The sequence below is a fragment of the Lacerta agilis genome, chromosome 8, assembly GCF_009819535.1.
Source record: "Lacerta agilis isolate rLacAgi1 chromosome 8, rLacAgi1.pri, whole genome shotgun sequence".
Classification (NCBI taxonomy): Eukaryota; Metazoa; Chordata; class Lepidosauria; order Squamata; family Lacertidae; genus Lacerta; species Lacerta agilis.
Window position 1 is genome coordinate 62357397 of NC_046319.1, and position 116591 is coordinate 62473987.

General features: G+C 47.5%; 2 protein-coding genes across 4 annotated transcripts; one reads left to right on the forward strand and one right to left on the reverse strand.

Moving 5' to 3' along the window:
* Positions 1 to 6362: 6362 nt before the first annotated feature.
* On the reverse strand, positions 6363 to 36626 carry LOC117051479 (digestive cysteine proteinase 1-like). Its single transcript, XM_033157886.1, has 11 exons — positions 36531 to 36626; positions 28442 to 28501; positions 23117 to 23209; positions 20052 to 20224; positions 17205 to 17448; positions 13586 to 13781; positions 11732 to 11925; positions 10720 to 10811; positions 9183 to 9344; positions 8282 to 8471; positions 6363 to 6724 (listed from the first exon to the last, which is right to left on the reverse strand). The coding sequence occupies exons 1-11, from the start codon at positions 36580 to 36582 to the stop codon at positions 6537 to 6539; spliced, it is 1644 nt and encodes a 547-aa protein (XP_033013777.1). The 5' UTR covers positions 36583 to 36626; the 3' UTR covers positions 6363 to 6536.
* A 12886-nt stretch (positions 36627 to 49512) lies between these two features.
* On the forward strand, positions 49513 to 102494 carry FGR (FGR proto-oncogene, Src family tyrosine kinase). 3 transcript variants are annotated; one of them, XM_033157888.1, is made up of 13 exons: positions 49513 to 49837; positions 85617 to 85677; positions 91480 to 91744; positions 92906 to 93008; positions 93974 to 94072; positions 94387 to 94490; positions 95104 to 95253; positions 97533 to 97688; positions 99004 to 99183; positions 100484 to 100560; positions 100943 to 101096; positions 101475 to 101606; positions 101821 to 102494. In XM_033157888.1, exons 3-13 carry the CDS (start codon positions 91492 to 91494, stop codon positions 102027 to 102029), a joined length of 1617 nt encoding a protein of 538 aa, XP_033013779.1. In that variant the 5' UTR covers positions 49513 to 49837; positions 85617 to 85677; positions 91480 to 91491; the 3' UTR covers positions 102030 to 102494. The 3 variants fall into 3 exon arrangements, with proteins under 3 accessions (XP_033013779.1, XP_033013778.1, XP_033013780.1); XM_033157887.1 differs by lacking the exon at positions 97533 to 97688 and adding an exon at positions 96194 to 96358 and having other exon boundaries at positions 49515 to 49837; XM_033157889.1 differs by lacking the exon at positions 97533 to 97688 and having other exon boundaries at positions 49515 to 49837.
* Positions 102495 to 116591: the final 14097 nt, after the last annotated feature.

Genomic DNA, 116591 nt, shown 5'->3' on the forward strand with positions numbered 1-116591 from the left:
GTGTGTTCCATTTGTAAATTGAGTCCCCCGCTGCAATGGGAAAGCACATCTTGGTTTAAGAATGCTTTGGTTTGAGAATGGACTTCCAGAATGGATTAAGTTTGCAAACCAAGGTACCACTGTACCTAATTATATTCAATGTCCAACCCTCTCCCCTACAGAATTCCACAGGTTTCAATCTTGTCTCTCATGCTTTTAAACTTTTATCCGAAACTGCAGGAAGAGGTCATTCAGGGACCTGAAGTGAGCTTGAAATCAGCATTACAGAGGAGAGGACTATCAGAGGCTACCAGTCATGATGGCTATTCCAGTTCTAGTTCCTGGGAACCACAGCAGGGAAGAATGTTCTTGTGCCCCACAGACACCTGGTTGGCCACTGTGAGAACAAGATGCTGGTGATTGGTCAGTTAGTTACCAGTAAGTATTTCTATTGTTTTACTTGATGGGGGGTGGGAGAAGCTGCCCCCCAGCTCCCCCTTGGCTATGCCCATGGTTCTTATGTATGTGTTTGTAGAAGTGTGTGAGTGGAAGTGTGTGGGGTGGCACATGCAAGGGAGTGTGGCCCTCTGGCTGGAAAATGTTGCCTCCTCCTGTTCTGCTGCTACCCAGAAGCAGGAAAGCCTGGTTATGCTTCCTCTGTATTAGAACCACAGCTGGTGAGGGAACAGAGCTATGCAATGACCCCGGCTGACACCAAGGAGATGGAGACTCAGGTCATCCTTCATTCTATCAAGCCACTTGCTCTGCTGTACTCCGCTTTGGGCCTTTTTCTGAGAGTAGGTTTTCGACAGCCTTTCAAGGGAAGGGGAGCTATTATGAACATTGCTCTCGAGGGACAGTGCACTGAAACTGGGCTGCCCTTGTTTTGCGGCTGAAGGACTAACAAACACCACAGACCTTAAAGGAGCAGCGATAGGGGGACCGTTCTGTAGTGTAGGGGTGGGGGAACTCATAGCGCCAGTGGACAGATCTTTGTCTTCCCTACACCTTGCAGGCCAAATTTGACAGGTGGGCTGTCCACTCGGTATTTGGAGTTCCGTCACAGAAGGGAGACAAATTCAATTCAGTTTGCATTTCAAGCCACACATAGTGAATTGTAGTCTTTTTTTTTGAAAGACTGCAAGAGCCAAAACCCACCCGCCCCTTTGGAATTCACACTGCTCTAAAGTATGCAGTGCAGTTTTCAGCCAAATGCATAGGCTAGGGGTAAAGGGTACATAAAAACGCACGTAAGAGTGAAAAATGACATACAAATATGCTTTGCAGAAACTTAGGGCTTATCCATGCCTCTGTTTTCCCCTCCACTTCTTCCCACTCTTTAGCACTGAATTAGAACAAACAGCAATCGGGTTTTCCGTGGATTGCCATTTGCTCTGATTTAGCTCTAAAGAGCAGGTTTTCCTGGGGAAAGCAGTGGGGCAAAGGCAAAATTGCTTGGACCCATGCTTTCAAGGCACAGGACAAGCGGAAGTGTAGACGAGCCCTTCCTTTGAAAACAAAACAGTACGGACCTAGTCACCAGATGCTTTTCTCACTTTGTGCTGTACATTCCAGCTTTCTACTCTGGAGCTAGTATAGTTCTCGTTCAGATCCCATGCACAGCAAATGCATCTGGCAATACTGATTCCCCCACTGTCCTACATGTCTTTTGTTAGTGGAGAAGTTCAATGCGACAAACTACACACACATTCCATTCCTTCTGCTGGGCTGCAGAGGTGCTATACACAGATTTGATCACTAGGTGGCAACAGCATACCATTCTAGTCTTCAAAATAATTGTTTTTCCCACGGAGAGTGTGCAGTTTGCCTCTGAATTTCAGTGAAATCCAGTGCTCCTTGACCCTTCCTGACAAATGTAGACTGTTTAATATATGCACCTCTGAAGCCTGTCTGAAGGCTGTTCTGATGTCCAAAAAGTTGTTTTCTAAGCTTTTGTGAATAACCATTCCCTTGGCTGCTATTTCTTCAGCTACACAACTGAACAGCTTCAAGAGCTCTTGGTCAGGGATCTACCCAATGTGGCCAATGGGAAGGCATGTTGCCAGGGATTCATTCTGCAAGGCAGACCATATGCTTTTAGGAATGCTGCAATGATTTTTTAAAATTATAATTGAGTCGTGCGACCCAAAAATTTTAAACAATGTGGACTAAAGTCAACTTCTGAGGCCCCTCCAGGATTAGGGGCCCTGAAGCTTAAGCTTCATTAGTTTCATAGCAGACCCACCCCTGCCCTGATCCTCTGGGATGAGGAAAGGCTGTAATCTTGCGCATAGGGAGTCTCCCATGTTGGGGAGCCTTGCCATTGTCTGCTGTGTGCCAGGAGCCCCAATCCACCCCTTGCTATGTGTCCCTAGGTTCCTGCCTGCTTGGCAACATTGAAAAGGGCTGAGTGCAGAAGTGATGTCATGGCCAGCTTTTGCCAAGGCTTTAGGCAATCTCCTCCTCCTCCCTTGTCTCAGGTGCAAGTTCCCATGAAGACTCGGAAGGACAAACTTGTTCCTTCCATGCAGGCACAGCTGGAATACTGTATTTCAAAGTGCCTGGCCTTGGATTAGGTAGCTAAAGGATGACATGAGGCCTGTACTGGCTGGTGGAGATGCCCCATGGAATTTCTGTTGCTTACATAACACGCAAGGGGGCAAAATGAGGAATCGATTCTGGCTGAGCTCTCTCTCTTTTGGCCCCACCGTGGCATAGAACCAGGTGGGCAATCTGTGCTCCAGGATTCCGAGGAGCCCTAGATCTAATTTCATGCGGGTGGCAGGGAGAGGGGGAAAAGGTTAAGGTCACTCATCACCATAACACGCCCCCTCCCCCTCTCTTCAAAGAGACATAAATGGGCAATAGGGGTGTGTGGAGTGGCATGTGCAAGATGGAATGCAACCCTTCCAGGCGTGGGGAGGAGGAAGGTTGCCTACCCCTGCCATGGAGCATTGCCAGGTCCCAGGAATGCCAGGGAATGCATCAACCAGCCCATGTGAAGTAATAACGATAGTGCCTCTGAACATGTCCAGAGAGCATCAGCGATTATCCATAGCCTATTCCTCTCTCCATGCAAATGGGTAGAGGGGTTGGGGCTTTCAAGGAGCACTTTAAAATGCAGCTAATCCATTTTTTTGTTGTTCTGGAGTAAGGCTGAATCAGAGCAGATGTCAGTCTGTGGAAAACCCCTCCGATTCAGCAGTAAAGATCTGGGGTTCAGCTACACTTACCTTTCCTCCATGCCTTCCAGGCATACCCCACACTTTAAAGCTGTGTGCTTGAGCACTCTTTTCATTTTTGCCCAGAGCTTTCCCACTGAATCAGAGCAAACGGCAAATGTGCAGGAAACTCGAATTGGGTTTTTGCAGAGAAAGCTTCAGAGCAATTATAATATATACAGTATATTGCAATGGTCTTCATGGCTCCCCTGAGGTGGAATGGCTTTACAAGATGCCATACAGCCAAGTGTTGGGTGTTTCAGATGCTTTCCTTATACTGTAGTTGCTTAGCAACTACTGGCTGTGTTCCCACAACCACCACACTAGGTGAGCCCAGAATTCACCAGTTCGCCTGGTTAGGGTGAAAAGAGCAGTGCATCACCAAAAAGATGACAAAAAGGGGGGCACAGACTTACATAATTTTTTCATATGCTGGTTTATATGAAATTTAAATGAAACCTTAGTAAATTTGTAATAGAAATAACATTTTATCACAGTAACGCAGTGACCAGGTGCCCTGTGTGCCTCCTGTTTCAGGAACCAAGAAGTTGTATTGAAAAATACGACTTTTGAGCCGTTTGGCCCCAAAATGGCAACTAGCCATTCCGCTTTGGCGGCTGTAACCCTGGTTTAAGGAGCCATTTGGCACCTAGCTTATATATTTGAGTTTCTAACAAATATATAATAACAAACATATATTGGCTGTTAGCCGATATCTACACTGTATTTGAAGTTGTTTTTATATATGGGATTGGTTTTAATTGTTGATGTTTGATCTGTGAAATCGCTTTGAGGTATTTTGTGGAAAGTGCAACCAACCAAATAAATAAATAAATAAATAAATAAATAAAAACAGTTGGTGGGAAACTTCCAAAAAATGCTCTTGTTCTCCCTTCTTAATGGTCCTTTATCTTTAAAACGGTGTTGAATACAGGACCTTTCCTTTACAATGTGTTTGTGGTTGGGGGGGAAAGGGTTGGAATACTGCCATAAAGGGGTTCAAATCCCCACTCAGTCACAAAGCTCTCTGTATGGCCTTGGGCCAGTCACTGCCACTCAACCTAACCTACCTCACAGGGCTGTTGTGAGGATCAAAATGGAGAGCGGGGAAGAACCACGCATGCCACCTTGACCTCCTTTGAGGAAAAGTGGTCTATGAAGGTAACAAGAAGTTACATAGGATTTCATGGTCCCCACCTCATGAATTACAGTCCTCTGAGGGTGTTAAGAGATCCCTAAAACCCGACACCCTCACAGAACTAATCTTTCTCAGGGCTAGCTATAGGGTGAGAGTAGCTCTTAAAGCCAGACTAGGCCTTTGCTGCCATGCCGAAACCACCCAAATGGCTCCAGGCAGGGACAGCTAATGAAAGCTTGCGGCTGGAGCAAGCATTTGCCACCAAAATTATGCGCGCCTTTGATCATGGCAACACTTTCCACGCAGTTATTCCCAGCGCTAATAACTGGTGTGTCGAGTGGCCAGCTTAATGCTTAATAAACTCCACCAGCACAGAATCCCTTTTAACAACCATGCTCTATGATGTAATTGTGTGTATGAGGCCTAGGGGCAATATGCCATCATGGCATTTTTTTTTTGTCTGAGCAGGCAAGTATATGAACCTGAGTTCCCTTTTCCTCATGTTTAAAGCACTATCCGTCATAACTTTTCCCCAAAGCATCCTGGGAACTGTAGCTTGTTAAGGGTGCTATTAGGAGGCCCCTATTCCCCTCACAGAGCTACAATTCCCAGAATTCCCTAGGAGGAGGAACTGTTAAACCACTGTTTAAATTGGTATGAAACTGCTTTGATTGTACAGTGCAGACAGGGCCTTTTGTGTTTTGGTCCCTGGCTTTTCATGCTGTCAGGCTGCAGAGCAGAGCAGGAGTTTTTCCATTGCTTCTCCTGAGAGATCAACTGCCATTAGAAGAACTGTAAACTTAAGAGCTGGCCCCTGCACTTGCTGTTTTTCTCGCTCCCTCCCTATCCATTTTTCTTGGGGGTGTCACGTATTTCAGACTATAAACCTAAGGGAATAGTAAGCTCCGATTTCAGAAAGCGAAACTCTAACCTCCCCCATTATTCACTGGCTTGGCACAGGGTTGAAGCAACATCAGGAAGACCAACTTGCATTGTGAGAAGTAATAAGACAGACAAGGACACATGGTATGTACATATTTTTAATTGGCTCACTTGGGAAGAGCCATAGTTGACCACCCATCCTTCTACAACTGCTGTACGTCACCTTTTGGGCACAGTGGTTAGTTTTAAACCCACCCTCCAGTTACTTCATGTAAAAAGAATCCTGCACTCAAGGATGTGGAGCTGCTGGGCTCCAGGTGTTGTTGGGACTACAATCCCCATCAGCTCCATCAAGCATGGTGGCTGCTCAGGGATGATGGGAGTTGTAATCTAGCAACATCTGGAGGAGCACAGGTTCCACCTCCCTGACCTAAGGCCCACGAGGACATAGCTCCTTGGCTTGTGCATGGCCTTAAGGAATTCCCCACCCACTTGCAATTTCCAGGCCTGGCACCATAATACATTGTGCTATACTGTACAGCGGTTTTTGTAAAAGCTTTGGAAACAGGGATTCATGGTGAGGAGACAGCGAACACACAAGAAAACAGCTTCTATAATTCTTATTAGTAGTACCTTGGATCTCAAACGCCTTGCAAGTTGAATGTTTTGGCTCCCAAACGCTGCAAACCCAGAAGTGACTATTTTTGGAACCCGAATGTCCGATGGGACTTCTGCGGCTTCCAATTGACTGCAGGAGCTTCTGCAGGCAATAAGAAGCTGCGCTTTGGTTTCCGAACGTTTTGGAAGTCAAACGAACCTCCAGAATGGATTCCGTTCGACTTCCAAGGTACGACTGTAGTACTAGGTTTAAGGAATTGGAGGGATGAAGGATAAGAAGAGACTCGGTGATGAAGGACCTGTTCAAGAAGCAAGCACAAGGAGGATTAGGACTCTCAAAAATATTGGAAGAAGGTGCAGAAGTTATTTTTGTTCCAACAGGGTGATCCCTATAAGACGACTGGACTTTGCGGTTTTATTTATCCAGAGTAGTATTTAGATCCTGCTTCTTAGGGTGGGGGAAAGCCTTCATGAAACAGCTTCCAATATAGTTGAGATTATGCTTTTTTAAAAAAACAAAAAACCCCAAACTCTTCCAGGCCCGTGGCTAAAGATTTCAGCACATGAAAACAAATATGTTAGGGATGTTTAGGAGTTTGGGGCATATTGGGGGGCGGGTCCTGATTGAGAGCAAAATATATATTTGGACTGTATCATCTCTGAGATTCCCTGAAGGAGCTTCCCAAGACAAGGTTGGGTTATGCCATGATTGGGAACGTGGCATCAGTGGCAACTCCACAGTTGTTGTCTTTCATGGACATGAGGATGTAGCCGTCATTTCCCCAGTAGGTGGACCAGGAGTTCTTCACAAGCCAGTAGAGTTCGCCTTGGAGGACACCGTAACCTACAGCTAGGACCGCATGATCCAGCTGGCCTCGTTTGTTTGCTAAAAATGGATTAAAAAAAAAACAAATAAAAGAGTCAAGCTTTGTAACAAGTGGGATAATGGAAAAGAGCACAGGAGCATGGCTGCCACCCAAATGTACTGCTGCAAGATTGAGAGTTCAATTCCTCATGTGCAATGGCCTCCTGCAGAAGAGGGAGATCATTTTCCTCTCCCGCCATATTAGAACTCAGGATTATCTGCAAGGATCCAGACCCTAAGAGTGGGACCAGGAAGAGAGAAAGGTACTTACCGGGTTACCTTGAGTGACCCATTTGCATTCTTCCTCTCTCCCTGTCTCTCAATCCATCCCAAATACCATATGCAAAATGGGGTTGTAATAATGACCTGCCTCCTAGGTTGGGTCGGGATGATGAATGAGATATGCAAAGGTCTTGGCAGTGCTTGCCAAAAGGCGTAATTATAATCAGCTGATGATTTGCAGTAACAACCATTGCACACACTTTCTTGTAAGCGATGATTATCATCATCCAAGCTGCAATGTGACACCATCCTTTACCTCAGAGGTAAAGAGGCTATTGACTTTCCAGCACTGCTAGACTACAACGTCAGTCACCCTTGACCACTGGCCCTATTGGCTGCACCAGCATGCGCATTGCTGGACCTCAACTCCCCTTTGAAAGCAGCAGGGTGCAGAACTTTCCCACAAGTAGATCTCTTAGTGAGTAGGTAGGCACCTGAAACTCTTAGATCTATGTGGGTGGTGCTCCAGCTTGCCACAGCAATCAAGAGGACAGGAGATCCCTGCCAAGGCCTATCTAGTCTAGCATCCTGTTCTCAAAGTGGCCATCCAGATACCCATGACCTTGCTCTAATCTGCACAGGGCTGGTGTCTGTGCAGATAGCACAGAGGACGTTGCAGTGGAAATCAGCATCTATGTATTACTGCCTTGCATTTCCTCCATTATAGAACCCAAGATGTCTTATGTGTGGTACCCAGGTGGTCACCCATATCCAATACTGACCAGACCTAGACCTGGGACGTTTGTTTCAGTAGCCTCACATACCTTCAGACCATAACCTGGGGAGGTATTAGCTTCCAATTTCACCACAACAAAGCCTGGAGGAGTAGCCACATGGGATGATGTGTAGGTTATACCAAGTGCTCTTGAGATGCATCGCAGGAAGTGCAACTTTATTTACAGCAGGTGGTGGGGATCCTTGAGCCCAGGGGGCAAATACAGCCCTCTGGGCCTCTCTATTTGGCTCGGGGGGGGCCTCTCCCTAGGCCACAGCCTACCCCACACCAAGCCACACTCATTACCAGCTCTGCTCCACTTCCTCCTTGAGGGTGTAACATTGACAAGGACTCATTTGCCAGGATGGAGAGGTGTAGTTCAGGTGGGAATATAGCCTATTGCATAAAGGTAGGATTCACATCCACTGGTCTACCCCGTTTTGCCTCTGGCTTTGTTCACCCCTAGCCTACGGCTCCTGGAAGATTGCCCACAAGTAAGAGAAAACATGGCACGCAGGCTAGAAGAGATTCCCCACCCTAATTTACAGTTTCCTGCCACAATCTCATAGGCTGGGACTCACCGCACTTGGGCTCGTAGTAGACACCGCTGGAATAGAAGGAAAAGCTTCGGTGGGAGGCGTCGATGCTGACAGACACAGGGCCATGCTTGTAGATGGCAGCTTTCAGAGCAGTACGGTTCCCGGAGGTGACATTGACGTAGCCTTTGAGTTTGCCCACAAGCTGAGTCTCATTGCTATGGCAGTAGCCATTCTAAAAGAGAGAAGAACCACCCAGGTGGGGATGAAACCCAAAAAGAAAACCCCAAGATTTCATTCATCATTTCATTAACCACCATTGTTGTCCAGGAGTTCCTAAAAGCTCTCCAAAGACATTTCTTCCTCCATGTGCAGTCTGGAGTCTTCAATGATCTGCCCTTCTAGTCTGGGCTAGATCAGTTTAGCTGGAGGGCTGGGGACAGGGTCATCCGGCCTTGTCCGCACTGCTACTGGGCAACCAGTTCACAGCACACTGTGCAAACCACAACCTTCTATGCTCATGCCTTACCTCAATGCCTGCCACCCTATGCAGTCAAGACTGGCATACATATGATGTTCATAGTGATGCTGCACATAGAAATGCTATCACACTCAAGAAACACAGTTGTGTGGAGTGCTGGAGTTTGAACCTCCTGGTGAAGTCTTCAGACGCCAATGTGCCTGCCAGACACATGCTCTCCAATGCACAGCATCAGTATAGATGCCCACCCCTCTTTCGTATGAACGTGCAGCCAAGGATGGGGTCAGTGGGCATAATCTCACCCTGTGAGATTGGACAGACCTTCCTTCTCAAGATTCTTGGATAGTTACATTCAAAGCACTATGACGCCACTTGAAACAGTCACAGCTTCCACCAAAGAATCCTGGGAGCTGTTGTGTAATAAATGGCTTATTAGTAAACTGATTGTGGTTTGACTTCTCTCACCTGGCCTTTGTATGGGCCGTAGGACTCTGTGCTGGCAATGCCGCCGTGCTTCATGACCCACTCGAATGCCTGAAACTCCTCACCACCGTCACAGGCATAGTTCCCAAAGCCCCAAGAGCAGTCAATGAGGATTTGCTGAGACAGGGGGATGAGCTGCCCAGTCTGGGGAAACAGGAGAGAAGCAAAACGTCAGTCTTGGCTGAGAGGAAACTGTTACAGTGGCACCTTGGGTTTTCGAACATAATCTATTCTGGAAGACCTTTCAAGTTCTGAAACGTTCAAAAACTGAGGTGCAAAGGGCAGTCTGCAAATTTAATAGAGAAAATTGAGAATACAGTGGAAGCCGTGCGACTTCCGAGGCACGTTCAAAAACGGAAGAGTTTACTTCCGGGTTTATGGCATTCGAGTTCTGAAATGTCTGTCAATGGAGCCGTTCAAAAACTGAGGTACCACTGTACCTGCTTAGCTATGCAGTGCTAAACCGTAAATGTCAGGATAGCACACATGGAACATTCCTTTTAGAAAAGAAGCATTAATAGCATATTTTACTGCTGAAGCAAAGTTACATTCATAATGTGGAAAATAGGGACATTTCTTTGCTGAAGCTGAGCAGCTCCATCACTGGCCTGTATCTGGATTGGAGACCACTAACCTGGGGTGTCTGAAAATTCCAAAGGAATTTGACCCATGTTAAGAATGAAAGTCAATCCAGCAAAAATGATTGGCATTCACTGTTGGTGCTTTCAGTCCACAAATGATTATGCATCAATTAAGCTTCCCACCCCCACCATAAAAACAAAAAACAAAACCTTGCATTGTGTTTCCTTTGCATTGAAATAAACAGAGTGGAAGAATGAAATGACAGTGTAATTTATATAGCCAACCTTGCAATTTTGCCACAGTGGACAGTGAGGTGAATTTGTGGTGAAAGATGAACTGCGGCGGAATAGAAGCAGAGCTGCATGCAATAACTACAATGTGGAAAGGAAAATGATGCCTTTTTGTAACCCTGCTCTGTGCTCCCCCTACTGAATAGAAGTGGGAAATTAAATGTACTAAATGAAATATTAAAATAGACTGCTTACCAAGAGCGAGAACAGAGACATGGTGGGGAGCTCAACACAGTGAAAGTGCACCAGCAGAATCACAGCATTATTTCCATCAGCATCACACCAACCTCCCCATCATGTCTCCCTGTAAGCAGAAATGACACACCTGCTGGGTAGCTCTGCCTGTGGAACCCCCTCCCTTCAGATGTCAAGGAGATGAAGAACTACACAACTTTTAGGAGACATCTGAAGGCAGCCCTATATTGGGAAGTTTTTAGCCACCCAAAATGGCTGGGGAAACATAGCCACATGGACAGTGTGTGTGTGTGTGTGTGTGTGTGTGTGTGTGTGTGTGTATTAATAGAATAAATACTTTTCCCAGGAATGTGAACAGCTTGGAACTGTGTAGCATCTATCCGCCGAGTTCTCCAACACCTTCCAAATTAGTTGAAAGGAACTTCCCTGGTAAGAGTTAGGCGAGCTCTTACCTTGAGGAAGAGCGCCCCTTCGAGGGCTCCAGTGCTGGAGAAACTCCAGCAGGAGCCACACACAGCCTGGTCCTTAACTGGAGTCACTGCACCTGGAAGGGACAAGCAGAAAAGAGTTGAGACCCACCTGCACAACCATTTCCATCACCATCAAGCTACTGCAACATCACTCCTTTTGGATGTGCAGCAGCAGAGGTGTGTAACTTCAAGGACGCGCCATTTGAAAGTTAATTCTGTTTTCATTTTTAATTAAAACCAACTGGAGGACAGGGAGGGGCCACATTTAACTGGAGCAGCAGTGCTGGGGAAACGTCTGCTTGCCCCATGCCTAGAAAGTACAGATCAAAGAGGTTTCCCATTTGTCCATGCTTTCTAGGCATGAGTTTGAGTAGTTCTGCCTTTGCCCCGCCGCTGTCTCCCAGGAAAACCCACTCTTTAATGCTAAATCAGAGCAAACATCAATCCAAAGAAAACCCTATTGAGGTTTGCTCCAATTCAGCAATACAGAACAGGTTTAACTGGGAGATAGCAAAAAGTGTGGATAAGCCATTAGGGAAAACAGAGGAATAGTTGTATGTATATTGGAATATCTGCATTTGGCTGGGAGGGGACTAATGCCCTCTTCTCCAAGTACCACTGCTCCAGTCAAGTTGCAGAGTCTCCACAGCCACTTTTCAGGCAAAAAATAAATAAAATAAAAAATAAAAATAAATAAATCAGAAGATCCTATTGCTCTCCTCTGCATTTCCCAAGGCTTAGGACCACAATTGCTTATAACAATTGATGCCTATAGCTCAGAGATATAGCATCCGCCTTGCATGCAGACGGTCCCCGGTTCAATCCCCAGCATCTCCAGGTAGGGCTAGGAGAGAGGGCAGCCTGAAACCCTAAAAAGCTGCTGCCAGTCAGTGTAGACAGTATATTGTACTTGATGGACCAATGGCACAACTCAGTATAATCCCCTTATTATTTGTTCCTTGCCTACACAAGATTGCCTTCCGACACCACTCACCATAAAGCCGCCAGTCCAAGCTCTCTGGCAGGATTAGGCCCACGTACATCTCCTCAGGGAAAGGCAGCCCGTTGTTTGGCGCTGTGGTCTTGAGCTTGCCTCTCATCACAGCTATCTCGTCCTCGGTGAGGTCCGCCAAGTGGTTCAGCGCCAGCTTGTAAGAGAGGTTGGCCCGGTTCTTAGAATGGACAAACCTGGGGGGGGGGGGCAGAAACAATGGGAAAGCTGGAGGAGAAAGGGCTGGGGTAGGGCTGGGCAGGGGGCGCCTCAGGCTGGTGGTCGTCCTCTCCTAGCCCTCTTGGGGTTAAAGGTTCCTTGAACACTAACACATGGTTCTTGGAAGTACAGGGATAAAGCCACAGTAAAAATTTGGTATGGCCAAATTCCCCTCACAGAGCTACAGTTCTCAGAGTGGTTTAACTGTCAGTACCTCTTCCCAGAGAATTCTGGGAATTGCAGCCCCACGAGGGCAACAGGGGTCTCCTAACATCTCTCAGCAACAAATTACACTTCCGAGGATTCTTTGCGGGAAGCCCATGACTGTTTAAAGTGGCATGGCACTGTTTTCAACATCCAGGGCACATATCAAGTCTTTTACAATTTTCCAGGCTTTCGACAGCGGATGAGATTTTTTAAAGTGTGGTGTTTGATACTTGGTTTATGCTGCTTTTTATTCTGCTATTTTCATCAACACAGTTTCAGTACGTTTCTGTTACAATGATGTGCTTTATCCCTGGCTGTAAATCGTCCTGATAAACTGGCACCGAAGGGAAGCACATAAATGTATTAAACAAAAGTTGCTTCAGAGCACAGTGCCAAAGCCTAGGTCAAAATGCAGGGAAGCAACTCAGCAGAGAGGCTCCAGCTTCGAGGAAGGGCCCCAAAAATCTGGGTCCTGATTTCAGCAAAGCTTAAGCCCCAAAACCTGTGTTAAATGGCAGGGCTCAGCACAGGCTGGGATATTGGGTTTTAAAATGAATTTTATTATATTGAACAGATATAAAAACAACAAGGTAGCACCAGACAAGCGTAGCTAGTCACCTCATTATTATCATAAAAAAGCCAAGTGTGCCTCCATGCATGTGCAAGAGTACACACTTCCTTTGAGGAACGGCTGTCGCTCATTGGTGGAAAATCTGCTTTGTGTGCAGAAGGTCCCAGGTTCAACTGCTGGTGTCTTCAGGTAAGGGTGAAAATGTCCTCTGCCTGAAACCCCAGAGAGCTACTGCCAGTCAGTGCTGACAATACTCAGCTAGATGGACCAGTGGTCTGACTCAGCTCAAGGGAGTTTCCTGTGTTCCTATTGGCTCTCTACCCCACTGGTCTTCAACTGGCAAGTCAGCAACCACTGCTGCCAGTCAGTGTTGACAGCAAATGAGCTAGATGGAGCACTGGGGTGACTCGGTACAGAGCATCTCCATGTGTTCTTTCCCCCTCACCTCCAGGAAGCAGAGCCAGATCTAAATATATTGGCACAAGATTTCAGATCCCATGTTTTGACTTTGACAGCACAGCCACCGCCTATCTCATAATTACAACTTTTTTAATAATATACTCCATCGGTAAAGGTGAGATGGGACAACAGCGCCTCTCCATTGGCTCTGCTCAAAAAGCCAGCACTTTCTAGCTCCTCCTCTTCAAATCTTTCAATTCTAGGTGGTTGTTATCAAAATAATGCAACTACCTCCTAAGGTTGCTTTTTTCCTCTCCCCTCCCAGCCCCTTTCCCTTTTTATGCCATGCCTTTTAGATTGTAAACCTGAGGTCAGGGACTATCTTATCGTGGCTCCCAGAGCCCTTTTTTAGGGCTGAAGGACAGGATGGGGGGGAAAAAGATTCAAATACAACCAATGACCTCATGTTGTGCGTGAAGGTGTGCTTCCTGTGTTCCATCTCCCGTTCATCGTCGTAGGTCTTTCCAAATCGTTTTCTGTATTGGTGGAACACTTGGTGGGCTCGGTCCTCCTCTCCTCCCACAAAATCTGCCATAGGGTTTGCCATGATGTGGTGCTCTGAGGAGTCGCCGGGCAGTTCATCGCATAGTTTTGTTTCTAGGGAGAAAAAACACCCGGCAGATTTATTTACTTATTTCCTAATAAGTATACACTGCTTGATTGTAAATAAATAAATAAATAAATAAAATCCTCAAAGCAGAATACACAAAGAATACAATTATAAAATTATAAAGAGTTAAAAACAACTATTTAGAACATTCAAAAACTAAAATAAGCAATAAACTAAAAACATACCATCATTCTGCAAGTTTGGGTAAGCTTGCCCAAACAAAAATGTTTTTTAAGCTGGTGCCGAAAAGAGCACAGTGAAGACGCCTGCCTGATGTCAATAGGCAGGGAGTTCCAAAGTGCAGGTGATTGCCAGGCTGAAAGATTTTCTTATAAATGGGGAACAGGTATTATGTGGCACCTGTAAAACTGCGCATTCCCTAGATCAAAGTGCAGCACTGTACAACAGGAATAGTAAGAGTATTACTATGCATGTAATATCTGAAACACTGTCTCCTTCCATACAGACCCTCCTGGTTGTTAAGACCAGCAGAGGATGCTCTGGTAGTTCCACCTCTCTCAAAAATTCAGTGTGTATGGCCCAGAAGAGGGTATTCTCTGTGGTGGCCCCTAAATTGTGGAATTCTCTCCCCACAGAGCTGTGTCTGGCTTCTTCACTATACAGTTGCCTCTGCCTGCCATCGGCTATGGCGCCACCTACTGTTGGGCTCCCTGCCTTCTGCCCTACCAGTCTCCAATGGGCTCCGGCCACAACTAGGTATGATATCCTCTCAAAGTGCAGCAAATGAAGATGAAGAGAGAAACCTTAGGGAAGGGGCAGGGCTCAGTGGTACAGCATCTGCTTTGCACGCAGAAGGATCCAGGTTCAACCCCCAACACCTGCAGGTAGGACTGGGAAAGAATGAAATCCTAGAAAGCTGCTGCCAGTCAGTGTAGACAGTGCTGAGCTAGATAGACCCAATGGTCTGACTCATAGAATCATAGAACTGGAGAGCTGGAAGGGATCCTGAGGCTTATCTAGTCCAACCCCCTGCAATGCAGGGATTTCAACTAAAGCATCCATGACAGGTGGCCATCCAGCCTCTGCTGAAAAACCCCCATTGAAGGGGAGTCCACAACCTCACAAGGGAGACTGTTCCACTGCTGAACAGCTCTTACTGCCAGAAAGATGTTCCTGGTGTTTAGTCAGAACCTCCCTTCTTGTAACTTGAAGCCACTGGCTTCCTACCCTCCAGATCAGGAGAAAACAAGCTTGCTCCATCTTCCATGTGATAGCCATTGAGATATTTGAAGATGGCCATTGTTATCTCCCCTCAATCTCATATTTTCCAGGCTAAACATACCCAACTCCCTCAGCCATTCCTCATAAGGCTTGGTTTCCAGACCCTTGGTCATCTTGGTCGCCCTCCTTTGCACACATTCCAGCTTGTCAATATCCTTCTTAAATTGTGGTGCCCGAATAGATCAATCAGTTATTGTCCCATGTATTCTCACAACAGACAAGCAGCTAGAAGGTCTGACTATGGGGAGGCTGATTTCCCTGACACATGGAGACAGAGGTCCAGTTGAGGAACTTCAAGCCTAGGGACTGATTGCAGCTCCCTGGGCCTTTCTGATTGTTCCTTGGGAACTCTACCCAGGTCATGCCCCCAGGCCAAACCCTTCACTGGTCCTGCTCTGCACATTCCTGGCTGCAACACAGCCTTGAATTGTTATACCTCTTGCCTGCCTGGATTGGGAGTGGTGAGTGTCTGGCCACACCTACCACTTGTTATGCAGCCCCAAGAAGGCAGCCCACATGGGAAAGGGGTCCTGAGGTTGACAAAGGTATCCCACTCTTGCATTAAAACCAAGGGTAGCCAATGTGGTGACCTCTAATTCTTGCTGGACTCCCAGTCCCATCAGCCCCCCCCCAAGTATGGCCAGTGGTCAGTGTAAGTTGTAGTCCAGCAGCATCTAGAACACACTACATTGGCTCCCACTGCACCAACCATAGTTTAAGATGAACTATGAGGTCGGCGGTTCGAATCCCCGTGATGGGGTGAGCTCCTGTTGTTCGGTCCCAGCTCCTGCCAACCTAGCAGTTCCAAAGCATGTCAAAGTGCAAGTAGATAAGTAGGTACCGCTCTGGCGGGAAGGTAAACGGTGTTTCCGTGCGCTGCTCTGGTTTTGCCAGAAGCGTCTTAGTCATGCTGGCCACATGACCCGGAAAAACTGTCTGCGGACAAACACCGGCTCCCTCAGCCAGTAAAGAGATGAGCGCTGCAACCCCAGAGTTGTTCACGACCAGACTTAACTGTCAGGGGTCCTTTACCTTTACCCTTTTTATGGTTTCCTGTGAACTAGCAGTGAGCTGTTGTACAGTAAAAGTTCCCACGAGGCTCCTCCCGCACAACAAACCGATTGAGCCAGAATCTGGCTTGTTGCGTTATACAAACCCAGGTGCATGGTTTGTTTCCCCCCCCCCCCAAAGAAACCACATGTGGTAAGCCATGAACACACCTTGGCTCCCACTCGTGGTTTGGAGACAAGCAAACCAGCCCAAATTCAAATGATGCAATGGGCCAGATTCTGGCTTGTCTCATCAGCAGGAGCAGTGGCAGGATGGGGGTTTAAAACTATGCTTTTAATGTGTTCTGCAAAACCAGCTCAGAATATTCCAACTGAACCAAGAAGGTTCAGCAAAGAAATAAGCTCAACACGAAGGTGAAGAAATCACAATAGTTTACGCTTTTCAGGAAAGGGTAGGGTGGGTGCCTGCTAGGGAGGATTTGGGACAGAAAATCTTGTCTTAAGGACTAGACAAACACACACACACACATACACACACACCACAACTTTCTGCCAGATCTTGTGCTACAGAGCTATTTCATACTTTGTTGCCCTTGTGTTTATTGTGGCTTGGTTGGCATTCCACAAAGTGCTCCAACCAGTTAGGTCACATCCGCACCGTACAATTAAAGAACACATTTAGAACATGTTTAAAGCACATGGCTTTAATCCCGGGAGTGATAGTTTGCTAAGAGTGCTTGGAACAGCAGTTCTGTGAGAGGTGCACCTTGTGGAATGCCAACCAAGTCACAGAAAACGTAACAGAGAAGCTGCAAAGCAGAAATGAACAGGGAACCTGCAGCCCTCCACGTGCCATTTGACTACAACTCCCATCATCCCTGACAATTGGGCCATGCTGGCTGGGGCTGATGGGAGATGGAGTCCAACAACAGGCAAACAGCCCTGGGATTCCTCACCCCTGCAGTGCAGAGGCTAACATGTCAATCTCAGGCAGAAGATCCATTGCAAAGATGCGGACCTGCTGAAGGCCACACGTGGACCAGCCCACCTTACAAAGTTGTTGAGCGAGATCAACCCAGATAAGTTGTTTTGCGGCTGCGAGCGAGATCACCCTGAGCTACTTGGAGGAAGGGTGCGGAAGGCAAATCTCGTACTCACCGTTCGGCTTCAGGTCGAAGACGGAAGCTGGGAAGCTGTTGGAGAAGTCGGTGTAATCTATTTCATACTTGTCGTAGTGGGACCCCAGTAAAGTGTTGAAGCCCTTCATCTCGTAGTGCACAGGCGACACACCACAGCTGCTGTTGGTGACCCACATGGTGTAGATATTCTTCTTCTTGCCCCAGTAGGAGATGTTCTGCCACACGGTGCAGTATTTGCCTTTGTAGTATTCTTCCCTTAAGGGCTGGGGGGAGGGGGAGCAATGGAAAGGGCAGGCATGAAAAGGGCTGTAATCCAATGGGAGTCCTACCAATTCATAAACTTAAGTTAGCCCTACCCATCAATTCCAATGGGTCTACTCTGATTGGGACACGCACGGCAAACAACCCATTGACTTTAATGAGGATTATTCTTTTCAGTACGTCTACTCGGAGCGGAACATAGCTGGATGCAATGTGAGGTCATCGTTCTGGTCTATCTAGCTCTCTTATGTCTCCTCCAAAGGTGGCCTATATGGTGCCCTCCATATATTGTTGGACTACAGTTCTCATCGGGCCCACCAGCTCTGGTCTGGGATGATGAGAGTTATAGTCCCAAACACTAGTTTGGTTCCCCCTGCTCTAGTCTCCCGTAGCCTCCAAATAAATAGCCTACCAATTAAGCTGGACAGGTTGCCAGTGTCCACTGTGTAATATTGGAGTTCACTTGCAAGCTGCATCTATTGGATGATGCTTGCTTGCTTGCAGCATTTTTACCCCACTTTTCAGCCAAAAAAGGCTCCCAGAGTGGCTTGGGGCCAGATGGGAGCAGTAGCCAGGCAACAGCAGGAGAGCATCACATGGACTCCTCTTGGTCTAGAGCAGGCATAGGCAAACCCGGCCCTCCAAATGTTTTGGGACTACAACTCCCATCATCCCTGACCACTGGTCCTGTTAGCTTGGGATGATGGCAGTTGTAGTCCCAAAACATCTGGAGGGCCAAGTTTGCCTATGCCTGGTCTAGAGCTCCCAATCTCCCTCCCTGTTTGTTAAGTCTTCCAACTAAAGCAAAGTCACACACACACATGGACGGACGGATGCATGGACACACACACACTGCACAATTCAGGGCAGCAGCTTGGCAAAAGTCAAGTTACAGCTTGTCATTAAACACATCTTCCCTGCAACAAGTGCCACTTTTAACAGCCACTGTGGAACGACTTTTCACGATTATCAAGGAACGGCATCTGGGCGAAGCCTTTTTTGCATTCGTCCTGGAAGCTTGGCACATGCCAGAGCAGCTTATGGCAAGCGGTTGAATCACTGAGCCAAGCTGGCTGAGGACCTGCCACCCTCTTTGGACAGGAGCAGCTCTCTTGAGCCTTCAAAAAGGGAAGGGGCTGAAATGTCAAGTGATTTCTGCAGCTGGCGGGTCTCCCTGCAAGCACAGCAGCCTCTGGAGCAGCTGAAGACAGGTGGGCTACAATAGGCTGATGAACTGGGGAGGAGCTATAGCTCAATGGCAGAGCACCTGCCTTGCATGCAGAAGGTCCCAGATTCAATCCCTGGCATCCCCACTTAAAAAGGAATCGGGTGCAAATTTTTGCATGGGCCAAAGGACGAGGAGTCCGTTACTGATATAAGATTCTTTCCTGTGTACATCGGGGAAGTTCCATAGTTCAGAGGCAGAGTACATAGCAGAAACTAGGTTTGAATCCCAGGCAGGCTTGGTAAGGTCCCCTTCCTAGAACCCTGTAGAGCCGTGGCAAGTTGGTGGTGTAGGCAATACTGATCCGGATTAACCTTGGGTCTAAAAAGGCTCCCTGCTGCAAGGCCCATGTCCACCTGGCCTAAGGGGTGGGGCTCACACTCACCCTGAAAACAGCTAAAAGGCTCCTAAAAATCTCAACAACTTTCACCAAAAAGAATGTGGCAACTCTAGTTTTACAATGTTTTAAACGGTTCTAATTTTGGTTCCTCTGTTTTGTTTTTGTCAGGTAGGGGTTGGGGTTGGCGGTTATTTTAATTTGGGTGTAACTGTAAACTGTTATTATTGGTTTCTATTGATTTATTGGTTGGTTGGTTTGTTGCCTGTATAGGATATTCTGTTTTTAATGTTTGATGTCTTGTTGTGATGGGTGGGATATAAATAAAATTATTATTATTAATGTTATTACCAATGAGCACCCTGAAAGGTATGTCATGTTTATTGATGGGCAACTAAGGCTAAGCGCCCAGCAGGCCAAAGGTGACAGAATGAGTCCATAGCAGGTGTCCCAGGTCCAAGCGGGGAAGGGACTTAGCTCAGACTGCTTTGCCTGCCAAAGGAACCAGGTTCAATCCTCAGCATCTCTGACGTCGAAATCCTGGAGACCCACTGCCAATCAGTGCAGACAAAGGTAAAGATGAAAGGTAAAGGACCCCTGGACGGTTGGGTCCAGTCAAAGACGACTATGGGGTGTGGCGCTCATCTCATTTCAGGCCAAGGGAGCCGGCGTTTGTCCACAGACAGCTCTCCAGGTCACGTGGCCAGCATAACAAAACCGCTTCTGGTGCAATGGGACACCGTGACGAGTGCCAGAGCGCACAGAAATGCTGTTTACCTTCCTGCCACAGCGGTACCTATTTATCTACTTGCACTGGTGTACTTTCAAACTGCTAGGTTGGCAGGAGCTGGGACTGAGCAACGGGAGCTCATACCATTGCACGGATTCGAACCGCCGACCTTCCGATCGGCAAGCCCAAGAGGCTCAGTGCTTTAGTGCAGACAATACCAAGCAGGGTAGACCAAAAGGGGAGGATATATTATAAGGCTGCCCGCTCTTCAGTTCTACCCCAAACATTTGACTGCTGAGTTCCGCTTGCTCACCTTGAAGCCTTTAAAGCTGGGAAAGACGCCTTGCGGTTTCACGGGCCCATCTTTGGTGCCATTCAGCTGGAAGCACTTCTCGGCATTCACGATGTCCTCCGTGGTTTGCGGGGTGAGCTTAAACATGGTGCCATAGGGCTTTGTGCTCCCAAGTTGCAAGGTCACCACTTGGCCTGCAGCAGAAGCAAGGGGAGAAACCGGTGCTTTAAATGTATGGTTTATGCACAGCCTGCATTGCTTTTTTATCGCTGCAAATCTCCTTGAAGGTTCTTGAAAGAGCCAATAAGGAGATCAGGAATGTTTTAGGAATGAGTCAAAATATTTGGAAGAGCAGGCATGTGACGTGGGCCAATCTGAATGAGGAAGATCCATGGGAATATCCTGTGCTCACAATTCAGTACGAGTTGTACAGGCTACAGCTGCCTACTGACGGCATGCTAATTTTTTAAGCTTAGCTTTCCATCAAATCAAATGTAAATAAATTCAAAAATGTAAATTAAAGCAAACGTGAATGCATTTGCAGAATGCCAAGAAGCAAATAAGAGGTCTGAGGTCCTGAAGGAAGCAGGAGAGCTTACACTTTAAATAAACATGACCAACTCACTCAAATGAACGACTCTCTTTAATAATAGTAAGTAAATTTAATTCAACAGCAAGCAAGCAAAGACTGTTCTTTGGCTGCAGCCACACCTTTTAAATCTGCCCCCCACCTATTAACAACTAAAGGTTGAGGTGAGCATTCCAACTATTTAATTAATTTAAGGCTTGCAGCCTCAGCATAATCAAAGGCCACTAGGGGAGTTTAGGAAGATCGTTTCCAGTTTAACAACACTGGAGGCCGCTGCTTTAATTCAAAAGGTATCCCTTAAAACAGGGATTGAGACTTTGTGAGCCTCTCCACCTTGCTGTAAGATCGGGGACTTAGAAGGGAAGTGGGGAGGGACTTCAAAAGGAACAGGGAGGAGACTTGCAAAAGCCCTTTTGAGAATCTCCCCCCTCCACTATAAATCCTGGATCTCATGCAGATCTTGCTCCGATCTTTAATCTCTGCGCATTAGCTGCCAGCGATTCTTCAGCCGTGATTCCTGCATTGCGGGGGGCTGGGCTAGGTGGCCTTTGGTATCACTTCCGACGCTAAAATCCTGTGATCAAATCCTGCTGCCTACTCTGTGTGGCCCTGTTTGTTGTTGGGAGCAGGACCATGCAGCCAGTGCAGGATTGTACCCTGTTCTCTCACTCATCAGCATACAACACCAGTGACAATGGTGAAGGGCAGGTGGGATGTGGTTTGGGGAAAATGTCTTTGGGGAAAACGTCTTGCGAGGCAGCCCCACAGACTTTTTTGTCTTGCGGGGCTGCCTTCCGCTAGACGAATGCCTTCGTCTAGCAAGTTTTTCGTCTAGCGAGGCATTCGTCTAGCGGGGCACCACTGTAGTTGTAGTTTCTGGGTCACCTTCAAAGGTAGCCCCACGTAGAGTGTATTGCAGTAGTCCAAGCGGGAGATAACCAGAGCATGCACCACTCTGGCGAGACAGTCCACAGGCAGGTAGGGTCTCAGCCTGCGTATCAGATGGAGATGGTAGACAGCTGCCCTGGACACAGAATTAACCTGCACCTCCATGGACAGCTGTGAGTCCAAAATGACTCCCAGGCTGCGCACCTGGTCCTTCAGGGGCACATTTATCCCATTCAGGACCAGGGAGTCCTCCACACCTGCCTGCCTCCTGTCCCCCAAAAACAGTACTTCTGTCTTGTCAGGATTCAACCTTAATCTGTTATCCGCCATCCATCCTCCAACCGCCTCCAGACACTCACACAGGACCTTCACCGCTTTCACTGGTTCTGTTTTGAAAGAGAGGTAGAGCTGGGTATCATCCGCATACTGATGAACACCCAGCCCAAACCCTCTGATGATCTCTCCCAGCAGCTGCATGTAGATGTTGAACAGCATGGGAGAGAGGACAGAACCCTGAGTCACCCCACAAGTGAGAGCCCAGGGGTCTGAACACTCATCCCACACCACCACTTTCTGAACACGGCCCAGGAGGAAGGAGCGGAACCACTGTATAACAGTGCCCCCAGCTCCCAACCCCTCTAGATGGTCCAAAAGGATGTTATAGTCAATAGTGTCAAAAGATCCAGCAGAACTAGGAAACAGCTCTCACCTTTGTTCCTAGCCCACCGGAGATCATCGACCACTGCAACCAAGGCAGTTTCAGTCCCATGATGAGCTCTGAATCCCGACTGGAAGGGATCCAAATGGTCCACTTCTTGAGCGAGCTGTTCAGCAACCACTCGCTCAATCACCTTGCCCAAGAATGGAAGATTAGAGACTGGGTGATAGTTGGCCATATTGGCCACATCTAAAGATGGTTTTTTAAAGAAGTGGTTTAATAACCGCCTCTTTCAGCGGGTCTGGGAAGACTCCCTCACAGAGAGAAGCATTCACCACCCCACGGAGCCCATCACCCAGCCCTTCCTGGCTAGCTTTTATAAGCCAGGATGGGTAAGGATCAAGGAGACAGGTGGTTGGTTTCACTCATTCAAGCAGCCTGTCCACATCCTCGGAGGTAACAGATTGGAATTGATCCCACACAACTTGACTAGACAGGACTCTAGCACTCTCCCGTCCTGGCCCTGCTCCCACAGTGGAGTATGCCTCTTCCCGAATCTGATCGACTTTATCTGCAAAAAACTTTGCAAAATCATTGCAGGAGACCATGCAGCCCATACTGGGCTCCGGTGACAAAGGTGGTTCTGATAGATTGCGAACCACCTGAAATAGTCTCCTGCTGCTGTTTTCCGCAGATGCAATAGAGGCGGTGAAGAAGGTCTTCTTCGCCGTCGCTATCGCCACCTGGTAGGCTCGACATTGAGCTCTAACCCGTGTCCACTTCTGCCTTGTATTATGATTGCATTTACATCCTACTTTCCTGCAATGTGCTCAAGGTGACACCTGCATCTCCTCCTCTTCTCCATTTCCATCATATTATTTGGGAGCATGAGGACTCCCATACCAGCCCCAAGAGCATTTGGCTCCCCCTTCCTTCTCTATGGCTTCTTACCGTTGTAGTACTCAATGCGACTCTTGTTCCCAGTAAGGTTGTACCAGGCTTCGAAGGGCTCTTCAATTTCGGCATAAGGGAGGTTGATGACTCCTACAGGACACAATGAGAGTTTGTAGGTGAGGGACTCAGAGAAAGGACTTTTGGGCTGCCTGCATATTAAGTAACTTCAAAAGATTACGCTCACATCCACAGGGTATGCTTCAGTGTCTCCGTAGTTGTTGCTGTGACAGAGATGGATTTTTAGTGGAGAACCAAATTGGTGTTCTGTGTAGCTTGGGATTTCCTCCCTGTATTTGTGGAAGCTCCCCTGATTTTCAAGGGCTCTAAAACACACAGGGAACCTTTGAAAACTTCCTAGTTTGCCTCATAATATTGTATTTGCAACTGTTATTCGTTCATTGGGTTGTACGCAATGCTAAAGCTATACAAAGTAGACCCACTGAAATTAATGAACATGAATAAGTTAGGCCTGTTGACTACGTTAGGTCTCCTTCAGGGAACTGCTCAGAGTGAAACTTAAAGTTGGATACAACCAGTAATGTATGTGTGTGAAGTGTCTAATTCCCCATAGGAAAATGAGGCACTGGGGATAAATTCCACTGTGGAAAATTGTCCGACTCTTATCTAGTTTTGCCCATAAGTGGAGGACACACCTGAGTGGAAGACTGAAGTTGTTAAGGGGGGGGGGGAATTACTGTAAATTGCCAAACTTCACCATGAATGCACTGATTCTAATTCTCTCTCATTGTGAAACAAGTGTGACTCTCATTTCATTGGAAAGATTGCTCTGAGTGCCTGAAATCTTAATGTTTGTGGAATGCATTTAACTTGTCATTCTCGTGGGCTGGAATAGACAAGGTGTGCTCTTGAGCTGAATCACTCTGACAACCTTAGGGATGGCAAAAATCCTTAATGTGGCCTGCAGCCCTCTCCATGTGGCCCTCAGAACTCTTCCCAGGCCTAACCTCTCACTGTCCCCCACTTTACACTCTTACGTGCTTTTTCCTTGCTGGCTGCAATGATCATGGCACTGACACAGTGGGGAATGCTGCCTCCCCACCACCACCAAGCAAAAATCCTGGCTACACCCCTACTCAGAGGCTGCTGATTTGTTACCAGGTCAAATGCAAGGAGTTGTGCTATTAGTATAGAAAGCCCTCAAGAACTTAGGACCATTTTACTTGGCTGCCTTAACCTACCTAAATGATTCAGTCTGCAGAACTGGAACTTTTACAAGTGCAATATACAGTAATGTTTATGTCACACTTGAAAGGAAGCAATCATTCAGTGTGGCAGCACCTATAGTTTAGAACCCCCTGCCTATTTATTTTAGCCAGGAGTCTTTGATTTTCTGTTTTCAGCCCCTGCAAAAAAACTTTGTTGGGCAAGCTAACCCAGACATGAATTTTTCATGTGTAGTTTTATTATGTGTATTTGTTTCAGCACTGCTTATTTTATTTATATTTTAACTGCATGTTGATTTTTTAAATGTCTGGTATTTTTCAATAAATAATTTACAGATAATATTTTATATTATTGTTTTATATTAGAGGCTTTTTGTCAACTCAGCACTACATAAATCTTGCTAAATTAAATATGGAAATAAAACAAACAGGTGAAGAAGGAATTATGCTCTTGAAAGGAGCAGACGATGGCTGTGTGTGTGTGTGTGTGTGTCACCCAGCAGTGCTCACTGGGGCTGATGGGAACTGTAGTCCAAAACACCAGGTTGAGCAAACATTTGCCCAAGGGCTTTGTCAGGGAGAAGATTTCAAAAGGCATTTCGAAAGATTTAAACTCTATTGTTCTTCCTAGCTGCGGAGAAAAAATTCAAATGGAAGTTGAGAAATCAATGCAAAGTTTTGCTTAACGCAGTTTCTGCAAGTCACGACAACAAACAACTTGTTTGCCAAATTGAAATTCATAAGAAGGTAAAGATTTTTCTTGCTGGGTTCAAGCCAGACTGTGCATAGCTTTGAATCACACCTGCCAACTCACAGCATCTCTTCCCCATGTTTCCCAGTGACCTTTTATTCAAGCAGACAGGTGAGATGCCAGTTTCGTTGGGCTCAGTATTTCCTTGCACTCGGTCACCTACAACGTGGAGCCAAGGTGGGGAGGCCCCAAGTGCATGCCAGCTTTAACTACGGTAGAAGTTGATAGGAGACATTTCAGGGACACAGCTGCATATAAAAGGCAATGAATATTTTGGGCCCAGACTAAGGTCCAGTATTCTGTTTCCAGCAGCAGAAAATCAAATAGATGCTGCCAAACTCACAAGTGGGGCATGAAGACAACAACCTTCCACACCTTTGTGTCCAGCATCTGGCATGCAGGAAACGTTGCTGAGATATACAAAAACTTTTTTTAATGGTGTGATGATGTTCTTGGGAAATATTATTTTGCAGTTCCTCTTTTTGCACAGCATAACATTTGTTATGATGAAAAAAGCTCCTTCTCCGGCAACCTGGGTGGGATTGATCTGCCTGGAGACAGGCTTAAGAAAGGACACAGTGAGAAGCTTGTGGTTCTCCTGTTGGTTGACTACAATTCCCATGATCGCTGGACCACTGTCTGTGCTGGCTGGGGCTGATGGGGGTCAGAGTCCAACAACATCTGGAAGGCCACAGGTTTCCCATCCCTCCATCATACTCAAACCCTGGATAAATTAATCTTGACTTTCCACAACCCCAGATGCTGAGGCTGATGGGAGATGGAGTCCCAAACAACTGGAGGGCATCAGGTTGGGAAAGTCTGGATTAATCTGATGCAGGTGCCACATTTTACTTCAGTTCCCCTATTACTAGAACCAGGTTAAAATATCCACTTAACCCACTGAAAAACTTTATACTATCATCATTCTTTGGCTAGCACAGGGTTTCCCAAACTTGGGTCTCCAGCTGTTTTTGGACTACAGTTCCCATCATCCCTGACCACTGGTCCTGCTAGCTGGAGTTTGGGAAACCCTGGGCTAGCATGAACAAGACCAAATGGCATTAGATCTGTGTTATTCGACCTTGGGTCCCCTGATGTGGTTTGACTACAACTCCCTTCATCCAGCTTAGCCAATGGTCAAGGATGATGGGAATCGTAGTCCAACCACACCTGGGTAGGGACCCAAAACTGAAGAACACAACATTAGATATTTCCAAAAGGACTGCAGGAGGGGGTGGGAATGGCAGCTTGCCTACTGTTCCTATCTAAAGAATCATATTGGGCAAAATATGGACACACCTTGGCGAAACCCAATTATTGCACTTCTGCCTGAAGCTGCCAAGAAGAATTGTAGCCGAGTTTCCACACTTCCACGGGAGGGGTCATAGAGTTGTTTTTTGTGTGTGTGTGCATCCTGCTATGCCCCATCTATGCCAGCTTTTGCCAACCTGGTGCCCTCCAGGTGTTTCGGACTACAATTTCCATCATGTATTTGGTTTCCACTTTCTGGCAGCAGTTCTCCAGGATTGCAGAGAGGGGGCATTCCTAGCCCTTCCTGGAAATGTTGTGGACCTTCTTCATGCAAAGCAGATGCTCAACCACTGAGCTACCTTAAGCAAAAATCGGCTACGTAGTGCCCAACTAATATGTGAAAAATGTTGCGTCTAGCATGGCTGTCAGCTACAAGCATAAGCATTCTCATGTGTGTCCCTGGAACAGTTAGGAAGAGCTATTTCACCAGATTCCCAAGAGAAGTGACTAACACATTCAAGCACAATCCTTTTAATTTTGCTGAATCTAATCACAGTTTTGCATTAGAGCTGCCCGTCAGGTTTCATCATCAGCTAAATTATATTCCTGGAAGGAGAGCTTAATAATGGGAGATCTACTTGCCTCACAAGTCTCTCAGAAAGCTTTGCACATACTTGTTCAGGTTATACAGGAAGGGGCTAAATTGAGGCAGGAGGAAAGAGGAAAGATTGGATTCCACAGAAATCCCCACCCTTATCATTTGGCTAAGGAGAAGATGCAGATTACCCTCTAGGTTTAGCTTCCCACCGAGTCAGCAATGGTGCAAACATGCATTTCCGGGACACTCACTGGGATATACAGGGGCACTAACTAGAAGCTCTTAATGCAAGTAGATTACAGTGTGTAGCAATATGAAACAAAGATTAATGAGATGGCAGCATTGGGCATAAGGTATTCCAAAAAACCTGGAGCATCATGGATTACCTGGTAGCAGTGACCCCTCTGCTAATAAAAGTAAAGGGACCCCTGACCATTAGGTCCAGTCGTGTCCGACTCTGGGGTTGCGGCGCTCATCTCGCATTACTGGCTGAGGGAGCTGGTGTACAGCTTCCGGGTCATGTGGCCAGCATGACAAAGCCGCTTCTGGCAAACCAGAGCAGCGCACGGAAATGCCGTTTACCTTCCCGCCGGAGCAGTACCTATTTATCTACTTGCACTTTGACATGCTTTCGAACTGCTAGGTGGGCAGGAGCAGGGACCGAGCAACAGGAGCTCACCCCGTCGCGGGGATTCGAACCGCCGACCTTCTGATCAGCAAGCCCTAGGCTCTGTGGTTTAACCCACAGCGCCACCCGCGCCCACAGAAACATGTCCAAAACTAGGGTGTCTATGATTCTTCCAGACTTTCCAAAACTAGGGTGTCTATGATTCTTCCAGACTGGGACTTTCTTCCAGATTAAGCATGTGTATATAGGCTTACAGTCACAGAAAAGAGAAATACATTTGGGAATTAACATGCTGCAGCCAACCAAAAGATTTCCCATAGCTTGGAACTCTTAGGAAGCCCCACATATTATTTTCCAGTGTGGTCTCTATATCCCCAAATGGAGGCTGGCAATGATAAAGGATCCGCTAATTCTCAGCTAAACTGAGGATACTTTGCACAATTCCAGATGCAACTCATACTGCTTGTGAAGGGACACTTGCACCCGCTACACAATCACAGCCATAAGAGACGCAAGTGTGTTTCAAGATGGATTAAGTGTCTCTACCTGCACATTTTTGGGGAAAGGTCATAGCTCGTGCAGGTGGTCCTGGGTTCAATCCCCGACAACTCCAGGTAGGGCTTGGGGAGGCCCCTCTCTGAAGCTCTGGAGAGCTGCTGCCAGCCAGTGCAGTCATTGGTCTGACTTGGTTTCCTAGGTTCCTACATAAACTAGTTTTCTGCACAGGAACAACGGCCATCCACTGAAGGGGAAAATGATATCAGAAAGCAGCTTAGGAGCTTGGCTAGACATATAGCAAAGTTGCCCACACCAGGCATTTTGGTCAAAAGCAGGAAGAACCTGTCCACTGTGTGCGCGCGCATGTGTTTGTGCCACCTGCCTCTGAAAAGCCATACCAAGTGACGCTTACCTTTGACGTGGTACAGGACTCCAAAATCAGGGGTTGTCCTTGAATGACTGCACCCATTTCCTGAAATAGGGGAAAAAATGGTAGCATTGAATGCATCGCAGTGGTGGGGTAGAAGCGATTGAACAAATTATGCCCATTGTAGAGAAAACGTCCTTGAATGGAGCTACAAAAACCAGAAGGCCCTTGTTTGAATCTTGTCTCTGTCAAGAACTTACCAAGTGGTTTTTACCCTTTCACTTATCCTCACTTCCCACATCTGCGATATGGGGATAATGTCAATTTACTGTTCGGGGCTTTTGTGAGGATTACAACCAGAGAGTGCATGTGAAACACACTGAACATTTGAACATGCTATACAAATGTTAAGTCTTAATATTTTTAGTTGGCACTGGACATTTCATGAACAGCTTTACAGCATGAATTGCTGGGAGAGTTCTCCGAAGGGTAATTTGGCTGCTCTTAATTCTTTTTAGGACACACACCTCTTCATTCTGCCCATACTTAGAAGACTCTGTGTTTCTGCTCTCCAGCCCTAGACACTGTCGCCAGCTCTGCTCCTGCAACTGCTTCAGAGGAGGGACTGTTCTTTATCAAGGGCAAAGCAGTCAGCCCCACTACTGACATTTTGTCAGTTTATCACTTGTAACTTTTGGAGCTAGAGCTTTCTTTCTCCTCCTCCCTCCTCCTCCTTTTTCCTTGTGTGCCACTTAGTTTTAGATTATGAACTGGAGGCCAGAGACCATCTTAGAGTTGATCTTTGTAAGCCTCTCCAAGATAATTTTTGACTAAAGAGTGATGTATAAATGCTGTAGAATCAATCAATTCACCAACGTCAACTTTTGGATGAAAGGATTTGCAAGAATACAATATTTTAGATTGTGATTTTATTAAAATGCAGCAAATGGAAATGGTTGTTCTGATGACAGAAGAGGAAAGTGGGTGCTGCATTGGAAAGCACCACAGAAGCAGGATTAAAAATTGCACAAGGGCAAAAAAGGGGACCAAACCCAAAATATATATCTGATAAGCTTGTCTTAAAGAGACACAGTGCCAAGGAACACCTGTGACTCCTAACCTTATAACGCTTGTCCCTGTCATTAAGCAACTTTCAGTTTGGAATGACTATTAAACAACACGCAAACCAAAGCCGACACACCCTGAGAATGTGGCCTGCCTCTTCCTTGATGCCAACATTTCCCGCAATGGGGATAAGCCCCTAATTTGCCGGTGCAAGAAAGGCTGTCTGGCATGGCAGCAGATGAACCTCCCGCTGTAAAGGACAGCAAGCCTCGCTACATTCTATTCCCCTTGTATTTTACTATGTAATTCTTACTATTATACTTGAATTTAATAAATAAATCAGTTTTGTCACATCTGTGCAAAGCTGACATGCAACAAGCAGCCCCAGTTGCTCCCGGCTAGGGTTGGAGCATTTGGGCGAGCAGCTTGGATGAAGCAGCCTCTAATTTGGAAGCAGGAAAGCTTCAGGAGGAGACATGCCTTGCCACTCTCCAAGTTCATCCATGTCAGCATTTTCCCTGAAGATGCCAGAATCCAACTGCCTTCCACAGTGTGGAAGGGATATAGTTCATTGGTAGGGCCTCTGCCTTGCATGCAAAAGGTCCCAGGTTCAATCCTGGGCATCTCCAAGTAGGACTGGGAGGGGCTCCTGTCTGAAACCTTGGAGAGCGACTGTAGGACAATGCTGAGTCAGATGGACTAATGGCCTTGTAAGAATTTTAAGGTATTTTATTTATATATAATAATTGTTATTAATGTACCAAAACAAATAAGGCCACATGTCTGAAAAACAGCACAGACAGGCCTCACTCCATTTTGACTCCCAACTGACCAAGTATTTCTTTGTCTCAGGAACAAAGGGGGGGGGGTTGCCCCTCCAGCTACTCAGCAGCCCTCTGCCTGAGTGATAATCTCTGGCATCCTGATATCTGAGTGTCAGACAAAAAGGTGTGATTAACTTGGCTGGGATATAGGGAAATGTAAATATCTTTTGTTTCACTTGATGGGTTTTTGGTGGAGGGGACATGGGGGGGCAGGGTCCAAGATGCTCAGATCACTGCTACCAGACCCTCCCAATTTGTGATGTAATTCTGATGTATGGAGGGGTGGTCTTGAGATGGAGGGGGGCAATTTCAAAAGTCTATATAGGAGCTTGTGCGCCTTTGTTCGTGGTCTTTTGCTTGCAAGACACCCTGCTGCAGCAGTTTTTCAAATAAAGGGCTATCGCCTTGCCTTGGGAGATTCTGTATCGTCTCTATTTATTCATAAGTGCTCTTGAGAGGAGGGGAGCCCTACTAAGGCTCTCCCCCGGGTTCATGGACTCCTTTCTGGGGTTGAACCTAATTTTTATATCAGTCTGACTTGGAATAAGGCAGCTTCCTAAGTATTAGGAAAGGAGGTTAATGAACCACCAGAACTGTGTGTGGGGGAGGAGAGGCCAGATCATTCCACCTGGCAAACCAAAATGCTTGCACTTAAGGGAACGATCAGAAGAGCACCATGCTGAATTCCTCCCTGGACAGCACTGTAGTGGCAAATTCAGACAGCCAGAGCAACACACCCTTCTAAGATTATGTAATAATTTTAGAAGGCTGTATCACCCCATAATTGTACAACAATAATAATTAGGGACACATTGGAACAATCACTGCAGCTCTCCATGTGTTGCCTTTCAGCTAGATCTACTATTACATACATGCAAATGATACGGAGTAGCTTCTTTCTAAGTGACTTAAGTTGCGCTTCCCTTGAAGTTCCTTTGTACGTAACAGAATTTGCACACTGTTTTCTTGAAATGGAAGTGCCTTGTGTTTTCAGTGTTGCCAAATGCTTAGCTTTGGAGCATACAGAACCACCCCGACTCCTCCGGGTTGTTCCCACGTTCCTTCTGCAGAGTGACCCTAGGAACCCATCCTCAGGAGCTGTCTCACCTCCTTTCATTCTGCTTGACCCCCAACTAGCACAAACAGTGAGAAGACTTCTTCTCAGTGGCTAAAAAGCTTTCACTTCATGCTGTTTCACTTCTAGGACGATGCTGCAGAAATAGTGACAGGACTTTGACACACACACACCCCAAACCTGGGCCACTGCACCTGTGTCCCTGGGGCACCCAATGAACTTGAATAGTGGGAGATTCGGGACTTTTTCACACAGATCATTCAGGGTACAGCCATCCTAGGCCTCCAGCATGAGCCACTGAAAATCAACAATTCAAAAACACTCAATGCCAGTACATCCCTGGATAGCTCAATTGGTTAGAGCATGGTGCTAATAATCCCAAGGTTGCAAGTTCAATCCTCGCATGGGACAGCTGCATATTCCTGCATTGCAGGGGGTGGACTAAGTGATTCTCAGGGTCCCTTCCAACTCTACAGTTCTATGAGTCCTATAAAAGTGGAATGAGCAGGGATGGGGGAACCTTGTACCCGAGGGGCAAAGGCCCTCTATCTGGATCTCTATCTGGATCTCTTGGCCACACCTCTCACAAGCCTCACTTCCCTCCCAAAAGGTTTTTACCTGGCTCATAATGCTTCCTGCTTGCCTGGATGGAGGACAGAAAGGGGTGGGGGGGTTTCTGCAGAAACTAGCCTACTGCAGGAAGGATAAAATTTGCATTAATTGCTCCACCCACTTTTGCCTCTGCCCCACCCACCGCTTGCATACGACCCTCAGAAGGCTTCTCAGAAAGGAATGCGATCCTCACACTGAATTTTTTTTTTGTGCCCTTATGGTAGGGGGATCATCTGTTCTATATGTGGCTGAATCTTGAGACCAGAGAGCAAGACTGTGGAATGATGCTCTTAACCAATTCATTGTTTATGTCATTTGGTGTGGGTGTCTGTACAGGGAGTGGTCATTTATAATTTCCAGTGCTCAAGTTGAGGCCCACCCAGAATTTAAAAGTTCCGAAGGTCAGAGTTTCACCACCTGATCTCTTTTGCTACCTGATTTTAGCAAAGGAATTCCCCAGAATCGTAGTTTTGCAAGAGGGCAGGGTTAGGGTTAGAAGACAGGAAGAGCTGGGAAGTCCTGCCAGTCTCAAAACTACAGTTCCCAGGAAGCCCCAGGGAAACGCCATTCTCCAGGTTTACTTGAAAGCAGGTTTCAGCCTTTTGATACATCTGCCCAGAGCATCTGGGTGGCAAAATTAACACTCTTATTTGTGACTCTGACCACTGAAGTACAATTGACTCATGTTTTTGCCCTCCCACATACTCTCATGTGGTTCTGAGTGAAACTGCAGCTGCTGTTTGAGCTGTGGTTTTCTATACAGGACACACATGGAAAGTCACTCTGGCTCTGCCAGTTTGTCAAGCTCAAAAGGGAATGAGAAGTCCTTCTACTAGAAAGGCTGCTACACCTGTTATCAAAAGAGCGCGCACAATTTTATGTACTCAAAAAATTCACAAAATAAGCCAGCCATGCATTTTTTTTAATTGATTGGGAAATGTAGCAGGAATTTTCACAGTACAGAGTCTCTCTTCCAACCACTCTGTGAAATTACTTAAGAGGCAGAGCATCTGCCTTGCAAGTAGAAGGTCCCAGGTTCTATCTTCAGGTGGGGCTGAGAGAGAACCTTGCCTGAAATCATGGAGAGCTGTTGCTATTTAGTGTAGACTAGGGTTTCCCAAAGATGCGTCTCCGGCTCTTGTTGGACTACAACTCCCATCATCCCTGACCACTGGTCCTGCTAGCTAGGGATGATGGGAGTTGTAGTCCAACAACCGCTGGAGACACAAGTTTGGGAACCCTGGTGTAGACAACACAGAGCTAGATGGACCGGTGCCTTGACTCCAAGCAGCAAGTATCTGTGACAAGTCAAAACACTGTGCATTTCCCAAACTATTTCAATTGCTAAAGCTCCATTGTGTGCTCACTATGACAGGTAACAGTGATGCAATATGCCCAGTGAGGAAAAAACACACTAATCATATTCATGTGTGATGTTACTTGGTGTCATTGTTCTTCAGTGGGTGCGCACTTCCTTCTTGCAGCACAATTAGGCAAATCTCACCGAGAGGAGAGCAATGCAAATCCCAGCAAGTGTTCCAATCATTGAATGATGCTATCTCTGGAGAAATCAGAGTATTTGCTTTATGTAACTGTTAATACACATTCACAAAGGATTTTGTCACCTGTGGCATGTGGGGAAATGCTTCACAATCTCTGTATCATCTCTGACTTCTGCTATTTGCAGCCAGCCAATACATTGGGTCAACTTTATTTAGGCCAACCAGCTGAGACCTCCATCTTAGGGCATCGTACTGGTTTGCACACTGTAAGCACAAACTTCCTGGGTCAAGCTATCTCCACATCCTTTAAGTGTTTTGAACATGAGATACCGTAGATGAGAACCTACTGTACATCTGCAATACCTCAGCACTGGTTTCTGACTCCCAGCAGCAACCAAAAATTCTCTCTCTTCTAAACTGAGGTGCAGAAGCGAATGAAACTGAGGGTCCTGGGGTGGAACATAGTTCTGATACCAAAGAGAAATTCCTCAGCTGAGCACACAATACAGAGTAGGGCTGAGCCAATATACCCTTCCCAATTCATGGGGTGAAAGAATCTGGAATGTTGCTGGTGACATTGGAAGTTATCTAATCAAGAGGTCACCAGGGTGTGGATAACTGTGACAAGGCTGTCTCCACTGAAGTTATGCAGACCTGGGGTTACAACATAGCCCAGGATTTCCCAACCTGGTACTTTCTCCAGATATTCCGGCCTACAACCACCACCAGTCTCAGCAAGCATGGCCAATGGTCTGGAATGACGAGAGTCTTGGCCAAAAAACAACTGGAGGGCACCAAGTTGGGGAAAGTTGGCATAGTGCATTGGCCCTCTTGGCCTGGCATATCAGAAACTGCCCGAGTCAGCATTAAAGTTGGGGTTGTTGCTTTTTGCTTATACATCCTCCTTGGCTTCCTCTTCATAACACTTTTTTCCAGCTGCCATAACCCTTTATGCAGTGTAGGATACACAAGGGCAACTTTTGCCAACCTCGAGCCCTCCAGATGTTTTGGATTCCAGTTTCCATATGCTGGCAGGGGCTGATGGAAGCTGGAGTTCAAAAGATCCAGAGGCTCCAGGTCGGCAGAAGCTGCACCAGGGTGTGGCCAGAAGTACACCTAATAGCTGCAGCTAGCCCAAGCCCACTTGCCTCCAGATGCAGATGAAACAGAGATTGGCATTACAAGCAAGGGAGGTTGGAACCCGTGGCCTTTGGGGAATGCTGCCCTGGCAGTTTCTATGCATCCTAACTCAAAGATGCCTCTGGATCCACCTGTATGTGTGGGAGTTAAAACTAAAGGCAGCAGCTCAAAATGCCTGCATTCCAAATTACTTAGAGAGTGAAAAGGATCATAGCTCAGTGGTAGAGTATCTGTCTTGCATGCAGAAGATCCTCGGTTCAAACTCTGCCATATCCAGAGTTAGAGAGGGGCTGGGAATGTCCCCCATCTAAAACCCAGTCAGGGTAGACAATACTCAGCTGGAGGGACCTGTTGTGCATTCCTATGTTGCAAAAGGTGGCGATACAAAGCAAATCCTATGAATAAAGTAAATTAAGCAACCCAACAGATGGCCTCATGTTTCTTTCTCTCACTCACTTCATTCCCTGATTCTTTTTTCTAGTCTCCTCTAGAAGAAGACACTGAAGAGCTTCACACCTGTATTGGTCACAGGCTGTGTGCCTAGAAAAGAAGTGCAACAGGCAGATACTCAGCCAGGCACAGCTACACCTTCCACTGCTACATCTGTTGGATTCCTGCCTGTTTCACAGCAGCTCAAGGCACTGATCCTGTTAGGGAGAAAAAAGACTGGCACCCCTACAACATGCCAAAAGCAACATTGCCTTACATCACCTCCAAACACCCTCTCATAGTATCAAGGAGATCTTGGCTTTGTACACTCCATACATTTAAAACACATGGTTTTTCCTCCAAAGAATCCTGGGAACTGTAGTTCTTCCCCTCCCAGAGTTACAACCCGCTTTAAATGTATGGTGTGTATGGAGCCTCAGTTGCTATGATGTAAAGCAGCATATAAATGTCTGGAATGAACATACATTCATACATACAACATTGCTGCATGTGTGCAAATTGTGAATAGCCACTTGCACATATGGAGGGTAATATAACACGTAGAACTGGCATATACCATGAACTCCACACAAAGACAGAGGAGAACATCCAGTCCTAAACACCACCCCACTGACACAAGAGTTTCACAGCTGAAAATGTCTTGTAGATAACAGTGGATCAGTAGATACCAGAAGGTGAGAGGAAAATAGGATTAAATGATGGCATGTCAACATTTCACCAGCCCCATAATCCCATGCTTTTAACAGCATCTTGATCTACCTACACAGGGCCCCACTTTCCTCCATGCAGAAGATAGCACCTCCTTACCCATTTTTACAAACCAAGGGTGACATTCAAGGTTAGCCGTACTCAAAGCAGGCCCACTGATACTAATGGCCACAACCTATCCATTCTCAAAGAAATCAGCCCTGAGTGCTCACTAGAAGGACAGGTCCTGAAGTTGAGGCTCCAGTACTTTGGCCACCTCATGAGAAGAGAAGACTCCCTAGAAAAGACCCTGATGTTGGGAAAGATGGAGGGCACAAGGAGAAGGGGACGACAGAGGATGAGATGGTTGGACAGTGTTCTCGAAGCTACTAACATGAGTTTGGCCAAACCGCGAGAGGCAGTGAAGGATAGGCGTGCCTGGCGTGCTCTGGTCCATGGGGTCACGAAGAGTCGGACACGACTGAACGACTGAACAACAACAAAATTTAGTTGCATCCATTTCAACGGGTCTACTCCCAAGTAGAACTTAGCTGCACACAGCCAAAGGAACAGCTGAAAAAGCACAAGAGCAGGCCAGATCATGCTGCCCAGCTCGGTCATCTGGCAGTTCTTCCTCATCTATTGTAATGATTAGATGGGGCATTAAGGAAGAGCACACAGCAGCTGCAAATCCAATCTCTTGGGCTTACTTGTCAGATTGCAGTCTGCAGCGCCCAGAAATGCAAACGCCACAGCTGCTTTAGCCGGAACCTACTCACCAAAAGCAAAGCTCCACGAGCAGAGAATCAGGACCAAGGCAAGCTTCCTCATGTTTGAGGCTCTTCCTTTTCCTAGCCGGCACAAGACAGCAGAACTTCACATTCTGCTTTTAAGAGGAGCGCGGCCAGCCAATGAGAGAGGCCAAGCGCCTCCCCCCCCCGGGGGTTGGGCCTCGCCTTTCAGAACAGCTGATTACCATATTTCGCAGCGGAGAGGCGGACTTGGCTTGACACCAGCCGGCTTCTGGCACTAAAGGACGCCGACGGTGCGCTCCTAAAGACGCGTCTACTCAAAACTAAACCACATTGCACTCAATGGAGTTTAGATGCAGGTAAGTGGGTGTAGGGCTGCAAGCGCTTTTCTTCATTGAGCGCTTTAGTGCATTCGTACCCCTTCTCCAAGCAGCTCAAGATGGCATGCGTGGTTCTCTCCTCCTCCCCATTTGATCTCAACAACAGCCCTGTGAGGTAGGCTAGGCTGCTGCGACCTGGTCTCCCAAGTCCTAATCTCTAACTTGTACACCACGCTGGCTCTAACCACTACACTCTCCTTTCCTACTGCAACGTCCGTGATGCGGAGAGGGTTTTTAATTTTACTCTTAGCTTCATGGCATGCATCTCCCCACCGCTAATCTGTTCCCTCTGAGGATACTGAAAATACTGTAAATATTTGGGGTTTTGAGAAGACTAGATTCCTCCCCCCATATCACCCTTATTATAATCCCTCTTCCTCAGTTGCTGATAGCCCAACATTCTCTCCACCCTGGACGTCTGCAGGTCTTTGTCAGCCCCCAAAATATTCATTTAAAATATTTATTGGTTGCCCTCCTCATTGAGATCCCAGGGCGGCATATAAAAGCATGAATAAAATAAATCCACACCTACATATAAGAATTAAAAATGCAACAAAAAAGCGTGACAAAATACAACAAAAATGCAAAAACCAAAACCAGATTGGAAACACAAATCTTTATAAATGGAATTTATAAACATACTGTACATGATTATGGGGGAGCATTCTAAAGAGCCTTATTAATACTGATACCAATCAATAGCATCAGTTATTAGATTTAATTACTATTAATTAAAAGTAATATCTTAATAGTAATAATACCTGAATAATACGAATACAAGGAGGGCCTTATTAATAAGTGAATGGTCAGTGTGGCGTAATTAGAGTGCTGGCTAGACTGGGACCTGGGAGACCAGGGTTCAAATTGAAGCACACTGGGTGGCCTTGACCTCACAGGGTTGTTGTGAGGAAAAAAATGGGGAGGGGAAGAACCATGTATACCACCTCAAGCTCCCTGAAGGAAAAGGTTGTTTATTCATGTAATAGATAAATAAATACTGCCCTTTTAGGCAAGACCAAAGATCCACCTGAATCCAGCCTCCCGCCAATAGGAGTTATTCAATGATTTCCACTGATGAATCACTTCCCTTAAAATATGTTGAAAACAATTTCACAGAAAAATCACTGGCAATTAAAAGCAGTTTAAAAAGGACACCATGCAGTAAAAAAAAACAATTGCATAAACGAGAACAATTTCCTATGTAAAAACAGTTTCACTTCTAGTACAGATACAGGGAGGGATAAGTATCCCCACACTTCAAAGGCTTGTTGGAGAAGGAATGTATTCAATGGAGGCACTGGATAAGACAATAGGGAGGTTCCTGTTTGCTGATATGTAAATTGTGTCCATCCTCTTTCCTTCTCCCCTTGCCAAATTGTTATCATTAACCCTCCCCCCTCCCTCTTGGCATACTTGAAATGCATGCAGGAGTCCCTCATAGTTTTAACTCCTACACTTACAGGTGTATCCAGATCATGACTGAGTGAGGATGCATGGAAATTGCTAGGTGGGTTGAACTGCATTCCCCAGAGGCAGATGGTTCAAACCTTGCTTGAGGGATGGGGAGCCTTTTTTTTTTAAGCCAGAGGGCCACATTCCCTTGCAAACAACCTTCTGGGGGCCATATGCCGGTGCGTGGGGCCAGATGCAAACCTTTGTCCAATAGTAGAGCTTCCAGACTGTTGCTATTTTCAGTCACAAACCGGTAAATTCCGGTTGCATAGTTAAAGCCATTTTTTGGAGCTCTGGCGCCACAAACATGCTTCACCCAAAAATATTTGGCTCCCCCCCCCACCCAATGTGATGGGAAAATGCACAGGAAAATGTGAGGTGCCGTTTGCTTTTGTACAATGCAATGGTCATCTTGCAAACGGGACATCTTGCAAACAAAACAGGTTGCCTGGAAATGCTCAGGGTTACACTCCAGCCTTGTAGAAGCCAGAGGTTTTTAAACACATCTCTCTTCATCGCCCTTCCAGGCAAACAGGAGAGATTAGCGCAGTTCAAAGATACATTACAACAGCCAGGCAAAAAAAGCACTCAAGGAGGGCGTGGCTGAATGGCTTATTATGTTAACAAACTGGTAGATCAGGGACAGGGGACTGTGGCCATCCAGATGTTGCTGACTCCGCCCCCACATCCTCATTGGCCATGCTGTGTGGCCGTTCAAGCAAGACTTTAGCCACATATAGATTAGGATCAGCGTGGGAATCCAGCTAAACAAAACATGGTATGTGAATCTGGCAAAGGCTGCTAGATATATTGCTAGCCCCACCCTTGTGCATTCTGTGCTGGGCCATCAAAAAGGGTATGCTGTATCCCAGGTCTTTATATACTGGACAGAGACAGCCTGGGTGCTGCCCTCCCCGCACTCTCATCACCTCCAGTTTAGATTACAGCAGTTCGTTACACATAGGATTTGTGTGTGTATATTCTGCAGCATGTGATTGATGCAATAATACTGCATTAGTGGTGGCTTCAACTGTCCACACATCCTTCCACTTTCTGCCGTGCTTCCCCAATGCTACTGCGCTATTGCCATCTGGAGGGGTACTCTTGCACCACAGCACAACAAAAGCAGTGATTGTGCAAGGAAAAATAATTATATATGAAAAGAGAATTCCTGGGTGCCAATACCCAGGGACGGAGCAAGTACTCTTTGGTGAGTGAACCCCTGCAGATTCAAAGTCACAAAATATGCAGCAAAATAAAGTGTGGAAATATAGGCTGTTAGACCTTTAAAACCGAGAGTTCCAAAACTTCCCTGTTCCCCAACATCTGGTAAGTTAAAAATGGTTTACTTACAAACTCTCCAAAGGTCAGGTCCATGTGATTTTCCATACAGCATTGAGAAAAAGTGTTACAGGCAGTAAAATTTGGCTTAGTTACAGTGGTAAAGTTCCTAAATTGTTGCTATAGAACTCAAGAATGGCTTGTGAGAGCCATGCGGTTTGAGCTGCCACAACCAGCAAAGACTTCCTCGCATGCTGAGCTTCTCAGGTAGACTGGGGGAACAGAGGCTTAATTAACTAGTCCCTCCCAAGGTGAGCTAAGCCTGATGGGACAGCTTACTCTTTGAACTTAACCCCTTCATGCATTAGTTAGACCATAGGTAGGCAAACTAAGGCCCGGGGGCCGGATCCGGCCCAATCGCCTTCTAAATCCGGCCCGCGGACGATCCAGCAATCAGCGTGTTTTTACATGAGTAGAATGTGTGCTTTTGTTTAAAATGCATCTCTGGGTTATTTGTGGGGCATGGGAATTCATTCATTATTTTTTCCCCAAAATATAGTCCGGCCCCCCACAAGGTCTGAGGGACAGTGGACCGGCCCCCTGCTGAAAAAGTTTGCTGACCCCTGAGTTAGACTTAAGGATGTTGGTTATTATGAGGCTAGTTATCTCACAAGCAACACAGAAGGAACCAGTGGCAATTGGTCTATTAGGCCAAATGGGGTACTGCTCCACCAACATCAGGCTCCCCTCAGCCAATCCCTCCGACCTGCGTGCCTTCCTGTATACAGCAACTCTGGAGGGGTAGCACAGCATGTCAGCTTCCTCCCCATGTCCTAGTGTTGCTCTTGTACGACTCAGCAAGGAGGAGAATGGGTACAAAACCAGAGGTAGTTGGCTCTACCTGTCATTGGCTCTGGCTCCACCTGCTGTTGGTCTCCCTGCTTTCTGCCCTACCTGTCCCAAATGCCACCAGCTATCACTGAAAGAAACCCCGGAACGCTAGTGGTATAAAAGGTTGCTGAATTCAGTAGGAAGTTATGGGACAGGCACTGATTGGAAACAAATCTGTATGTCCCCCCTGAAACTTTTGTGGGTGCAAACAGTTGGACGGCATGTAACTGCCCCCAAACCATCATGAGCACAAACCATCATGAATGTACAATGAAAATGATGTTTGCAAGGTGTTGGGGTATTATAGATTGTATAACGAAACAGGGGTGTGTTGAACTATTCTACAATGAGCAGCAGAGGGTGCTACAGACCAAGTTTGTGGTACGGACAGGGATGGGCAAATCCATCACTTTCAGTTTCTCATTTTCCCATTTTTAACTTCAGTTGTCCACATTTCCACTTTAACATGTGATTATTATTTTCACCAGCATTTTTATACTCAGGTTTGTATGCATTGCTGCTTGATATATACAGTCTTGCCAGCAGGTGGGAGACATGTTAAATATTACCTGTGACATTTGCACTAGGAATCCTGTTCCACCTATGAAAAAGCTCACATGTGGTTTCCCTGACATGGGCAAAGATCAAGCAAACAGACTATATTACATTCCAGACACAATCACCCATATGACCGCCTACATTTCCCTCCCAAATGAGTTTTAAGTCCAACATAAATAGAGCCTCTGGTGTAGATTCAAAGTTCCTTATATAAAACTGCAACTGAACATATACCATATCTCATATTAAAGCACCAGATCACAGTTTTTGTAAGAGGTGTAGTGGCTTGGGCACAGATCTGTGGATGCAACAAAAGTTGGGTTACGAGATGAAAACCAAACCCGAGATGAAACCCCAGAGAGCCACTGCCAGTCAGAGTAGACAAGACTGAGCCAGATGGACCAGTGTCCTGACAGAATATAAGGCAGCTTAGTGTCCTCTTTTTGTTGGTGATGCAAATCCTCTTTTCCTGCAATGTCTATCCTACTCCCTGGGCAGAAGCGGCAGCAGATGAAAAGGCCATTCCGCTGACATTGCAGGAGCGCATCTCCAAGCATAATTTGAGCATGCATGCGCTGCCTGGCTCCTTTTATAGTTTGGGAAACAGTTTTGATCCCTTTGATTCCCCCCCAGGGATTTTGCAATGGTTTCTTTAAGCTGTTTAGTGCCATTTGCAGCCTGTACCAACAGCTAATCATGCTTGTTACAGAATAATCTGTGGCTCTTTTCTAATTGGAAGGTGCCCATTCCTGTTGGGGGAAGGGCAGCAGTTCAGCAGTAGAGCATTTGCCATGCATGAAGATGTTCCCAGATTCTGGGGAGGCCAGCCCATTTGGACAAGTGGGGCACTGCCCCACCAAGATCAGCCTGCCCCCCCCCACCTGCCTACCTCCTTACTTACTTACAGCCTGTCTAGGGGGCAGCCCTGACTGTCAGCCGCCTCCTCATTTTTAGCATTGCCTTTGCAGATCTCAACAAGGAGGAAGTCAATGATGGAGAGCAGAGCCAGGAAGTCCATTGTTGCCCAGACCACGTCCTGTTCTAAACAGGAAGTCTTTTATAGCTCTTCCTGCCTCAGAGGAGCCAGTAGCTAACCTGGGGAGCAGTCCAGAAACCAGGAACACTACCAAGAGGAAAATTCTGTATTCTTGGTGGTGACTCACCACCCAAGGCACTTATATGCAGAGCTAAGAGTATATGCAGAGCATTGCAGCCCCAGTGGCTCTCAATTCAAGAGCAAGCTTTTAGTTCATTCTCCCATTCCCACTTGTCAGTTTCTCCATTCATGTTGCTTCCGGATGACCTGTTTATCGAGTATCCGCCATGGTTTCTTTGCATGAAGTTAGATGATGTCAGCAGATAGGGCATTCATTCCAAATTTTTTGTGGGGAGACTAATATTCCTTATCACAAAAAGTGCAGTTTTGGGAGGACATGGGTTTGTAGTGCAAAAGCGCCAGATCAACTTTAATTCCACAACCTGATTGGCTGGTGTCCCATGCCAGTGGCAGTGGTGGGTACCTTCAGGAGCTACAGTTGCAGGAGGTCTAAACCACTCACAAAAATACTCACCAATGCAGGCAGGGTTGCTGGTGCAGCAGCATTCAAGCCATCCAAAGTCAAGGACAGGAAATAAGTCTAGGTCCAAACCTAATCCAAAAGCAACATCAGGAAACAGTTCATGCTCAGTATCACAAAGAGTTCAGCAAGAGATAGGAGCAAAGAGTCAGAGACCTGTGCTGTTTCCAGTGAGTAGAAGACTCAAGAGGAATATCTACTCTGGCCTCTGTAGGAGACTAGCAACCAAACTTAACAAATGCATTTTTCTTGCTAATTGGTATGAAAAGAGGCTAATACCATAGAGCAGTATTGCTGATAGGCAGATACTCAGACCATAGAAATACAATTGGTAGAGAGGGCTCAATGTGATGTCACTTCCCCTCCTCTCCAGGAGAGGAAGCAACTTATAGCATTTCCTGTTCCTCTCTCTCTCTCTCTTAAACTTACTTGACAAGTTGTTGCTTGATTTTCTATTAAGTAGCGTAAGAAAGGGGAGCCAGCTTACTTCATATCTGGACTTGCTCAAAACAGCTTTTAATTTTACTGCCAAGGATGGGAGTTTCAAACTCTATTTAATCCATACACGTGGATGCCTGGAAAGATAAATTGCAATTAATATATCCTCTCCTACTCATGTAGACCCATCCCACAGCCTCCTGGACCACACCCTGACCACAGCTGTTCATAAAAAAACAACGAGTTTCAGGGATTGTTTACTCCCCGGCGAACACATGTCGACCATTAGTTCCAGCTTTTCAGATGCATACTATGACATCACCCTTCAGCTTGAACCCAAATCTTTTGCCACTCCTGTTCTTCAGGACTGCAGTGGTGGTGATTCCATCTCCTTCTCTGACAACTCCAGGGACTCCTCCAGCAGGTTCTCCCAACCTGGAAGGCCCCTATAGAGTTTGATCCCTATTTGGGACAGCTGCATGTTCCTGCATTGCAAGGGCTTCGACTAGAAGAACCTTCTAACTCTAGAATTCTATGATTCTGTGTCACATGCTAATACTGAACTCAGTTCTCCAAGAACTGCTCCTTATGTAGCTCCACTCATGTGCCAGAGGGAGGTATTTGTAGGCTTGGGAAAGGACCCTGGCTCACTTTCAACCCCCAACATCCCCAGGTAGCAGCCCCTGCCTGGAAACCTGGAGAACTGCTGCCATGCAGTGAGGACCATCATGAGATTGATGGACCATTGATTTGACTCCGCATAAGACACCTTCTTTATGCACCCATGTGTAGGTGAAAGGCTTCAGGAAGTCCCAGGTTCAATCCTCCAGCATCCTCACGTAGGACTGGGATTGTCTGAAAACCTGCAGAGCTGTTGTCCGTCAGAGTAGACAACACTCCCCTAGATAGGCTAATGAACTGACTCAGTACAAGGAAGCCTCCTTTGTTCCTATAGCTTCTTTTATTGTGGGGGTGGGGGGCATGGCAGTGACAGGGTCCTTGAAACAGTCCAATGAGGAGTGAGCATGTCGTGGAATGCTAGCTGACTGTTGGAGAGGAAATGGGAAAGTGGGGAGGTGTTGGGGAGTAGGGATGGGGTAGAATGGAATGTCCCTGGAGAGGGCACAGTTGGCTTGCTACACTGCAACATTTTGTTGCAGGTCCCATTTGTATTCTTCTCTTACCTTTGTGGCAGTTCTCCATTTAAAAAACAACTGCATAGGATTATAGTCATGCTACCTATTGGGTTCGTTGTTGTTTTAAATAATGTGGGGGGGCACCTTTCCTTACCTCTCACACTGACAGATGACATGGGGAGCATTGGCATTTCAGCTTCTCACCTCCACCTCTCCAATCCTCTCTTCCAACTAATTTCCCTTTGCAAAGCTGCTCTGCTCTGCTTTGCCTGCCTAAATAAGTAACGGTTTATCTGAAGAAGTGTGCTTGCACACGAAAGCTCATACCAAGAACAAACTTACAGTAGTTGGTCTCTAAGGTGCTATTGGAAGGAAATTTTTTATTAGGTTTATTTCTCTGTTCGCAGCCAGTCTTGAGGGAGGGAGGTGGGCAACCACAGGACTGTGATCACCATTTAGGATTAAATTGGGGCTGTGCCCCAGCTCAGAGCATGGGCATAGCTGGGGGGGGGCAGGGATGGGCAGCTGCTCCCCTAAATAAATAAAAATAAAAAATACATAATTAACTGAGGTTCTGTCCCCCCCAACAAAAATCCTGTCTATGCCCATGGCTCAGAGTTCTCCTCCATTTGGCATCTTTCCCCAGGGATGAGAATCCCTCTACATGTCCCACATTCTGTGTGGGTTGAAATGAACAAACTCCCAGCTGTTAAGAGCCTCTCATATAGGAACAGAGGAAGCCTGCCTTACACTGAGTCAGAGCACTGGGCAATCTAGCTCAGTTATTGCCTACCCTGACTGGCAGCAGCTCTCTGTGGTTTCAGACGGGGGACATTCTCAGCCGTACCTGGAGATGCTGGGGATTGAACCTGGGACCTTTGGTGGACAAGGCAGATGCTCTACCCCACTGCCCTTCACATGGCAGCAGGCGGCGCCAACTCGGGGGGGGGGAGTTGTCGTCAGTCCCCATAGTATCTCTTAGCAGGGGGCTCAGCCTCTCCCCAAATATTGAGGGGAGGGGGAGGAAGCTGAACTGCCAAGCACAGCACAGTGCAGCATCAAAGGCAAGCTCCTCCTGAATGCAAGAGGGGAGGAGCCGCGGCCATTGAAGCTGCAGGGTGCTGGGCAAGGCCTCCTCCTGACAATGTACCTCCTCCCAGTGTTGCACATGCATCACGCACCACACACATGACATCACAGGCACACACATCAGTCCTTCACCTTCCTTTCCTCCCCTCATTTTGTTATTTAACTTCCAGTCAGCATTTGGATTGTAAATGCCTTGGGCCAAGGACCACTCTCTTTAGCTGGGACCTTTCCTCTTGAGCAAATGTCTGTGCTTTAAAGCACTGTATCTGAGCACTTTTTTTCTTTTTTGCCTCAGCGCTTTTCCAGGGAAAACCTGCTCTTTACCACCGAATCAGAGCAAATGGCAATGCACAAAAAACCCAAATTCCATTGGTTCCAATTCAGCACTAGAGAGTAGGTTTTTGCAGGGAAAGTGCTCTGACATGGCACTTTAAAGCATGGGCCTGTGCATGGAAAGTGTGGGGCAAAAGGTAAGTGTGAATGAGCCCAATACTGAGTGCGATGGAGCAATGGTCTGATCTGGTACATGGCTGTTTCCTCTGTTCCTTTACATAGTGCAATGATAAACCATGGCATTTGCTCCCATAAGAGGCCGTGAAGGCAACCAACTTGGACCTCATTTGCACTCTACTTTTAAAGCAGTATCATACCACTTTAAACACTCACTGGAGCTGGTGTATCTGAAGAAGTGTGCTTGCACACAAAAGCTCATACCAAGAACAAACTTAGTTGGTCTCTAAGGTGCTACTGGAAAGAATTTTTTATTTTATTTTGTTTTGACAATGGCACACCAACACGGCTACCCACCTGTAACTGGAGCTGCAGTTTGTTAAGGGTGCTGAGAGTTGTTAAAGGTAAAGGGACCCTTGACCATCAGGTCCAGTCGTGTCCGACTCTGGGGTTGCGACACTCATCTCGCTCTATAGGCCGAGGGAGCCAGTGTTTGTCTGCAGACAGCTTCCGGGTCATGTGGCCAGCATGACAAAGCCGCTTCTGGCGAACCAGAGCAGCGCATGGAAACGCTGTTTACCTTCCCGCTGGAGCGGTCCCTATTTATCTACTTGCACTTTGACGTGCTTTCAAACTGCAAGGTGGGCAGGAGCTGGGACCAAGCAATGGGAGCTCACCCTGTGGCAGGGATTTGAACCACCGACCTTCTGATCAGCAAGCCCTAAACTCCGTGGTTTAACCCACAGTGCCACCTGAGAGTTGTTAGGAGACCCCTATCCCCCTCACAGAGCTACCAATCCCAGAAGAGGGATGGATTGTTAAACCACTCTGATTGTCTTCTTGCTTACAATTGGTCAGGGGGTGGTTCTGCCTGCTATTGGCCCTGGCTCCACCTCCTGTTGGTCTCCCAGGCTTGCCTTAGCAAGTCCCAATGGGCACCCAGCCCCACTATATGACTACCCAAGGTCCCTTCCCATTCTCCAGTTCTATGAATTCTGCATAAGAATAACTTATGGAAAACGTGTCAATTTACACATATTTGGCATGTTTTGACAAGGCATTGTGCTTCTAAAATGCACACTTTTCAAGAGTTTGGATTTGTAAAGCCAACAAGGAAGGTGTAGAATTTATAAAGGAAGTAGTAAAGGGAAGTAATGATGAAGAACCTTGCATTTGTAAGCTAGGCAGGGCATTTAAGCTCCACCCAAGTCCACTGGAAGTCTGCTCACTGTCATCCGCTCTCCTGGCAGCTAAGCTTTCACCAGACATTTTGCACACAGTTGCAAACTTTTCTCCTAGACTACTTGCAATATCATTTAACTTGAAGTTGTCTATGCACTCCATGACTTACAAATCTTATGTCACCCAGGCTCACTCTGTATTGATTCCTTGCACAATTACTCTGGAGGAATTGTGATGTTGTGGAGTGGGTACAGAGTTCTTTGCGCTCTCTCTCTCTCTGATTTCTTAGTTTACAAAAATAAATGCATTGTCTCTTTTTTCAGTTGTATTTTCTAGAGGTCAGTTTCATTTGTTGTGAGACATTAGTGTTACATACAGTGTTGGGTTAGGAAGGAAAGAGGGGGAGGGAGGAATGGTGAGTGGGGTCGGGTCAGGTGGCAATGCTTCTATTCTTCTACTTAGTGTATGTGTGGGGTTTTGTGTCAGCGTCCCTTGTGTGGGTTCTTTGCACTTTTGATGGTGGTCGAATGCACTGAACTGAAAATATGGGAAGCTGCCATGAGCATGCCCTAAGAGGACTAGAAATTTCCTATTTTAAAGGGGGGAGGTCTGGACATAGAGAATTTAAGAATGGTACACTTCTTATTCAATACTAGATTTTGTACTTGAATGGATGTGCAGAATGAACACGTGCGCACACCCACCCACCCGGAATTGCTTGCTCTGAGTATTACTGAGTATAAATCACAGGTCAAGGAAATAAACAACTACCTGACATTCAGAAAAAACCTGAAGGCAGCCCTTTTTAGGGAAGTTTTTAATGTGTGATATTTTTGTATTTGATTTCTGTTGGAAGCCGCCCAGAGTGGCTGGGGAAATCCAGCCAGATGGGCGGGGTACAAATAATAAATATTATTATTATTAAATTCAGTGGACTCATCGGACAGAGTTATTAATTTAGCTGCTAGGCAGACTGAGAGAAGTTACTATGCACCATAGGCAGTGCTCCCCCCCCAAAAAAAATGTTTAGGGGTATGCATACCCCTGCATACCTCCAGAAAAAAAGCACTGACCAAAGGTGAGGTTTGGAACTATATACTAATACCATGAAAGAACAGCTCTGCAAGTCTTTGGTCAATACTGCCACTGTGGGGATGGAGAACCTGCAGCCCTGCAGATGTTGCTGGACTATAGCTCCCATCATGCCCGACCATTGGCCATGCTGGGTGGGCTGATGGGAGTTGAAGTCCAGCAGCATCTGGTGAGCCACAGGTTCATAGAATCATAGAATTGTAGTGGGAAGGGACCATGAGGGTCACCTAGTCCAATCTCTTGCAATGCAGGAATCTTTTGCCCAGCGTGGGGTTTGAACCCACAACCCTGAGATTAAGAGTCTCGGGCTCTACCAACTACCCTATCGCTACTTCAGGTTTTTTGTTCTCACCTTAAAACACATTTGGCATACATTCTTTCCATCCAATAATTCTGGGCGCTTTAATTTACCCCTCAGAGTTAAAAATTGCTGGCAACCCTTAACAAACTACAGTGCCCAGAGTTCATGGAGGGAGAGAATGTGTTTCAAATGTGCTTTAAATGTATGATTTATACCAGGGTTTCCTGAATTTGGGTCTCCAGCTGTTTTTGGACTACAACTCCCATCATCCCTAAGAACTCTGGGAGTTGTCATTTGTTAAGGGTGCTGAGAGCTGTTAGGAGACTTTTATTCCTCTCACAGAGCTCCAGTTGCCAGAATTCCCTGTGAGGAGGGATTGTTTAAACCACTTTGGGAACTGGAACTCCATGTGTGGAAACAGAACTCCTAAACGACTCTCAGCACCTTCAACAAACTACAGCTCCCAGCATTCTTTGGGGGGGAAGCTGGGGCTGTTTAATGTGGTGTCATAGCTCTTTAAAGGTATGGTGTGAATGTGCCCTAATGCAGCAAAAGAAAAATACATGTATAATAGAGTTCTGTGCTGAGGGCCTATGCGAAGCAGAGGACTTAAACCACATCTCCAACATACATTTAAAGCACATGGGTTCCCCGCCATCCTGGGAACCATAGTTTGTTCAGGGTGCTGGGAATTGCAGCTCTGTTGAGGGTGAACTACGGTTCCCATGATTCTTTAGGGCAAATCATGTGCATCAAATGCAGGGTGTCAGTGTGCCTTAGTTATTGCCTAACTCACATTGATCAGGCCTCACCAGGAAAAGAAAATGTTCTAGGGCCTCTCCAGAGTAGGAACACAAGTAGTTATTGTGGAAGTGATCTTCTAAGGATGGGGATCTGCACTCGCCCACCGTTAGGCAGTGAATAAGACTAAGAATAGTTTTAAAGGAGGAACGTTTCCTCTTCTGAACCAACATGAGATTCCTTTAAAAAAAACAACCCACCCATGAGAGAAGCCCTTGATTGGCCGTTCCTTCCCTCCTCCAGAAAGCAGCAAGCCGGCAATCAATGAATGGGTGGGACCCGGCGAGTCGGGGGTCCCGCCCTGACAGCTGATTGGGGGCGGTGGCGCTAGAGCAAAGGCGCTCGAGCTAGAGAACTGCCCCCCCCCCCCATTTCCTACAATGAGCTTCTGCTCGGCGAGAAAGGGGAGGGCAGAGACAAGGAAGGTGGGGAAACAGAGGAGGTGCTTTTCTGTTCGCGGCATTACACCAGCTGAAGGGTCAGTCCGGGGAATATACAGATACACACACACGCACACACATGCCTGCGCGCTCAGGAAGTACTCTGGCTGGTCCAAGCCCACTTTCCCTGCGTTTTTAGGGAAGGGAAGGAGCAATCCCAACAGAGGGAGGAAAAGCGAAGCGACCCCAGCGCTGGTCCTGCCAGTGGGGCAAAGAGGGACCCGTAGCGGGCGAGCAAGCTGGACGAGGGGGCGAAACAGTTCCAGGTAAGGCGAGCCCTCGATCTCCGGTGCTGTTCGAAGCTGAGTGGCGCGGCGGGTGCGCGGCTTTGTGGATGGGCGCTCGGAGTTGGGGGTCAGGGGCTTAGGATCCTTGCGCCGAGAAAGGATCCCCCTCACTCCTATATATACGTGTACATATGAAAGACAGAGAGAAGAGGGGGTCAGGTCGCCTTCCTGTAGTAGCTTCGCCATCTCTGTGTCTTGTTGCTGCATCGGGGGAAGGAGGAGGAGGAAGAGAAGAAGAGCAGCCCAGGCCGCGAAGGCTGGAGACTGGGGGGCGAGGAAACGCGTCCCTAAATAAATGATCGGGGGATGAACAGTGGCTAGTGGGGGCGGCAAATGTACAAAAGCGTTTGGGGAGGAGGGTGGAATGTGTGGGTGCTCAGGGGAGTGACTTCCCTCAGAGTATTGGGCGGGGAGGAAGGGGGTGTTCTCGGGGTCCAGCACCGTTCCCGGAATTGCAGTGTGGTGGTGTCAGTGGGAGGAGGAGGAGGAGAAGATGGATGGGGAGCTGTAACGCTCTCCGGAGCCCTCGCAGCCTCCCTGGTAAACCACACTGCGCAAGCCGAAGGTGGGGAGGAGAAGGAAGAGAGAGGGCCAGAGAGAGAGAGAGAGAGAGAGAGAGAGAGAGAGAGGAGGTGTGTGTGATGGGCACAGGTTGATGTACCTTTGTCTCTCCCCCCCCCCCGGCTGTGTTTCCTCCTCCCACCCACCCCGTTTTATGCAAGGATGTGCAGGCAAAAAGAAGCAACCACTGTCCTCTCCTCTCTCTCCCCCGCCTCCAATTTCAGCAGCTGGAGTGAGGCATCACTAAGCTCCTTTTGTGATACCCGCCCCAAGATCGGGGCCAGAATCGGCTGCTTATACACTGGGAACTGGGGAGAGAAGTGGGGGGGGCACGTTTCCTCTTTCTACTGACGCCCTTTCGCCCCCGGCCGCCTTCTCTTCCCTGGGGACGTCTGGCCTGGGCCATAAATCCTTCCCTTGCTAGCCGCTCCACATAGCAAGCAACAAAAGGCTCGGCAGCAAACAGCCAAGGGGGTGAGTTGCCGGCTGCTCCAGCCCTACAGGAGGAGAAGCGGTTTGTGTATATGTGCGTGCGTAGCGTGGGAGTGTCCTCCTCCCCCGCCTCCCCCGCCGCCGCCTACCTACGAGGATCCCTTCTGACGCTGGACCAGACACCTGTGGACCACCTGCCTGCCTGCCTTTCTCCTTGCCCGCTCCAGTCTCGCAATTCTTACCCCGGCCGTTTAAATCATGCTTTCTTAATTCCCTTTCCTCTCCGGCTCTTCCCTCCCCCGTGTCCGCTTATCTGCCAGATCGGATGTTGAGAGAGGTGTAAAATTAAACCATCTTTTCTCCCCCCACCCCCCCCTCCAGCTCTCTGGCCATTGATAAGATTCTTCCCAAGCCCCGCCCCCTCTTCGCTCATGTTGTGAGGAGAGCGTGGGCAACGTCGCCTTAAGAGAAGTTGTGCCACGCAGGAGTCGCAGTCACCACATCCTCGCAGGAGCCCCGATTCCCCACCAGTGAACTTAGGTCCTCCTGGGTTCCAGACTGGGTGGTCTTTTTTTTTTTTTAAATGCAAAGCATGCCTCCCTCTTAAGCTGGAAGCCTGTATTGCTACAAAATGTAGCAAGCCAGCTATCTTTCCGGGTGCCCTCCTGCCGAGTGGGGCTCTGCACTTATGCCCTAAAGCAGAGCTGTAGGTACGGGGTGGGGTGGGCTAGCCAGGTTTTTTGCCCTGCGTGAAACCTTCAGAGGGGCACTATGGAGGCTCCCAGCCAGCCTCTGTGTGTGTTGGTGTGTGTACGCAAATGCACATGGGTCTTTGACTCAGGTTAAATAAAGCCTAGTTTCACCCCTGCCTAAAGTCCTCCAGACTCAGGGACAGGAGAACCACTTTTTCATTCTGAGGGCCGCATTTCGCGATAGGCAACCTCCTGGAGGCCGCAAAATGTCAGCAGCGGTGGACAGGGCCAGAGGCAGACGTGGGCGGAAGATCGAATGTGTTTGTTAGCTATGTACCATACAGGGCTGTCTTACCCATAGGTGCTAGGGGTGCGGGGCACCTGGGCACCAGGCTCTCAGGGGTGCTAGGCCGAGTGTCTGGGGCCCAAGAGTTGAGTCCGGGGAAGAGCCCGCCCGTCGGTTGGAGCGCTGTGGTGGGCTCTTCTGCTGCAGGTGGTTCTGTGCCGCGAGTTTGGGGGCGACTGAGCCAGCAAGATGCTGAGGCGGCTGGCCGGCTCCACCCCCCTGGACGCCTGGGACTAAGCAACCTGGGGGAGGGGCACCGGGCAGATCTTTGCAACCCGGCACCGCATATGCTTAAGACAGCCCTGGTACCATAGGCTGACTTTTTACACACATTCATGCACCCCTCTCTGTTGCCTATCTGGGCAAGCAAGAGGTATTATATAGGCAGGTAAAAGCACTCAAGGAAGGTGTGGAGCAGGATCAGTGAGGGATGAGGCAGAGCAGGTGGGTGGGTGAAGTGGCCTGGGCAGAGTCCTGAGGGTTAGATAGACCTGGAAGGTGCATTTGACCTACAGGCCCAGGGTTCCCCAGCACTGCCCTACTGCCAGGCGCATGGCGACCTCAGCACACATTCAAGAGGCTCAGTTATGCTGAGAGAGCCTCTGAGGGAAACAGCTTGTTTCCTTCTCTTTTGGAACGACCCACCCCACTTGTGTCCTTGGTTTCTCTCCTGCATTGTTCTTCTTCTTTTAAAAGAAAAAAATGAGGGGGAAAATGCCTGTCTGCTTCCCAAAACTGGGGGTTTCTCCCAGAATGTGACCAACAGTTTCCGCCTCTCCTCCAGCACTCACGGATCCGGGAATTGGCACCTCCTTCCGGCGGAAGTCCTGCTTTTTTCAGCCAGAGGTTGAGCTGGGGGGAGGTGATAGGGTTTATGGGGAAAGGGTTACTATGGCTACTCCTGCACAGAAATGAACATTTCTCTTTGTGTGTGTGTGTGTGCACGCTTGCATGTGTGCCTTCCTCTGGGTCACTTTGCGGAGAGTACATTTTTATCAGGTTTCAGGAGGACAGCCCTTGCAAGGGAGGGGCTGCAGCTGAGTGGGAGAGCACATGCTTTGCCTGCAGAAGGTCTCAGCAACATAGCGAGAGCGCCGGAAGAAGGCAAGCTGCCTCACACATTGGTCCTTCTAGGTTCATACTTTTTTCAGCCAAAGGGCCACATTCCCTCCTGGGAAGTGTGTCACTGTTGGGTGAGGCTGGTGCGAAAAGTGGGTGGAGCAATGAATGCAAATTTTGTACGCTTGACTAACTTGACACACATTCACACAGCCTCCATCCAACGAAGCAAGAAGCGCTATCAGAGTTGCAGCCAGGCAAAAACATTCAAATAGGGTGTGAATAACAAAATCAAAGAATCGTAGAGATGGAAGGGTCATCGAGTCTTAACTCCCTGCAATGCAGGAATCTTTTTCCCAACGTGGGGCTCGAACTCACGACCCTGAGATTAAGAGTCTCATGCTCTACTGATTGAGCTATGTAAGTTGAGTGAGGGGTGTGGCGTGAAAGTGGGTGTTGACTGAGGAGTCCTGAGGGCCAGACAGAGAGGGTTGAAGGGCTGCATTTGCCCCCCCCCCGACCTGAAGTTTCCCACTCACTAGCAGCAGCTCTCCAGACAGGTGCTCTTCTAGCTGTACCTGGAGATGCTGGGGAAATGAAGCCAACATTCAGTCTGCAGCATCTCCAGGTAGGCCCTAGGAAAAATTCTCAAGTGGTCCTCCATCTGTTGTAGGACTTCAGATCATTTGAGCCCCAGAGAGTGTGAGTACCGTAATGCAGTGTTTTTCAACCACTGTTCCGCGGCACACTAGTGTGCCGCGAGATGTTGCCTGGTGTGCCGTGGGAAAAATTGAAAAATTACTTTATATATAGTCAATATAGGCACAGAGTTAAATTTTTTAACATTTTCTAATGGTGGTGTGCCTCGTGATTTTTTTCATGAAACAAGTGTGCCTTTGCTCAAAAAAGGTTGAAAAACACTGCCGTAATGGATGGGGATGTTGGGAGCTGGGAGTTCAGCAACATCTGGTGAGCCACATTTTCCCCATCCCTAGTGTAGACTTTGCAATGGTCAAGGGTCTGGTAGATGTCAACTTGCTATGTTCTACATATTTGGCTTAGCTCTAAAGCAACTGCACTGTGATTGAAAAGACAAGTGTGCCCCAAAGTTCATTGCACTGTCAGATAGGATGTCAGGGAGCATAATATTCAAGTTATGTTGTTACAATGGGGTTATTATTGTTGTTTAATTTATGTACCACTTTTATGATAAAATAGCTCCTAAGTGGTTTACAACTACAAAATCAATCCACAATTAAAGTACACAATAATTTTAAAGCACCCTTAACTAGAGATGTGAAGGCCCAGAAAAAAAACCGGAAAAATTCGGAAAACAGTTTTTTTCTGTTTTTTCCCCCTAAAGCCTTTTTTGTTGTTTTTTTCTGAAAAATTGGATTTTTTTTTTTAAAAAAGATTATGGAATGTTTTATTTTAACATGATGAATAAAATATTTTAAGACAAGGGGTTTTGATTTATATTTATATATAAATATAAATGATTTATATTTATATATAAGATAAGGGGTAATGATTTATATTTTATAAATCATTTCTAAAAAATATGTATGGTATCAGATTATTCTAATGTCTGTGAGGACAAGCAAGTCCTAGGTTACAAACTGAACTCTCCAATGCAAGAACAAGATACATTTCTTCCTTTAGGAAGTGCTGTTGTCACCAGAAAAGAAAAAGGTTTCAGTTTTGTTTTTGAATGTGTGTGGTATGCATTGGTTCTGTTCCTCTTCACTAGGCTGCAAAGGACTGGAAGAAAATATAGAGCAACAAAAAGGGCCTGAAAGTATATACTTAATTACAGCTCAAAAAATGATTCTGATTAAATTTCATGCCCATTCATTGAAACTTAGTCCCACTTCCTTCTTCAGTTCTTTTTATGAGAATGTTTTTTAAATACCGTGGAGAGGAAATATGAATAATTGTTACTTCTGGATTTTAAAAAATTGTTTTGTGGAGTTTGTTTTTTTTTGTTCCACATAAACTAGTAAACAGTTCAAGAGATTGTTGCTCCATTTGTTACAAATACAAATAAATATTATTTTAAAAGTAAATTCTGTTTGTAATAATTGTTTGGATACACTATTTTTAATATGCTAGTTGTGATAATTTTATGCCCATTAAAATTGTCCATAGTTATATTTTATGTTTCTAAAGTAACAGAATGACTTTCAATCTGGAAAAGAAAAGAGAAGTGCTAATGTAGCATTTTTTTCAATTTTTCCAAAAATTTCTGTTTTTTTCTGAAAAAAACCAGGAAAAAAGCGAGTTTTTTTCCCGAGCTTCAAAATTTTCAGAAATTTTACATCTCTACCCTTAACTAAAATACACAATAAAACAGTTTAAAAGAGCATAACAATTAAAAGCAGTCAAAACTATAATATCCCAAGTTCAGTTCAGGGGAATGCTTGCCGAAACAGGTGTGTCTTCGGGAGCTAAAGAGTTGTTTGTCTGTATTGGATCATAGGCTATCAGGGGTGCCCAAACTTTTTTCAAAGAGGGCCAGATTTGATGAAGTGAACATGCGTGAGGGCCGACCAACGTTGTTGAACAACGTTGTTGTTTTTAGGATTTTACCCCAGGACATATTCTTTGGACATGCCTAGTCCAGTGTTTTTCAACCTTTTTTGGGCAAAGGCACACTTGTTTCATGAAAAAAATCACGAGGCACACCACCATTAGATAACAATAATAGCAGTAGTAGTAGTAATAAAAATGATAATTCTTCTCATGTCTGAATTGAGCATGTGAAGATGGCGCACCTTGCCCCGCCCCCACCAGGCTAATAATAATAAATAACAACTATAGTACTAGTCAGGACTCTCCCCCCAGCCACAGGAACTCAGTTCTGGCACCTCTCAGGTGGGCGCCTTCGCCATTATAAGAGAACGAGGGAAGGCGTCCGTGATGAGTTCCAGGCTCCAGCACCTCTTTTTCTAGAAAAATAGCATTGGTAGTACAGTAGTAGTAGCAGTAGTAATAATAATGATGACAACAAATCGCTGAAGCGAGCGTGTCTGAAGCGAGCGTGTGAGGAGAGCGCGCCTTTTCTCCCGCTCCCCCGGCGGCGGGACCCTCGGCTCTGCCAGCCCTGCAGGCGGCGGTGGCGGCGCTTCGTCCCTGTCCTGCTCACCTGGCAGGCCGTCACCTCCCTGTCGTCGTGCAAGGCGACCGGCGGAGCCTGCCCGAGGCAGCAGAGATAGAAGGTGGTGTCGTAGCGGCGGCTGCCTCGCCCCGCACGGCCCACGGGGGTCAGCCAGTTGCTCCACTCGCGCAGTGCCCAGATGTTGGGCACCCGCAGCCGCCACTCAGCCAGTTCCGAGGACGGCGGGAGGCGCTCGGCTGGCAGCAGGCGGGCGGGCCCGCGGTGGTAGCGGCGGCGGCATCAGCCACCGGGCCGGGCAGTACCAAGAGGACTCCGGCTTCTTTGAAGGCCTCGCGGATGGCGCAGAGGCGGAAGGCCACGTCTCCCGGCAGTGGCGAGCCCAGCTCCGGGCGCTCGGCGGTGAAGAGCGCCGCCCTCGGGCACTCGCCCCGCCCCGCACCGAGCCCAGTCCGCAGCGCGGCCCGCCTGGCAGCAGCTGCAGCCAGTCGGACAAGAAGTCGGCCGCGTCCGCCACGCCGCCCGCGAAGACGTGAGCACTGGGCAGGAAGGCGCCCGCAGCCGCCGTGGGCCGAGGGGGAGACGCGCCCAGCCCACCTGCCGCTAGCAGCAGCGTCGCCACCTCCCGCCAGTGCCGCAACCGCCAGCCCATGTTTTCATCACGGCACACCAGGCAACATCTCGCGGCACACTAGTGTGCCGCGGAACAGTGGTTGAAAAACACTGGCCTAGTCTACTTTAAAAGTCTTTCTCTAGTAACTGGGAGGTAGGTTGCCCCGGATGTGGAAGTATATGACTAACTGTCATGGCAATAATCATTGGCTGTGCTTAAGCAGAATGATAGAACTCTTGGGTTGCCTGTGCATTTGAGATGACCCAGAGTTTTGGACTGGACCGCAGCAAATATGTGAAAACAGTTGGAGGATAATATTTTGTATTAGAGTGGGTTGAGGGTGGGAGAATCAACCTCTGGTCCTCGTGCTAATTTCAGAAGCCTCCTTCATGCAATCTGTTCACCTCTAAGCAGCCTGATGGAGGTAGGGGAGCCACACCCCTTTTAGTTCTGGCCACACTCACATCTCAGCATGGGTCCTCTGACAATGGTGGTTGGTGTCCATTAGTACTGGCAGGGCAGGATGCAGGGAGGCCAAGGGAGGCGGAGCCAGAGCCTGATTGGGAGGAGCCAGAACCCACAACAATCCTAGTTCTGCCTCCATCCTCTTACCTGCTGAATTTTACAAGGGCAACACAGAGACCAAGGAAGAGGAAAGTGACTTTGCAAAAGAAGGGGCAGACAGGTGTTGGTTGGGGCAGTTGCTCATCATCCTAATGGACAAGGCACCACAAGATTTCTTGTTTGCTGCCTGGAAAAAGAAGGGGGGGGATATTTAAATACATAAAGAGAGCATGCAAACAATAATAATGTGGAAGAGGCCACATTTTGAGATTTAAGAAGCAAGCACACCTGTGCTGGAACCCATCCCTTGAAATGAGCGCATCTGGGAGCATAAAACTTAGCGGTGGGTTAAATGATGAGTCTGATCTAACAGAGCTGCTTCAGAATTATGCCACGTACTCTGGAATCAGTTTCTGCACACAAAACCTGATAGAGAAAAAGTGAGTAAGAAGTGACACAGTGTAAGTTTATTAGATTATGCACGGCGTGTGGAGAAAGAGGATAGACAAAACTTTCCCTCCCTTTCGCATGACACCAGGACTCATGGGCATCCAAGGAAGCTGAACGCTGGAAGATTCAGATAAAAGAAAGAACTTCTTCATGCCGCTTTTACTTTAAACTATGGAACTCAGTTTCCCAGGTGGCAGTGATGGCCACCAACTTGAATGGCTTGAACAAAGGATTAGGCAAATTCATGGAAGACAAGGCTATTGACGGTTGCTAACCAGGATGGCTGTGCTGTCCTTCCATGGTCAGAGGCAGAGAGCCTGCTGCGCTCATTTCTGGTTTTGGGCTTCCCATAAGCATCTTGTTGGCCACCGTGAGAACAGGATCCGCCTTTGGCCTGATCCAGCTGGCTCATCTTATGTTCTTAACCTGCATGGCCAAGCAAGGACCATCATGCCATTTTATTAACAGCACACACGTGTTTCAGTGGAGGGTTTTGCCTAGAAAACCCTCATGATCTGCACACCCCCCACCTCCCCACTGGCATATATTCTGCAGGGTTGAAGCCTCTGTTTAAACATATGCGAGCCATTCAGAAACGCCACCATTCACATGCAGTTTGTACTCAGGAAATCACCAAGTACAAGATGTAGCAGCACATGAGGCAACCCCCGCAATTCCCTCCCCTCCCCAAGACATCCCTCTGCCTATTCAATGTTTTCAATGGCATCTGGGAAGTGTGGGCAAGTAGCAATTTGAATGGAATAAGGAAAGAATGTTCACCTACTCTCTGCTGTGTAACCTTGTGCTTCTGTATCTGGAGCTGCACAATGTACGGCAGTTTATTTTTCAGTAGCATTTTCAGCACGCAAAGTGTGCTGTGGTGCTTATTGTCTTCATCCAGTCAGTGCTGGGATACAATGGAGGCATTTTGCATTCTTTCAGGCCAAGTTCTCAAAAGCTTTAATCTGCCTCCTGGAGTATTGCTCTCTCTGTGTGTGTGTGTCCAGGTTGCCCAGTGCCTAGATTCTGCAGCATTGAGCAAAACCATGTTGACTCTTTAATTCAGCAGTATCCAATATGGCACCATCCAGATGTTGTTGAACTCCAACTCCCATCAGCTCCCAGCCAGCATAGCCAGTTGTCGGGGTTGATGGGAGCTCCAAGTCCAACAATATTTGGAGGGCACCATGCTGGCTAGGCCTGCTTTAATCGATATAATCACAGAACTGGGAGGGGCCATATGCGTCATCTAGTCCAGCTCTGACTTGACCCACTTCTAGAGCATCCCCAACAGGAGAGGGCTGTTTGCTTTTGCTTGAAGCCCTCCCTTCTAGTTAATTTGTTGTATGGCTAAAATTCCCATCCGTTCAATAACTTTTCCTTAATGTTAACTGCCACCTTCCCTCCTGTAATGCAGAATGTAAATGAAACAAGAAATCATGCAAATACCTGCTATTGGGAGTGGGTTCCTTATGCAGAAGACGGAAAGCTCCCTCCTGCTTTTGCACTGCCATCATTATTAGGAGCATAGGGCGTTGCCTTATAATACCAACTCAAAACGCTGGTTCGAGGAAACTCTGTATTTACACAGACTGCCAGTGTGGTTGTGCAGGGCTTCAGAGAAGTGTCCAGCTCAGCCTGGAGGTGCCAGGGATTAAACTGGGAACCTTCTGCATGCAAATCTTGAGCTCCACTACTGATTCTTGTGCTTCCTTTCAGAGGCAAAAAGCCTTCAAATGCCAGTTGCTTGGAATCACAAGGTGGGAGAGGGCTGTTGTGTTAAGGCCTCCTTGCGGGCTTCTCGTAGGCATCGATCTAGTCCAAGATGCTGAGCTAGATAGGTCTTTCACCTGATCATGGAGGCTCTTCTTGTGTTCCAGCTGATAGAACATCACATTGGTGTTGGGGCACCAGTGACAATATTAATCCCCTGCAGCAGGAAGGGGCAGTGGCAGAGCATCTGCTTTGCATGCCAAAGCTCTATGGCTCAATCCGGTGGCATCTTCAAGTAGAGCTGGGAATATCCCTTCTCTGAAAACCTGGAGAGCAACTGCCAGTCAGTGTAGACAATACTGAGTTGGGTGGAGCAATGGTCTGATTCAGTATAAGTCGGTTTCCTAAGTTCCTATGACAGGAGAAGCCATCTACAGTGGTACCTCTGGTTACGTACTTGTCTGGCATCTGCTTCACTAGCTTTTTAGCACCACATGAAGACAAATGTTATTTCCCTTAGCTTTTAGTGGGTGATTATTATTTTTATTGCTAAGGATGGTCAGCTCAGCCCATTTCCACTTTGTCAGCTTCACATGCACCCAGTTGTGAGTTTGTTCCATCCCATTTGGACAGATTTCCCCCCTAAAAGCATGAGGGGAAAGAAATTGTGTTTGAACCATGTGTATTCTTAATCTAAAACACACATTAATTCGTTCCTGAGGTCCGTTCTTAACCTGAAATTGTTCTTAACCTGAAGCACCACTTTAGCTAATGGGGCCTCCCGCTCCTGCACGATTTCTGTTCTTATCCTGAAGCAAAGTTCTTAACCTGGAACGCTATTTCTGGGTTAGCGGAGTCTGTAACCTGAAGTGTATGTAACCCGAGGTACCACTGAATGCTGGTGGAATATTCAACACCATATTTAAAGGTACAAAGAGCCCTCTCTGGGTCAGGAGCTGGCACTGTGTCAGCCAGCCAAGTCAATGGCTGTGAAGCTCATGAGACAGACATGATGGAGACAGCCCCACCTTGTTGATTGGCCTCAGCAGCACCTGGGCATCAAAGGTATGTGTGGCCTGTAGGGTGGCCAGATGCAAAAAGAAGAAGATAGGGCTCTTGCACGTTTAATAGCATGACACCTGCTGAAATGCCCCCTTCTACAGAAAGAGCATGTAGAAGTCAGAAAGGGATCTAATTGACCTTTTGGTGCTTTAAAACAGATTAGCATGGCTTTCTGGGTGCTTCCTCCGCCCCCGCCCCCCCAATAGTGGTCTGGAATGTGTTTTCCTAAACAGCAGATTCACTTGGCTTCTTGATAAGGCAGACCTGGCTATTTGCCACGGTTTCTGCTGGATGCATCGTTCTGCTCCGGGTGACTCCCAAATGTTCCATCGCGCAGGAAGCTATGGAGAGAGGCAACATGTTCTCAGAGGTGGAGTGATCCTCTTCACAGCCCTGCCACTGACTCATGCAGCCTTGGGGAAGATGTTTCCTCTTCGTGAACCTCTTGCTTTCTCGCCTTAACCCAGCAAACAGAAAACGCTTGCTTAGTGCCTTCTCCTTTGGACACCCTCATGATGGCTGTCACGTCACAACCTCTTGCTAAATGTTGCTGGGAAAGTACCGGAGAGCTCCCCCAAGAAGTGTTTCAAGTTCATCTTTAGTGGAGGAGGATGTGGTATCTATCTCGGCATTCCACGTTTCTGCTTAATCTGGATACAGATGGTGCTGCGGGTATAAGGTTTTTTAAAAAATGAAAATGTGCATTTATAAAGGGTCATGGCATAATCTGTGTGTAGTCTGGCCACTGATTGCCTGTCACCCACTGTTTCCTTCCTATGAATCTCCTGTTTGGAGCAGGGGTTCCCAGACTGTGGTCTGCAGACCACGGATACTCCTGGTCCATGGGTTTCACTCCCTGCTAGTGGAATACTGTACTCTCCCCAGAAACACTTGTCTGGCATCTGCTTCACTAGCTTTTTAGCACCACATGAAGGCAAATGTTATTTCCCTTAGCTTTTAGTGGGTGATTATTATTTTTATTGCTAAGGAGGGTCAGCTCAGCCCATTTCCACTTTGTCAGTTTCACATACACCCGGTTGTGAGTTTGTTCCATCTCATTTGGATAGATTTCCCCCCATAAGCATGAGGGGAATGAAATTGTGCTTGAACCATGTATATTCTTAATCTAAAACACACATTTTTGAATGCTTTCCGATGCATTTGGCCCTATAAAATAGGTTTCTTTGGTGTGCATTTTTGAACTGAAATCAGTTAGGAAAATTCAAAGAATCTGTTTGACAGCTGCGCTCCAATCTATGTACAAGCTTGGTTGGTTCACTTCAAAATGTGGACCAAACAAATTTCTACTCCATCCCCTATTTATAACTACTTCTATTATGTGCGTATGTGTGTGTGCTTCTATCTTATTATTTTAGCTTTAGTGTTAATTTGTTGTAACTGAAATGTTTACTACTTTGGAAGCATTGTTCAAAAGGTGGAACAGAAATCTTTTGAAATGAAAACAGATTATGTCTACACAGTCCCATTGGGTTCAGTGGCGATTACTCCCAGGTAAGCGGGTGTAAGGATATAAATGGCAAAGCAGCAGGATCTGGCTAAATATTTGGAGGAACCTCTTAGCGGTAAGAGCTGTCTGTCGTGGAACAAAACCATATTGCGCGGTGGTTGGCTCTCCTTCGCCGGAGGCTGGGTGCTCATCAGTAACTGCAAATGTCTTGCACTGAGCTGGGTGTTGGACCAGATCATTGGTTGGCAACCTCTGGCCAATCTTAGCCTGCCAGGCAATTCCCCCAAAACCACGCCCATCACTCCACCAGCTGCCTTCACTTGGTGGCATCGGCTGATGGGTGGGATTTGATCCTTCTGGAGTTTGGGGGGAGCAAGCTTGTCAAAACAGACCCCTGCCGTCAGCAGAATTGCACTCACCAGCTGGTGAGTAGAGAGTGCAATCCTGCTGGCGTCAGCTTCACCCTCCCCTGCAGGTCAACTCTGACAGGTAGGCAGGACCACCACCTGTCAAGCGACAGATGTTGGCCTGGCAGGCTGAAGCAGCCTTTGCCCAAACAGCCATGCCGACTGAGTTGCAGTCAAAACATCTGGAGGGCATCAGGTGGGGCTTAAGAGAGAAAACAGAATGCAAGGTCACAGACATGGTTAATCTGACACGGAAGGTGATAACTTCCTGACCCCAGCTGCAAAACAGATACCATCTGAAAAAATTTAAATGGCTTGTGGCACATTTTTATAAGCTTGTAGATTGTGGTGTGAACTGCCATGGATTTTAGGGCCCATGTCATCAGTTGTGCCCTATACCTAATTAGGTGAATGGGGGCTGGGAAACCCTCCAAGATCAAATATAGGCTGTATATACTGTACACTGTACATTTAAAGTACATTTAGAGTGCGGGTAGAGAACTTTGAAAGAATCCTGGGAACTGTAGTTTACCACTCACAGAGCTACATTTCCCAGCACCCTTAACAAACTACAGTTACTAGATTTATGATTCTTTGATTCTTGGGAGGTGCAGCTGTAAATGTGTGGTGTGTCCGCAGCTTCTGAGTTTCCACTGGTGCGTTCAGTACACCCGGGTGCCTCATTGCAAGTAATAGATAACTGGTCACAGTGCACACTCCAGAGATGAGCTTCTGGCAAAGTGTTGTTTTATAATTTAAAGGAAGTTTCTAACCCTCAGGTGAACAGTGGTAGGATAGAAATAGTAAACTGGAAATGGAGTGATGATGATGGTTAGAAAACATGGGGACTAAATCAGTGTGGGTTCCAGGGGTGAGGTTGCATAATTAGGTGACCCAACCCATTTCTTCCTGTCATGACCTTCCCTGACTTGCATGATGTTGCTTCCTTTCTTTTTGCTTCTTGCCATATAAATATATGTGTGTGTGAAATACTGGAACGTCCCAGATTCTTCTATTTTCCATAATTAATGCAATTCATGTGTCTTGCAGAATACAGTCTATGCCACAGTGCATAGCTAGACTTCAGTGTGCCTTCAGAAGTCTGAGGAGCATTTTGTCCTGACCACCCCACCCTGCTCAAACCAGGCCCCTCTTCCCACGCCTCCTCAGAGGAACCTCCTGGGTTGCGTCAGATCACAGACTATCTTTACAGGAGGGTTAGACCAGGGCTGGGGAACCTCAGGCTTGTTGGTCATATGTGGCCCTCCAGGCCTTTCCATCTGGCCCTTGGGACTCTCCCTAGGCCATGCCCCTTGCCAGACCTGCTTTGCCGCCCTCTGGAGTCTTCCTGCCTGGCTGTGTCATTGGACTCTGAGAACAATGCCTCTTGTTTGCCTGGATGGGGAAGGGCATGTGAAGGTTTGTGTAGAAGCTGGCCTGCTCTACCAAGGCAGGGTTCTCATTGGTTATTCTGCTCATTTTTGCCTCTGGCCCCGCCCACTGGGTCCCCAGATGGTTGCCTAGGAGGGAATGTGGCCCTCGAGCTGAAAGAGGTTCCCCATTTCAGGGGCCCTTGAGAGGAGATTCCCTCCCACAATGCATCCTGCCCTCTATTCCTATTTCTCCTATGTCAAGACCGCTTATATTGCTGTTCATTGGATATTCCTTTGCATGCAGCTGGGCAGCCTTTTGCCCCACCCCCACCCCCACCCCCTCTGCAGTCCTCCTTAGCTTCCTCCTTGAAGCTGCTGTGAACTGGACCGGAATTTGGTGGCTTCCTGTCTCCATCCGGTTTCCCTCCAGCAAACGCCCTCCCCTCCCCTCCACCACTTCCTCTCTGGCTTGTGCTTCGGACCCTCTCTTTCGCTTGAAAAGGTCCCGGTTGCCTCGCTCTCTCCTTTAAGGATCGGTTAGAAAATATATCCCCTTCCCCACAATGCAGTGCAAAGCGTGGCAGGGAGTCTCGGAAGGGCAGCTGTGCTTGTTCCAGTTGCGCCAAAGCCAGCAGAGAGTCTTGAACAATTGACAGATGATCGTCTCGCAAGTCTTCAGCCCACTTCATCAGAGGAAGGAAAGCAGAATCCAGTCCTTGCAAGCAGAGGCCGAGACCAATTTGTTAGGCTTTAAGGCAGGGATGTTGTTGGACTGCAGCTTCCCTCCTGCTTGTTTGACCACTGGCTGTGCAGGCTGGGGCTGATGGGAGCTGGAGTCCAACAAAGTATGCAGAGCAAGAGGTTCCCCAACCTGCCTTAAAAACGGACCAAATCTAATATATGAATACAGTATAGGAAGCTGCCTTCTACAGATTGTTGGAGTTGATCTAGCCCAGTAGTGTCTGCACTGGCTGGCAGCAGCTCTCCAGAGTATTCCACCTGGAGTCTTCTCAGCCTTACCTGGAGATGCCTGGGACCTTCTGCATGAGAGATAGATGCTCTGTGACTAAGCTATGTCCCTTTCCCAAGACTATAGGAAGCTGCTGCATTCTGAGTCAGACCATTGGGCCATTTAGCTTGGCATTGCCTACAGGGCCGTCTTAGCCATTGAGGCTACTGGCGCAATGCGCCAGGGCGCTAGGGCCTGAAGGGCACTTCCGCCCTCCAGCCCCGCCAGCAGCCTCCGCCCCTCAGCCCCGCCGGCAGTGCCGCCCTCACGGGGAGAGAAAAGGAGCTTGGAAAACCCGTCCTCTCTTCCCTTGGACTACCAGTACTTCAGGGGCACTCTGGTATGAGAAAGGGAGCCCTCCTCTCTCCTTCCAAGTCTAGAAGAGCCCCTCTTTCTTTTGGAGGCGCGTGCAAGGGCAGAGGCCGGCTCCCTCCCCCGCCTCCACCTCAGCTCCTCTGACCTCTGCCCCCTGCTGTTTTCGCCCTGCCTGAATGCGCCCCTGCCGTGCCTCCACCTCCGGCTTCACACTTCCAGTCACCCTGGAGCAGCAATTCCCATTTCTCAGCCCCGGTCCCGCCGTTCTCCGGGCAGCTCGGCCAATCCGGACCCAGCCGATAGCAGCGGCGGCGGCGCTGCTCCAGGGTGCTGCACTGCGCACGGGCTTCACTTGCGCACTCTTGTGCGCGCGCCCTGGCTGCCGCACCGGCGGGAGGCTCACCAACGGTCTCCCCGCGTCCGCAGCCTGGCCCTGCCCGGCGTCCCCGCCTGCTGCGCCGTGCCCTCCAGCTGCCCACCGTGCCTAGCCCTGTCCAGCGGAGCGTGAGGGGCGACGGAGGGATCTTTGCACCAGGGCGCCAGCTGGGCTTAAGACGGCCCTGACTGCCTACATTGCCTGGCAGCAGCTCTTCAGAGTTTGAGATGGGAGTTTTCTCCAGCTCTACCTGGAGATGCCTGGGATTGAACCTGGGACCTCTTGTATGAAAGCAGCTGCTCTGCCACTGAGCTACAGCCCCCTCCCCCAAACACATTTCTTCTCAGGGCTGGCAGGGGGTTAGCATACGTGCGGGGCTCTTTTTATCTGCTGTTTGGCTCTCCGCTCTCTCGTTTGCACCTGACAGGACCTGCTACATCCCAGCATCTCCTCGCTGAGCCCTTCCCGTCCGTGGCCATCTGCCTCCGTGTGCAGGCTGCCATCTCCTTGCCAGCAGCTTGGGTTGGTTGGGCAGAAGTTCAAAGGCCACATCTCACGCCCGCGAGCTGTTTGGAAGAGGGGATGGAGAGAGTCCCCTGCGAAGGAAGGTTGCAGCATTTGGGATGAGTAAGAGGTGGGATGTGAGAAGGTGTGTAAAGTAATGCAAGTCATGGAGAAATAACTGACTAGAACTTGAGGACATCCAATGAGGCTGGATGTTGGAATATTTGAGACAGATAAAAGAAAGGGGTGGATGGCACTGCTTTGTGGTGGTTCTGGTCCTACTTGGATGGTCGTTTCCAGAGGGTAATGCTGGGGGACTTTTCTTTGGCCTCATGGAGCCTTCAATGTGAGGTTCCTCAGAGTTGGATTTTGTCCCCTACGCTGTTTAACATCTATATGAAATCACTGAGTGGGCTTTGCCATATATGTTGTCAGCCAGTGCTTTTTTTCTGGGGGGGACACAGGGGGATGCATATTCCCTAAACATTTTGTGATTCTTTGTACTTTTGTCCATTTCTTTTTCCTGATTTGAACTGTAAAATGGTGATTTTCTTCAGTCAAAATGAGAGTACTGTACCCCTAAAGATTTATTTATTTAGGGGGGGGGAAAGCACTGTTAGTAATATAGGGATGACACACAACTCTACAGAAAATTCTTTCCAGTAGCACCTTAGAGACGAACTGAGTTTGTTCTTGGTATGAGCTTTCGTGTGCATGCACACTTCTTCAGATACACTGCCTTCCGTTTCAGTGTATCTGAAGAAGTGTGCATGCACACGAAAGCTCATACCAAGAACAAACTCAGTTGGTCTCTAAGGTGCTACTGGAAAGAATTTTCTATTTTGTTTCGACTATGGCAGACCAACACGGCTACCCACCTGTAAACACAACTCTACACCTCCTTTATATCTGCAGGTGTAGCAGTGGATGAGCTGGACCGTTGTCCTGCCTCAGTAATGGACTGGATGAGAGCCAGTGAACTGAAGCTCAATCCAGATAGGCACTGTTAGTGTATGGTTCCTTAGACCGGATGGATGGGAGGTTGCCTGCTCTTGATGGGGCTACACTCCTTCCGAGGAGCAGGTATTTAGCTTGAGGGCACTTCTAGATCATTTGCTGTTGTTTGAGGCTCAGGTGGCCTCAGTGGCACAAGGTGCCTTCCATCAGCTTCAACTGGTGTCCCAGCTGCCCCCCCATCTGTACAGAGATGCCCTATGTTTGTCTATGCACTGGTAACCATTAGGTTAGATTACTGCAATGTGTTATATGTGGGGCTGCCTCTGAAGATGGTTCAGAAACTCCAGCTGGTGCAAAATTTGGTGACCAGGTTACTCACTGGGACAAGATGGTTTGAGCATATAGTGGAACCTTGGGTTATATTACCCATGGGTAACGTAAACTTTGGGCTGCGAAAGCAGCAAACCTCGAAGTGCATGCAAAAAAGCGTTCTACCACTGTACGCGCATGCGCAAGAGAGGTCTCTCCAGTTGTGAAAACTTTGGGATACGGCCAGACCTCCAGAACAGATCCCGTTCGCAACCGGAGGTACCACTGTATTACAGTAATCCTGGCCCAACTGCACTGTCTGCCAATTAGTTTTTGGGCCCAATTCAAAGTGCTGGATTTTTTACCTATAAAGCTTAGCAGCTCAGGACTGCAATGTTTCCAGGACCACCTCTCCTCATCTGAACTGATCTGGATCCTGTGACCATCATCACCTGAGACCCTTCGTTGGGTGCCTCCCCCCTGGGCAGTGTGTCTGGAGGTCCAGGGCTGCCCAGATGACAAGACTTCCCTCTTGGCCTTAATACTGTGGTCCAAAGGAAAGCAGGAGCTGCTGGAAGGAAGCATGCAAGGTGCCATCTTAGGGACTCCACTTCGGATTTGTGTAGGGTTACTCCTTAGCCTCCTCCCCCCCCCTGAAGATGTTCCATAAGACAGCAGAGGTTTAGGATCAGTTTTCCTTTTTCTAGATGGGCTACTTTCCCAGGTTGACAATCCCATCTGCCTCTCACTTCCCTTTACAGCATGTGCAGAAATCGCCATATTGACTGTTGGACCCACTATTGGTCTCGTCCAACCTATCTGCCGGAACCTGTCTTAAGTTAATTAGTAATAATAATAATAGTTAAATTATGGAATGTGCTCCCACAGGAGGCAGTGGCAGCCATCAACTTGGATGGCTGTAGAAAAGGAAAAGTGGTGGGCCCAGGTAAGCTAAGATTGCAGCTTTCTGTAAGCTCCACCTGTAAGGGAGATAAGAGAAGGAGTGTATCCACCAAAGCAGAGGCCTAGCCTGCCTCCTTGTGGCTCTTCCCACTCCAGCCTCAAGGCCCTTTCCCCCTTGCCATTGTGCGAAGGCAGAGCCTGTGAAATATTCTGGGCTCTGTTCCCTTGTGGATTTACGCTGCCAGATTCCTCTGGGGACAAGGAGCCTGCTGGGATGTCAAAGGGGGAGTGCCCCCAGGGGGTATGCAAAGTCAGGCTCTCTTACTTCTAACAATAGCCCCCCCCCCCCAGCTATTTTAAGCTTTCAATAGGATTCCAATTATGGATGCTTTCATTATTCTTGGGGAAAACCCAGCTGCAGAGAAAGGGATTAGCAGCAAGCAGAGGGACTGGTGATGGCAGCGAAAGGGCTAGAGCTCAGTGGTAGGATGCCTGCTCTGCATGCAGAAGGTGTTGGGTTTGATCCCCAGCATCTCCAGGTAAGACCTAGAGGAGTCTTCGTTTCTGAGTTTCTGGAGAGCCGCTGCCAGGCAGCATGAAGCTAGGTGGACCAAGGGTCCAATTCATTATAAGGTGGCTTCCTATGTTCTTATGAAATCTCTTCCGTTGCAGGAGAGTAGAGTTTCCTTGCTGTTGTGTGTTTGCTGTGATTTGTAGCATCTGCAAGCAAGACTTTGGCCACCCTCTTCCCTGGCCATTCTGTGGTGGTTCCCCCTGTGGATGGAAGGGAGGAAACTCAGTGGGCCATAGCTCAGTGGAAGGATGTGTCATCAGTATGCAGAAGGTCACAGGTTCAAGCTCAGGCACATCCAGTTTCTAAAAATAAGAGCAGGGTGCAGGTGTTAGGAAAGATCCTGGAAGGTTGCTGCAGAACTGAGCTGAGTGGACTAATAGCCTAACCTGTCAGAAAGGTGCTGCCTCTGAAATGGGTGATACGGAAGCATGAGCAGCTTCTTGTCATTTTACTCTCAGTAGGCCCCTGGTATAACCTTCAGCAACTCTTGAGTGCACTGGTTCCTGTTTTGTTCTCCTTCTGTAGCTACCAATATTAGCTCTGAGGTTCCATCTGCACTATACATTTAAAGCGGTACCATACCACTTTAAAGTGCCATAGCTCCCCCCCCAATAATTCTGGGAACTGTAGTTCCTTAAGGGTGCTGAGAGCTCCTAGGAGCCTCCTATCCCCCTCCCAGAGATACAATGCTCAGAGTTCCTTGGCAAGAGGGATTGACTGTTAAACCACTCTGGGAATTGTAACTCTGTGAGCTGGGTAGGTAAGGTAAAGGGACCCCTGACCATTAGGTCCAGTCGTGTCCGACTCTGGGGTTGCGGTGCTCATCTCACGTTGCTGGCTGAGGGAGCCGGCGTACAGCTTCCGGGTCATGTGGCCAGCATGACAAAGCCACTTCTGGCGAACCAGAGCAGCGTACGGAAACGCCATTTACCTTCCCGCCAGAGCGGTACCTATTTATCTACTTGCACTTTGACATGCTTTTGAACTGCAAGGTGGGCAAGAGCTGGGACCAAGCATTGGGAGCTCACCCTGTGGCAGGGATTTGAACCGCCGACCTTCTGATCAGCAAGCCCTAGGCTCTGTGGTCCCTGTGAGCTGGGTAGAGACTGCCTAATAAGTTTCAGCCCCTCAATAAACTACACTTCCCAGTATTCTTTGGGGGAAGCCTTGGCTGTTTAAAGGGGCATGGTGCTGCTTGAAACGCATGGTGCAGCAGTGGCCTGAACGCTACAGCAGTGTTTTTTAAACTCCATCCCACTCCCCATGGACTACTTTAAAATTACTGAGGGTCTCAGGTGACCACTGTTTTCATTCTACAAATTGAAACACATAGACATGGGCATCTGTTGGGGTGTGGGGCAACACCCTAGGTGAACACAACCCGCAGATCCCCAGATTTATGAAAAAAGAAAAAGTTTGTAGAAACTGAGATACGTTCAGGTACAATTCTCCTTGTTTTGCTTTGTGAGAAGCCAGCCTAATTATTTATTTGCAGCGGGTGGTGCTGTGGTCTAAACCACACTAAACCACAGAGCCTAGGGCTTGGATCGGTGGTTCGAATCCCCGCAACGGGGTGAGCTCCCGTTGCTCGGTCCCAGCTCCTGCCAACCTAGCAGTTCGAAAGCACCGTCAAAGGGCAAGTAGATAAATAGGTACCGCTCCGGCGGGAAGGTAAACGGCGTTTCCGTGCGCTGCTCTGGTTTGCCAGAAGCGGCTTAGTCATGCTGGCCACATGACCCGGAAGCTGTACTTCCTTGGCCAGTAAAAGTGAGATGAGTGCCGCAACCCCAGAGTCGTTTGCGACTGGACCTAATGGTCAGGGGTCTCTTTACCTTTACTTTGTGCACTGCCCTGGTAAAAAAACAAAAAACAAGAAACCCTACAGATGCACATGCATAACTCACATAATAATAATAATAATAATAATAATAATAATAATAATAATTTATTTATACCCCACCACTCTGGGCGGCTTCCAACAGAATGTTAAAATACAATAATCTTTTAAACATTAAAAGCTTCCCTAAACAGGGCTGCTTTCAGATGTCTCCTAAAAGTCTGGTATCGGTAGTTGGTTTTCTCTTTGACATCTGGTGAGAGGGTGTTCCACAGGGCGGGTGCCACTACTGAGAAGGCCCTCTGCCTGGTTCCCTGTAACTTGGCTTCTCATAGTGAGGGAACCGTCAGAAGGCCCTCGGCACTGGACCTCAGTGTCCGGGCAGAACGATGGGGGTGGAGACGCTCCTTCAGGTATAACTGTAGTTTTGCCTTCCTAATGTGAGAGGTGTGCTTCTGGATTAAATATGAAGAAAAATAGCCTTTTGCTGCTTCTTCCATGTTTGAATTATTATCAAAACCAGGGCAGTATAATGCAAATCTTGGGCATCAGGCCAAGGCTGCCTTAGCCCATTCTGATAATCTGGCTCAGATCCAGACAGCTTTGCTGCCCATCAGAAAAAAAATAAATCAAGTGCATGGCCAGGTATAGACGTTCTCAATCGTCCAGCCTCCTTTCTGCAGACCACCTGGATGGAGCTCATGGACCGCAGGTGGAGAGCTGCAGCATGTTCTCCAAATAGAGCACATTGACCACTAGACTATTTCTTCCAAGGTGATATTGTGTACAGGTGACTCCCCACTTACATGGGGGTTACGTTCCCGGGTACGTGAACTTATGTATACGTGAAATTGTGTATAGTGGGAACATCATTGGGTTCAATGGCAGGTGAGATTGGGGGGGGGAACAATTTTTCCGTTTGCCCACTGTTTGTTTGTTTGTGTGTTTTGCCAAGCTCATGAAACTGAATGCGCACATGTTGAATGCCCATAAGTGGGGGGGGGGGGATGCCTGTACATTGGTCTGGTACCCAATAACAAAATACATATGTTCTCTGTCAGTTGTGAAGTAGCTCCATAGTTTTCAGATAACATTTTAGGTGACAGAAAGAAGGGAAAGGTTTTGGGTGGGTGAATGGGTACTAATTCAATGCACTTTGATGGGGGAAGCCATGTCTATAAACTGATACGGGCCAGATTTCGTGCTCTGGTACCTGAGCTTGAATACAAAATACGAATCCCAGTGTGAACCACAGTTTCAGAGAATCTCAGGGCGGGGAGAGTGCTGTTGAACCCACATTCAGCTTGCAGGCTTCCCCAAGGGAACTGGTTGGTCACTGTGAGACTGGGATGCTGGACTGGATGGGGCAGCATGACTCTGACCCAGCAGGGCTCTTCTAAGGGTCTTATTTCAGGTGGCTACATGTAGCATTTTGTGATTGTTAAAAACAAACCCAGCAGCATTTGGTAGCAAGGTTTGTAGGTGACATTCTGCAAAAATACTGTAAGAATTGGGCCTTTGGTGTTTAAACCAGGCCTGCGGAATCTGTGCCCCTCCAGGTGTTGCTGAATTCAACTCCCATCAGCTCCAGACAGCATAGCCAGTGTACTTGGAGGATGGGAGATGCAGTCTGGCCATGTCAGCCCTGGTTTAAACAATTAACCTGTTAGATTATTCAGTTAACCTTCTGATGGGCTAATAATGTATTCTAGAAAGATTGGCAACCAATTTCTTTTTTAATATTATTTTTAAAGAACATCTTTATAACATTGCAGGCGGCAAACTGCATTTTAAAAGAGGAATTCTCTGTCACACACAAAGACACACACACACACACACACACATTTTCAAAGATGTGTTTATATATCTGCTGAAAACAGAGCATATGCTTCTTGGTTCAGAAGTTTTTTTTAAAAAAAACTGGCATGTAAATTTAATTGATTGCTTAATCATACAAGTTGGGAGTCGATTAAACAATTTAAATTGCATTTAATTGGGCTGCAGCCCCAATAAGAATGTATTTGAAACAAAATACACACTGAAGAAGTGTGCATGCACACGAAAGCTCATACCAAGAACAAACACAGTTGGTCTCTAAGGTGCTACTGAAAAGAATTTTCTATTTTGTTTCGACTATGGCAGACCAACACGGCTACCCACCTGTAACAAGAATGTATTTGTAAAAATGGTTTAATTGCCCCACCCTCAGCCTAGTGGAGGGGACCTTGTTTTAGCTAATGTTCTCAAAGGTAATGGCTGTGGTGTGTTACAGGCCACAGACCTCACAAAGTTGCTTCCCTCCAAACCATTTGTTTGCAGTTCTGCAGCTGTGAACTTCTTTTCTCATGGTATCTGAAGCAAATGTACCAAATTTCATTTATGGTGGGGAAGTCTCACGATGCTTTGATGTGGTTTAAAGAAGATGGGTCTCTCCATCTAGTTTTATTTCATTTGTTTAAAAGCATTTCTCAATGGCTTAATATTTAAAAACCTCCCAAGTGGTATATGGAACATACAATTTAAAGAAACTTTAGCACAGCATCATAAAAACAGAGTTACAGTCCAAAAAGGATCTGCACTATACTGCATTCAGTGCAGGGTTTTTTTTAGCTGGAACTCACTGGAACTCAGGTCTGGCACCTCTCAACCAAACATACAAATGAAAAACTCCCTCGGAACAGCACAGCCAACAAACATCTAGGCCCATGTGCCTGGCTGCTAAGCATCACTTCCAGCCCTTCTGCTGTCCCCCTCTTGGTTAGTTGGCTTTCACGCGGACAGAATTAACCCATAAGTTGGGCACGGAGTGATCACTGCTGTTGCGCTTCCAATGACTGGAAAGGCTGCAAGCCTGAATGCATTTACCTACTTCCAAGTAAGTCCTATTAAGCTCAATAGATTCTGCCTCCTACATTGTGCGTGGGATTGCAGCCCGAATCTTTGACTAGCAGGATTACAGCCTAAAGCTCCCCTGCAACCCTTTTATCCAAGTTTTGAGGGACAGAATAGGGAGTAGAGAGACAGTCACACAGGTGTCCCTTCCGCTAAAACACCCCACTCAGAGCCTGTGGGGCTGTAGAGAAGCCGATGTCTCGCAGCCCAGGGCAGCTGCTTTGGGATCTGCAGCCTCACCATATAAAGTGGTACCTCCGGTTACATACACTTCAGGTTACAAACTCTGCTAACCCAGAAATAATGCTTCAGGTTAATAACTTTGCTTCAGGATAAGAACAGAAATTGTGCTCTGGCGGCGCAGCGGCAGCAGGAGGCCCCATTAGCTAAAGTGGTGCTTCAGGTTAAGAACAGTTTCAGGTTAAGAACAGACCTCCGGAACGAATTAAGTATTTAACCAGACATCCCAGCTTCCTCTTCCATTCTGAGAAATGCAGCTCCAAGCCGATTGCAGCCAGTGACTGTGCGGAAGTGAAAGTTGGGCCGTGAGTCACAGCAAAAGTAACCAGCCAGCAAGCCTTGCCTTTGGTTCAAAAGAGCAAGAGGTCTGAGACTTTGGCGCCATCACGTTCACTCCACCTGGCTTTCCCAGGGGCTTCAAATGTAAGGCGTTGATGTGACCCAGGTCTCCCAGTATACAGAGACATGGCATGGCAGTGGAGAACCTTTGGTGCACCCGAGGTTGCCGAACTGCACCTCCCATCAGTCGCAGCAAGCATGGCCAATGGCCAGGGATGATGGGAGTTGCAGTTCAGCAACATCTGGAGGGCCAAAGGTTCCTCGCACTTGTCCTAGCATAGCAGCAGCTGTATTCTCTAAGACACAGTCTCTGTTTTAGGGTGCTTCCAGGCAACCTGTCGATGCAGCAACGCCATCCTGATTTGTGTGCAAGGAAGGGCAGACGACGCTGGTTATTTAACGAACAACCCTTCTCATTTTTTGGTGGGGAGGTTCAATGATGTTCAGTGATCCTTTGCTCCCTGATGCATTTCCCCATTACTTTCTGTAGTATAAAAAGTCTAGTGTTTTGGGGAAGTGTGTCCATTGTGCAAGACCTCCCTATCAACTGTAAATGCACAAATTTAAATTGACCCATATGTGGTTAAATCCCACCCAAAGATACTTAACAGCCTGGAATTGCTCTTAGTTCCTGTTTTTGTCTTTGGAGAAGAAGTTGCGGGTGCATTTTAATTTTAATTTTAATTTTAAAAAAAGATCAAATCACATCAGCATGCCCCCGTGTGAACTAGAGATTGTCCAGAGTATTCAAGAATATAAGAGAGGCCCTGCTGGAACATAGGGCTGTCCTAGTCCACCGGTGTGGAACCTCAGGCCTGGGAGTTGAATGTGGTCCCCAGACATCTCATCTGGCCCTCATGATCCTCTCCAGGCCACACCCTCATTTATTTTATTTTTATTTTTTTGCATTATGTATGCCAGCATTTATTTATTTTATTATTATCAAATATTTTGTTGATTTACAAAAGTGTGTGCAATGTCTCTCTCGTATTCCCCCCCCCCATGTAACATTTTTACAAATCAGATTTGGTTGTTGAGACTTTAGGGAGAGAAAGGGGAAAGGAGGTGGGTGGGATGGGGTGACGATGTTTCTATTTTCCTTAATATATGTAGGGTTTGGTGTCAGCGTTGATTTGTGTAGGCTCTCTGCTGTTCGCTTGTGTTTCTTTGGCGATGGGAGAGGTAGGGATTGGCGCAGGGTGTGATTGTTCATTTGTGGTTGGCTGTGGTGATCTTTGGTTTTCCTGTGTGAGTGGGGTTGGTGGGTGTTTTGGATCAGGTTAGCCATATTGATTTGTATGCTGTCGGTAGATTTTTTGTCATTGTCTGTGTGTGTGATGAAGGGGAACCATACTCATTGACCCTGGTCTACGCTCTCTTTCTGTGCCTTGACCTGTGATGATGCCTTTTGCTTGCCTGGATGGAGGATGGAGAAGGGGTGGGGGCTAAAAAATAGCCAACTGTACGAAGGTAAGAAATGCATCTATTGCTCCATTCACCTCTTGTCTTTGGCCCGGCCCATCACTGGCATGTCATGGTGAAGGGGACAATTCCCTGTTGTGACAATGGTCCCCACAAGAGGGAATGCAGCCCTTGGGATGAAGGAAGTTTCTCAACCCTGGTGCAGGTCAACATCCTGTTTCCCACAGGGGCCGAATGAGTGCCTCCAGGAAGCCCACAGCTGCAGTGGCCAAGTATCCTATTTTACAGGGGACAGTCCTCTATTTGAAGGACTATCTGGTCTAAGGGCTCACCTCCCCAATACATCTAGAACAGTACTGTACCACTTTAAGCAGTTGTGGCTACTCCCAAAGAATCCTGGGAACTGTAGTTTTTTAAAAAAAGGATGCTGAGAGTTGTTAGGAGAACTGCCCATTCTCCCCACAGAGCTACTGCTGATTGACTGATTATTTAATTTCTATGCTGTTTAAAAAATTCCATATATTTATAAGCAGTGCACAAAAAAACGGAAGCAACAACAGCCGACTTTAAACAAAATATTACATTAATACAAAGTTACACACACACACACACACACACACACAAAATATCAATTTCCTATCTGACACGCCCCCCGGCCCCTTCTCCAGCTGTTCCCATAGTGGCTTAACAGTCAATCTCTCTTTTTAGGGAATGCTGATAACTGTAGCTCTCTTAAGGAGATAAGGGTCTCCTATAACTCTCAGCACACTTAACGCACTACAATTTGGGCAGCAGGACTGGTGTGTGTGTGTGTGTGTGTTTTAAATTTATAGTGCAGATTGAGGCCTAGTTAAATTTCACCTCAATCGCTATCAAGTGTTTACATTATCTTTCCAGGCAGTTGCCTACTGACTTCCAATCTAGGGTCCAGTTTACATTATTAAATCCCTGCATATCTCTATGAGGTAAGATACAAGCTGAAATGAGAAACTGAGCCAGCTCCTGTGGAGAAGGTGAATTTTACCTTAGCACGTTAGACCTCATGAGGGTATCCTGTTGCTGAAAGCTGGATCTCTTCTACAAATTGCCTTGTCTCTTTTTGGATTGCTGAGGCATTATCTCATATTTCAATTATTCTAGTCTTGCATTCATAGGAGGGAAGAGGGAGAGCCAGAGATTTATAAACTGCATTAATCAAAGAGGTCTCTAAACCTTGCATAGAATAAAATTTTAGATGAAGTACAGCTAAAAACTACAAAACTATTAAATACTACATAAAATAACTAAAATGGATAAACTAAGGCAGAACAAGAAGTGGCAATGACTGGGTAGTAGGAGTTTGATCACACACCCTGGCAGAGTGTGTGATCACAATCCTGATATTCCCACAAGGCGAGATAGTCTCAAAAGTGAATGTGTGATTGCTTGCCTTTAAATGCTTGGTGAGAGGGGTGGGGGAACTTGCTGGGACATCTTTGTTGCTTCCGTTCAGTTCTGAACTTCTTGCCATGCTCCTGGGTTCCTGAATCGTGACTTCTGAGCACTGTGTCTGCTGCTGATTCTGTCTGGTTATTTGCCTGAATAAGGATCTCTTCCTTCCTTCCAAGGAAGATCCTCCGTCTGTGTGCGTTGCAGGGGAGCCAGGGCAGTTGCTTGGATCAGAAAGCTGGTTTGAAACAAGCAAACATGGTTCAAAAGTAGCAACTATTTGAGATGGGTGGACGGACGGATAGCAAAATGGTGCACATAGAACATTTTGGAGGGTTATTGGGGGAATATTTTATGGTGCCCGCAAATTCCTCTTCTGTGCCAAAAATGTACACTTCCAAAAACCTGGCAAAAACATTCCCTGTTGATATTCAGCCTTATGACCCAGGAGTGACCATGGCTCAGAAATCTATTGGGTTAATCTTTTGTCTTTATTTGTTATTTGGGGAATTTTTAATATACACATGGGGATTTGATGTGGATTAAAGGTTTCATTCATTCATTCATTTGATTTATATACCACCCTTCATCCAAAGATCTCAGGGTGGTTCTTGATGGATTCACTGATGATGAGAAGGGTAACTCTTAGGTCAGGGGAGTGAGGTTCTAGATTGGATAAGGTCTAGGCTGCTTGTCCCGGACTACCTAGCAAGTTAGATTTATGCTATATGGTCATGTGGGGGCTGGCTGAGGGCAGGCTGAGGTTGGTGGGGCAGTGCCAGCCAACACTGCTCAGAACTTATGTCACCTTGTGAAAACACAGAAGGGTTTGTGGGAACCTGGGGGAAGGAGGGAAGCCATTACAGAGATATCCCAGGGCTTGGAAGAGACATCATCTTATGAAGCCATAATTCTGGCTGCAGGCTGGGTTAAGCATATTTGGTGACCATTCAGGGCAATCCCACTAATCATTTGCAAGTAAAGATATGTTAAACTTACTGAATGGCAACTGGTGTAGAATAAGGAAATTAAATCCCTCATTGAAGGTTTGAAATTTTTAAAAAGTGCCAGGTGAAGAAGATACGTTGCCTCCTGAGCTTTTTAAGGACCACGTGGAATGTTGGATACCCATCTCGGCAGGTTTATTTACTTTCATAAATAGCACGGCCCAAATCCCTTCTGGATGGAAGATGAGTACCATTGGCCCAATTTTCAAAAAAGGGGATAGAAATGATCCAAAGAACTATCACTCAGTTAGGCTACTAGACATTTCCTCCAAGGTTTATGTGTGACATCTCCTCCATATATTATCAGACTGGCTGCACACTAATAATATTTTTCATGAAGACCAAGCAGGGCTTAGAGGATACAGTACTATCGATCAATGCTTCACATTGATGCACATTATTAGGAAATATACCGAAAACATTAAGAACACTCCATATGCCGCCTTCATTGATCTCTGCTGCTTTTGATTCTATTAAGTGAAGCAGAGTGTGGGAGAGGCTACTTAATGCCAGCACTGGCCGCAGACTTCTGTTACTGATTTCAGAACTTTACAGTGACATGGAAATGAAGGTTTAGAGTAGATCTAAAAGGTTGTGTGTCCAAAGCTCTCAAATCGATTCGAGGACTGAAACAAGGCTGGATTTGGGCCCCCAGTCTTTTTAAGTTCCATATTAATGACTTGGTACCTTATTTAGCCCAAGTTTACTCCCTTTCTCCGGTAATTAGAAATTAAAAAATCCACATGTCTGTTGTACACAGATGACACAGTTCTTCTTCCTCTTTCTCACCTGGACCTTAAAAATCTTTTGGCTTCTTTCAGTTCCTATTGTAAACATGAAAGCCTCTCCAAAACCAATATCATGATTTTAGGTAAACACGGTACTAGATTTAAATGGAGTATGGGGATCATCATGATTTAGAGCAGGTCTGATCTTTTATATACCCTGGGATACTCTTTAGTGAATATCTTGCCTTGGAACTGGCATATTGAGGCAGTGAAAGCCAACAGATAGAAAGCCAATAGGAGCACTGATGAAATTTTACTATAATGAGGGTGGTTAGCTATTCAAACCTGCACTGAAAAATTACAGTAGCAAAATGATTCTTCAAATGTTGTATGGAGCTGAAATCTGGGGCCACGACCTGAACTCCATTAAAGGGTTGGAAATAGTGCAGAATCAGTTTATTAGGAGATTATTCTCCTTACCTACAGGAGTGTCAGCATCTCTTTTACACACTGAAGCCGGGTGGAAAACGTATAACGCCAGAGTGGCTTGCGCCAGTGGTTGCTGAGTGACAACAGTGCTGTAGTGGTACATAAAGTGCCCCCCCCTTTTTTTTGCTCTGGTGGCAAAAAAACGGTTAGGAAGAAGTAACTGAGTTACTGTATCCCTGGTGGTTTCCCTGTTATTGTCACCTTCCTAATTTATGGTTCCTGTTTTTATTTGCAGTTATTTTGAGTTATATTTTAAGCGGCTTGTGGTTGTATGGATTTACCATGGCTTTTGGCTAGTACAATGTTTTTTTTTTTTTTTAAAGTTATTATTCATTGCAGAGATAGATGATGGGGCAGCTCCAACAGGCAACAGAGCTACACCAGTTCCCACCTATTTCATTCTAGACCAGCACACACTAGCAGGAAACAGGCCGTGATATGAAAGTGAGGGCAATACACTTGTCGATGAAACCACAGTTAGTTATTTCTGTGTCATCGGATTAGACTTTGGCCAGCGTGGTTTCTGCTATGAAAAGCGCCACGTGGTCTGTGAGGTGGAAATTGAACTTTTGTATGGGGTTTATTTACTGCAATTTGAGCTTGCCTTTCTTCTGTGTAGCTGAAGGTACCGTGGGGTGGTTCTCTCACGCTTCCATTTTTATCTTGTGACAAAACAATCCTGTGAGGTAGGCCAGGCTGCCAGATGGTGAATGGCTCAAGGTCATCCAATCAGATTTCATGGCTGGTGGGGGCGGGAGGAAGGCAGCCTCAGTCCTAGCCCAACACACTTAACTGCTGCACCAGACTGGATTCACAATGTTGGAAAAGTCATGGTTTTCCTCAAGGGTGGGGCTGGTTCACTGCTTCCTGGTTGGGGTGAATAGACCGGTATGGTTCTTCTTTGTTTGGTGTTTCTCCGCAGCAGTTACAAAATGGAGAAGTTTGCTCAGCCGATTGTGAGTCAAGGAACTTTGATCGGGAAGGGTAGTCCAGTTCATCTTCCTCTTCCTGCTTTGCACACAGCCAACCGATGCCCTCCAGATGTTGCTGAGCTACAACTCCCGTCATGCCTGATGGGAGCTGGAGTCCAACAACAACAATGGCTTCAAGTTGCAAGAAAGGAGATACCGACTAAACATCAGGAAGGACCTTCTGGCAGTAACAGCTGTTTGACAGTAGAACCGGACCCCCTTGCGCGGTTGTGGATTCTCCTTTTTAAGCGGACGTTGGATGGCCATCCGTCATGCTGAGATTCCTGCATTGCAGGGGGTTGGACTAGATGACCCTTGGGGGTCCCCATCAACTCCACGATTCTATGATTTTATTAACATTTTGAGGGCACTGCATTGGCTACCCCTGATGTGGGCTGGTCCAGGAGGAGAAGTGTTCTTCTATGTGGCGCTATAGCTTGGCACTAAAGAAGGTCCCACATTCCTAAGAAGAGCCTGATGGACTGGCCCATCTTAGTCCAGCATCCTGTTCTCATAGTGGCCAACTGGGTGCCTGTGGGGAAACCGCAGACAGGATCTGAGCACAACTCTCCTCTTCTGCAGCATTCAGAAGCGTTACTGCCTCCAGCTGAGGAGTCACTGGCAGGCTTATCCTCCACAAATCTGTCTAATCCTCTTTTAAACCCATACAGGTTGGTGGCCATCACTGCCTCTTGTGGAAGTGAGCTCCATAATTTGACCACATGCAGCGCGAAGGACTTTCTTTTATTTGTCCCAAATCTTGCAACATCCAGCTTCCTTGGATGTTCATGAGTTCTAGTGTTTTGACAGAGGGAGAAAAGCTTGTCTCCGCTACTTGCTTGTTCCATGCCATGCATTATTTTATAAATTTCTGCAAGGTTGCCTCGTACTCACGTTGTCTCTAACCTGAAAAGTCCCAGATGCTGCAGCCTTTCCTCATAGGAGAGTCACTCCATTCAGCTCCCAGCATCTCCCCCTTCCCACGGTTGTAGCCAATGAACATTTACTCAGACCTATTGAAGTCCATGGTCCTGGCCCATCAACTTCAACGCATCTTTTCTGAGTAAATGTTAGTTTAGCACAAGCCTCTGCCAGTAGTTTATAAAGATTTGTCGTGATCTACAAGAATAACAAACTGCAGAGGAAATGGAGGAGGAGAACAGTAGCTGACATGAGGGCAAAAACTATAAAGGAAGGGGGGGAAACACACACCCCTGATGTCCTTTTGGGAGGCAGAAAACACTAGGAGGGAAAGAAATATGTAATAATTAAGTTATGGCTCAGATATTAGCAGCCCTTGGGGCCTGTGGAATAACTGGAAACCCAGATATTTGTTTTTGATCAGATAAGTAGGAAGAATAAGGAAAAAGACAAGCAAGGGGTGAGAAAGAGGGTGGTGGTGGTAGGTAAGAGCAATCTCTAACTCTCCATATCTCCAGAAAACAAATTTATACAGTACTTACATCTTATTTTAAAATAACAGTGCTATTTTTCTAGAAAAAAAGAGGTGCTGGAACTCACCATGAACACCTCCCTTGTTCTCTTATAATGACAATGGCACCCACCTGAGAGGTGCCGGAACTGAGTTCTGGTGCGTTCTGGCTGAAAAAGGCTTGAAAATAGATACCCCTTTCTGCAACAATGCATCTACAAAAGGAGTGAAGTAACCCAGGCCAAAGCCTGACCCTTCTCAGCTACACAGCCTCACTGGCTTGGCTTTGCATCCTCCTTGAGAGATTTTACCTGGATTGGAATGCATTCTTCAACTTAGTGCCTCTTGCTGACCTGGAATTGGAACAGAGAAGGGGAATGTGAGTCTGTGCAAAAACTAGCCTACTGTAACAAGCCCTCTGGACTCTCCCTGGCCACAATCCCTCTCCTCTCCTCTCCTCAGGCAACAGCCCTTCCTGGGTCTGCTCCACTGGAATATCTCCTTGAACCCTGATGGTACATTTTTGCTTGGAGGACAGACAGGTGTGTGTGTGTGTGTGTGTGTGTGTGTGTGTGTGTGTGTGTGGAAACTAGCTTAGTGTACAATGATAAATTCCACCCCCCCTCTCTGTTTTGCTCTTTCCAATTTTTTCTCTGGTCCTTCCCACCCCTGGCACGTGGCCCCTGGAATGTTGCCCAGAAGGGAATGGGGGCCTCGGTCTGAAAGGGTTTGCCACCCCTGACTTAGAATAACCAGTTTGCCACCAGAGGCACAGGACAGCATGTCAAACGACAGACAGGCGTGTCAGTCTCCGTCAGAACCACTCTTTGTTACTGCTCAGTGAAGGGTTAAAGAGCTGTGGTGGGCTTGGCTGGTCCTTGCTGCCCTGGAGGTCTCTATCTTCCTTCTCACCCCCACCCCTTGCCCTTTGGGCCTCTTTGAAGGGCGCCCAACGCCCTTGAGCCACGACACGTCCAATTCAGTCCATCGTTCCTTGCTCCCATTGTGTTAAGGCACCCACCATGGAAAACAATTTCACAGACCAGCCGTCAGGAGAGAAAGATCGGGGGTGACAATTGCCTGGCCGGCAGCTGGGCCTAGTGGCGAAACAGAGAGCGGTGCAAACTCGGCAGAGGGCCCAGAGCAGGGAGTCTGGTGCTGCTGCTGCTGCTGCTTGTTTAGTGGGGGTAGAGATGAAGGGAAGGTGCGTTGACTTCGCTCCAGCTATTGAGAGCTGGCAGTGTGTGGAATCAGCAGCCCTCAAGATTGCACGGTCACATGTTTGGGCATAGACATGAGAAAACCGGTGAGCAAACAATTTAAGGTGCCTAAATGCCTGGCGTGCTCTGGTCCATGGGGTCACGAAGAGTCGGACACGACTGAATGACTGAACAACAACAACAACAACAACAAATGCAAAATAACATAACTGGGCATAACAAGCCTCTCTGTGAGAAAAGCAACCTAAGAGATGTCTCAGACCCTCCAAGTGCCCCTATTTTCCAGGGACAGTCCCAGATTTACAGAAGCCGTCCCAGTTTCTGATTTGATCCCAGAATGTCCCTATTTTCATTGGAGAAATGTTGAAGGGTATGGAACAGGACAACCCTGTTTTCATTGGAGAAATCTTGGAGGGTATGAGATCTTAAATAAGAAAAATAACATAAGAACAAGCCTGCTGGATCAGGCCAATGACCCATCTAGCCCAGCATTGTGTTTTTACAGGAGCCAACCAGATGGGGAGCCCACAAGCGGGCGGTATGTGATTGAATCCCATTTTGAAACAGCAACCATCTGGAAGTGCCTTTCGTCTCACCTCCCTGAAAATTTGCAACCCAATCAGGATGGGTTCTCAATAAACAAGCCACCCAGAAATGGCTGAGAACGCTTATGCTGTAGAACAAGCTCCATTGAAGCTTGTGTGGTCAACTCTTCAGTTTCTTTGCTGGAATCCCGAGACCCATTGGCTGGAGTCAGGTGCAAAAAGAGGAAGGATAGGGAAAACATACACTTAGACTTAAGAAAGAGGGTGCCCTTGAGCACCAGGGCTGAGCTTGCAATCCTGCCACAGACAAAAATCCACTCCTGGTTTTCCAACCATTTTATTTTTGTTTTATTTTTTCAGCAGCTTAATTTAGAAAGCACTGGGTGGGTGGGGGAGTCATTTTGTTGTTGCAGTTGAACAACTGGGAGTTGCAAAGCCTTGCCAATTTACGGCAAATCGCCCAGAAATGTACTAATAGACCCCAATCCACCTCCTGCCTTGCCCTGCAAGTTATATGACTCCCTTAGCTAAATGCAGAGCCACAGGGAAGCAGGATGGAATTGGAAGGATCCAGGGAGTGGGTGAGGGGGTGTCATGGGCCCCACAATGCTGTCAGGATCAGGGCTGGCCTGGCAAGCCCCAAGGTGGCAGCAGCAGCAGCAGCAGGAAGAAGAAGAAGAAGAAGAAGGAACAGAGAGGAGGGGCCTGACTGATGGGAAGCGGGATTTGAAGGCAGCACGTGTGACTTCAGAAGGGAGCTCCCCCCCCCCAACTTCCTGGCAAAGTGGAGAGTCTCAGTGGAGGCTGGGGAGGGCAGTAGGCAGTGCAGGGAGGCAGGCAACTCAGAAGGTGGCAGCAGCTGCTGCTAAGCCTGTACTGTTGCTTCCCTGAATAAATCTCTCTTCCTTACTTACACATGAACAGCATCTCTCTGCATGCGTTGTGCGCGAGATGAGACAGTGGGTAACACAGGGAACCCTTGAATAGAGCAATCATAGAACTGTCAAGTTGGAAGGGACCCTGAGGATCATCTAGTCCAAACCCCTGCAATGCAGGAATATGCAGCTGTCCCATACGGGGATTGAACCTGCAACCTTGGCGTTATCAGCACCATGCTCTAACCAACTGAGCTATCTAGGCCGTCAGCCTTCCTGTATCCTAAGAACAGTAAGGAAGTATAACAAATAAGTGGCTTGGCCCCATTAACCCTCCTGGGATTTGAGCGCAAGGCTGTGTCTTAACCCTGGCATATTCCGCAGCCAGAGACAGAACCTGGTTACCTCCCAGACTGTCAGGGCAGTATAAAAGGAACACATGCTGTTCTCCCTCCGAGTGAGCCTTGTGTCCAACCCAGATCTGGTCCTGAGGGCTGGGGCACACTTCTTGTTGTTGTGTGTACATTTATACCCTGCCTTTTCCCCTGACAGGGACTCAAGGCTGCTTACAGATAAAAATCAGAATAGCTAAAAACATAGAACAGATTTAGTGGATGCACTGGGGGAGGGGGAGAAATGGGAGAGTCCTGTTGCACAAGCAGAAATCCTTGTGCTCATGGAACATGTTATCAGCACAAGTTTGGATACAACCTCCAGTATTTTGCAGGAGGAATTTAAGTGAATACCAGAACTTTAGGGTTGTGCCTTTAGAGTGGATTAAAAGACACTGTTGCCCTAGCACATTGAACATACTTTTTTAAAAAAAGGACTTTTTGGAATTTGGAAAGTGACAGGGAAATGAATTGGAAAGTGTGGAATTAATTAACAACAGGAAGACTTATATGCATCCTGCAAGCAATTCAGGATGAATGCAGAACAAATGCTTATTATTAGTATTTACTTATTTAGAGCATTTGTACCCCACTCTAACTAAAAAGGCTCACGGAGCGGCTTACATACAGTCAATTAAACCAAGCTGGTCTCTGCCCACAGGCTCTCAAGTTAAAAACAAAACAAAACAAAACATGACACAGAAGGGGAAAGGGACAAGAAGGGAAAAGGAAAATGAAGATCAAACTCAGGCACCAATTCTTAAACGTTTGTCCTTATAATGACCAGATTGCAAGGTTCTATGACCTCACAAACAAATCAGAACGAATGCTCCATAAAGGCCAGGTATAATCTATCTTCTGTGTAAACTTTGCAAAAGACAATCAAATGCTCAGTAAATGCAACACATACTAGCCTTCACAATGTCCATTAGAGGGAGGGGACCGTCTTCTGGGTCACCTGTGTTGTGAGTCTTGACATAAGGATTCCCACCTGTCTGCAAGGACACTGTGATGGATGCACCCCGGTGTGCTAAGTGCTTGTCCCTTGGTGGGAATATGACAGTGTAGGGCATGAGATTTAGTATCTCTGGGTAGTAACCAAGCATCTTTCTGTTTGTCTTCCCGCTGTCCTTTCTTAGGCACGTGTTCCCGTCCAGCAGCAGACATGACACAGCAGCACTGACCTGACGGGACAGCCTGGTAAGTGGGCAGGTGGTAGGGGAGAAATTTGAGTCAGTTCGCATCCTAAAGGCAAACTTAGCCTAATTTGCAGTTTCCGAAACAATGAAATTTATGACTGGAGAAAATGGTCTGCGCATGTGTGGCTTTGTCATTGTATTGTCTGCCAGAAACCATAAAATGCCTGTTTTGTGCTGCAATGACGTTATGGAGATCCTGCGAGACAAAATTACTTTTAAAAATATTTATAATATTTTTTACCGGTCCTTTATCGAAAAACAGGGTCATCACCAGAGGGGGGCTAGCTTGGTTATTTGCTTGGGCTACAAGGCCAGTAAAGGGGCCACTACCCTAACATTTGTACCATTTCAACCTTGCACAGAATATCCAAGAATCTCAGTTGCTGCATAGATGAAAACTCATTTTGCTTGTCCTGCCTCTCCCAGGTTAGGGGTCCACTGAGGGCTCCCCAAATCCTGGAGCCAGCCCTGATCAAAATACTGTATTCCAGGGTAGAGATGCAAAAAGACATCAATTTCTGTTCTGCCCTGTATTTGTTGCATGGAACTCTGTTTCCATTCCACTGCAGCTCATTTTCCAACAAAAAAACTAAGTCACTCGTCTCGCTGTCCACCAGCGAAAGTACTGACTTACATAATTAATTACATAAATTACATTGCCATTATAGTATTCCTCCGCGTTCATTTCAGCGCAACGGTCCGACAATGCAAACAGGGGAAGAAAACGCAATCAATTACATATTGTTTGCGGACTGAAAGCAACGAGAGCAAATGCCAATCCTGTTTTGCTGGATTGATTTCTGTTCTGGACATGGGATGAATAAGCGAATGCCAGCAATGTCTGCTTCCGTTTTCATCAGAATCCCCCAATATCCCTTTTCCAGGGTGGGGTGGGAGGGTCAATAAATGGCACTCCACAATAAATGCAATTTCAAAACCCACAAATAAGCAACAAGACAAATATATTTTAAAAATGCTGAAATGTGCCCCAGTTATTGGCTGTATGAGAAATATCCCCCCAGACAACAGCCGAGGTTCCTCAGTGTGGGTCTGAGAGAAGAAACCCCTGGCAATGTTATTGTCTCTGCATGTTTATATATATCTTACCTCCCCCCACCCCACCCAGCGCCAACCAATCCTCACTTGCTTCCCACTGTCCTACTAACCCAGGGCTGTCGGTGGCAGGTGTCTCTAATGTCTCTGTCACTCCGAATTAAGAGATGCTCCCTCCCACCCCAACCCCCTCCTGGGTGCCTTGCCTGCATTCCTTCACTACCGTACTTGCAGAGCCAGACTCTGCCTAAGGGCCCATCGAGATGCAGCTTTGCACTCACTTTCCTTCCACGAAGATGGGAAGAGCTTGCTTTCTGAAGGTGGCATGGGGTGGGGGGTACATGTGGATTTTGTTTTGCCTTCCCTAGACAAATTAAAATCCCTCTTCCAGCCCATACAGGGACTGATTTGTTTATTTTATATATTTCAGGCGTGTGTGTATATAAATCTCTATCTCTATGTATTGATTGTGTGTGTGCGTGTGTTTTCAATCATTAAATGCAAATAACCAAGACTAAATTCATCTGTCTATAAATATACAAATGCATGTATAAACATTAAATACACATAGTAAGTAAGTAAGTAAATTGTAAGTTGTTTTTAATATTGTGTTTTCATGTTGTAACCTCACCCAAGACCTTGGGTAATCAATAATAATAATGTGCAAAATCTTTTTTTAAATTTATTTCTGACAACCCAAAAGTACAGTTGTTGTTGTTCAGTCGTTCAGTCGTGTCCGACTCTTCGTGACCCCATGGACCAGAGCACGCCAGGCACGCCTATCCTTCACTGCCTCTCGCAGTTTGGCCAAACTCATGTTAGTAAAGTACAGTAGCAGGGTATTACATTGTACCACATACAAAAACAAAAAAGGAATACTGACACAGCAGTCGAAATCAAAACACCCATATTTCCCAAGCTGGCGTAGATGGTGAACGCGAGGCATCTAAGTCCAAAGCAGAGGAAATAAAATTCCCCCAGCTGACATGGAATTGTTCTGGGCCTCCACTTCTCTAGAGACACACAAATGTATGTGTTATTTCTTCCGCAATAACCGCAAATTCTTAAACTACAAGGACAAACGTATATTTTTTCAAACTTTTCCATTGCCGGGCTGCTGAAATCCCTGCTGCAGCAAAGGTTCTTTAGAGTGACAAGCTCTCATGTTAAATATGCATATTGTGCAAACTCATTCAACATTATTCAATATAAGATAACCTGATCGTTTCCTTTAATTTGTAAAACAACCAGGGCTCTAAACAGAATTTCCTTAAGCTAACTATATTTCGTTATCTAACCGGAGTTCCGATATATTTAAAACTGTATCTCCCCCAATAACCAATATGGATTTATCACCTCCTGTGCCCTTTCTTTCCAATATATAAACAAGCTCCACTTTTCTACAAATCTCACTGCCAGCCTTCTGTAATCCTTATTATATTTGCAAGTTTGGCCTTCTGAGCTACATTTAGAATTTAGTCTCACTTTTCTATTTCTGCATGGTCAGATTTCTTCTGTGCTTGACACAGAGATATTCGGGCTGCCGTAAGGTGTGGCCTCCACTGATTTACTGTATATACTGCTTAATATCCACAATTTCTAAGCGGTGTGAGATACAGTGGTGCCTTGGTTTACAACCATAATCCGTTCCGGACGTCTGTTTGTAAACCAAAACAGGTTGTAACCCAAGGCACGCTTTTGCCAATGGGGCTTCCCCAAAAAATTTGTAATCCCCCCCAAAAAAGGGTTGCAATCCAAAAAAAGTTTACAAACCAGGACACGTACTTCCAGGTTTCATGTGTTTGTAATCCAAAATGTATGCAAACCAGACTGTTTGCAAACCAAGGTACCACTGTAAAATGTTTTGGGTTTTTTAATAAAAAAAATATACATAGAATAAGAACAATTAAAATTCATCCTAGAAACAGAAAACTACATTAAAATGCTGTCAATTTCAAAGTCAGGGTACAGGGACAGTTACAGTTGATTTGGAGGTCTCACGCAAGAAACTTGTTTCCCCAAAATATTGGAATTTTTGCAGTAGGGAAAATGATGGAGAAATGTACTAGAAAGTGAGATAACACTTGCTTTTCATATAATGCATGGGTGTAGCCAGGATTTTTGTTAGGCGGGGGGGAGGCCTTTTGTGGGGGGGGGGCAGAACCTCAGTTAGCAATGTATTTTTATTGATTGGGGGGCAAGCTTGGCTACGCCTGTGATGCAATACCATCTAACCTCCCCGCAATCTGTTCAGAATTAATGCTGATTAACCAACCAATGCCTTCTTACCAACCTGCACACAGATTGGAATGAATAAACTCAATAAACTGGTCAATGGGCTTAGAGCAGCATAACTTTGGCACCTTATTTCGTGGAACACTGAACCAGGATATGGTTTCCTTGCTTTTGTTCTGAACATCTTCTTCCATCTTCTGGGTGCGCACCCTCCCTCTCCCTCTCTGACTGTATCTGTACTCCAGATGGCTGAGAGAGATCAGAAGGCGCTCAGTTTTATGTCTCCCGGATTGCAGGGAATATCACCCAGCTGGCAAGATGTTCTGCTTCCTCTGTGCTGCGCACCTCCTCCAAAAATGCAGGCCGTAGTTCTTCTCTCCAATATGTTAACACAAGTCAATGAATCCTCCCTGAAATTCCGGCATCCAAAGCAATTGCTTAGTTTGTCACTGGAAGTCGATTCCGGGAAATCGGATGCAACGCAGCTTGCTGAGAGGGGTTTTAATAGGGTTTAGACAGATAAAGTAAGAGACGTCCAGATTCCTAGACAATACCTGCGCCCCTTTATGTCTGTGCCGACTTCTCTTTAGCCTCCTCACACTTTCTCCGGGCCTTGAGCACTTAGCCCAGCATCCTGTTCTCGCCTGTGGGAAGTCCATAAGCAGGGCCTGACTGAGCACAACTGCCTTCTCCCCTCCTGGGATTTCCATAAAATGAATTTCAGAGGTGACCATTCAAAGAGATTGCTCATTGTCTGGCAAAGAGATTGCTCATTGTCTGTTAACACCCAGTCCCCAAAATAACCCCCCCACACACACACACTTCTGGCAGTCCTAATGTGAATACTATTTGCTTGGAACCACCGGGGGGGGGGGGGCTCCTGTGCTTGAATCCTGCTTATGGGTTTTCCACAAGCATCTGGTTGGTCACTGGCCTGATCCAGCAGGCTCTTAATGGGCCCTCTCTAGCAATTGTCTTACTGAGAGTAAACCGCTGAAAATGACTGAGAGGTCCATTAATTTCAGGGGGGTCTATGCTGAGTCAAACTTAGCTGCATACAACCCAGTAACTCCAGTTCCAGCAGGGCCATTCTGAACTGTTCCAAGTGTTCTCCATGAACTCCTGGCCCTATGGAGCATACCATGTCTCTGAAAGCTTCCCTTCGGCTGATGTCCCAGACACGTTGCCATGCAACCGGCATGTAGCAGAAAGGAAGAATTGTGGTTGGGGGAGGAGGGGGAGAGAATCACCGCTTGACAGTCCTTGAGAAAAATAAAGCCAGCAAGCTACCTTTCTTCCTCCGCTGCCTCCAGCTTCAAGTTATGTTATACCATCTCCACACTCACCCACCCACCTGTACGGCTTTGTATGTCTTGCACAGACGGATCTCGAGAGCCTACCTTTCCTGATGGGCGACGGAGTAAAGCTGCAACCGTTTATGATCATGTCATGTCCTCCTGGCTTATAGTCAGGGGTCCTTACAGACCCTCCTGGGTGTTAAGACCAGCACAGGAGGCTTTTCTTGGTAGTTCCTCCATCCTCAGAGGCTCAGGAGGGTGGCGGCCTCAAGAGAGGACAGCTCCTATGTTGTGGAACTCCATTCCAACAGAGGTTGCATCAGGCACCTCCATTATGTACAAAACTTTCCATTGTATGCTGAAGATGCAGTTCTTTAGGCCTGGACTTTCATATTCCCTCCCCCCCCCCCACATTACCTTCCACATTCTCTTGACCGTATTTTGTTTTAAACAGATTTTAAAAGTGTCTTTCAAATTGGTAAAACACACCCACAGGGAGTATAGCTCAGTCTGGAGATCATGAGAGTCTTAATTTCAGGGCTGAGGGTTCGAGCCCTACGTTGGGCAAAATATTCCTGCACTGCAAGGGGTTGTGCTAGATGGCACTCATGTTCCTGTCCCACTCTACCATTTTATGGTTCTATAACCTTATGGTGAAGGTTAGGTAAGAGATGATGATGATGATGATGATGATGATGATAAATTCTATATCACCCTTCATCTGAGGATCACAGGGCAGTTTACAATATAAAAACATAAAAATCTGTAACATAGTAACAAACAAAACGTTAATCCCCCATCACACAGTTTAAAAAGCCATAGATGGTTTAATCAGCCAAAGGCCTTGGAGAAGAGGAATGCTGTTGCCTGGCGCCATAATAATAATAATAATAATAATAATAATAATAATAATGTGCTCCTTTCCCCACATTTCAGATCACATGCTGTTATTATTCTTCAGTATGCACTGTTTGGTTAGAAAATAAAACTGCAAAATTCGGAGAAGTGAGAGTTTTCAAGGCTAGCTGTGTTTAGGTTCGCATTCTGGTTCAAAAAGTGTAAATGAGGTAGTTTCTCATTTAAATGCAAACAAAACCAACCCATCCCTACTCCTATACCCTGAAATGTCCCCTCAGTGTTTCATCCCTCAGTGTTTCATCCAGTCCTAATTTCTCTTCTCTCCCTCCTCTCTGTCTGTCTCTCTGATTCCGTTTCAGGTGCTGCCAGCGATGGGTTGTGTGCAATGCAAAAGGAAGAGGCCCAATAAAACCCCCAGCAATGGCAGCGATGGGATGGCAAACCTGCAGCCTAGCTCCTGCTATGATCCTGACCCTACCCCACAGAACCCCACCAACACGTTCACGCGCATCCCCGACTACAACAACTTCCAGTCAGGGACCTCGGGGCCTTCCACTCCGGCCTTCATGGGAGGGTCCAGCCTGTATCCCAGCTCCCTCCCCATGCCTGGAGCCGGGATTGCAGGTCAGTCTCTCAGGGAAGGCTGCAGCAAGAGGACTCAGGTGTGGTGGGCAGGCCTCTAATCCTTGCTTTGGCTGGGCCAGCCCTTTGGGGCAGGGCTAAGTCATGGGCAGGGGACCCAATTCAGTCCCAGGGCCACATTTCCTTCTCACCAAACCCTTGGGGGCCACATGCCAGTGGTGGGAGGAGCTAGAGGTTAACATGGTGGAGCAATGGATGCCAATTTTACCTTTGTACAGGAGGATGGTTGCTAGGTACACAAACACAACAACACACAGTCCCCTCTATCCTCCAATCAGGCAATCAAGCAGCATGATCGCAGAATCTTAGAGTTGGAAGGGACCCGAAGGGTCATCTAGTCCAACCCCCTGCAATGCAGGAATCTCAGCTAAAGCATCAATGACAGATGGCCACCCAACCTCTGCTTTCAAACCTCCAATGAAGGAGAGTCCACCACCTCCTGAAGGAGACCGCCCCACTGTCGAACAGCTCTTACTGTCAGAAAGTTCTTCTTGAAACTCCCTTCTTGCAACTTGAAGCCACTGGTTCATTTCCTGCCCTCCAGAGCAGGAGAAAACAAACTTGCTCCATCCTCCATGTGACAGCCCTACAGATATCCGAAGGTGGCTATATCTCCTCTTAGTCTCCTCTTTTCTAGGGTAAACATTCCCAGATCCCTTAACTGTTCCTCATAAGGCTTGGTTTCCAGACCCTTGATCATCTTGGTCGCCCTCCTTTGCACACGTTCTAGCTTGTCAACATCCTTCTTAAATTGTGGTGCCCAGAACTGGACACAGGAACTCAAGGACACACGCCAGACAGACAAAAGCACTCAAGAGGAGTAGAAAGCAGGGCCAGTGAGGAGTGTGGCATAGGGAGAGAGCAGTAGTGGCTGGAGAGAGTCCTGAGGGCCAGATAGAGATGCGGGGGGGGGGGGGCGGACACGGCAACACACATTTGATCCTCGCATCTGGGCTTGTTTCAAATGCTTACAAAATTATTTCTGGACAACCTGTTGGATGCAGCCCAGGTGGCGGTGGCATTTCCTGTGGACCAATTGTAATTCAGGAAATACCACGCTCATAGGTAACATACCTGGGGATTTCTCTTCAGTGCAGCTTTTGCTGGGTCTTCTCACTGCCTTTCTGCTGCTGCCCCCTGCAGGTGGAGGAGTGACCCTGTTTGTTGCCTTGTACGATTATGAAGCCAGAACAGAGGATGACCTCACGTTCAAGAAGGGAGAGAAATTCCACATTATTAACAATATGTGAGTATTGGCTTATGGTATGGCTTAAAGGAGGAGTACGGAACGTTTGGCGCTCTAGAGTTGGCTCAGCTACAACCCTCACCAACCCTGGCCCTTGGCCATGCTCACTGGGACCGATGAGAGCCAGCCCATGTGTTCTTATTAATTTATATGCCACTTCCATGTTGTGAACCACCCTGTGCTCTTTGGATGAAGGGTGGTATACACATTTAATAAATAATAATTATAAAATAAGTGGCATCTAAGTGGTTTATGGACACGGGTGGCGCTGTGGTTTAAACCACTGCGCCGCTTGGACTTGCTGATCGGAAAGTTGGAAGTTTGAGGCCCCGCGACAGGGTGAGCTCCCATTGTTCAGTCCCAGCTTTTGCCAGCCTAGCAGTTCGAAAGCATGTAGTGCAAGTAGATAAATAGGTACCACTCTGGCAGGAAGGTAAACAACGTTTACATGCGCTACTCTGGCTTTGCCAGAAGCAGCTTAGTCATGCTGGCCACATGACCCGGAAAAGCTGTCTGGGGAAGCGGACAAATGCTGGATCCCTGGGGCCTGTAAAGCGAGATGAGCGCCGCAACCCCAGAGTCGTCCGCGACTGGACTTAACTGTCAGGGGTACCTTTACCTTTACCTTTTAAGTGCTTTACAGCTATACAATCAGCTACAAAATCCACACCTAATTGAAATCTGTACCTAATAAAAACACACACCAAAACAATCCATCCTTAATTAAAATATACAATAGAACAAACCAGGTGAAAAGAATGGTGTTTAAAACAGTTTAAAAGAAGAAGAAAAATCAGACATTGGGAATTGAACCTGGGACCTTCTGAATGCAAAAGCCTGGGCTCCACCACTGAGCTATTCCTCCACCCGGGTGAGCTGTAGAGTCGGAAGGGAGCTCAAGAATCATTCAGTTCCAACCCTTCCTCGTGGTTTACTGGTTTCTTTTCTTTCTCCTGTTTCTCCAGGGAGGGTGACTGGTGGGAGGCGAGGTCTCTCAACACAGGAGCGACGGGCTACATCCCTAGCAATTATGTGGCACCCGTGGACTCCATCCAGGCAGAAGAGTAAGTATGGCTGCACCTGGAGAGGGGGGGGGGATGCAGGGGGGTGGAAAGGGGAGAGGTGATTCTTTGCTTTTAGCCAGATAAGGAACCTTTTTGGCCTGGCGGGCCAAATCACTTATCTCCACGCATCCCCAGGAGGTCAAGCTTGAGCCACAGGAGTGGGGAAGAGGGGTCTGTTCCCCTACAGGAAGCACGCTGGTGAAGCAGCACCCAGAAGGATTGAACCTCACTCTGCTCTACAGAAGCTGGGGACTTAGACCGGGTCCTCTTCCCCTCTGTCTCCAAGCATTCACTTCTAAATCTTCTTTTTCCAGATGGTACTTTGGGAAAATTGGCCGCAAGGATGCCGAGAGGCAGCTTCTGTGCCATGGCAACCCCCGGGGAACTTTTCTCATCCGCGAGAGCGAGACCACCAAAGGTAGCACCTTTCTCCCAAGGGTCATCTAGTCCAAACCCCTGCGATGCAGGAATCCCAACTAGATCATACATGACAGATGGCCGCCCAACCTCTGCTTAAAAACGTCATCTATTCTCCCTGTAAACAGATCAGGATGACAGCTCATTAAACAGGTCATCTGTGCTTTGAGCACGCAAGGTGTGCAAACAGAAGGGTCCTAAAAGACCCCAGGGAGGACACAAAAATCAAAGTAACTTATGGAAGAAGAAGGTTCATCTCCCAAATAGCTGGGAAATGCAATCCCTTTCGACTTGGCCTAATGGAGTATAGCACCACCTGCTGCCCTGATGTTCAATTATGTCTTGATCATTCCTTTATTATTACCGGTATTATTTATTTATTACATCTCCCATCTTTTCCTCCAAGGAACTCAATGTGGCATACATAGTTCAAAGCTAAGGGGCGGGGCTTCAGAGAAAGGGCGGAACCTTGGCTAGGGACCTGGCTTCTCCATCCCTGGCTTTTGATAGGCTATTCCACAACTGTGCACCAATCAGTGTCTAAGGAATGTTTTCCATTTTGCTTTTGCTCCTCCCTCGGGACCCGCCTCTGCCTCCTGGTCTCCTCCTCCCAGGTGCCTACTCACTATCCATCCGGGACTGGGATGAAGTGAAGGGCGACCATGTCAAGCATTATAAGATCCGGAAGCTGGACAACGGCGGCTATTACATCACCACCCGGGCCCAGTTTGAGACGGTGCAGCAGCTGGTCCAGCATTATATAGGTAGGGTGTTATGGGGAGGGATCAGCAGGAGAACAGCAAAGAAGAGACAGGGACAGGGACTCTGGACCCTCCTCCTCCAGCCCTTCGAGGATCTGGGCGGCTGGAACGTTTCATTTCACAAAGGTCGTCTCCACACCGTACTTGAAATACCCCTTTAAGAGCAATGGAGGACTCTGGGAACTGTAGTTTGCCAAGAGTGCTGGGAGAAGTAGGTCTGTGAGGTCAGCACCCTGAGCAAACTTCAATTCCCAGGGTTCTCTGGGAGAGAGGGCTTTAAATGTATTGTGTGGAGGTGAGCAAAATTAGTGCCGGAGCTCAACTCTGCCTGAAAGTGGTTTCCTGAAATCCAGCGGTGGATGACATCCATTGGCACTGGTGGGACAGAAGGCAGGGAGCCCAACAGTAGGGGGCGCCAGAGCCAGTCTGGTTTTGTCCCCACCCTCCTCCCTGCTGAGTTCTACAGGGGGCACCGTTGAGTCTAAGGAGGAGGAAGCTGATAGGCAGTGCCATGCCCTGGACAGGAAGGGTGACAGGGTGGGGGGACGGCTCAGGTTGGTGGGGCAAAGACCCATATGCCCTAATGGAGCCTCCACCGCTGGAATCCTTCATCCCTAAGCCTAGGACTTGGAAGACTGTCCTTCCTCTTTGCTCCGGTCAAATCCTCAGCATCTCTTGGTAGTGCTGAGAAACTCTGGGAAACTGCTGCCTGTCGGGTGTAGGTTATGGGGATTGGGAATTGCTACTGGCAAATCCAGTGAGTGCAATGGTTTTGCTACTGCTTCAGTTTCTGTGTAGTAAAAGGGCATTTCCCCTTTGGTGACCAACTTGTTCTGCACTGGCTATCTTACTGTTCTTTATCTCTTCTCCCCCCCTCTTTTTTTATAAAAAATGTGTATTCCCCCCCCTCCCCATCCTTGCTTTCCGGGGCTCCTTCTTCAAGAGAGAGCTGCAGGGCTGTGCTGCCGCCTGGCTGTGCCATGTCACAAAGGGATGCCCAAGCTGGCAGACCTGTCCGTCAAAACCAAAGACGTTTGGGAGATCCCGCGCGAATCGCTGCAGCTTATCAAGAAACTGGGCAACGGGCAGTTTGGGGAAGTGTGGATGGGTAGGACTGACCCCGAGAACAGAGGAGACGGAGCCCTAGAGGGGAGAAGGAAGAAGGCAAAGACACCAGGCCGAGTGCCAGTCATGGGGTGGGGAGTTGGGGTGGGCATGCCAACACAAAGTGGCATCCCAAGAACATCCAATGGGCCCTGCTGGACCAGGCCAAAGGCCCTTTTAACGGAGCATCCTGTTTTCGCCGTGGCCAACCAGGTGACTCTGGGAAGACTGCAAGCAGGACTTGAGTGCAACAACTCTTTCCCTACTTGGGAGTCCCAGAAACTGGGATTCAGAGGCAGGCTGAAGGCAGAGCACAGCCATCGTGGCTAGTAGCCACTGATAGCTTTATTCTCCGTGAATTTGTCTCTTTTAAACCCATTCAAGTCTGAGTCCATTGCTATAGTCTTGCTATCAAGAGCTGCTAACGTCCTCACATTATTATGCCTTTTGGGAAGAAGCAGGAAAAAGAGGGCACCTGCACATGATTTAACGTCTTCATTCCAACATGCAAAAGTCACCGTAGGGTGAGATTACAACCAGCCTTTGTTGATTTGTTCGGAGGCGGCGATTCTTCTGAATGCCCGTTGCTGGAAACCAGAGGAGGAGAGAGGGCTCCTGTGCTCAGGTCTTGCATGTGGGCTTCCCAGAAGCATCTCCTTGGCCACCGCGAGAACAGGATGCTGGACTAGAGGAGCCACTGGGCTGATCCAGCAGGCTCTTTGTATGTTCTTATGCTCCATCTGCGCTCAAAGCAGTACGCGTAAATACCAAAACAGTGTGAATACAGTAGTACAGTGCCACTTTATCAATAACTTGGGTAAGAGTGGCCAGGCATTGATTTTCTGGAAGTGATTTCCGCAGGCAACCTTGAACCTGCCCTAATTCTCTCTTTCTATGCAAGTAAAAAAAAAAAAAAAAAAAAAAGGAAATCTATTCTTGTACAGAGAGCTGCTGCTCTAAAAATAAGCCAAGGGCACCAACTAGTGGTCAAAGCAGATACTTCTGCCTGATATAATATGGGGCCTGGTGCCACACTCCTCTTCCTCTCCCTCCTGGGCCCTGTCCGTCCCTCCTGGGTGCATGTGGAATCCATCACTCCATTTTCCATCTCGCATTCTCTCTCTCTCTCTCTCTGTCTTTCCGACCTTCTCCATCCCACCCCATTCCATCCATTACAGAGTACAATGATGGTCTCTGCCACCTACTAACCAGGGTGTGCCCTTTTCCGAAACCCCAGACTATGGGCCTGTCTAAGGACGCTTGGGAAATCCTGCGCGAGTCCATACGCTTTGACAAGAAGCTTGGCATGGGATGTTTTGGAGATGTGTGGATGGGTAAGGTGGGGGCCTTCCAGGGTCACGCTGTAGCTTGGAGGGCACATAAGTTGGAGGTGGGGCGGGGGGGGGGGGGAGCCCATGGAATGAGAGTGCATTTTAGGATCAGGCAACTTTTTTGGGGGGTGCTGCTGATTTTACACCTAGGAAAGATCAGTATCCTGCCTCATTTGGAAAGGCTGTAGCTCAGCAGCAGGACAACACGTGTGTTGTATGTTGAAGGTTGTAGGCATCACCCAGGAGATGTGAACCTGTGGCTCTCTGGAAGTTGTTGGACTCCAGTTCCCATCAGCCCCTGCCAGTGTGGCCAACAGTCAGGGATGGTGGAAGTTGTAGCCCAGAAACCTGCAGGTGACCCACCCTTCATCTAGTCACTGGCATCTCCCGTCACAAGGATCTCAAAGTGGAAAGGCAGGGCAAAATCTTCTGCCTGGAAAGGTCTTCTGCTCCTGCTAGGCTTCCTGTTCAGAACAGGACTGGACTAGGTGGCTCAGGGGGTCTCCCTTGGTGCAGACTACTACTCGTAGCTTTTAAGAGCAGCGAGTCAGTGCATCGCACCCTGCAGGGCTGTGATGTTCAGTGATCAGTCCTTGCAAGTACAGGGTTTAGTATTGGATTTGCAACTTCCTGAGAAGCAAAACTCTTCGTTTCTTTTTTTAAAATATAAGTGCCGCTTTCCAGCCCTTGCTGCTTTCAGGCCAGAGTCAGAAGCAGTGAACTCTCAGAAGCAAAGCAGGGAGGGCGAAGGCAGGGGTGCCAACTTGAATAAAATATTGGGGTGGGGGGGGGAAGAAGCTCCAGCCAGCATAATCTATCAGAACAGTGGCAAGGACCATCAACTTCAAGGCCCAGCCCCCTCCAACATTTTATTGGGAGGGGGGCAAAGGGACCTCAACAACAAAGTGTTGGCTCCTATGGGGCGGGGTCATGATTGAGCTGGATTTCCATTGCTCGGGGACTGAGCCTTCCAGTGTGCTGCATAGTTCCTGGCCCCTCCCCTACCACTAGCAAAACAGAACAAATGAGAAGGACATACATGTACTGGAAAAGGATTGCCCTTCAGCTAGGAAGCTAGACAAGGGTGGAAGCAGTGGAATTGGCCCTTCTGGGTTGGGGTTTTCAGCATGAGTGCATTCCTTCCATCCCACACGTTTCACCTCTCTGCTGAGGGAGCACCATCCTGATCTGGCATAGCTTCCCCGTCCCATCCATCTCCATCTCCATGTGGGTCAAGGTGGCAGAGCGCAAGGGAGTGCTCTCGATCCGGTGGGCGTCCCCCTCAGTGACTCTTGCCCGTGCTTCCTGCTGGCTCCAGGGACCTGGAACGGCACCACGAAAGTCGCGGTGAAGACGCTGAAGCCAGGGACCATGTCTCCGGAAGCCTTCCTGGAAGAGGCCCAGATCATGAAGCGCCTTCGGCATGACAAGCTGGTGCAGCTGTACGCGGTGGTGTCGGAGGAGCCCATCTACATCGTCACCGAGTTCATGAGCCAAGGTGCAGCCATGCTGGTGTGGCCAAGGCCAAGGCTGGTGGGAGGGCGCCAAGGCTTCTGGGTGGAAGGCAAGCAACTAGCTGCAACCCAGGGGCATCCCAGGAAGCTCAAGGGCGGGAGATTTCAAAACGGGCAAAAAGAAGTTCAACTTTGTATTACGTATTAAATGTATTAAAATAATACATTTATTTTAATGTATTTGATTTTTGTTAGAAGCCGCCCAGAGTGGCTGGGGAAATCCAGCCAGATGGGCGGGGTACAAATAATAAATATTATTATTATTTATTATTAACTTTGTACAGTGCATGGTTTAAACTATGGAACTGGTTCCTGCAAGGTATAGCAATGGCCGGCAATTTGGCCGGCTTGAACAGGCTATTAGATAAATCCATGAGGGGGGTGTCACACCTGGGAATGGTAGGGCAGGAGGCTGCAAAGCCCACAGTAGGTAGAGCCACAGTCACTGATGGGGCACAGATCATTTATTCTAGCTTTGTCCCTGCCCCCTTCCCTGCTGAGTTCTTCAGCAGCAACTTTGGGACTAAGCCGACAAACCACAGTTCCCTGAGAATGGGTGTCAGAGAATGGAAGTTTCCAATTCTCCTTGCAGTTGAGAAAGAGGGAGGGACTTGGCGGAGGGAGAGCATGTGAGCCTGAGATTTGTGCAGGCTTGTCCGTGTACCAGGGAACTGTGGTTTTCCCCTTATGTTTGAAATGGAATTCTGGAAGTTACCGGGAGGTCAATGGTGTTGGGTCCCTGTGCAATTGCAGCCTTTTTAGTTCAGTTATAAAACCACTGATGGCCTAGCCCAGCGGTAGTCCACGTGATGCCCTGCAGATCTTGCTGGATTCCAACTCTCATCAGGCCCAGACAGCATGACTCATGGTCAGGGATAATGGGAGATGGAGTCCTGCAGCACTACCTCTGCACTAACCCAATTGTCTAGTCTATCATGGAAAAGTTCATCATATGCATTCAGCCTTTCCCAACCTGGTGCCCACTTTGCAATATGTTGTTGGACTGCAACTGCCACCGCCCCTGATTATTGGCCACACTGGCTAGGGCTCATGGGAGCTGGAGTCCAACACCATTGGAAGGGTGCTAGATTTAGGAAGGCTGGTAAGACTCATTCCCCAGCTGCTCGCCAGCAAGGGAAGGCCAGTGGCAGGAAACTGGGCATGGAATGTAGACCGGATAGAGAAACTGGGCGAAGTGGTTGATGGGCAGCTGCTGCTGGTAGGTTATTGGGAAAAGATCCTAACAAGATGCTGGTCTGATCTCCTGACTCTGCCCTTCAACAGGGAGTTTGTTGGATTTTTTGAAGGATGGCGATGGCCGGTTCCTGAAGTTACCTCAACTGGTAGACATGGCAGCCCAGGTAACTGGGGGTGGGGGGCAGTTGGGGAAGCTACATTTAATTTAACAATAAAATTCCCTAGACAGCTTAAAGAAATGCAAAATAAGCAAGCATGCCTGTCATTCAGTCTCATTCTTTTCTTTAGAAAGGGGTAATAGACTGTATGACATCCTTCCCCAACAGGGTGCCCTCCAGATGTTTTGGACTACAATTCCCATCAGTACCAGCCAGCATAGCACAGCACAGCCAACATTCAGGGGTGATGGGAGTTGTAGTCCAACAGTGTCTGAAAAGACCTTAAGTCGGAGGAAGGCTAAACTATGAAGATGACCCTTGGGGCAATGAGCGACGTCATTTGAGTCACCCACCTCCCTGTTGCATTCTCAATTCTCCACCACCCAAGATTGCAGCTGGAATGGCGTACATTGAGCGGATGAACTACATCCACCGGGACCTGCGTGCTGCCAACATCCTTGTGGGCGACAACCTAGTGTGCAAGATTGCTGACTTTGGCCTGGCCCGCCTCATTGAGGACAATGAATACACAGCACGGCAAGGTAAGCTCCTGGAAACATACCATGTTAAGAAACCCAAGATACTGTCTTACACCAAGTCAAGAGTATTTGCCCATCTAGCCCAGTATTGCCAACTCTGACTGGCAGTGGCTCTCTGGGGTCTTGGGTAGAGTTCTCTCTCATTGTCTCTTACCTGGATGCGCGAGGGTCTGAACCTGGGGTTTTATGCATGCAAAGCAGGCAGGGCCAGCACCAAAGGTTGACATGGCTGGGCATCTGCTGGGGCCCCTATGGAGTGCCCTATGGATGAATTGGGCCTGCCTGGAGATGTGTTTTGTGGTGGTTTGGTGCTGGGAGGTGAGGGGGGCATTCCCCTTCTGTGCCATCTCAGCATCTTCTCCCATCTCCCTCCCCTGCCAGGTGCCAAATTCCCCATCAAGTGGACGGCCCCAGAAGCTGCCCTTTACGGCAAGTTCACCATCAAGTCGGACGTGTGGTCCTTCGGCATCCTCCTGACGGAGCTCGTGACCAAGGGGCGAGTCCCCTACCCGGGTAAAGCCTTCCCCTGTCTGGAGGGATGGTCCTGACCGTTTTTGGTTTCTCTCCATTTCTCACTTTTTCAAATCATAAATTCAGTTCTCGACATTTCTGCAGTAATTTGTTTGTGTGTGTTTGTGAAATTTCTCCTCTGGAGAATTCTATGGTGAATTTCTCCTCTGGATCTCTCTGCTGAATCCTGCCCAACCCCCTTGCTCTTTTTCTGCAGGCATGAACAATCGGGAGGTGCTGGAGCAAGTGGAGAGGGGCTACCGCATGCAGTGCCCCGGGAACTGCCCTCCGTCACTGCACGAGCTGATGGTGCAGTGCTGGAAGAAGGAGCCTGAGGAGCGCCCCACCTTTGAATACCTCCAGTCCTTCCTTGAAGACTACTTCACTGCCACAGAGCCTCAGTACCAGCCGGGAGACAACCAATAACTGTTGCTGCAGATGCCAGCAGGGACCATGGACAGCCCATCCCCTGGGGGCACTCTGGGACTTGGCTCTCCGCAGAAACAGACCTCTCCCTCCCTGGAGCAGGGGCTAAGGATCCCTTTTTGTACAAGTGGGGTTGGACTCCTATTTCCTTCTTTCTTTATCTCTCTCTCTCTCTTTTCCCCGCTTCCCTTTTTTTTACAATTCCACACCGAGGTTTTTTAATTGTGATTTTTGTGTTTTAAAGTTCTGCTTCTTCTTGGGCGACTGCCGTGCTGATGATTTTTTGGAGTTAAGAAGAGGACTGTGAGCCAGGGGCTCGGGTTAGCAAAGGGAGAGAGTGGGTTTTGTACAGTACATCTTTGCTTAATAAAGTTTCCTTCCCCCAACCCTCCCCTCCCTTTCCCTCCTATATTGTTTTGGAACATGATAGTGCTCTTTGGACAATAAACAACCCTCTCTTCCCTTCCCACCAGCCCTGGTGCTCCCAACTCTCCAAAGGAATGAAGCAGGCATGGGGAACCTCTAAACTTCCAGATGCTGTTGAACTGCAGCTTCCATAATCCCTAGCCATTGGCTGATGGGGATGGGTGTGATGGGAGTCCAGCAACATCTGAAGGGTTGACAGATTCCCATCAATCCCTGGAGAGTAACCCATGACCTTATAGAGGCTGTTGGTCCCCTAATTCCCATCTGCCCCAACCAGCATGGCAAGAGTTCGGGGAGGATGAGCGTTGTAGTTCTGCAACATCTGGAGGACCCCAAATTATCCAGCCTTGGCCTGAATTGAGTGACTGAAGCTCTCCAGGGCTTCAGGCAGGAGTCTTTCCCACACCTGGAGCTGCTGGGGATTGAACCTGGAGCCTTCTGCATGCCAAACGCCTGCTCCACCACTGAGCTATGGCCCTTCCACTTTGCACAGCATAGGTGGGCCACCTCACAAGGTTGGTTGAAATTGCCAAACTTGGCCCAGGTGGCTTGCGAAGGGCTTGTGGGTCTGCCTTCATTGTCCTCTACAATTCTGTTGCCACCCAGCTCCAACTCACAAGATGCTCAAGGGCTTTGAAAGGGGTTGTTGGTTGTGTTTCACACCTCCCTCTTCTCCCCCCCCAAAAAGCGGCTCACATTGGAGGTGCAAGGGGGAGGTCTGTGCTATGGCTTTCACTGAAGGAAGCAAGAAGAAGGGTTGCTTCAGAGGGAAATCTCTGCAACTGCGACGCGTCTATTTTGTATCAGTGCCTTCCAATAGCAAGATACAGTGGTACCTTGGTTCCTGAACAGCTTAGTTGTCGAAAAATTGGCTCCCAAATGCCGCAAACCCGGAAGTAAGCGTTCTGGTTTGCGAACATTTTTCGGAAGCCAAACGTCCGACGCGGCTTCCACAACTTCAGCTAGAGTGCAGGAAGCTCCTGCAGCCAATCGGAAGCCGTGCCTTGGTTTTCGAACAGTTTCAGGAGTCAAATGGACTCCCGGAACGGATTAAGCTTGAGAACCAAGTTACTACTGTAATGTTCCTTATCAGACAGGGAGCTTAGGTAGCCATCTCATGAAAGTTAACCATGACAAAATCTATATCATGTGCCCCATACGTTTAAATCACTATTATGCCACTTTAAACAGTCATGGCTTCACCAAAAAAATCAAAATAAAATAAAATCAGGGAACTGTAGTTTGGTAAGGATGTTAAGAGTTGTTAAGAGACCCCCCAATTTGTAGAGTTCCCTGGGAAGAGGGACTGGTTGTTAAGCCACTCTTTGAATGGTAGCTCTGTGAGGGAAATGGGGGTCTCCTAACAACTCTCAGCACCCTTAACAAACTACAACTCCCAGGATTCATTGGGGAAGCCAGGAGTATTCAGTGTGGTGTACAGGCAGCAACCGATGTGCATGAGGGTTACATTTTGGATCCCCATGCACATCGGTGGGCCCCTGTAAGGCCACCCTGTTCCACCCCTTCTGTGGCATTCCTGTGATGTTTTCAGGTCATTTCCGGGTTTGGGCTGATGTGTGCATGTGCGCAGTCACACACATATTGGACAAGCATAAAGCAGTTGTTGGCTGTAGTAGGGCTTCAGCTGTCAGGATTTTGAACTGTGTGGGCATGAAAACTACCTGCTTGGTTACTTGTGTATGTGAATGCAAGTAGCTAAACCATTGTATCAGGAGCAGGAAAAATCACCACAGCCCAGAGGGAAAGGGCAGGTCAGCAGTAGCTCCCTTGACCACCACTGCCAGCCTCCCACCTGAGCAGACAAACAAACAAGGAAAAAGTATTGAGGTAGCAGCACTGGATCAGGAGGGCAGCAGTGGGCAAGACCATCCTGGAAGCTGCCTCAAAAGATGAAAACTTGTCAAAGTGTCACATATAAGTCTCACCGCCACCGTCAACCCTTGTCTCAACAGTCTTGTAACCCAGAAACTCCCTTAAACTACAAAGAACTCGGGATTTTGCAGGCGATGAGGAGAAAAGTGTCAGCTGACCAGCTGCCTTAGGCTGCCATCCTAACTGCGCTTACCTGGGAGTAAGCCCCATTTAATTCAGCAGGACCTGCTTTGGAGTGGACGTGGTTAGGATTGCATTGCTATTCATTCTGGGGAGTATCTAGTGCTCCAGCTAGCTCAAGGATTTCCACTTGCGTAATGGAACTTCTCCCCTTTCTCCCCTCCCTCCCCCAAATCTGCTCCGTAGGATCAGAGAAACTTCCAGCACAGATTTGGGGGGCAGAAGGAGGGGAAGTTACGTTGAGCAGCCAAAAATCTCAGCATTAGCGGGAGCACTGGGTTGGATACTGCCCTCTGTTTTCTGTCTTTGCCACGACTTCCCCCTGGAGGTCAATCTTCCAGCAAGGAGTTGCTAGGAGTGGGTTCATTGGGGGGAACGGACCCTGGATCTTCTTTTAAGTGCCACGAGAAGGCACCTGAGGGAAACTGACATTGGGGGAAAGGGGAATGGTATGGATTATTGGCTAGGATATTAATTTGGGGAGATAAAAAATTCAGCTTGCCTTCTAGAACATTTACATTCTCAACTTGTATCAATACATATCAGTTAGCGTATGCAAAGGTTCTGCAAAAGTGTGTCTCTGGGCCCTTGCCCCGAACCTTTTCCTTACCGAGCATCACCCCTGCCTGCAGCACATGGCGACTTCCTTGCTGAGCCATGCTCACATGAGTTTCCCAGTTATCTTCCTTGCATAAGGGCCCTGTTTCTCCCCAGAGGCAGCCTTGAGGCCTCCCTCCCTCCCTTGCAGAAACAAAGCCTTAAGTGTGAACTTGGGACATGAGCTCAGGGTTCTGAAAATGCTTAGGTCTGGAGCATTCAGTGGCTAAAAAGCTCCCTTTCCATGCTGAATGGGCAGCTCTAGGACACGGGAGGCAAAGACCCTGAGGCAGAAATAGTAGCAGGTTTTCAACCCACTGCAACCCTGGACGATGACACCACTGAGTCATAGGCATGATAGACAACCCCTGGACCAGCAGAGCAGGGGCAAACAAGCCCAGACTGGTAAAGCCCAGGAGATCAGCCTTTTGGCACAGGGTAGCTACCACAGCAGGGTAAAACCCATTTGGCATCACTTGGCTTTCATATCTAAAGGCAACACAGTAGAGTCAACTTAGCATAATTTTGAACCCTGGGTCAGCTGCAGCAAGGCTAGGGATGGGCAAACCTCACCAGATTTGGGGTTCTCTCAACCACTCATTCTTCTCAAGTTCAGTTCTCCCCATTTCAACAGCAGTTTGCAATTGGGGGGGGGAGAAATCATCGTGAAAATTTGTCTGCAGGTTACGGTACTGAGAATTTTCCCCAATACACATGTTTGTATGCCATTTTGTCCAGTACACACATATTCCTACAGCAACTTCCTTCTAAACTAATGCATTTCAGTATGTTCACTTTCACGGACACGTGCCTTTTAATGCACATTTTAATCCAGCACATGCATTATTATTTTTTTGGTACATCTCATTTGGTTGGAGAGCTTCATTGCAAATTTCAGAGAAGGGTGAATTTCAAAGGATGGCTGCGTTTTGGTTTTCGTATTGTTTCCGAAAGTGTGAATTAGGTAAACTCACCTTTAAATGTGAACCGAATCAAATTTCTCTCCCTCTCCCAGCCCCATCCTTACTCTCAAGGCAGACAGACCATTCCTGAGCTGGAAACATGTGAACACAAAAGTCAAGTGCCAAGCCTCTACCTGCTCCCCCTCCTTTCCAAGTCCTTTGGAGCTACCCCCTTTTACACTATGTTTTCTAATAAATAAATATGTAAATAAAGAGAAATAAACCTTTCTACTATGAGGGGAAGTTTGCGAGTCTTTGCCACGTGGAAACAAGAGTAAGAATAAAACCAGGGCAAAGGGAGATTGCAGTCTTCGTTGCAGATGGATCCAGGTTGCCACTTGAAGGGAATTGTGTATGTATGGGGGGCATTGTTAGGGGGTGGCCCAGGGGGCCTGAGACATGGATCTTTGCTTACAGGGCTACTGAGCATCTTAATTTGCTCTGACATCTACATTTGCACCTATGCCTATAAAATAGCACATTTTATGCATGTTTGCATCGTGGCTCTGATCCTTTAAAGTACCTAGTAATGCCACTTGCATGCATATTGTTGCTTATCTGTCATCCAAGGAGAGGGACTCTGCAGCCCTCCAGGCACTGGGACTACAACTCCCATCATCCCCAACCATTGGCCATGCTGGCGGGGGCTGAGTTCCCTATCCCTGCTGTAGTTTCCTGCTCCTTCCTCCTTCCACTGCCCAATGTAACAGAACCATCTGTGAACAGCATCGCTGCTTACAGAGATGTCTAGGCAACACAAACTGAATTGCATAGAAAGGTCTGCAACAACTTACGGCCCACCATCACAAATGCAGCCCAGCTCTCCTCATTTGTGCAGCGAAACCTCCCACCTCTCCCCTCCCTGTGCACAACGGGTGGTCTGTGCTTGCCGTGGCACTTTACAAGTTGTGCGGGCGCATCTGAGAGATTTGTGGCTGCAGGCGCCGCTTGTATGGTGCCAAGGGGCATCTCAAACCAGGGCCTCTGAAATCGGGTTGGGAGCACATTACCTCCTGCACCATCTGGTTCCTAAGCAAACCAGGAAGGTTAGAAAGACTCTCTGCATCAAGGCTGCAGTTCCTGGCAGAATGCCATAGCTGTCAACCCTCCCTGCTGTTCCCCACTGCTATACACATAGCTGTCAACCCTCCATGCACACGAAAACTCATACCAAGAACAAACTTAGTTGGTCTCTAAGGTGCTACTGGAAGGAATTTTTTTATTTATTATTTTGTTTTGACTATGGCAGACCAACATGGCTACCTACCTGTAACTGGAACCCTCCCTGCTGTTTCCCAATGCTATAATAAGGGAATTTCCCCGCAAAAAAAGGGAAAAGTTGACAGCTATGCAGAATGCAGTCAATTGATTCCACAGGACCCAAGCAAGACAAACCAGGTCTTCATGGCCAAACCAGCTGCTCACTCTGAGCTACTTGTCCTACCGAGTAGCCGCAGCAGTTCTCTTAAAACTTCCCTTCTCTAACCTCCAGGATGTTTTGGACTACAACTCTCACCTGATGGGAGTTATAAAACCAAACCTCTGGAGGGCAACGAGTTAGGGAAGGCTGCCTTAAAGCTTATCTAACTCAGGAAGCTAACAAGTCAGAATATTTGTTCATCTACATCCACTACCAAACTCTGAGTGTAAGTCAGGCCTTACCTGGCAGCAAGTCAGTATGTCAAGTCCGAAGTTCAAGCCTGGGGGGGTCAATCCACACAAGCAAAGAACAAAAGCCAAAGGTCAGGAAACACAGTCCAGGATCAATCCAGGTAGCCAAGTCTGAAGTCCAGCAGTCAGGATACAGTCCAGAGTCAAACCCATTGAGATTCAGGAGCATCCAAGCCGAGGTCCATCAACATGGGCAGCTGAGCAGACACAGCACCTCAGCTCTGCTTCCCTTTGGTACTTTGCATGCTGATTGCAGCATCTGGGCTTGACGAGGCAGGTGACCCTCACCTGCTTCCAGCCTACTCCAGCTGGGGAAATCACACACTTTCTCCCAAAGCTAGTAAGCTCCACCTGGCCAGCTAGAGAGCTGGATTGTGGGCCATTGCCGGCCCCAGCTTCCTAGAGTGCCCCTCCCGCTATTCCCTAGGCCTCAGAGCCTGCTCTGTTCGGGGAGACAGGCGCTCCTCTGGTGATGGGTCCTGCTGCTCTGGTTCCTGTGCACTGACCTCCATCCCCTTGCCATCCTCCATCATCCTGTGAGTACTTCTTCAGTCTTCCTCATGGGCCCTGCCAGCAAACCAAACATTTGTTCTGAGGTCAGTCTTGCCTCTCCATCATCCTTCAGGTGGGCTGTAGGATATTGACCCTCCTGGCTTGCTGTACCAGGAGCCTCTGAGTCAACTCTCAGGCAGTGTGCTCTTTTGTTTCAGCACAAGCAGCGACCTGCTGCATGGTTTGCTCCTTCCATAAACTGTTTTATATTAAAACACGTCCTCCTCTTCAGAATACCTTTCATAAATGAGATGCCTCCCTGTCACCTTTTAAAGTTTACAGCCCCCACACGTATAGTTATTTATTCAGTCAATATTCTCATTACCTTTTAAATAAATACTATAACCCCCTTTTAAAAAAAAGTTGTATAGCTGCTTAGGAACTCAGGTTCATAAATGTCGCTTAACTTCACAGCATCAGTCAGTGAGTGCCCTCTGCTGGTAGACCTCTCCCATTGCAAGTCAGAAGGCAGACCAGGTTTTTTTGTGTGTGTGTGTGTGTTTTCACTGAGACTGCCTCTGCCCCTGTCTGTAGGCACTCTCGGGGCTGCCTGGCTCAAGCTTAAAGGGCAGAGAGGTTTACAATGATTAGGAAATGGATGAAAGGATGCATGGAGTGTGGAGAAAGAAAAACTTCCCTCCCTCTCTTGCGATACCAGGGCTCACGGGCGCAGCCAATGAAATCAAATGCTGGAAAGTTCAGGAGAGATACACACGGCATTGGAAAGGGGTTAGACAAATGCATGGAGGTTAAGGCTATCCGTGGCTAGTGGCCACAGTCAGAGTCAGGATGGCTCTGAATGCCAGTTGCTGGGAATCCTGGGTGATTGACAAGAAGCTTCTAGGCCACTGGTGACTGGTGTGAGGAAGGAGGACTTTAATATTAAGATCGGATGGATTTTTTGTAAAGAATTACTGGAAATGGAGAATTTGGGAAGTACAATGAAGGGGGAAAATAACTACTTTTGGACTTCTGGATTGGAAAAAAAAATGGGTATGTGACGCCTGAGAAGAATTATAACCTGGCAGTATGCTAAGCAGCTATATAATATTATGTAGCTAGATGTTCTCCTGTAGTGTATGTTCTGATTAATTTGAAGGATTATTATATGTACAGGTAGTGAATGGGAAGCCCTTTTTTTCTCCCTTAGCTGTTTTTATTTTTAACTTTTAGTAATCCTCTATCCTGGACTGATGGAGACATACACAGAGAGGTGATAGGTATCTTATGTCAAAAACTTTTAATTTAAACAAAATTAACACACACAAAAGGAATTGTAGCTGGCTGGAGCGCTGTTGCTCACAGGTCCTGCTTGTGGGCTTCCTGGGGGCATCTGGTTGGCCACTGCGGGGACAGAGTGCTGGACTAGATGGGGCTTTGGCCACAGCGCTAAAGCAGCTCCTGTTTGCCCCCTGTTTTACAAAAGTACAGAAAGTGCATGTGGAGAGTTGCTGGGCCCAGTCCCAGAGCAGGTGTCACTCCTTGGACTTCAATAGCATCCAAGGTTGCCTTGAACAGAAAATTTCACTGGGAGGTGGGTGGCTTCCTGGCCTGGTGGCTGCACCTTGGATTGAGCCCATTCAGGGCAGCCAATGTGAGCCCCCAATGCCCTTCTCTCCCCCCCTTCCAGAGCAGCCAGATTCCCCTTGCTCAAGGACAGTGGCAGAGAGAACAGCTTGTAGGAGGCTTGGCACCCTGTATGTCAACATTCATTGCAGTGAGAGAAGTGCAGCTAAGCGAGAGGCCTTGCCAGCACCTGCCCTTTCCCTGTCCAGCTGGTGCTCATGACACAGCTCTCTCTCTCTCTCTCTCTCTCTCTCTCTCTCTCTCACACACACACACACACACACACACACACACCAGTTCTCTGAGACTGGCATCAGCCAAGTTCACACTGCCAGCGAGTCGCAGGATCAAAACACAAAGCAGGACGGCACTGCCAGTGAGTCGCAGGATCAGGCTGCAAATCTGCCTGCCTCCCTTTCTACTGCAGCTGCCAGCGTACTAGCAATCCTTCTCGGCCATCGCCGGCAAGTCGCAGGATCAAGCCACAAAGCAAGATCGGCCAGCCAGCAGGTTGAAGGATCAGCTGCAAAGCTTTGCCTACTTCCCCCTGCTGCTGCTGCTGCTGCTGCAGTGGTGGCTGCCAGGTTGCTAGCAATCCCGCTCAATCACTGTCAGCCAGTGGCAGGATCAGGCAGCAAAGCAAGATCGCCCTGGCTGCAAGTTGCAGGATCAGATGGCAAAGCTGGATCGGGACGCAAAGCAAGATAACTCTGCCAGGATGAGGCTGCAAAGCTCTGCCTGCCTCCCCTGCAGCCAGCACACTCGCAATCCTGCTCAAGGCCATCTGCGGAGGCCATTTGGTGCAGCTTCTCTCCCCCCCCCCCCAGCCAAGCCTGCCAGGAGTTATTTTTCATGCTGACCCAGCCAGCACAGACAGCTGGCTGTGCAACAAGCGTGGGAGGGTCAAGGGGCCAGGAGGGTCAGGGAGGAGAGAGAGAGGTGGGTTCCTCCACTTGGAAGAAAGCCTAGGGAGGGACAGGCGTACATAGAAGGGAAGTAAACAAGGTCGCCGGGTGGGTTTTTCGCCTTTTCAGCCATACTGGTGCAACGCAAGATGGTTGGTGTACTTGGCTGATACTGAGTAGTGCACACACTTAAACTGTGGTGAATTTGTGGGAAGATTTGCAAGCCATTTCTCCAGAGCCAGAGGGCTGGGGCACTTTTACATGCAAGACAAATGCCCATGGGTCACAAGAAAGAAATGAATGAACGAATGGCGATTCCTGCACACCTCAAACACCTATCACCAGAGGAGGCTGCCCTGCTGCAACTCTGTATGATTTGCTGGTCTGAGGCTGCTTGCTTCCAAGTGGGGTGGGAAATCCCACCACATTTCTCAAACCAGGTGCAATTGAATGATCTGGTCACTCCTGAGGTGGGCAGGATGACTCATCCTCAGATGGAGGTGGCCTGTATCTTCTGTGTGCCAAAGCAAAAAAACAGCTATCCTTTGAAGTTTACACTTGTCTGAATTTTGTCATGCAGATCTACAACCAAAATATGTAGGAAAATTAGTTTATTAGGGAAACGTATGCCTAACAATGTAAATATTCATGAAAGTAACATACAGGCATGCATGCCTAAAACTTTGAATCTGAGGGGAAACTGCAAACAAAAATCTATTTATTAGTAGAAGTGTGCGCTGAAACACTGGTGAATTTTCATGAGCACGTTATTTTTTTAAAATGGAAATGTGCCTAATAAACTTTAAGATCTGAAAACAGAGAGAAATGATAATTTTTCATCATTATCGCAATTCTTTACAAATAAAAGTAAAATGCAGGAAGTTTTAAAACAGTGATCAATACAAAATACATAAAATGCTCATTTAGTTGCATTTAAATAAGGACAAATCCAACACATGCTACTAAAAGTTGAACACCATTGTAGGAGGCAACCTAATTGCCAAAGGCCTACTGAACAAAAGGCCGTTCCCAGGAACCTAAAGAAGGACAAGGATGGCACCAGGTGCATCTCCCTGTTGAGAGCATTCCACAGATGGGGGGCCACCACTGAAAAGGCCCTCCACACCTCCCTCAAGTGGGGCACACAGAGAAGGGCCTCTCATGAAGACTGCAGGGTCTGGGCTGGTTCATATGAGGAAAGAAGACCCTTGAGGCATTGTGGTCCTGAGCCGGACAGGGTTTTAAAGGTCAAAATCAGCCCTTAGAATTCATCATTGGTCCTTACCTTTCCCAGCCCTAAGCAAACACTTCAAAATTGCAGAAAGGAAGCAGAAGGAAACATCCAACATCGCTTCAGGACAGGTGGATTGACTGAAATCATGGTTTACATCATCAATAAAAAGAGCCTGTTAAGAGCATTGATTTAAATTGAATTTCCAGTGCCTTAATTCACACACTTTCGGAACATGCATGCATACTAATTGTTTGCTACAACAATTAAAACTTTATGTGTTGGAAAATAATAAATATGATTCATGAGGACCATTTGTCATGTTTATTCTTCATTTCAAAAGTCGCACTTCTTCTTATGCCCGTTTCATTATTCTACATTTAAAAAACAGCCTTACACTCAAAAGTGTTTCATTGAGAATCTTGGATTCAACTTTAAGAGACTGTGACTGTAAACTCTTGGTATGTTGCTTTGTATGTCATTCTGAGATTATATATATAACTTTGAGGCACTTGACTTGTCTTTTAAAAACTGACATAAAAATCCTGTTGAAATATTTTTTTAAAAAAAAACGTTAGCATTCATTTTTAAATCAGCACCCTTTTCTCCACTCCTGCATTTACAGCAAGAGTCCTATTGTACTACTAGACTACTAGTTAAGGCTATGAGGAGGAGACTGACCTGTGCCATGGTCCAGCAGCAGATACCAGACAGATACCAGATATCCTATACATCCAGTGTCCTCGCTACAGGTAATAAGCATGGATTAGACCTGGGACAACTCCCAGTGCAAACTCCTGGAACATGAGCAACAGAAGTTGCTGAAGAAACTCTGACTCTTCAAATGTTGTTGTCGTTCGTCTCTGACCATTGATCATGCTGGTGAGTGCTGACAGATGTTACAGTCCAACAACAACTGGAAGGCCACAAATCCCCCATCCTGGAATGATGGTCTGAGAAGCTCGGTTGGGGTAGAGCAGGGATAGAGCACCTGCTTTGCCTGCAGAAGGTCTCAGGTTCAATCCATGTTGGACTGGGAATACCCCCTATATGAAATTCTGGAAAGCTGCTGCCAGTCAGGGCAGAAAATATTGAGCTAGATAAATGGGTGGTCTGGTTAAATATATGACATATTTCGGTGTTCCCATAGGGACAAAGCAGGCATGACAGCAAATGCTTCTTTGCATTGAACATGCACCTTAAATAAATTGTGCAGCCCTTGTGGGGAGGGGGGAGGTGGTGGCAGCTGATAATTCCTGGGATCTCAGCAAACCCTTTCCTTCCCTCCTGCAGGAAATTGGTCCTCTGAAGATGCTATTTGCATTGCAAGGGAAGCTCCCGTTGTCATGGACACAAATAGCAGCTGGGGGTGACTGTGTTAACTGGGGAAATAACACGGGGTGGGGGGTGGGGGTGGGGTTTAAAACCTTCTCCCCCCCCTGCACAGCTGTTTCAGTCTGGATCCCCCATCTGCAGGTCCTTTCCTCAAAATCTTGGGCTGCCGTATTGTTTAGGGGGTTCAGGGAATGCTGTTAATTTTTGGTATCTTGGTATCTTGGGTCTTAATGATTCATGCAGAAATTGTTCAAATTGGTTGTGTACTTTTAAAATGTTTTGTTTATTGTTTATGACTACTTTTGTTATGTTTGTAGTTATGTGTTTCTTTTACATGTTGTAAGCTGCTTGGAGCTTGGTTTAGACTTTGGAAAGGCTGCATACAAATAAAATGATGATTCTTTCCAGTAGCACCTTAGAGACCAACTGAGTTTGTTCTTGGTATGAGCTTTCGTGTGCATGCACACTTCTTCAGATACAAATAAAATGATGGTTTGATTGAAAGCAATACAGAAATGCAGATCGCACATTTAACATTTTATCTAGTTCAACCTTCTCCAGCTTGATGCCCTCCAGATATTTTGGACTTCAGCTCCCATCAGCCCCAGGGGACAACTGAACTGATTTGACCCTGGTTTGCAGGGAACAGATATGTGTAGCCAATGCAGGATTTAACCCCACCTGCATGCCCATCAGATGACATCACGAGTGGTATCTGCTGATTGGCAGGTGTGGTTTTGGGAAAATGACATTGGGGGCAAACTTGGACCACCAGGTGGACCAAGACTGACCCATGGGCCAGAGGTTCCGCATTCCTGCCTTAGGCTGCCCTGAGGCAGAATCCCACTGACTCACCTCCACAGAGATCTCCTCTGCATCAGCATCACGGGCAAAAAGGACCTGGATGTTCGCAAGAGCAGTTCCAGGGACTGCCGTGCAGAATCTAGGCAGGGGTCTCTCTTTTTGCTCTTGCAGGGAGGGGAAAAGGGAGGCTTGTTTTCTTGAAGAGCTAGCCCTGAGAATGGGACTCCTGCAGTTTTTTGGCCAGAAGGTGAGATTTCAGCAGGTATAGCTCTGCTTTAGCAGAGACTTTTTTTCTGCTGTTTTTCTCACCCCCTGTGTGACAAACTCAATTTGCAACAGTGTTTTCTGCAGAGTACAGAAGCAGGGTTCTCCTCCTGCCTCTGAACGTCCCCATCCCCATCTGATTCACTGCACAAAGTGAGTCAGGTGCAGTGTGTGTGTGTGTGTTTATGTGTTTATCAAAGAAAAGGATATACCGGTATTCAGTGGCACAAATCTTGTGGATGAATGCCAAGTTTTGGACTGTACATGGTTCATGCTGATCCTGCTAGTTCTTGGGCTGCCATTTCAACCAACAGGGGTGAGTTCATTAAGGAAGGGCCCGAGCTCAGTGGCAGAGCATCTGCTTTGCATGCAGGAGGTCCCAGGATCAATCCCTAGCAGCATCTCTAGGTAGGGCTGGGAATATCCCTGGCCTGAAACCCCGGAAAGCTGCTACCAGTCAGTGTAGACAATACTGAGACAAATGGACCAATGGTCTGACACCTTCCTATGCTCACTAGTGAGCCTGGCAGCCGTTGTCTACAAGCTATTGATTGGTTGTAATGGATGGCATGTTCATCCCACCTTTCCTACCTGCAGCTCAGCAATGTTGTGAGGTAGGTTTGGCCAAGAAGTAGTGGCTGGCACTGGGACATAGCCCAGTGGGGATTTGAACCCAGGACTCCCAAGGCCTAGTGACTTAGTCCAACATAACCCCTACACCTCATATTGGCTCTCACCTGTTTGAACAGAGGTTTCTTCTTTTATAGTGTGATAGTGACTGGGGTTGGGGAATTGCTTTGCTGTGTCACACCATCTGTTCAAGCTTTGGTTGCTAAATCCAGATTCTGAGGCCACTTCCTACATCTCTTAAAAATTGCATAGGCTTATTTCATCAGGCATGGCTTTTCCCTTCAATGTTGCAATGATAGAACTGCAGGAAAGGGGCCATAGCTGAGTTGCAGAACAACTTCCTTGCATATGGAAGGTCCCAGATTCAATTTCTGGTATCTCCATGCTGAGTTGGGAATGTCTCCAGTCCAAAACCCCAGGGAGGTGTGGACAGTGCTGAGCTACATGGGACAATGGTCTGAATCAGCTTAATGCAGTTTCCTATGTTCCCAGAACAGAAGAAGCCATCTTTCCTGGTGGAATATTCTTGTCAACACAACACTTAAAGGTACAAAGAGTCTGGGTCTGGAGCTGGCACAGAGTCTCCAGTGGCAGCCGGCCAAGTCAATGGCTATGAAGCTCATGAGCCAGACATGATGGTGACAGCCCCACCTTGTTGATTGGCCTCAGCAGCACCTGGGCATCAAAGGTATGTGTGGCCTGTAGAGTGGCCAGAAGCAAAAAAGAAAAGAAGACAGGGCTCTTGCACCTTTAATAGCATGATGCCTGCTGAAGTGCCCCCTTCTACACCAAGAGCTCGGAGAAGGCAGAAAGGGATCTAGCAACAGGTCTCTTGGTGGTTTGAAGTAGATGAGCAAGGATTTCTGACTCCCAACTATGACAATGACGACTTTGCTCCACAGCCTAAATTATGCCATGGAAATAAAGGAAGCTTCAGTGTGTGACCAGGAGTGGATTTTCTGTGTGAAAGGACTGTGAACTCGCTTCATTTCTCATCACCGAAGCAAGTTCTTGGGCTCTGAATTCTTTAATGCTAAGTGCATGTCTTTTGCACCTGGCTCCTCTTGATGGCTCTCCAGGCTCTAATAAAAACAGCAAAGTAGATCCGTCAGAGTCGAAGTCTGCGCCTTGTCCTCCTTTGCACCTGGCCAGCGCTTAATGGCTTTGTGTGTGTGCGCGTGCAGGAGAGCAGAGGCACAGGACTTCCCGCCTTCGCCCTAACCTGGAGCAATGAAACCACTCCATGCCCTGTCTGTCCTTGCCTTGCCTTCCTTCCTTTGTTCTCTGTGCTCTTCCTGAGCAGCAGCAGCAGCAGCAGCCAAAACAGCATTGAGGAATGTTAAGTCCCACCCAACTGCTGCTGCGGCAAGTGCCATCCGCCTGCAGAGTTGTAGGCTTGGCAACAAGACGGCTGCTTTGCACAGGACTAAAATGGGCCCCGGTGCTGCTGTGAGCCAGAGATGAAGGACAACTGGCAAATGTCTTCGCTTTCTTCAGCCTGTATAAGCTCAGCCATTGCCTTGACAACAGCAGCGAAACAGCCGAT

What these genes read in the sequence shown, in the direction of transcription:
- FGR (XM_033157887.1), top strand. Translation starts at nt 91,492, where the DNA reads ATGGGTTGTGTGCAATGCAAAAGGAAGAGGCCCAATAAAACCCCCAGC. An exon ending in TTCCACATTATTAACAATAT is followed by an intron (nt 93,009 to 93,973) that starts GTGAGTATTGGC and finishes CTGTTTCTCCAG; the next exon opens with GGAGGGTGACTGGTGGGAGG. An exon ending in CACCGAGTTCATGAGCCAAG is followed by an intron (nt 99,184 to 100,483) that starts GTGCAGCCATGC and finishes GCCCTTCAACAG; the next exon opens with GGAGTTTGTTGGATTTTTTG.
- LOC117051479 (XM_033157886.1), bottom strand. Translation starts at nt 36,582, where the DNA reads ATGAGGAAGCTTGCCTTGGTCCTGATTCTCTGCTCGTGGAGCTTTGCT. An exon ending in AGTCCTGTACCACGTCAAAG is followed by an intron (nt 23,210 to 28,441) that starts GTAAGCGTCACT and finishes TGTGTCCTGTAG; the next exon opens with GAGTCATCAACCTCCCTTAT. An exon ending in AAGGGGCGCTCTTCCTCAAG is followed by an intron (nt 9,345 to 10,719) that starts GTAAGAGCTCGC and finishes CTGTTTCCCCAG; the next exon opens with ACTGGGCAGCTCATCCCCCT.